Raw genomic sequence first — 108849 nt, 5'->3', positions numbered from 1 at the left:
CGGGGTTGGAGACACCATCCCAGCCCAGTTGCCCATAGCCCTGTCCTGCATGGGACACGTCTGCACAGGCAGGGTGGGAGCATCCCAGCCAGCCCGAGCGTGGCCGGGTCCTGGCAGCCTCCCCAGCAGCTGCCCAGCACCCAGCCACTGAGCCCCTCAGTGCGGAGGGCGCAGGCTGAAGGCTGCCCTGCCACCCTCCCCACCACTGCCCTGCTGTTCTTCCTGCTGCCCCAGGCCTGTCCCGTCCCCACGTGTCGGTGAGGTGTTGAGTGACGGCTGGGCAGGCGGCTGGGCCGTCCGCACCAGCTCCTGTTACTGCATAAACAGCCACGCCAGGGAGAGGACCGCAGGCGAAGGCAAACAGTTACTGATTTACTGCAGCCCTGCTCCACGCCACGTTGTTGACTGTGGGGTTAAATTACCTGGAGACAGACCCGGGCAGAGCAGACACCAGCTCGTGACTCGGGGCAGGGAGCACTTCCCCTGCCCCACGCACTCCTAGTGCCTGCAGGTCTGTGGGATGCTCCAGCCTGGAGCTGGGGCTGCCCCTGGAACCTCTGCATCAACAAGGGCACGTCACTGGAGATGAAGAAGGTCTCGCTCTCCTTTGAGTGCAGGAGAGGCTCAGACTGTGACTGTGCCCAGGATGGGGCCCAGGGAACTGGATGCTCTGGGTTTCCCCAGACCCTCCCCATCAGAGGGGTCTGGTCTGCGAACCCAGCCGGGCAGCACCAGCACAGAGGGTCCCCTGTTGTGACAGCAGCCAAACAACACAACACGTTGAGCTGAAACCAGGAGCTGCAAGCAAAGGGGCCAGGGTCCTGGGGCTACCCCCCAGCACAGCGCTGGGTTGCTCCCCACCCATCAGCACCCCCAGAGGAGCTGAAGCCACTGCCGACAGTGCCTGTGGAGGAGACAGGAACCGGAGGGGCAGCAAACGCTGAGGAGACCAGGGCAGCCATGCTGGGTGATCTGGGCTGCTTGGCTGGGCTGGGTCTGTCAAAACAAGCTCCATCTCAGTGGTTCCAGGCACCATGAAGCATCCCGGCCCATCGGGAAGGTGGCACGTGTGCCACAGGAGGGGGTATCCTGGACAGCTGCTGTTCAAGGGGGTCTGGGGGTCATACGGCCCTCGGCACAGCCATGCCCCGGAGCACCAGGCGTGAAGCTGGAGTGTGGCTGTGGCTCACACCAGGACATCTACTCGCCCAACCGGCGCTGCCGGCTGGTCCAGGCCATGTCCCCGGCTGCTGGAGGCTATTGGAGGCTGCGAGGATGGCAGGGGCCATAGGAGAAGGAGCTACAGAGGCTGCTGGGGAGGCACAGGGCGGGCGCCTGCCTGGAGGCACAGGCAGCCTGGAGGGCTCTTCAGTCAAGGAGCAAGAGCTGGAGGAGAACAAGTGTCTGGAGCAGAAGCCAGGACAGTGGCAGCTGCAGTGGAGCCGCAGTTCCATGTCAGCCTCTGGGCATCAGCAGCCCAGGCCAGGGGGCTCCCCCTGAGCTCGTGAGCAGCCCAGGAGATGGAGTGTGCCCTGTCCCTGGCACACCCGTGCCCGCTGCGGTCCCGCTGGCCGTACCAGCTGCATCCCGGCCGCCGCCAGCGGCGAAGCCACCGCAGTCCCGGCCTCTGGGTGATCTGGCAGCCGCAGCCGGCCGGGGTCCGGCCTGTGGCGCACGGGGGCTGCGTCCCGTCCGGCGGCGCCTGGCTGCCGTTCCTGCCAGGCAAGTTTTCGGCATGGCCGCCCTGTCTCCTCCAGGCTCCCCCTCCCTGGTCGGCAGCCAGCAGCGGCAGATACCTGATACTCAGGTTGTGCAAGCGTGAAGGGGGAGCCTGGCCCTGCCCGGCCCTTGGGAGCCACCCGGAAGGCCGAGCCCTCCCGCCTGCCAGCCCCACCTGGAGAGGAGCTTAAAGGCCGGTTGGGCGGCCCCACAGGCGCAGCACCGGCTCCCGCACCATGCCCAAGGCCCGCAGCGTGCTCGTCCTGGCGGGGCTCCTGGCTCTCTGGGCAGAGCTGCCTCCAGCATCCGCCCAGAATGACACCAGTGAGTATGAGCGCACGGCTCGGCTCGGCATGGCTCAGCACGGCACGCCCCGGGCGAGCAGCCAGCATCACTCCCAGCCCCGGGGCCTGCTGGGGTGGGGGCCAGGGCCCAGAGCCAGCCGGCACCCAGCGCGGTTGGGCTCAGCAACATCCCTGGACCCAGCCCCGGGACTGGTGGCAGCATCTCCTGCCTCGGGACGGCAGCCCCTGCGCTGCGGCGGGGCCGGCAGCCCCCGGCGCCTGCCCACGCCCCCCGCCTTTGCCTTGCAGCGAAAGTCGGCTTGTGCCCTGACCCGGCGGACGCGGTGAACTGCACAGTGGGGTGCCAGTCTGATGGCGACTGCGAGAGCACCCTCAAGTGCTGCCCGGCAGCCTGCGGCATGGCCTGCCAGAAGCCCGACGGTAACGCTCACTCCTGCTCCCGGCCCCGCTGCCACAAGCCAACAGCCTGTCCCAGCCGGTGGCACCGGTGCTCCCAGGCGCGGTGGTGACCGTGGGCCTGGGCGCCCATTGCACATCTGGCTGCAACACGGTTACCGGGGGGCCCAGCGGGGAGCCCAGCGGGTCAGGGTGTGCTCCTGTGAGGCAGGCTACTGGCATGGTGTCCCCTCTGCCCAGGCTCGCTGGGGCCATGCTCACCCCCTCCTCCTCCCAGCCACACAGGGGTTGAGCAGACACCTCTGAGTGATGCCGGGGCCAGTGCAGAGGGCAGGGGCCTGTCCCGCTCCCCCTCACAGAGCTCGCTGCCCACTCAGGACATGGGCGCTGCCCTGCCTCCCGACCCCACGCCTGGGAAGAGTCTCCCAACAGCTTCACCCTGAACCCTGCACCAGACACGGGTGCACAGCCGCCCTGCTGAGTACGCTCACTGCGCCGGTCCTGCCGGAGAGCCGCCTCGGCAGACAGGCACAGAGTCTGGGACCTGCAGCTGCCAAGGTGTGGATGTGAACTGGAGGCTCCAGTACCTCCATCGCTGCCTGCAAGGACAGAGCTGGCCTGGCTGGGATGGCGTGGTGCAGAGCTAAGGGCCCAGCGTCGGTGGCAGGCAGCAGCAGGCAGAGGGATGGCAGGGCAGGGGCCCCGCACAGCTGGGGTGCAGGCTGCCTGAGGGGGATGTGTCCCCCACCGGGGTGCAGGCTGAGCCACACCCCCCGAGCACACAGCTGGGGCTGTGGCAGCTGTGGGGAACGTGGGGCTGCAATGCTGTGGTCGTGCATCCTGTGCTGGCCGTGCACTCCTGAGTGTGGGGCTGAGCACAGGGACTGTGGGGGACCACCAGGCCACGTGGCCTCCCCAGCGCATCCCCATCGGGTCAGGCTGGAAGGAGCACCAACAGGCAGAGCCACAGGCTGGGGGAGCTGCCAGCCGGCACAGGGGTCCCTCCCCTGTGGCAGCCGGGGGCCAGAGCCATGCCCACAGCTCTGGGAGCTGCAGGGCTGGCCGTGCCCCTCACGCCGGCGCTGGCAGGTCTCAGGCTGTGTCCCTTTGCCTTTGCAGAGAAGCCTGGCACCTGCCCACCCGTCAACCCAGGGATCCCCATGCTGGGTGTCTGCACCAACCAGTGCAAGACGGACTCCAACTGCTCCGGGAGCCAGAAGTGCTGCCGGAATGGCTGTGGCAAGGTGTCCTGTGTGACACCCCTCCACTGAGGTCAGTCGGGCGCCCCGAAACCCTGGGGGTCCTGTGGCACTGGCAGCACAGCAGCAGCACTCCCGCCCTGCTCACGTCCTTCCGCTTCCTTTGCAGGTGCAGCCGCCTCCTGCCAGACCAGCCACAGGGAAGCTGCTGCCCGACACGAGTCCCACACGCCCAGACCCCGGCCCTGCACCATGGCCTCTGGCCCGGCCACACTCCTTGGCTGGGAGCCTTCAGCCTCAGCTTCCTCCTCGGGGTCCCTTGCTTGGGGTGCGCCGTAGCCCCCCCACACTCACCAATAAAGCAGCCTCTCCCTGCCACGGTCTGGGCTGCCTCTCTGTCCCACCGCGCTCCCCCAGGGCAGCTGCTCTGCCGGCTTCTGCACACATCCTGCCCCCCACAGCTGCTGCTGGGTGCTGGTGCCGGTGCTGGGGCTGCACGTGATGAGTGCCAGCACCCACTGGCTGCACCATGTCTCCAAGGGTCCCCAGCCTGTGCTCCCCCCAGGCAGGGCGCAGAGCACAGCTGTCCCCTGGGGCGGTGAGGCCCACGCCCTGCCCAGCACAGCCTGGTGCCCGGCGCCTCTTCCCCCTCTCCCTGTGGCATGGGTGCAGGTTTGTGCACTGTGACTCAGCACCAGAGCTCTTGGCAGCACCTCTTCCAGCTCCGTGTGTGCCAGGTAACTGGTGATGCTCCCTGGGCAGGACTGAGTGGGTGCTGAGGACCAGGGACAGGACACCCCTCCCCTGGGTCCCATCCCTGTTTCCCTGCATCCCATCCCTGCTCCCCTACACCCCATCCCTGCTCCCCTACACCCCATCCCCGCTCTGTGTCGGGGGGTGCGGGCCCGGGAGCTCCAGGGGCGCAGCCTGTGCCCCCAGCCCTGCCGCCTGCGGGTCACCAGTGATCTGGAAAGGCTGCGCCGCGGGGGATGCGGCAGCTGCGGGCCAGGAGCCCAGCGCTGCCCGGGGATCTCCCCCCAAGCCGGATTGTTCGTGCCCAGCGCTCCCACGGTCCCGGTCCGGTGCTGCCGTGGGAAGGAGCAGCTCGACCCCTGCCCGCGCCCTGCCCCAACGGGCTTTAAATCGCGTCCGGCGGGCCCAGCAGCACCCACATCCCCCCTCGCCCCGACAGCAGCGCGATGCCGGGCAGGCTCGCCCTGCTCCTGATGCTGCCGGCGCTGGCTGCGGCCCTGCCGCGCCCCCCGGCCCTGCCGCCCGCCGCCGGGGGTCCTGCCGCTGCCCCCGGGCTCACCTCGCCGCCGCCCCGCGCCCCGCGGGGACGCTGGGCGCCCCCCGCCCCCGGCAAGGCGGGCGAGTGTCCGGCGGGGGCGGGCGGCCCCCCGCGGCCCCCCAGGCTGTACTGCCTCTCGGACCGCGGCTGCCCCGGTGCCGAGAAGTGCTGCCGCGTCGGGCAGGTCCGGACCTGCCTCCTCCCGGCCACAGGTACCGCCGGCTGCCCCCGAGGGACCCCCCGCGGGATGGAGGGGGTCGCGGGGGGGGGGCGGGAGCCCCGCTCCACGGGCACGTCTCCCTCTGCAGAGAGCCCGGGATACTGTCCCCGCGCCGGGAGCGCCGCTGGGATGAGGTGCGGGACGAGCTGCCGCAACGACACCGCCTGCAGCCCCGGGGAGAAGTGCTGCGCCCGGGGGTGCTGTGCCCGCTGCCTGCCAGCCCAGCCGGGTAAGGTGCCCTGGGGTCCCTGTGCGGGGCGGGGGGAGGGGGTGCCACGGAGCAGCTCCGTGAGCCCCCAGCCACCCCCACCCATCCCCATCTCTCTGTGGGGGAGACGTGGGTGAGGCGGGGCCAGGTGAGCTCCACGCCGAGCCCTGACCCCCCCCCAGCCAACCCCGGCGTGTGCCCCAGGCAGCGCGCCCGGAGCAGCGCTGCCTGTCCCAACCGCTGCGCCGACGACCGCGACTGCCCCGGGCACCGCAAGTGCTGTTTCTCCGGCTGCGGGTTGGCCTGCGCTCCCCCCCAGACAGGTACAGCCCCGACATCCTTCCTCCTGGGCACCCACGGGCTCCGCTCCCCCCACAGCCGGGGCTCGACGGACCCACAGCCCAGGCACTGCCCGCAGCTGCCCCGCAGCCGCCTGCATCCTCTGCGCATCCATGTGGGTGCCCGCACGGGTCCTCCTCCTCCTCCCCAAAACCCACTGTGTGCCCGGCCAAGTGCACAGCCAGTGGCAGCTCTCCAGGCCCTGGGGAGTGAGTGCTCGTGGGGTCACCCACCCACTCAGGTCCCTTCAAGAGCTCCCAGGCAGGAGGAGGCCCTCGGGGTCCTGCAGGAAAGGACCACCATGCCCAGCTCCTCTGTGATGGGTGGGCCATGGCCCCAAGCAGATGAGTGGCTGCACCCCACGTGCACCCCATCCTGCACCTCCATCCTGCATCCCGCTCTGGCTGAGTGCCAGCAGGGACTGTGGCCAGGGTTATCCATCCCCACTGCAGCTACCAGCTGGAATCCCACGTGCAGCTGTGGCTGGTCTCACTGGGACAGACTGGTGTGGGCATGAGGCTGGTGGCTGAGGGCAGCACCGGGCTCAGGGAGGTCGGGGAGCAGGATGGGGGCAGGATGGAGTCTGAGGCCATGCCTGGAGTGGGGATGCAGAAAGCAGGGTCCTGGCATGGCCGTGGTCACTATTGTCACCAGGGAGCCACCATGCCACCGCAAAGCCTGGCACATGCCCCATGGTGCTGCGGGGCTCCCTGGGACCCTGCCTGGAGCTGTGTGACACCGACGACGACTGCCCTGGGGCTACCAAATGCTGCACCACTGGCTGCGGCCACATCTGCAAACTGCCCATGGATGGTAAAGCCACCTGCCCCCTGTGGGGCTGAGACCCCCCAGACCCCCTCCCTGCCCTGTCCCAGGCTGAGCCCACCAGCCAGGGCTGGCACTTCCTTGGCTGCACCTGCCCTCCCCAGGGGCTGCCCCTCGCCGTGACCATCCCTGCCAGGTATCAGGGGTGCAGGGACCCATCTGCTGTCCCCAGGGGGCAGGAGCCAGGTGAGGGGCTCACCCCCTGAGGGCAGGGCAGCTCCCCAGCCCTGGAGGGGTGCCTTGCCCATAGGAGGTGAGACCCTCACCCATCCCTCTCTCTACCTGTGCCAGCACGGCCAGGGCTCTGTCCCCCTGCATCTGATGGCGACGGGGCAGCTGAGTGCCTCTTCCTGTGCCTCCAGGACAAGGATTGCCCCCCCGGCCAGAAGTGCTGCCTGCAGGGCTGCGGCCAGGCATGCGTCCCCCCACTGAGGGGTAAGGTCCCCCCCAGCCTGCCACCTCCTGGGTCCCAGCAGCCCAGGGCACTGAGCAGGTCTCACCCCTGCAGCGGGTCCAGCCCAGGTGGGGGGCATCCCAGGGTCCCCCTTCCCATGGCGTGGGAGCACCCACACCCTGCACTCATCTGTCTCTTCCAGGCACAGCCTAGTCTGGGAAGGGCTGCCTCAGAAGCTGCCATTTCAGGACCACTCCCCCCTCCCCTGCCATCACACCCTGTGTGTGAGCACAGAGGTGCTGCTGCCCACCACCCCCTGCACCCATCCCTGCCCTGGACCTCTGCACTGCCAGCACCATGGCTCCACCATGGCTCTGGTGGATCCTGGCCAGGCTCTCTGGCAGTCCCAGCCCGTTGAGGGCTGCGTGGTGCCCGCACTGCCCCACATCAGCTCTGGCTGCTGGGGGGCAAAGCCCTGCACCCCTGTTGGCCCCGGCTGCTTCACATCCTGAACCAGAATAAAGCAGCACATCAGCACTGGGTCACTGTCCTGTGCTCTGCTGTGGGTTCCCAGGAGGGAACAGGCAGGGAGGTGCAGGCAGGTGCCCGGCAGCTGGTCCTGGAGGCAAACGCTGCCCTGGGGCAGGGAGAGGCTCCTCTTTCCATGCGGGTGCCCTCCAGCCACCATCACTGGGCTGTGACCACCCCGCCAGGTCTCAGGGCTGCACCATTGTCCCCTCAGCAATCAGGGACTGGGGCGCAGAAACCAGTTCCCTCGGATTCCTTGCACCAAGGAAGGGCTCATTTGCATCCCAAAGTGTGAAGACCTGGTTGGAAAAGCAGCCCCAGGTCAGGGTAGATGAAGCACCCAGACGGGGAAGGGGACAGGGAGCAGCACCCACGTGCCAGGGGCCACGGCAGGACCTGCTCAGCCCCCAGCCCAGCCCGTCACTGTGCTGGGACACTGGCTGAGGACCCCTCTCCCACCTCTCCTGTGCTCGCTGGCAATGCCTGGCTGAGCTGAGCCATGGCTGCAGACTGGCACCGAGGTGGCAGAGCCCCTCTGGCTGCTCCCACACCAGGGCCAAGATGTGGGGTCTGCCCATGGCCCCCACCCCAGAGGAAGCAAGCGGCAGGCGGGCCCGGAGGGACACCTGAGGAGGGGGTCCCCTGGCTGCAGCAGGGCCCTGGCTGTGTGCCACAGGGGACAGCAGCCACCTGACCCCACCTGCCCTCCCCAGACCTGCGGGTCACTCTGACCTACAGCACTGGGACAGAGATAAGCAGGATGGCTGGCAGGGCGCCGGTGGGTTCTGGGAACTGCCCCTCCTCCTGCCCCTCCTGCCCCTCCTGCCCACAGCTCAGCCAGCCTGCCACAGCCAGCACCCGGCTTCAGCTGCCCTGCCACCCTTGGCACCCCTGGCAGACTTTACACCGGCCCCCGCTCAGCTCCGGACATGCACAGCACCCGTGGCAGCACCAGGGGGCTGGGGGTTCTCTTCCTCCTGGGAGTCCTCATCCTCAGGGCAGAGCTGGGCACCACGTCAGAGGAGGAAGGCGGTGAGTACTGGCAGGCAAACCTGGCAGCAGCCAGGGACTGGCATCCTGGCCCTAGGCCCTTGCACCCCAGCCCGCCTGGGCCCCCACCATGTCCCCTCTGTCCCTGCCTGGCACACGCCGGTGGGGAGCTGTGTGTGTCCCCGCTGGCTGCAGCGCCTGTGCCTTGGGGACCCTGCTCCCCCCCAGGCTGCACAGGTAGGTGTGCATCCCCTGCATCCCCACGGGCACCCCTGCACCCTGTGCACAGCAGCTGGCAGCACCCAGGGGTGCTGCATGCAGCACGGACCCTCTCAGCCTCCCTGGGCACCCCGGAATGGCACAGACAGACCTGGGTTTGGGACGCCTGTGCCAGAGCCCAGCGCCTGGGCTGGCGCTGAGGGGGGCTCTGCGTGGCAGAGGGCTGGGGCTGCACTGACCCTGCACCCACAGCCCTGCAGCAGTGTCCAGGCTCTGCCCCTCACACCTCCCACCCCTTCCCCACCCCTGCGTGTGTTCCCCGACCACACAGAGGGACCCAAACCCCAGCAGAGGTGTCCAGGCTGTGGGTGCTGCTGCCTGGACACAGGTCCCTCCCCGCCGAGGGGGAGATGCCGGGGGCGGTGTGCCCAGCTGTGGTGCTGCTCTGCCCACCCCCGGGGCCGGGCTCCTTTGTTTAAACCCAGCAGCTGCTGTTTGGAGTGAAACCTCCCGGCAGCGTCTCTGTTTGCAGCCCAAACAGCTCGGCCCTGCCAGGGGCCAGCCGGGGGTGTTTGCAGAAGCTGCTGCTCCCCCGGCATCTCCCGGCTGGTGGGCAGGAGCTGGGCACAGGTGCCAGCTGGAGCTCGCCCACGCCTGTGCCAAAGGCAGGGGTTGTCCTGATCTTCCCAGCGTGGCTGAGATGAGCACAAGGTGCCAGGAGGAGGAGGAGGAAGAGGAGGAGGAGGCAGCGGCAAGGCGTGAAGATGCACGGGGCAGCAGGCTGCTCAGGGATGGATCCTGACCTCCAGCTGGTGCTGGCTCGGTGCTGGTATCTCCCTGTGCCAGGCCATGCTGCGCCGTGCCGTGCCGTGCCGTGCGGGTCTTGGTGTGGGGGTACAGCAGCCCTGGGGCAGTGCTGCAGGGGAGGCTCCAGCCCTGCGCCCACCAGCCCCTCTCCTGCCCCCACCCCAGGCTCTGCCCAGCAGCCCCAGGCATTGCCCTCGTCTGGGCACCGCTGTGCCGGTGAGGGAGCATCAGCAGGACCCAGGCCCCTGGCCCAGCACCCCAAAAGGCTGAGCTCCTGACAGGACCCTCCCCTCCCCAGTCCCGTTTCTCCCCGGGGGGACCCAGGCACTGCTCCCCAGGGTTAGGGAGGGCAGGGAGCCCTGCGGCCCAGCGCTGCCCTGACGCTGCCGTCCCGCTGCAGGGGAGCCCGGGAAGCCGGGGAGGTGCCCGCGGGACTTCACCCGCTGCCTGCGCCTGCAGCCCCCCCTCTGCGCCAACGACTCCAGCTGCCTTGGCTGGCACAAGTGCTGCCCCCGGGACTGCCGGCTGCGCTGCACCCCCCCGGCTGAGGGTACGGCACCGCGGCATGGCCACCCTAACCGCCTCTGTCCTGGGGCAGCCTTTGCCCCCGTCCCTGTCCCAGTGCTGTCCCAGTGCTGTCCCAGTTGCCGCTGAGCAGCTCCCCCTGCGCTGCTGAGGCTGGGGGGGGGTGCACAGAGGGGTCCGGCAAGGGGCGGGCAGGGGGGCTGGTAAGGGTGGGCAGTGGGATCCAGCCTGGGTGGGGTTCCTTCCTGGTGGGACACCCCTGGTGCAGCCTCACCTCCCGGCCCTGTGCTTTGCAGAGAAACCCGGTGCCTGCCCAGCAGCAGCCCCCGAGGGGCTGTTGGACCCCTGCTCCTTCCCCTGCCTGGAGGACAAGGACTGCCTGGGAGCGCAGAAGTGCTGCCAGCTGGGCTGTGGCCTGGCCTGCCTGGAGCCGGTGCAGGGTGAGGTCGGGAGGAGCAGCCTCATGGCCCCCCCGTGCTGTAGACATGTGCCACCCCCAACTGCCACAGCCCCCGCAGCCCCCGCGTGCCCCTGCCCCCGCCCCGCAGCTCACGAGGCTGGGACGTGGGCGCTGGGCACGTGTGGGCCACAGCGAGGGGCCCGGGAGCCCTGGGTGGGCTGGGTGGGGGATGCTGAAGTTTCACCCTTTCTCTTCCCCACCAGACCTACCCAAGCCTGGGCAGTGCCCTGTGGCACAGCCCGGGCCGTGCCGGGCGCGGTGCCGGCGTGACAGCGACTGCCCAGATGTGCAGAAGTGCTGCCGGAGCAGCTGTGGGCACCAGTGCCTGTCCCCAGCCCCGCCCGGTGAGGGGGCACCGGAGGCCGTGCCGCGGCTCGGGAGCCAAGCTGGGGCACAGTGGGGACCCCTCGGCCCAGGCTTGCTGCAGCAGGCTCTGTCGGGGCTGGCAGGAGCCCCTGCCTGTCCCCAACCCCTCGCTGCTGTCCCCAGCGAAACCCGGTGCCTGCCCCGCCAGCCCCCCCCCGGACACTGACAGGCCGTGCCAGGCCCCCTGCACCCAGGACACCGACTGCCCCGCCAGCGCCAAGTGCTGCCCCCTCCCCTGTGGGCTCGGCTGCCTGGCCCCGCTGCATGGTGAGCCTGGCTGTGCCGGGGGCCAGTGCCACCCCTGCCCCCGTGCCAGGGCCTCCTGCAGCTGCTGCGGGTGGGGCTGTGGCTTTGGCCCTCCAGCAGCACCACACAGACCTACACATGGGTGGGCACATGCTTGGAGCTGTGGGGCCACTGGGGCATTACTCACCATAGGCAGAGAGGGGCTGGGGTGAGGACCCACCATGCAGCTCCTGGGTGGGCACTGGAGCAGGGAAGGGATGGAAGGGATGGCCACTGTTCTCATCTCGCCTCCTCCCTGCCGGTACCGCTGCCTGGGCCCTGCTCCGTGATGCAGAGGACACCAGCCCTACCCCAACCACCCCACAGCCACACCCCCAGCAGAGGTGCCGCCAGGACCAGGACTGTCCCCCATCCCAGGTGTGCTGTCACCAGCGGTGCAGCCAGGACTGCCACACGCATGGCCAAGGTGAGGGGGCAGGAGCTGCCCTGGAGCTTCAGCAGCTCTGCCAGCCCTGGTCCCCATGGACACGCTTCCAGGAGCTGAAGCAGAATGCAAAGACTGCAGGGACCTGCCCAGACTGGGACCCCTGGGGACCTGCACCCTGTCTGCTGGAGGACCCCGGTACCAAGCTGTCCCATGCCGTGGCTGGGACCCCTTGGCACACATGGGGCAGACACTGCCGCAGCCCCTTCACTGCCTGAGTTGCAGAGCAGCACGGGGAGAGGAGCTGCCACGGGGATGGGCAGAGGCCTGGTGCCAGCCTCGTGCTTCCCGTGGCAGGAGATGCTGCAGCGATGCCATGGGGCAGAGCTGTGCTGCAGTGCCTGGGGCATCCGGGGCTGCGGTGCCGAGGGGGCCGTGGTGCTGAGGGGCTGCAGGGCTGCATGGGGGTGGGGTCTCAGGGTGGGTCTGTACAGCCAGGCTGGGGGGCACTGCAGCCACCCCGCTCCACGTCCCACAGGGAAGGCTGGTTTCTGCCCAGCCCGCGCTGGGCTGTTCCCCAGCTACGACTGCAGAGCCCGGTGCAGGCACGATGCTGAGTGTCCCGGCAAGGAGAAGTGCTGCCTGCACGGCTGTGACTACGTCTGCCTGTCCCCATCCCAAGGTGCGAGCTGCTCAGCCCGGTGCCGGGCAGGGAAGCAGTGAGCAGGGGGTCCCACCCAGCTCGGGAGGCTGCAGGTCTGGGTCACCCCCACAGCCCCAGCCCTGCTGTGTCCTTCCCCCCAGAGAAGCCAGGCATCTGCCCTGTGTCCGAGGAGGTGCTGCCCACCGCAGCCCCGTGCGGCACCGCCTGCGCCGGGGACTGGCAGTGCCCAGGGGCTGAGAAGTGCTGCGGCAGCAGATGTGGCCATGTGTGCTCAGCCCCTGAACCAGGTGAGGGGACAGTCACTGGGAGGGTGGTGCCACGCAGCGCCTGGCATGCAGGATGTGGGGCAGTGCTGCTGCAGGGCAGGCACCCAGACCCCCTAGGGAACGGCCATCACGGCACCCTGAGGCTCTTGGAAGGGGGGTGCACGGGATGGGGGGTGCAGACCCCTGCTGCCCCTTCCCACCCCTCCCAGACAAACCTGGTGAGTGCCCCAAGTTGAGGCCACAGCCGAGGCCGGAGCTGTGCACAGAGGTGGACTCCTGCACCCACGACAGGGACTGTCCCCGGTGGGAGAAGTGCTGCTTCTCCGGCTGCGCCATGCGCTGCGCCCGCCCCGCCGTAGGTGAGCGCAGGGCACTGCTGTGCGAGCGGGGCCGGGACACCCGGGGACCCCACGGGCCTCACTTGGGTCCCCTCCTCCTGCAGAGCACCCCGGGGAGTGCCCCCGGGCACAGCCGTGCTGGGACCCCCGTCACAGACACGGGAACCGGTGCCTGGACGACAGCGTCTGCGGGCGAGAGGAGAAGTGCTGCGACGGCGGCTGCGGCTGGGCCTGCGTGGCCGTGCCCAGAGGTAGCCCCAGCAGCCTGGCCCCGGGACAGCCGGCTGCCAGCCCCCCAGGGCAGGCGGGTGACAGGGGGTCGCTGTGCCCCCGCAGAGAGCCGGGACGGCAGCCGGTGTGCAGAGGAGTGTGAGGCCGACTCGCAGTGTCCCCAGGGACAGAGGTGCACGAGCATCGGCTGTGGCCACGTCTGCATGGACATCCCTGGTGGTGAGAGCCAGCCAGGCCCCCTGGGAGCCGTGTGGGGCTGACCCGGGGTGCCCCACGGGGGGGTGCTCCCAGCCGGCTGCCCCCCAGCTGGGTGCTTGCCTTGCAGGCAGAATGGGAGTGTGCCCCATCCCCAAGGAGGCCGGGACGTGTCTGGACCTCTGCAGTTTCGATGAGGAGTGTCCTTGGGGCCACAAGTGCTGCAGCAACGGCTGCGGCCACGTCTGTATGCCAGCCTCTCTGCAAGGTCAGCCCCCTGCCCAGGGCGTGAGTGTCCCCCCATCCCCAGGCTGAGCCCAGTGGGGACAGAGCCCTGGGTGCCCCCAGCACCAACCCCACAGCGCATCCTGGCTCTCCCTCCCCACTGAGCACCCCGTGCCGTTACCACGCTGGAGCCCCATGCCAGGGGCTGCCTGGGTGTCTGTGCCCACAGGGTCCTGCCCCAGCTGGCTTCAGGGATGCCACTGGTCCCCATCCTTATTTCCTCTTTCGGTGCCAGTGGTGAGCACGCCTGGCCTCAGCTCAGAGCTGCCACCTGACTGTCCTCTCCTGCCCACAGAGCGCGATGCCGCGGTTGTGCCGCGGCGCGGTGCCCAGCAGTGCCGGCAGGAGTGCCAGGCCAGCTCCCAGTGCCCCTGGGGACAGCGCTGCACCCGCACCGGCTGCAGCCGCGTCTGCACGGACATCCCCGGAGGTGAGAGGCAGCTCACACAGGACCCAGGTGTTGCCCAGGAGCTGTGGGGCGGCCCCTAGTTGGGTGCCCCACTGCAGGGTGTTGTGCCTCGCAGGCAGAGAGGGAGCGTGCCCTGTCCCCAAGGGCCGGGGGACGTGCCTGGACCTCTGCAGCCTCGATGAGGAGTGTCCCTGGGGCCACAAGTGCTGCAGCAACGGCTGTGGCCACGTCTGCATGCGGGTGCCTGACGGTAAGAGGGGCCCGGTGCCACCGAGCCGGGGCCGGCACTGGGGTATGCAGGGTGCCAGCATGAAGGGACCTGCATGAAGGGTACAGCCCTCATCATGCTCCTGGCTCAGCATCTCCTGCTGCTGCCCCACCACTCTGCTCCTGGCAGAGGTGCACTTTTGGGGTGAGGGGACCAGAAGGGACCATGAGCAGGAAGACACCAGAGCTGCCTGTGCTTGGCTGCAACTGTGGCCACTGGTTCCTTGTTCCTGCAGCCACGGGGCTCCCTAAAAGCACATCCTCCCTTTCAGACTCTGTGTGACTGGAGAGAAGCAGCTCCAAGGCAAGAAGATGCCTTTATGAGGGGACATGGGGTGGTCATGGGCCCCAGCTGGCCTGTCCCCTCCCCACCACCTCCAGCAATAAAGCCTGTACATAGACACCTCCAGACACCCCAGAGTCTCAGCAGCGCAAGGCTGGCCCCAGCAGGCCCTGCAACAGCCCCTTGTGCCCCTGGAGCAGCCCCAGCATCGCCCCGACGTGCAGAGGAAGGGCTGGGCCCCCCGGGGCTGGGGCCAGGGGTCAGCCCACGCCGGGGTCGGTGCCACGGGGCCATTGGAGTGGTGCAGACACAGACCACAGGGCAGGGGCAGGCTGTGGGGCAGGCACTACCCTGAGCATCCATCGAGGTGGGGGCTGTTTCTCCTCCGTTATGCCACACAAGCTCCCAGCCTGTCACATCAGCAGCCTGGGGACAGAGCTGGGGCCCATCCAGAGGCTATGGCAGCTGCAGGGTGGTGGCTGAGGTGAGCCCTGGGACCACCTTTCAGTGGTCCTGAAGGCACTCTGGAGTCCCAGCAAGGGACAGTGGCCCAGAGGGACGGGCACTGCCTGTTCCTGCCCAGGTGGGCAGGAAGGACAAGACCCAGACGTGCTCATCCAAGGACCTGTCCTTGTATTGAAGTGTCACAGCCCCAGGGAGGTGCCAGGCTCCTCTGGCCTGGCACCACGGCACGGGTGTGGGCAGCTGCACTGCTCGGGGGGCACGTCCCTGCCCTCGCGCTGGGGAGCATCCCCTGGCAGAGCACAGCCCCTGGCACGGCCACCTCCAGCAGCAGCACCTGTGGCCACCGTGGGCAACGGCTCCCTGTGGGGACAGGGATGTGGCCGGTGGCAGCAGCATCTTCCACCGGGCAGGGGCCGTGCAGAGGCCACCGCGGCCCCCGGGCTGGTGCCGTGGGGCTCCTGGTACTGAGAGACGAGGGGTCAGGAGCTGGGCCAGGTACCTCCAGGACAGGAGCAGGCGCCAGCCACGGCTCGTGGCTAGTGGCCCACGTGTGAGCAGGCCTGGAAGCACTCGCCCTCCGTCTCGAAGTTGTTCCTGTTGCCGCCGCAGCCGCCGTAGATGAACTCCTGGCACCGCTGGCTGGTGGCGTTGAAGAAGAAGCGTCGGAAGAGCGCCTTGCAGCTCCCACAGACAGAGGGCAGGAGGCAGAAATCTGAGCGGCCCAAGGGGGACAGGCTGAGCTGGGTTCGGGGCTGGGATGCTGCCAGGCTTGGTGCTCCCAGGGCCCTCAGAGAAGCCCGCACGGCTCTGGTGCCCTCTCACCGCCGAGCCCTTCCCACCAGCACCCAGCTCCGTGCTCAGACCCCTGCACCAGCAGCCCAGGTGCTCCCCCACCACGCAGCGTGGTGCCCTGATGGACTCTAGGACCCAGCAGGAGCTCGGGGGCACCCCAGGGAACCCCCTTCCCCGTTTCCCCGGCTCACCCCTCCTGTCGCCCACCCCTGCAGAGCCCCCACCACCACAGCACCCAGCCCTCACCCAGCACTGGCTCCTGGCACGTGTAGCCGCACTTGCTGGGGCAGCACTTGGTGTCGCCGGGGCAGGCGGAGTCACCGGTGCAGCGGGAGCAGGAGGCGTCCCTGCGGCAGGCACCGCAGTCCTCATCCAGCGGGTCCTCCACCTCCGCGATGTGGTAGCAGTACCCGGGCTTCCCTGTGCGACACAGCAGCTGGGGAAGGGCTGCGGCGCTGGACGCGGGTCACCCGCAGCGCCGTGCCCCGCACAGGGAGCAGCGGGAGGCAGAGGCTCCCGGAGCATCCCCGGCGCTGGGCGCACTCACCTGGCCCTGGCTTCTCTCTGCCGGCCGCCAGCGGGGCTGGGCCGGGCCGCGCGGCCAGCGGGAGCAGAGCCGGGAGGAGGAGGAAGAGGAGGAGGAAGCAACCGGGCAGCAGCTCCATGGTGCCCTGGGCAGCCGGGTCTGGGCCCCAGGTGCGGGGGGGGGTGGGATTTAAGGTGCGGCGGTGGGGCGGAGGGAGCAAGGTTGGCGCCCGGTCCCGGCTAATTCCTGCCGTGCAGGTAACGAGCCGCACCCAGGCAGCGCCCGGGCTCCCCGGCCGCAGCCCCGCCGCAGCCCTCCAGCCGGGGGGACCGGTAGGACGGGAAGGCTGCCCCGGCGCAGCCCTCGGGGGGCGCAGCCAGGCGGCAGCAGCGCCCGAGCGGGGCTGGGGGCACTGCCGGCAGCCACCTGCAGCCCCTCGGGGTGAGCCAGGGACGGGGATGGGCAGGGGGCGGCTGGCACCGGCCCCCCCACAGCCAGCGAGCGTGGCAGTGCCGTGCCGGGGCGTGGAAACCCGCCGGCTCTGGCAGGCGTCAGCCAGGCAGGGTCTGGGGCATCGCGTGCCGTGGCATCGCTCTCCCTGCAGTGTGGGTCCTGGGGGAAAGGCTGCACGAAACCCACGTGGGGGACATGCCCCATCTCCCCTTGTGCCTGTGCTCCCTCCCGACTGACAGGGAGCATCCAGGGCAGGACGGCCCCACGCATGGGGCTGAGCCCGTGGGTACCACGTTGCCTGCTGATCACCGCTGCTGGGGAAGGGATGTCCTGCACAACGGTGATGCTGACGTCCATTCCCACCCTGCAGGCACCATCTGCCCTTTGCGACCCACACGGTCACCCTTGGGGACATCCCCTTCACCCCTCCCCCTCCCGAGGGGCTGCCTGCACACAGCTCTGCCTCCCCCCAGCCCCCTGCTCCTGGCAGCAGGTTGGGTCTGGTGGCTGCATTGTGCTGGCACAAGGGGCATCAGCTGGGGATGGGACAGGGCTCAGAGCCTGCCCCACTTCTGGCCAGGGGTCAGACCCACCGCGGTGCAAGGCGGGTCCCGGCATCCCGCTGTGGGCGGGCGTGGGGGTGACACCTGCCAAAAGGAGGGAGAAACAGATTAAGCTGTTCCCATTCAGCAGGAATAATTGTCTTCCTAATTACTGCCGTAATTACTCTCCCAAGGGGGAAGTGTAGGGTGAGGAAAGCTCCTTGGGAGAGGCCAGCCAAGTCAGACCCGGGGTGGGGTTTGGAGGGAGACACCGCGACTCACCCATGCCCAGCGCAGCTTCTCCCTGCCTCTCCTCCAGAGGCCCATCTGGAGACCCCAGCAACGCCCCTGGCACGGGGCACGGCCACGTGGCAAGGCCTGAGTGGGGCAGGAGCAAAGCCAGAAGCACGTGCTGCTGGCAGTTGGTGGCAGAGTTAGGGTAGGTGGCGGGAAGGGGACCCCTCCATGGGGCTGCTCTCAACACATCCCCTACAACCTTGTGTTGCCCAGGACATTCCTGGTGGCACAGAGGCTCCCAGCCCACGGGACGGCAGCGCCACAGTGCCCACAGAAAACCACACCACGTGAGGGACCTGTAAGGTGCCCCCTGCCCTGCTCTGCCACCATGGCCAGCTCACAGGGCCGAGGATGCAGAGGGCAAGTGATGGGTGCAGCGTCCACCAGCCAGACCTCCACCGTGGCGGAAACAGAGACCAGGGCAGCCCGGCCCAGGGAACGTGCCACCCAGGAATGTGGCACCTCCCAGGGCAGGCACTCAGCAGGGATGGGGACGGGCACGGCGCTGTGCCAGCACCATGATGCTCCTGCCTGGACCAAGCGCAAGGCAGGAGAAGCGCTGGGGGAGCCGAGGGGCAGAGCGGATCCCCCCCCATGGCACATCCCAGCGTGCCCCACATGGAACCCACTGGCCTGTCGGGACTGGCACTGCCTGGGGCTGGCACAAGCCAGGGGCTGTCCCTGCTGCCCACCCAGGGACAGGGACAGGCCCTGCGGGGAGCAGGGATGTCTCAGCACAGGGGAGCCAGTGGTCCCCCTGCCCTGCTCCTCTTCTCACAGGTCCCTGTGCTGTGGGGTGGCTCATCCCACCTGCACGTCACCTGCGTGTCACACACAGGGACACAAGGACCCGAGAGGCTCCCTGCACAGCCTGCTGCTGGCAAGTGCGTGGTGCCACCAGCCAGCCTGGGCTGGGGACGGGCACACACACACACACACACACACGTGTCCACACCTGGCCAGCCTGGCGTGCACATGCACGTGCACATGCACACGCAGGCAGCCTGCCTGGCTGAGCTGCAGCCCTCCTGCCTCTGGCAGGGACAGGCGCTGCCGGAAGGAGCCGGCTGGGAAAGCCCCAGCAGCTCCAGGGCCTCCATCCTTGCGACCAAAACCCACCTGCAGCCCCACGTGGTGCTGGTGTGTACAGCCCTGGGGACAGGCAGCACGTCCCGGGACAGCCCCCGCTGCTGGGGCAGCCCGTGGGACCCTTACAGACAGCGCCCAAGCAACAGGGTGCTGGGGAGGCTCCTTCCCGGTCCCCCTGGGAGAGGCAGCGCCCAAGTGATTGCAGAGCTGCTCTGGGCACCGGCAGAGCTGTGGGTAGGAAGCACAGCCAGGCCCTGGGAAGGGCCATGTCCCTCCACGTAACCATGCTGGTGGGGATCCATGCTCACCCCAGAGCCCCCAGCAGTGGGGGGACACAGGTACTGGGGTGGCCAGTCCTGCCAGCCCCATGGAAAGAAGCAGGAGGCAAGAGGCAGCTCTGGCTCTGTGGGATGGGAACCCAGCGAGGACACAGAACCTGATGCTGAGGCTGCACAGAGCCCCTTCACCCCCCCCAACAGCCTCCTGCTCCCTGACCCGGCACCGGGGCCTCATGCTCCCGGCCAGCCCTGGTCCATGGCTGTCCCCCCAAGGCGTGGGGCTGGGTGGGCTCCGGCTGGCCAGGAGGTGCTGGTGGCAGCAGGGGCTGTGGACCATGTCTGGTCACACTGTGTCCCTCAGGAGCCAGCGATTGTTCCCGAAGCCAGAACAATGCCCGGAGAGCTGCCAGGGCACCACGGGCCGCTCCACAGCGCTGGGCCAGGCAGCCACCTGCACGGCCTCGGCAGGGCCGGCCCCACGCCGCTGCCCCCTGGCCCCTCGCTGCTGTCCCTTCTGCACGTCCCCCACGGTGGGAACCCGTGCCCACTGCCCTGGCTGGCAGCACGGCACAGGGTGCCACAGGCAGCGCGCTCGGCTCTGCACCGCGGCCCACGCCGAGCAGCAGCCCCTTCACGCCTCCTCGAGCGGTGGCAGCGGCCCGCAGGAGGGAGGGGACGGGGCTGCTCACAGAGCGTGCCGGGTGCTGGGGCACGGACCAGGTCACTGGGACCAGCCTCCAGCCCCAGGAGGATTTAAGCCCCTGCCTGTGCCCGGGCAGCAGCCCCCACGCTGCCCATCCCACACCATGCGGCTGCTGTCGCTGCTCCTGCTCCTGGGGCTCTGCTGCCTCTTGGCCCGGCTGGTGTCTGCAGGTCAGTGCAGGGTGGGCAGGGGGTGGGCAGGGGGTGGGCAGGGGGAGCCCCAGGGAGGTGGCTGTGGGAGGATGTGCAGTCCACAGCCACAGGTGGGATGCACACAGCAGAAGTGACTGGGAACCCCCCCGATGGCTCCCCAGGAGGGGTGGCGGGGGTCTTGGATCCCCTTGCCCCCCAGGGCTCTGCTGTGGGGCTGAGAGCAGCGCTCCAGCATACTCAGAGGCAAGGCCGTGGGACACGGATGTTCCTGTCTCCCCTCAGGGCTCACCTAGCCCCCCACCTGGACCAGCGCTGAGGACCCCACATGTGCAGTCACCCCGCAACACCCCGCACCAGACAGCCAGAGAGCTGGCCATGAAGGGATCCACAGGCTGCAGGAGGAGAGCCATCTCCCCACCCCACTTCCAGCACCTCGCCCTTCGCTCAGCACTGAGCACAGGAATCTCTCTGTCCTCCCCAGCTCCCATTAAACCCAGTTTGTGAAAAGCACTGCTGTGTCAGTCTCTTCCTAAAACCCCACCGACCCCCATGGGACCACCTCAGCCCCAGGGGGTGGGTTGGGGTCCTGGGCAGGGGCAGTGCTGCCGCAGCTGCAGTGTCCCGGGGTCCTGCACACAAATCCTGCCCAAACTCCACAGCTCCATCCATCCATTCATCCATGATGGGCTCATTCCAATTCCTGGAGACCCTCCTGCAAGCGAGCACCCTGGCAGGACCCCATCATGCCCCCAGAGAGGACCCAGACTTGCCCCAGGGCCACAGCAGCACCGCCAGTCCCAGCTTTGTCTTGGTGCAGCTCTGCAGAGGGAGCGTGTTGGGGCTGCCCTGAGCCCTTGGTGGTCAGCAGTGGGTGCTTCTCTCACCTGGAATGGGGACCAGCTCCTGACCCCCCTGCCAGCATGGCACAGCATGGCACGGCGTGGCACAGCGTGGCACAGCGTGGCACAGCATGGCACAGCGTGGCACAGTGTGGCACGGCATGGCACAGCGTGGCACAGCCTGGCACGGCGTGGCAGGCACGACACAGGCACAGGCCAGGCTCCAAGGAGCACACGAGCTCTCAGCACCCTGTCACGCCTCCTGTGCAAACCCACCAGCTCCGTGACCTGAGGGTGTCCGTGTGGGTCCTGGCCAAGCCCTGCCAACAGCAGCTGCTCTCGGAGCGTGCTGGGAGAACGAGGGGCTGGCCATGGAGCAGCTCTCCCCAGGGTGCTCCAGGGAGCCAGGGGCAGGATGGACCCCACAGGGCGGTTTCTCCTGGCCCAGGGATGCTCTGCTGGTCCTGGGTGTGTGCCTGGCCTGAGCCGTCCCTGTGGCTGTCCCAGCGGGAGGGTCCTGTGGCTGTGCAAAGGGTCTGCCAAGCCCACACTGGGCAGGAGCAGATGCAGGAGTTCCCTGTGCTCAGAGCAGAGCTGGGACAACCACAATGGCCTGGCCATGCCAGGCAGTGACCAGGGACAGCTTGTCATGTTGAGCTGGCAGACCAGTGTGGGGTTTATTAGGAAAGAGACAGTTCTGCCCAAAATGCCATCGGTGCCCAGGACCGGCCCTGGCAGGGAGAGGCAGAGGAGGAGGCTGGGGGCAGCCACCCCTGTGCCCACCCACCAGAGACTGTCCTTGCCCCCCACACTCCTCAGACACCCTGCAGAATTGGTCACCAAGCATCATCACCACCACCATCATCATCACTGTCATCAGCATCGTCACTTTCGCCATCGTCATCTCCGTAGTCATCATCATTTCCATAGTCGTTGTCATCATCATCATCATCATCATCATCACCACCGTCATCGCCATTGTTGTCGCCATCATCATCTTCACCATCATTATCATCATCATCATCATCTTCACCACCATCATCACCACTGTCATCACCATCATCCTCATCATCGCCACCATCGCCCTTGTCCTCACCATGCTCGTTTTTATCATCATCATCATCGTCGTCGTCGTCATCGTCGTCACGGTCATCATCCTCCCCACTGTCGCCCTGGTCGGACTCTGGCTTCTTTCCCCCTTCAGGCTTCTTCCCTGCCTCAGGCTTCCCCTCGCCCTCCGGCTTCCCCGCAGCCTCCGGCTTCTCCCCCAGCACAGGTTTCTCCCCAGCCTCCAGCTTCCCCCCAGTCTCTGGTTTCCCCCCAGGCACTGGTTTCCCCCCAGTCTCTGGTTTCCCCCCAGTCTCTGGTTTCACCCCAGCTTCCAGCTCCCCCCCAGTCTCTGGCTTCCCCCCAGTCTCTGGCTTTGCTACAACCTCTGGCTTCTCCCTGCTCTCAGCCTTCCCCCCACACGCTGGCTTTTTCCCTGGGCTGGGTTTCTCCCCTTTGTCCATCCCAGCCAGTGTGGGCTTGTTCCCCCCCGCAGACACCCCCCCGGCCACTGGCTTCTTCCCCGGTGCGGGTGTCACAGCAGCCCCTGGCTCAGCCCCGGGCTGGCGCTGGTCCTTACCCACCCTCTCCAAACCCGAGTCCCACTCCCCGCGCGGGGTGACCCTGCTGGGCTGCGGAGCAGGCGCCGTGCTGGGCAAAGGGCTCTTCCCGGGCGGAGCGGTTCCAGGCTGCCCCGGCTGCGGCTGCCTGGCAGGGGCTGCTCCCGGGCACCCTGGGAGGGAGCAGAAAGCAGCAGTGTCAGCTCCGGGGTGCCAGCCCCACTCTGCCCTCCCACCCGCACCTCCCACCCACAGCTCTAACCCACTGCTCCTCCTACAGCACCCATCCACACCCCCCCCATAGGGCTCCCCCACCAGCACCCTGCATCCCCACGCAGGGCTCCCGGATGGGCACAGCCCACGGGGGTCTGTGTCGTGGTGGCTCCGGGTCCCAGACCTGGCACTTTGATGCAGAGCAGGATGCTCCCCACGCCCACAGCAGCCGGGTTTGCCAGGGTGCCCCATGGCTGTTCCTAAAGCACCAGCACCCCACATCCCACCCCCTGGCAGCCAGTTACTGGGCTGATGGTGGGCGCAGGGCTTGAAGAGCTGAGCCAGAACTCAGAAAGGAAAGGCAAGAAAGTAAGAGAGAGAGAGTGAGTGTCTGTCTGTCTGTCTGTCTGTCTGTCTGTCTGCAAGTCATCAGTCTGCGTGCTCTCCTGTGAGCAGCGGGCGATCCCACTCAGCAGCAGCAGCCTGGTGCAGCGCAGGGCTGCCCCGGGCAGTGCTGGCCCCTGAGGTGGTGCTGAGGTGGGGAAGTCTCAGGCTGCTCTCTAAATCACTTCTCATTCAAATTCTTCTCTGAGAATTTCCCTCCTGTCAGCGTAGCACCTCCCCGGGGTGGGGGCTGGTGCTCTGGGAGGGCTCCCCGGGGGGAGATGCCCTGAACCTGCCAGGAAGCGAAGCGCAGGGACAGCTGCCAGCGGGGCTGGGAACGTGCTGTGCTCTGATCCGAGGTGGGCACAGCTGGGTGGGCAGCAAAGTGAGCCCACAGGAGCTCAGCTCTAACAACCTGCCCTTCTCATTTGGGCTAGAAACATCCCGAGCAGGGCTGTGGGAGGTGGGGGTCCCCCCTCACTCCAGGGGGGTCCCAGCCCTACAGATGGAAGCTGCTCTGCCCAGCCAGAAGGGACCATCATGGCCCACCCAGGCTGCCCACTCTGGGTCCAGTCCAGCCCGTTTCAGCCCCATCCATTTCATCTGGCTGAGCTGATGTTGCTACTGGTCCCTGCCCTGGTCACTGGTTCAACTGACAAACCTGCTCCCAAGTGTCCCTGTGCTGGTGCCACCTCTGTCTCTGTCCCCAGCAGGAGTTTCACAAACCTCAGAGATCATAAAATGCAACCAAGGGCTGAACCTCACCAGGGTTACAGCTCTTCACAGGGAACTTCCAGACACACGGATTAAGACAGGCATTAAACACACACCACTGAACAGCATCAACACCCACCCGGCTTAAGACGTCCTGCTCATCGCAGGGAGGTTGGACTAGATCACCCCAAAGGTCCCTTCCCCCCCAAACCATTCTATGATTCCAGGAAAACACAGAAAAGATTCTTACAGTCTGGAGAGGGCGGGTGTTTCCAGCACACCCATACTTGCCTGGGATGGGTGCTGCCTGCAGCTCTGCCCACAGGGTGAGGAGACCCAGCAGGAAGATGCCTCTCGCCCTCATGCTGCCGGAGCCGCTGGCCGGGGCTGCGCCGGGCGCAATTTAAAGTTCCTCCCAGGCAGCCCAGGGCCGGGAATGGGAGGAAGCAGCTCACAGGTGACTTGCAGGGACCTCCCACGTTTTACTGTAATTCTGTTTTCTAAAGAGCCACTGCAGCTGCCTTTCTCCACCCACAGCCACGGCAGGAGCAGGATCCAGAGCCGGCTGCACACCGCAGGGAGAACAACACGGGGACGGGCAGGAGGGAAGCAGGAACCCCGGCTGCAGGGAGGTGGATTCTTCACCAATTGCTCTTGGCAGGAACCCCTCACCTTGCTGAAGGCTCTGAGCAACCCCTCACCACTGCTGCTCCCCGGGACAAACCATCCTCCCCAAGCCCCAGCACGCAGGATGCTGCTGGTGCCTCCCTGCGATGCCGGGCAGGGCAAGGCAGCTCAGGCTGCTCCCCGCTGCCACAAATCCAGTGGAAGGATCTGTTCCGATGCAACAGAGCTCTCTGGAGCCAAAAGTCTCAGAATTTCCAAGACAAGAGCTCACCCAAAGCCTTCAGAGCCCAGGCCCAAACTGCCAGCCTCCACTGGACACTCACATGGAGAGTGAATGAACGAATGATTACACAGCACATCTACTGCCCTGTTGACTCCAGGGCAAGGGCTTATTCACCATGTTTGAGGTACCAGTAACTTAAGCAGTACCTTCAACTTTCAACCTTTGAGTGAGTGTAAAGCCATTTAAATGAAAGTATCCTCAAGTCAGTCAGGGGTCCCAGCTGGAGTCTGATTTTGCCATTTTCCCCTCCCCATGACTGATTTCTCCTTGAACTGCAGCGCAGTCAAAGCGCAGTCGGTGTCACAGGAGAGTTTAAGGGTTGCTCTGGCCAGGACACACCAGCACCAGGCAAGAATAGGTCAGACTTGCTGGATCAAAAGACAAAGGTTTAGGCCTGCAGCTGCGGGGGTGGGTGTGTGTGTGTGTGTGTGTGTGTGTGTGAAATCAATTGTTTTGAGCATGACGTTGTATCTACAATTCCAACTGCACACCACAAACACTGGAGAGGCCAAGTGTCTGCCCCAAGAGCTTTCCATCCCGTTCACGCTGAAGCAGAGCAGGGACACGGCTCAGGGGCAGGAAGGTGCACGGCTCCACACTGCCAAACCCGTGTGGGGAGAGGGCTCACTGCTAGAAACATGCTGTAGGAACAGGTTTGAGTCTTCTCCTCCTGCCCATGACTCAATTCCGGTGCAACTTCTCCGTGAGCCGCCCGTGTCTGTGGAAGATCCCGTGTTCCACACCTGGCAGCTCCACAGCCCAGCCTGGCACAGCCCAGCCTGGCACAGCCCAGCCTGGCACCTCACAGCTCCACAGCCCAGCCTGGCACAGCCCAGCCTGGCACCTCACAGCTCCCAGCCCAGCCTGACAGCCCGGTGCTTATCGCTGTCAATCACGCCGAGCGGGATGCCCTGGGGAGCAGCCTGTGCATCCTGCCACACGCCAGGTGATCTGGAACAACCTGCAGGACTGCAGGGCCCTTCCTAACCCCAGCACTGCCAGAGCAGAGCGCTCAGCCCCTGCCCCTGTCCCTCACCTGCAAAAGAAGAAGCCAGAAGAAAGAGCAAATGCCTGTGGTGACAAGCAGCACTGCTCCTGCACCCAGTTCCTCCCAGGGACAGCCGGGCTGTGGCCAGGGCAGGTTGTCAATAAACTGATGCAGAGCTGGCAGCACAGAAGTCCCACTGCCAAGTGTCCTCTCTGCAGCACACGTACAGAGCTGAGCCCTCTCTCCATCCAGCTTCGGTGGGTTAAATAAGAGCATTCTCGTCAGCTTTCCCTCCGAGTTTCTCCATCCATGCCTGTTCTCTCCTCCAGACAACACCGATCTTGGTCGCTACCAACCTGGAGCAATCACAGTAAGCACGTACAGAGCCTGGTGCTGGGGCAATGGGGCTGTGGCTGCCCTGGTGATGACGTGATTGGCCCCACATCCGCAGGGCAGGTTTGTGTAACAGCCTGATCTCATCCCAGGTGATGCAGCACCAGCCAAAGTGGCAGGAAGGGGACAGAGGGCAGGAGCATCTTCCAGAGCATGAGCTGTGAGTCATCCAGCCTCTCCCGCATCCAGCTCCAAGTGTGGCTACCGCTGGGCCGACAGCTGTGAGGATGAGGAATCACACTGGTCACACTGGGTGGACGCAGCGACAAACGCTGAGAGACCCCAGCAGAGCATCCTCTGGAGGCACCACCACCACGCCCACACCCCAGGCTGCAGCACCCAAAGCACCTGGCAGAGAAGGAGCCTCTGTTCTCACACACAGAGCGCGAGGACGGCAAACGGGGACCGACTGCCCGAGCACCACCCGCACCCATCGGCACGGCTCCACCGCCTCCCACACCGCCCGCTCGGAATGGGGCTCCCAGTGGGCCCAGCAGTGGGTGCTTTGGCAAATCCCCTTGGGTTTTATCTTACAATCCTCTTGGAACCAGCAAGGAAAAGCATTACCAACAGAAGAGCAGCGTGGTTTTCAGCGTCGCTCTGCAGCTGAGGCAGAGCAGAGCTTCTTGCTGATCACAGCAGAGGGTAAGAAGGTCCAGAAAACATCGGGTTGTTTTGGCTGTTCTGCACAAGTTGGGGAAAGGCTGGTTTGGAGCCTTGCCTCAGAGAAACAATGAGATTCCAGGAAGATGAGAGACTGCGGGGAGAAGACACAGAGCCGCTGTGATTGGAGCAGCAGTCAGTTTATTTTTCTATTTACGGGGTAGAAAATAATGTCAGAAAGAACACCCAGCTCCTGGGAGCACAAACATCTGCATGTTTGCAGTCTGAGCCTCCCCGGTCTCCTGGGCAGGGTCAGTGTGTGGCTGGTTTCATCCAAGACGGGCCCTGTTCCCAGGAGACACACGTTGTGAGGCTCAACCACCGCCCATCGCTCCTTCGCCCATGGAGCTGCACTGTCCTTAGAACTAAGGACGTCTCCATTGCTGGGTGTTCTTACCTGACCTCACACCCGTGCAGGGATGAGTGTCACAGTGTTGCCTGGCTGGGGTCTGCTGGAGGAGGGAGCTAGGGGTGGGTTCTGCAAGCAGCAGCCAGAAGCTCTCTGCAGCCCCACAGAGCAAACACCAGCCGACTCAGGGCTGGAGTTGTTGCTGACCAAGGCCAAGCCCATCAGCGACGGTCACAGCGCCTCTGGGAGTCGCAGCCAGGAGAAGAAACAACCCGCAAGCAGCTTCTCTGTGCCCCCAGAGAAGGGAGCAGGAAGATGTGAGGAGCTGTGCAGACACAAAGGGCAGGGAAGGGGGCAGGAGGCGCCCCAGGTGCCAGCAGAAAGATGCCCTTGCAGCCCCTGGAGACACCCATGGTGGAGCGGGTGTCCCCCCCAGCCCACGGAAAGGGCCCAGACCCCACCTGCAGCCCGTGGAGAGGCCCCACGTTGGAGCAGGGGGAGACAGACAGGAGCTGCTGTGACCCGTGTCAGAGCCAGCCCCTGCAGCCCGTGGAGGGAGACAGAGACACAGAGGTGAGCAAGGGAGAGATCCACACATCCAGGTTTGCTGGGGGGGCTTGTGGGTCCATCATGGGGGACCAGGCTGGAGCAGTCTGGGCCTGAGAGACTGAGAGACATCCTGTGATTGCTGACTGCACCCACAGCAGTGCCCCACGCTGGGGCAGCTGGTGAGGAGCTGAAGCCCCGTGGGAAAGGACTCACGGTGGAGAAGTTCCTGGAGTGTCTGCTGTGGGTGGGACCCCACGGTGCAGCAGGGGAAGGGGGTGAGGAATGCCACCCCCCTCCCAGCTAAGAAGGAAAACAACTCCTGAGGACCTGACCCAAACTCCCATTCCCCCAGTCCCTGCCCCTCCCCGTGCCACAGTGGGGGGAAGAAGGGAGCGAAATCCTGGCTGGAGTCTGTAAGAAGGGAAGGGTGGAGGGAGCTGCTTTAAGCTCTGGTCACACTTATCACCTGATTCTGGTGTCACTGGGGGTGCAGGGCAGTGAGAGTTTTCTTTCCTTTATTCTGTGTGGGGTCTGTTGTGCCCGTGCTGCTGATTGCAGCCGATCTCTCCCTGTCCTTATCTCCACTCCTCAGCCTCTCCCTATCTATATTCTCCCTTGTCCAGCTGAAAAGGGGAGCTGGACCGACTCTGGGGGGCATCCGGCCTCCAGACAGGGTGAAACCGCAGCAGAAAGGGGGAACAACCCGCTGGGGGGGCCGGGGGCGCACACGGGGGTCCCAGCGGGGGCTGCCCTCGCCACTCCCCTCAGCGCCCAGCCCGCGGGTCGCCCGTCAGCGCTCGGTCCGCGTCCCGTTTCCGGGGCAACCGCGCCCGTCCTGCGCGGCTCGCGGGGGGGACGGCGGTGTGGAGACCCCGCTGCGGCCTCGGGACGGGACGCGGGTTCTGGCAGGGGAGCGGCGCAGGGACGATGTCCCGCTGCCCGTGCTGCGCGCCCGCGGAGCAGAAGGTGAGAGGGAGAGGCCGGGCCCGGGGCCGGGGCAGGGACAGGGGCAGGGACAGGGACAGGGACAGGGACAGGGGCAGGGACAGGGGCAGGGACAGGGACAGGGACAGGGACAGGGACAGGGGCAGGGACAGGGGCCGGGGCAGGGACAGGGGCAGGGACAGGGACAGGGACAGGGGCAGGGGCAGGGGCAGGGGCAGGGACAGGGACAGGGACAGGGACAGGGACAGGGGCCCCGCCAGCCGGCGGGCACCGCGCTCCCGGCGAAGCGCCCGCGGCCCCGGCAGCGTCCTTGGCCGGGCTGGGCGGGGCTGGGCGGGCGCAGGGTGTCCCCGCCCGGGGCGGGGCGGCTCCGGGGGCCCGGCCCACCCGCATCGCTGTAGGATGCGGGACCGCGCGGGCCGATGACGCGCCCGGGTCCGCTGCTTCCGGACGCGGAGCCGGGCGCGGAGCCGGGAGCGGGGCCGGGGCCGCCGCCATGGGCGCTGCCCGCGATGCGGAGCAGCAGCCGGGGCCGCCGGGCGAGGAGGGTCCTGGGGGCGCCGAGGAGCAGATGGTCGGCACGGTGAGGCGGGGCAGCCGGGGCCGGGCGGGGGCCGGGCGGGCCGGGCGGCGGCTGACGCGTGTGTCCCGCAGAGCCCGTGGAACATCATGATCAAGCACCGGCAGGTGCAGCGGCGCGGCCGGCGCTCGCAGATGACAACCAGGTACGGGCGGGACGGAGCGGGGGGAGCCCGGGCTGGCCGGGCCCGGGGCGGGAGGTTGAGCAGCGGGGCCGGGCCGGGCCGGGCCGGGCTGGCCGGACTGGGCAGCAGACGGGAGGGAGGATCTGGGATAGCCCAGGCTGGGGGGGAGGGGGGGTCCCGCACCCCCTCCCCGCTGAGTCCTCTCCCCTCAGTTTCACAGACCCGGCCGTGTCCATGGACCTGCTGCGGGCTGTCGTGCAGCCCAGCATCAACGAGGAAATCCGGGCTGTCTTCAACAAGTACATGAAGGTGAGAGGTGTGGGGACAGGCCCTGCCGCCCCGTCCCCACGCAGACGGCTCGGTGCCCTGCCTGTCCCTCCGGGGCACTGCCTGGCCGCTCAGGCTCTGACCCTCCCCTGCTGCCTCCTCCCCAGTTCTTCCAGAAGGCAGCCGTCAACGTGCGTGACAATGTTGGGGAGGAGGTGGACCCCGAGCAGCTCATCCAGGAGACTTGTCGGAGCTGCCTGGAACAGGTGGGTGCTGGCGAGGGGCTCCAGTGCCTGCGCTCGGTGCCTGGCTGAGCAGAGCAGCCCAGCAGCCCAGGACACATCCCTCCCAAAGGGTTTGCCGTCAGTCAGGACGCACACACAGACACACCTGCAGCCCCTCTGTGGTTCCTGTGCTTGGCTTTGTCCCCACCGTCAAGGGCAGAGCCATGAGGGTCAGACAGCCCATGCTGCTGCTATCAGCACGAGCTTTTGCACAGACCAGTCCCCTGGCACCCGCTGGAGAGTGGTGCTGGGGTGGGCTTTTCTTCTTGCCCCAGTTGCCCAGACTGTCATGCTCAGGCTGTGCTTTTGCACCTCGCCATCTGTGAAAGCGCTGCGTGGCAGCAGCCTGAAAGCAGAGCTGTCACAGGGCTTCTGGGCAGGTCATGAAGGTGGGGTTGGTTGACAGGCCCTTCTCTGGGCTAAGAACCAGGTAACCCTTCTTTCTTTTCCTACAGGCCAAACTGCTGTTCTCTGACGGCAAAAAGGTTGTTCCCAGGGTTCCCCATGAGCAGGTGGCACCAAAGGTAAAAGTTCTTCTTGTTCCCAGAGGCTTGAATGACTTGTAGGAGCTGGGAGAAAGAGGAGAAGGGCTGGAATTGCTCTGTTCTCTGCCTTTTCTTGCCCACCAGCATGCTGGCAAGGAGGCAGAGCTGGGCTCAGGGCAGGAGGGAAGGGTACCCCCTGGCGCTGCTGGTTGCAGCTTGATGCTTCTCACCGAGGTGGAGAGGGGTCAGCATTTCCCTGCACGCTCTTGCTCTCCACCTTGAATGTGGCAGGAGAGAGAGCACCTGGCTGGGCGCGTGGAGCCCTGTGTGGCTGGGTGGGGAGAGGGGCCCTGCTCATCCTGTCGCTGTGTCTCTCCCAGCGTGCCCGACAGATGGACGACGAACCGAATCGCAGAGGCAGCCCCGTTCCCAAAAAGGTAGGAGGGGGGTTGGCACAAGGGGCTTTCTGGTTTGGGAAGTCAGTTCCTCATGCCTGCCCAGTGCACAGGCCGCTTCTGGGGAGCCTCAGAGGTGCTCACTGTCACGCCAGCCAGCACTTCTGCTTGTGCCAAAGAGAGGGGAGGGGATGGGCGACAAGGGGGTTCTCTCAGACACTGAAGGATTCCTCCCACACAGAGGAAAGGGCGACCTCCAGGACAGAGTCTGTTGAATGATCGTGGGGTCACCGGAATGGCCGCGTGAGTATGTGGGTGCTGAGCTGGAGCCCCTGCTTTGGGAGAGTGGGAGGGAAATGAGGCTGCCCACATGGGCGAGTACAGAAACCCTGGGGTCTCCTTCCCCTCCTGCAGAAAGGAGGACTGCCAGAATGGGGGCAGAAGGGGTTTAAGTTGAGCTTTTCCCCCTCCGGGAGGTAAAGACCTTCAAGGAAGAAGATTTAAAAAGGCACAAAGAGTATGAAGGTCCAGAGAGACTATTGAGTGGTGGTGGGATCTTGGCAGAGGAGAGGACAGTGTGCAGCAAAGATGAGGGTCTGGAGCTGGGCACCGTGGGGGAAGGGAGGGTGTGAAGGGAAAGTGGATCTGGATGGGCTGGGGCTCAGTCCCTGCACAGCAGTGACTGTGCTGGTGCTGCAGGGACTTGTTCTCACTGTGTTTTCCTTCCCCTCAGGTTGAAAATCAAAGTCTCAGAGCCTGTGAAAAGGGATGGACCAAAGGTATTGTCTGGTTGACACAGCTGGGCTCACCCTCTCCTCCCCTTTGCTTTGCTAGCAGAGCCCCACTGCTGAGGACAGCACTGAGCTGTGGTCTGCTCCAGTGGGCCCCTCCAGGGCTGGAGAGAAGCAAGAAGAGGAGCAAAGTACTTGGAGGCCTTTGCTTGTCTCCCCAGGCACTGTAGCCTGTAGCTCTGTGGTACGGTGCCGCTCTTAGGAGACCTGAGGAGAGCAGTAGTAGCCAGAAGGATCCCACAAGTGTTTCCCACGATGGAAACTGCTTAGATCAGCCCAGGAGGAGTGTAACTTCCCTCCTCTGGGGAAGTCTGGTCTGTGGCCAGCTCCCTCCCTCCCAGGCTGGGGGCGGTTCTGAGGTTCCCCATCAGAGACCTGAGGCTCGTGGAACGTGGGCTGGCACCAGCTTTGCTTCTAATGTTGCCCCTTTTCCAATTGCTCTGTAGTGGGATCCAACCCGGCTGACTGAAACCACAACCTTTGTGCTGGGATCTCGAGCAAACAAGTAAGGAATGGCCCTGTCGGTGGAGGGTGGTGTCTCCGAGCAGCAGCCCGTAGGACTCCTCCAGTCACTTCGTTTCTCTGCCTTGAGAGCAGCAGGGAGGGTCTGGGGAGGAGAGGAGGTGTCCCTGTACCGCTGTGGCCTCCCTCTGCCCAGGTGTAACAGCCCTTGTGTTCCTCTTTCAGAGCTCTCGGGATGGGAGGAACAAGAGGCCGGCTCTACATCAAGCATCCCCACCTCTTTAAGGTCAGATGCAGGACACCTTCCTCTTTTGGGGTGTGCTCAGGAGCGGTTTCCAATGGGAACTGGGGAGCGTGTGCTCTGGCTCGCTTCTTTTCTTCCTCCCCCCACGCCCTTGTTCGCTGTGTTGGAGCCTGTACAGACACCATGGCAGTGCAGGGGGCTCGGTGCAGCCCCCGAGGCGGTGGGTCTGCCCAGAGCCAGGCCTGGAGGCTGGAGGGACAGCCGGCAGAGCTGAGCTGCAGCCCCTGGCTCCCCGCTGGAGGGGAGCGCCGGAGCGGGGCGCAGCAGGAGGGGGGTCAGAGCGGGAGGTCTGTTGCCGGTGTTCAGCCAGGTCCTTGCTGCTTTATTGCAGTACGCAGCCGACCCGCAGGATAAGCACTGGCTGGCAGAGCAGCAGCACATGAGGGCTACTGGGGGCAAGATGGTGAGTACGCCTGGGCTCCGGCCGCCGGCGGGGACCGCAGAGACCCCCCGCCGGGCTCGGAGGGCGAAGGAGCACGAGCCAGGCCGCAGGCAGCCAGCGCTGTGCCGGGGCTTTGGCAGGAGGCTAGGCAGGGCTGCCCGGGGTACCGCGGAGCTCTGTCCGCTGCCATCAGGGCTTTGGGAGCACACGGGAGCCAGCAGCACGGGCCAGGAGGTGCAGCTGGCTCCTGTGGGGAGCAGCGGCTGTGCTGGCCAGGGATGGGGGACGTGGCAGTGCCCTCCCCGTCCGCTGTGGGTGCTGGAGGGGGGGTGTGGCAGCCCTGAGGTGTCCCCCTCCTTTTGCTGCAGGCCTACCTCCTCATTGAAGAGGACATTCGGGATTTGGCTGCCAGTGATGATTACAGGTGAGGACCAAAGCAGAAGGGCCTTGTACACCGCCACGCATGGGGCTGCTGCCCCGGGGGTCTCCAGAGCACCCACCAAGGCTGCTTTGCTGGAGAGCTGCTCCACGGTGGGGGGGGGACCTGCCCGGCACGTGGGGCTCCATGCTGGCTGGGGGTCTGTGGTGGCTCCTGGGATCCCTCTGCCTCACCCCCCCTCTCCCCAGGGACTCTGTGGACCTGCGGCTGGAGGAGCTGAAGCCCTTTGTCCCCCCGGCGTGGATGACGGAGAAGATGCAGAAGTACATGGAGGCACTGCGCGGGGGCGGGGATGCGCCGCCGCTGCTGCCCCCCGAGGGGCCCCTCGAGTCCTGAGGCCCCACTCCCCTGAGTTGTTGGTTTTTTTCCCCCCTTTTTCTTGTTCAATAAAGTCGTTTCGCGTCGCTTCCGCCGGCTCCCTGGGGTTGGTGTGTCTGGCCCTTTAAGGGCTCGCGCCCGGCAGTTACCGCGGCGGTCGCATCCTCGGCGAGCGGCGATTGGCTGGCTTGAAGGGGGCTGCGCGCTGATTGGCGGGGGCGCCGCACGTGGCACATTCAAACGGGGCGCGGGAGCGAGGCGGGACCGGACCGGACGGGGCGGTTGTCTGGGGGACGCCGCGTCCCGCAGCGGGAGCGCTCGCAGCCGAGCCCAGCACAGCCGGACCCAGCACAGCCAAGCACAGACGAACCCAGCACAGCCCGGCCCGGCGCCGGGAGAGCCGCAGCGGGTTCCGCGCCCGGTGCCGAGGGGAGCCCGGTGCGGCGCCCGGGAACCGTTGGGCAGCGGCGGCTGGGGGCGGGCGCGGCGCCCGGTGCCTCCCGGGACTCGCTATGGCCTCGCAGAACGCCGACCCCGCGGCGGTGCCCAGCGCAACCGCCCGCAAAGCAGCTGAGACGGGGGCCACGGCGGCCCGCGGCGCGGTGGGGAAGAGGTGAGCCGGGGCCGGGGCCGGGGCCGGGGCCGCTCCGCGGGGCCCGGCCGGTAACGTGTGTTTCCCCCGCAGGCTGCAGCAGGAGCTGATGGCGCTCATGGTGAGTGGGGTCCCGGGGCCGAGCCTGGGCGGGGGATGCCGGGGCCGAGTCGGGGGTCCCGGGCCGCCCTGACGCGCTGTCCCCGCAGATGTCCGGTGACAAAGGCATCTCCGCCTTCCCCGAGTCCGACAACCTCTTCAAGTGGATCGGGACCATCGACGGCGCCGCCGGGACGGTGAGTGGCCGGGACCCGTGGGCTGGGGGTGGCCTTACCCCTCCCTGAGCCCCCCCTCCCCCCCCTCCCCGTCCTCCTCCTGGCTGGGGCTCCCCTTGTTCCCCGGGGCTGGGGCTGCCCAGACCCCGCGGGTTGCGGCCCCCGCCCCTGACTCCTGCCCCCAGGCCTACGAGGAGCTGCGGTACAAGCTGTCGCTGGAGTTCCCCAGCGGGTACCCCTACGCTGCGCCCACGGTGCGGTTCCTGACGCCCTGCTACCACCCCAACGTCGACACCCAGGGCAACATCTGCCTCGACATCCTCAAGGACAAGTGGTCAGCCCTCTACGACGTCCGCACCATCCTGCTCTCCATCCAGAGCCTGCTAGCAGGTGGGGCCCGTGGCCGTGCTGGGGGGGTGCTGGGGGGGAGCAGGTATCGGTGCTGGGGCTGCTTTTCCCCAGTACAGTGCTTGGGGGGGTTGGTGCTCAGGGGTCTGGGCCACCCCGCCCGCTAACCCAGACCCTGTCCCTAGAGCCGAATATCGAGAGCCCCCTGAACACACACGCCGCTGAGCTCTGGAAAAACCAAGTCGGTGAGTGCCTGGGGTGGATGCTCCCCTCCCTCTTGGGTGCACGACAGCACAGGCCCCCAGCCCTGCTGCGTCCTGTGGGCGTGCAGCGCCTCAGCCCCGTGCCCTCCCCTCTCTCCTCAGCCTACAAGAAGTACGTGCGGGAGACGTACGCCAAGCAGGCCAAGAGCCAGGAAACTTGACCCACGCTGTTGCTTCTCCTCTCCCCGTCACACTTTGGGTCTCTGCCCGCTCCCTGTCCAGCTGCTCCCCTGGCATTCTGTATCATAGGCTGTTTTTAAGTTAATTTTGCAGTCCGAGTCACGGTTAATGTATAAATAAATGCTTGTTTATAACTCGGGGGGGTTGTTGCAGCCTGGCACCCTGTGAGTGCCCAGCTCCTGTTGTCCCCTCTGCAAGCATGGGCAGGAAGGGAGGGAAGCTGATCCCCGCAGGGTAACAAAGGCTTTATTAACCCTTGGGGCACCCAGAGTTTAGTTCCTTCCATAGGGTTGGGGGGCAGCCCCCAACACTCCCTGCCTGGATGTGGAAGGGTACACAAGGACCCAGCCCCTGCCCTGTGATGCCTGAGTGAGCTCTGTCCTTCCTTCCCCATCCCTGTCAGAGCACCCTGCAGCAGGGCCCGGTGCAAAGCCCCCCGCAAGCCGCCCTGGGCACGGGGGCTGCACTGCCCCCCGTTGCCAGGGGCTGCGTGGCTTCCACTGTCCACAGCGGGATGTTGGCTCTACTCTCCATCTCCAGCAGCGTGGCCCTGACCTGCTCGATCTCCTCCTCCAGGCTCGGGGCAGGCGGGGGCTGTGCAGACCCCCCCCCTCGCTGGTTCTCCTTGCGGCTCGATGGCCCCCGGCCCCCCAGCCCCGTGCGCAGCAGGGCCGTGCTCCCCCCTTCTGTGGAGAAGAGCTGGCAGAGGTGGTGGGCTCGGCGCAGGTCCTGCAGGAAGAGCTCTAGGGCGGAGAGGAAGACCACCCACAGCCGCTCCAGTTCCCGTCGCTCCTCAGGGCTCGCTGGCCCCCGCTGCAGCCCCGCCAGCAGCGCCCGCTGCAGCCCTGCGGGACGGGGGGCACTGAGATGCCGTGGCCCTGGCACCCCTCCAGCAGCCCTTGCTGGGGACACGCACACGCCACGCGCGGTGGCCGCTGCCTGTCGCAGCAGCCCCCTCCTTACCCGTGCTGAGCTCGCGGGCCTCGGCGCTCCTCCTGCCCCGCTCCTCCCGCAGCCGGGGCCCGTCTGTGCTGCCCCCGAGCTGCAGCACCAGCTGCCGGTGCCCGGCCGTGGCCTTGCAGAAGGTGGCCTGGGCTGCGGCGCATGCCCCTGCTGCCCCCTGTGCGTGGGCTGTCTCCCTCCTCCCCGGTGCCATCGTGCCCTGTCCCTCGGGGCAGTGGCAGCACCCCCGCAGCAGCCGCTGGCTCTCAGGAGGCTCCGTTTGTGCTGGAGCACCGCAGGGATGGGAGAGACGTCGGGCTGTGTCCTGCTAGCTGCACAGTGCTGGGCTGCTATCCCCACGGATGCTGGGTGTTTCTGGGCCCCCCCAGCAGGGGGAGGGTGCCCCTCATCCCGCCCCTGACAGAGCTCCTCCCCATCCAAGCTTCTGTGAGACCCAGGGAAGGAGCAGGGCCCTGGGGAGCAGTGATGCTGGCACAGTCTCCAGCATTGCCTTGACCCTGCAGGGAAGGAGCCATGCCCCTTATAGCCAGGTCTTCTGCACCCTTCTGGGTAGGACATGGGGGTCCTGGTGTGGGGGCAGGTGGTGGTGGCTCCCCACATTGTCCAGAAGGGGCAGGAGCAGCCCCCCAGCTCCCACAACTTCCCTGCCTGTGGGACCCCTCAGAGCTGCTCCCTTGGCTGCTGGCGTGTGAACCAGCAGCTCCACATGGAAAGTCTGAGCTCAGGGCTGGCACCCACCCAAAAGCCCGTGGGAACTGCAGCCCTGCACTGCCCCTATGTCACCCCGGCATGGGGAACCCAACCGCATGGGGAACCCAACCGCATGAGGCACCCAGCCAGGCATGTGCCCCTCCCTGGGGAGCAGTGCAGGGGGCGTGATGCCATGGCCCCTTCCCCACGCAAACCCAGTGAAGTTCAGCACAAGCCTTTCCCCTTTTATTGAGGCTCAGCCTGAAACCACGTGCCACAGGTGAGGAAAAGCTTGGCTGCTGTTGTGGGGGGCAGGACCGGAGCCCCAGAGCAGGGCAGGGTCCCAGCTGGCACGGGCGGCCAGGGGCTGGGTGCTGCAGAGCTGCTGCTCCCCAGGCGGCGGTGGAGCAGGGCTGGGCGCAGCGACCAGCCTGAGGAATGTCTGGTCCTTTACTGCACACCCTCCATCATCTTCAGGAACTCTGCAAGAGAACAGCACGCTGAGCCCGTGGCCCTGCCTGGGGCACACAGCTCGGGCGATGAGCCGGGGCAGTGTCTCACCATCGAAGTCAATGCGGCCGTCGTTGTTCTTATCCGAGTCCTTCATCATGTCCTCTATGTCCTCATCAGTGACGGGCTCCCCAGTTGCCCTCAGGATCTCACCCAGCTCCTCGATGTCGATGAACCCATCTGCATTCCTGCAGCGGGGTGAAGGCAGCGTGAGCCCCACCTCGCCCCGTGGCAGGGGTGGGCAGACATCACCCACCCCACTCACCGGTCGAAGATGCGGAAGCAGTTGGCCAACTCCTCCTCAGACTTGCCCTTGGCGTCCTCTTTCATCTGGCGCACCATCATCACCAGGAACTCCTCGAAGTCGATGGTGCCGCTGCCTGTGAGGAGGAAGCCGAGCCTGGGTCAGGCTGCCCAGCCGCCTCCCCCCTGCTGCCCGCGGCCGAGGGCTGCTCACCATCCTCGTCCACCTCCTCTATGATGGCGTCCAGCTCTTCCTTGGTGGGGTTCTGGCCCAGCATCCTCATCACTGTCCCCAGCTCCTTGGTGCTGATGTCCCCACCGCCATCCGCATCAAACATGTCAAAGGCAGCCTTGAACTCTGTGGGGAAGGGAGTCAGGGCCGGGCCGCACACGGGGCGAGCGCACAGCAGCGGGCCGGAGCCTGGCCCTGCGCCTGGGCCGCGTCCGGCCCCTCTCCCCATCGCCCCCATGCTCACCCGCGATCATCTCCTCGCTGAGGAAGGCGCGGGCCTCGGCCTGCTGGTCCGTCTGCAAGGCAAGGGGGGGGTCACCATGGCTGCCTGTGTCACACCCGGCAGCGGCTGCACCGCGCAGCCCAGCGGCGCAGGGCCCAGCTGCAGCACGGTGCCATGCTGGGACAAGCCATGGCCCCCAGCAATCCCCACAGCTCCAGTGCTGCCTGGCAACCAGGAAAGTGGTGGCTGGGGGGAGCTGCCCCCCCAGGGCCCCTTGCCAGCCAAGGGTGCTCCATGGCGCAAGGGCCATCGTCCCTGCCTGCAGCCTTGACATCCCAGGCACGCAGGGCTATTTTTGGGAATCTCCTTGCCTCCCCTTATAGGGACCATCAGGACTGAGCCCACAGGCACCTGTTGGCCCCGATCGAGTTTCTCCTGGAGGCGCAGGCCGGACACAGAGCTGGCGGTGCTGCATGACCCAGCGCTCAGCTTTCAGCCACCCCTCACCATCACCACCTCCACACAGCTCCCTCTGGGGCTGAGATAGTGTCCCTGGGTGCCCATGACCCTCTGGCAGCCCCTCAGTCCTTTGCAGGGCTCATCCTGTGGGGACCCTGCACTGCCCTGATGCCTCCCTGCCCTCGACCACCATGGTCAGCCCAGCCCCAGGGACCGTCTCCCCGCTGCCGTCCACAGAGGCACCTCGGCAGCCCAGATCCCCCGGTTTGGTGAGTACCCAGCACCCCCCGCCCTGCCGGGTCTCGCCCTGGCACACGGCATGCAGCGCACAGCACATGGGGGTTCTTACCATTGAAGCCATTTCGGTTACCTCCCTCCCTCAGGGAGTCACCACCTCCTGCAGCAGAAGCCTCCAGAAGCTCCTTGGTGCCCCTAGCACCCCAATTTGTAGAGTCCCCACCACACGGCATGCCCCCAGCCACTGCCCCCCGGCCCTGCAGCCTATCAGCTCCTCGGTGGAAATCCGGCCCCGCTCATTGGCAAGGGGCACATTTTACCTAATTTAGCCAAAGCGTTATTGGCCAAGAGCTGGGGATTAAATGTGGGTCCGAAGCTGGGATAGAAATTCAAGCTCCCTGGGGAGGGACACTGGAGCCTGGGCAGGAGGGTGGCTCTGCCCCACCCCCTGCAGCACCCCCCTGTCAGGGCAGCGCAGCAAGGAGGGGGTTAAAAATAGTCCCAGAGCTGCCAGCATCACCAGGAGAAGGCGGCCTGAGCTCTCCCCTGCACCCAGCTCTCTGCCCCACCGCCATGAGCCCATCACCCGTTCCCCCGTGCAGGCGGCAGCCCTGCCTGGGGCAGACTCCCAGCACCCGCCTGAGCTCCCCCAGCATGGTGTCCGCTCCCTCACCGCTGCCAGACTCCGGGGGTTCTGGCCTTGCTCTGCCACTTCCCTTCACCCCCACTTGCTGTTGGGGGGGGGCTGAGGCAGAGCCACGTTGCAGCACCCTGCTCCAGATGAGGAGGGGGCCACTGATGGGGCAGGGGGGCAAAGCCCCCATGGTTCCCCATGCTGTTGGCACCCAGGTTCAGCTCAGGTCGCATCTTTCTGTGCTGCTGGGCAGGTGGGAAATGTGCCCGGCGGCTCCTCGAAGGCTCTGCCCTCGCACAGCGCAGCCCATGCCAGCCACCTCTGCCAGCGCCTGGCCAGGGCTAGTGGCTTCGGGGATGTACTGGCCAAGTAGTCCATGACCTGTAGTGCTCCAAGCACACTGCACAGTGTCTGGGGGCTGCTGTGTGGTCTGGCAGACAGCACCCTCTCCCACAAAGGTCCCAGTGTTGGGAACATCCAGAAGGTTCCCTGGCTCCTGCTTTTGCCATGACGTCCATTCCCCGGGATGGGGGAACTGGGGATGGCCCCAGTCCAGCTCCCGACGCATCCTACCCTGCCTAGCAGATGGGTGGGGAGGGGCTGGGGAGGCTTTGAGCACACACTGGGTGCAGAACACCCCCCCCTAAACCCACCCAGCCCAGCACAGAGGTGTCCATCGGAGCCCAGGCAGGTTGGGGGTGCTGGAGCAGGGCGCAGCGGGGGCAGAGCGATGGCAGCAGCTGGGCTGGTTCCTCGATATTAATAGACATTCCCAAGAAAGAGGAGAGGAGGGAGCAGGCAGGGTGCTGGGCACGGCGGGGCGAGAGCCAGGGGTGCAGCCCGGGGCGCGTGGCGGGGCTGGCTGGGCTGAGGGGCAGCCCAGGGCACATCCCGCACCAGCTGCAGCACCACAGGGTCGGGGGCCTGGCTGAAGGGTCCCGGGGCGTCAGATGCCGGGGAATCAGAGCGCCGGGACCCCGCGGGGCCAGGCCCCGGGACGCGGAGCTCCTGCGGCGCCAGGCGGGGGGCCGGGACCCTGCCCGGGCAGGGGAGGGGCTGGGCCCGGGCGGGGGCTGCGGACAGAGCCCGGCCCGGGCCGTGCCAGGCGGTGCCGGCCCCTCCGCCGCGATCCGGGTTCCCGGCGGAGGCGGAGCCGTGCGGGGAGGATCCCGGGACGAGCCGCGGCGGAGCAGCCATCGCTCGGCACCTCCCCGGCTCGGCACGGCCCGGCCCGGGCCAGCACGGTACGGACCGGACCGGACCGGCGCCGCCCGCAGCGGGGGTGCGGCTGCACCGGGGCGGGAGTGGGGCCGGGGCCGGGGCTGGGGCTGCACCGGGACGGAGTGGGGGGGTGTCCCAGGGCCGTGGCGGGCAGCCCCTGGCCCCCTGCCCGTCCTGCCGTGTTGTGGCAACCGGGTGTGACCCCCTCGCCCCCTCCCTCCCTCCTTCCCTCGGCAGCGGGGCCGGGCGGGATGGCCGCCCGCATCCTGCACCGCCTGCGGCATGCCCTGGCCGGCGAGGGCGACCGGGAGGAGCGGGTACGTGGCGGCTCTGAGGCCGAGGACTTTCCGGAGAGCTCGGAGCTGGAGGACGACACGGAGGGGCTGTCGACGCGCCTCAGCGGCACTCTGAGCTTCACCAGCCACGACGAGGAGGAGGAGGAGAAGGAGGAAGAGGAGGAGGACGGTGCTGGAGAGGAGCTGGGGGAGCCGCCGCAGCCCACAGGGGCGGCAGCGGGCGCAGAGGACGGAGGCAGGTGCTGGGGCCTGGGTGCTGGGGAGGTGGCCGGGGTGGCCCCGCTCCCCGGGGCAGCAGCACCCTTGGGGCGGGGGGGGGACCCAGAGGATGGTGGGGCCAGCAGCTCCGAGATGCCTGGGCGCCGGGAGAGCCTTGTCCCGGCAGCGTGAGGGCTGACAGCCCTTTCCCGTGCAGAGTGGAGCCCTGCAGCAGAGCGTCCCGGCAGCAGCCTGCTGACCCGGCAGCTACAGGAGCTGTGGAGGAAGTCGCGGGGAAGCCTGGCACCGCAGCGCCTCATCTTTGAGGTCACCAGCGCCAGCGTCGTCAGCGATCGCTCCTCCAAGTACGTGGTGAGTGAGCCCGGCGGGACTGGGCGGGCGCGGGGTGGGCCGGGGTCCTGCTCCCGCCTGGGGCAGGGGGTCCCTCAGGGCTGGTGCTTATTTCTTTCTCTTTCCCTGTGCTGCTCGGATGGTGCTGGCGGCTCAGATGAGCCTCAGGTAACTATTGCCAGTGGGTTCTGCACCTGCAGCAGCCCAGCCTGCTCCCTCCTGCCTGGGCAAAGTGCCCCTGGCCCCTGTGCGGCCACACGCGCGTCGCTGCTCAGCCCCGCAGGAGCCCAGGGCCCTGCCCTGACGCCCAGCTGCCCCCACAGCTCTACACCATCTACCTGATCCGCTCCGGCCGGTTCGACAAGGCCCCCGCTGCCATCGCTCGGCGCTACTCGGACTTCGAGCGGCTGAACCGCCGCCTGCGCTGCCGCTTCGGCTGCGACATGGCTGAGGTCGCCTTCCCCAGGAAGAGGCTGCGCCGGAACTTCACCGCCGAGACCATCGCCAAGCGGAGCCGGGCCTTCGAGCAGTTCCTGTCCCACCTGCACTCCATCGCCGAGATCCGCCGCTCCCCCGAGTTCCTGGAGTTCTTCTTCCTGCAGGACCTGCGGGCAGCGCAGCGCCTGACCTGCACCGGCATGTACCGCGAGGCCCTGGCCACCTGGGCCAACGCCTACCGGCTGCAGGACCGGCTGGGGGTCTGCAGCTCCGGCCGCTTCCTGCTGACGCTGGCCGGGCTGGCCGTCTGCCACCAGGAGCTGGATGAGCTCGGGGAAGCCCACGGCTGCTGCGAGCAGGCGCTGCAGCTGCTGGAAGCCCAGGGCAGCCACCCGCTGCTGGGCCCCTTCCTGCAGGCCCACGTCCACCTGGCCTGGAAGGTGGGCAAGGACAAGCGGCACTCGGAGGCCCGGCTGCAGGACCTGCGGGAGGCTGGGCCGCCCCTGCACCAGCAGCCCACCCTGAAGGAGTGCCTGATCAAGGAGCCCCTGGAGTGAGCCCCCTGCCATGGCAGGGCCCGCGCTGGGTTCGTATGCAGCTCGTGCCTGGGGCAGCCGGCAGCAGCGAGGGTGATGCCATGGGAGGGGAGGGGGCGGGGAGGCAGCACGGCCCACGCCAGGGACCTGCCTCAGAACGGCACTGTCTCCGTGGTTGGCCTGTCCACGTGCTCACGGGAGCTCCTCACCCACACCCGCACTGCCGGGTGCCCGCACCCCTTCTCTGGGGGGGTTCTAGAGCGGACAGGACCTTAGCTGGGGTATCCTGGCACTGCATAAGGGAATGGGAAGGCTACATCTGGGGTCTGGGGCTCTCGCCAGGAACTTCCCATAACACATATAATAAGGACTTTATTTAATAAAGCCTCTGTAGGAAGAAGAGGGGGGCGCCTGCTGTGTCTGTTGGGCTTCACTTCCCCCAGGGCCCCACCAGGAGGAAGCCCCAAGCCCCCCCCCAGAGGTGGGAGCTGACTCATCCCCTATTCCTCGCTCCCACGGGCTGGGCAACCTTATCAGACCAGCCTGGGAAGGAGACCAAGAGGGAGCAGAAGTGGTGACTGACGCACCGGAGCATGGGGAGGGCAGGAGAAGTGAGAAGGGGAAGCCACATATGCCACAGTATTGCTTTCCCTGCCGTCAGGGGCAGAGCCCTCCCCCAGTGCTCCCAGTACTGACTGCCCTTCCCCAGGCAGGACACACTCCCTCAGGCAAGCAGTCATGGAAGCCAGGGGACAAGCTGGGGGGGCGGACAGAGCCCAGCTGTTCACATGGCAGCTTTATTTAAGGCAGGTGAAGGGTGGCTGATGGGGGGGTGGTTCAGTGCTGTGCAGCTGGCAGTCCGAGGGTCCCTGTCCCCGCAGCGCTGGTCTCCTTCGAGGCACCTCCCTGCTGCTCCCTGGGGTCCTGCCTCGCCCACATCGGATTTGGTCCTGGGGTGCCCGAGCCCCAGCGCGCAGGGGGTTGGTAGAACAGCTGCTGCTGTCTTCCTCAGCTACAGCTTGCTCTGGCTTGGCGTTTGCTCCACTCTGATGACTCCTTCCTGCGCACAGGTAACAGCCAGGACCCCGTCCCTGCGCCACAGCCGCCCCTGCACCAGACCCCGGCACCCACCTGCAGAGAGGGACTGTCAGACCGCTACCCACCCCTCCCGGGACGGCCAGGGCTGGCCTTTGCCACACGGGTCCCTGGGCAACAGGGTGAGGACTCACCAGCCCAGGGGCTCTCGCACTCGTACAACATCCAGTGGTCTGCTCGGAAGGGCGCGTGGAACCACATGGAGTGGTCAAGGGACACCATGAACCCGAGGCGGTGCTGCCGGTGCGGGAGCAGCGCCGTGCCCAGGAAGGCGTAGTCAGAGATGTAGGCGGCCACGCAGCAGTGCACCTTCATGTCGGTCTCTCCTGCAACGCAGCCGGCGCTGCTGGGGGTGGCCGTGTGCCCAGCAGCTCGCCCGGCTGGTGGCTGAGCCCAGATGCTGTTTCAGACCCGCTCCCCTGGCTGCACCCCGCAGGGAGAGCTCACAGGCACACAGCTCTCACCTCACACCCAGCACCCACGCTCCTGTTTCACAGGCAGCCTCTGCACCACGGCCCTCAGCCCACTGCATCACGACTGCTCTACAGTGGCAACTCCAGCCCGTGCCCTTGGCTCGTGGGGCAGCTGGACCACCCTCCTGGCAGGACCCACCTATGTAGCCTCGTGCTCGCACCCAGAAGAGCTGCTTTGGCTCCTGTGGCTCTGAGCAGAAAACATCCGGTGGGTTCACAGGTTTGATATCAATCGGCACATCTTCAGCTTGAATCTTGTTGAGATGCTTTCTGTACCTCTCTGCCAAGTTAGGATTCCTGCAGACCAAGGCAAAGAAGTGAGGTTAATACCAGAGCACATCCTGGAGCAGCAGCTTTAGCCCAGGAGCCACACAGAAAGGCAGGAGGAGCGCAGCTCCTGCCCTGCCCTGTGGTGGGAACTCCTCAGGCAGTCACCCCAGTCCCTGCGCCAGTCTACGCTCCAGCCGCAGAGAAAGGTGTCCCTGGCACACCCCACTCACTGCAGGAACTTCTGGATGAGCTCCTCTTGCGTCAGCAGCTCCTCAGGCGGTGGCACAGCCGGCATGGTGAACTGGTGCTGCACTGGGCTCGCCTGGGAGAGCTGGAAGGAGGCCTGGCAGGTGAAGATGGGCTTTCCGTGCTGGATGGCCTTGACCGAGCGCACCGAGAAGCTCTTCCCTGTGCGGGTCCGCTCCACCTCATACAGCACCGGCACCTTGGGGTCCCCTGGGGCAGCAAAGGGACGTTCTGCCGGGGGGCCACCACACCCGCCCGCCCCGGGCCCCCAGCCCGGCCTCCAGCCGCCGCGGCTGCCCGGCCCGGCCCCCCCGGCCCCGTTCCCGTTGCCCCGGCCCGGCCCCCCCGTTCCCGTTCCCGTTCCCCCGGCCCGGCCCCCCCGGCCCGGCCCCCCCGGCTCGGCCCCGTTTCCCCGTTCCCGTTCCCGTTCCCGTTGCCCCGGCCCGGCCCCCCCGGCCCCGTTCCGGCCCCCCCGGCCCGGCGCACCTGCCCGCACGAAGTAGCAGTGCAGCGAGTGGACCTGTTCGTCGCGGGTCACGGCGCGGGCGGCCGCCACCAGGGCCTGTCCCACGATCTGCCCGCCGAAGAGCCGCTGCGTCGCGGGCACCCAGTGGTGCCGGCCCCTGCCGGGGACAAGGCGGCGCCGGTCAGGGCGGCGGCGGCGGCGGGGGGGGGGCCCGGCCCGGGCCCGGCGGCCCCGCGCACCTGAAGAGGTCGAGCTCCAGCCGCTCCAGGTTCAGCACGCTGGTGATCAGCACGCTGCGCAGGTCCCCGGGCGGCGGCCGCCTCGCCGCCGGCCCCTGCCCGCCGCCGGCGCTCCCGGAGTCGCCCGAAGCCGCCATGTCCACAGCGACCCGGAACCGGCGCCGCCGACGGCAGCAGCGTCCGGGCGACGGAGCGGGAAGTGCCGCCCACCCGCGGGCGGGAGCCGGCAGCTGATTGGACCGCCGAGCCGCCGGTCACTCGCGTGTCGGCAGAAAGCTCTGGATTGGTTGGCTCGCCTCCTGCCAATCCGAAGAGGAAGCCTCTGATTGGCTGTGTGTAAGGCGGGGCGGTACCCCAGCCGGTTGTAAACAGCCGGCGGGGTGAAGCCACGCTGCGGGCGCCATGGCTGGTGCGGGCAGCGCGGGGCTGCCGGGACCGCAGGGGGCGGTTCCGCGCCTGCAGGCTGGCGCAGGGCAGCCGCGGCGGCCCCGCCCGCCAGGATGAGCTGCGAGGCGGCGCCGGGGCTGTGGCGGGGGGTGGCCGCTTACCGGGGAGTATATCCCGGCATGCCCCGCTCCTTTCCGGGGAGTATATCCCGGCATGCCCCGCTCTGCGCAAGCGGCGGGCCAATCAGCGCGCGGAACCCGCTGCCGCCGCCCACCCGCCGGTACCGGCCGGACGCGGCCCCAGCGCTGCCCGCGCGGTGACCGGCGGCAGTGGGACGGGGGCTTGAGGCCGCGGCCCGGCGCTCCCGGCCCGGCCCTGCCGGCGCTGGCGCCGCTGGGGCTCGGCAGCGGGTCGCTGCTGGCGGGGTGGCCCCGGGTGCGCCGCGTCCTCCCGCTGCCCGGCGCGGCCGGGGACGGGTCGCAGGGCGGCCTGGCCTGCACGCACGGGGTGTTCGGGGGCTTCAGCCCCGCCCGGGCCCGGGCCCGGCTCCTGCTGGGGGTCCCGGGCCTCCTCGGGCAGCCACCCCTCCCCCCGGCCCTCCCCGCAGCTCTCGGCGTCGAGCTCCGCCGGCACCCGCGGCAGCGCATCCCGCGGCCGGCCTCGGGGGGGCAGCAGCGAGCAGCGCACGGCCCGTGTGTTCCGCCGCGGGGACCGGCGCTCCCTGCGGCGGGACCCCGTGAGCCCCGACCTGCTGCCTCAGCCCCGCTGGCTGCTCGCTGACGGGCTCGGGCCGCACGCAGGGAGAGGCGCTGCGGGGGACCGGTGGCTGCTTCAGGGACTCGGAGACGGTGATCCGTGGGTTAAGCCGTGTTTTCAGTGGTGAGCTCTCTCTCGAGAGGTGCGTCGCCTCTGTAGCCCGGTACACACTAGTGTGTCTCTGGGAACCGTGCTGGTGGCTTCCCGTGCTCTGCTCCCTGTCTTGATCACCGTGCTGCTGGGGCAGCTCCTCCGAACCTGCCTTGTGTCTGCCCCTCGCCTCCCCGGTGTGCCAGGGTAAGCCAGCTCACAACTCTGCCCAGGCCTCCCTCCCCCACCACAGCAGAGGCTCAGCAGCATCTGTCAGTGGCATCTCTCTCACAGCTGCTGAAAGTCCTTTGGTTGTTCTCCAGAGTCCACCAGCAGCTCCTCTGCTCCCTACAGCTCTTCAGCAACAGCCAGGGATCCCTCAGGCTCTGCAGAGTGAGCCTCTGAGCCCTCAGTCCTCATTAGATTCATCTTCTGTGGCTAAACTGGAGGCCACAGAAAACCCAGCGAGGAGGAAATTAAACAAAGGGCTGAGGAACACATCAGACAGACTGAGTGATACCTGCACAGAGCCTGCTCAGGCTGTGCCTGAGCGAGCTTGCGGTGGTTCAGGAGTCCACGCAGCTGATGGGCACCGAGGAGGATGCTCTCAGCATCCAGGTCCTGGAGGATGCCCACAGTGTGGACCTGAAGGGCCCGAGCAGCTGCACTTGCCACTTCAACCAGGTCTTCCAGCTGCCCTGCTGGCACATCTTGGCTGTGCTGGACACAGACAGGAAGACCCTGCAGTCAGAGATGCTCAGCAGCCAGTGGCAGAAGGGATGCCATGTCCAGCAGGCCGAGCCTGATGGTGTTGATGGCCTCCTGGAGATCCTGCAGAGCTCCTGGAACGAGTCTTTGGATAAATCCTTGCTGGGGTCCTTCCTCACAGCAGAGACCAGCCAGCTCCTCACCCACTGCGGTGGGGAGGAGCTTGAGCAGAGGTGCAGAACCCTGAGGAGCTGCTGACAGCTGGATCAGGCCCTGTGTCAGGGTGCAGCTGTGGCACCAGCATGGGGCTGTGTGCGGCTCCCCCGGGGCTGAGGTGTGCAGGATCTGCCTCTTCTCACTCCACTGGGGCCCATCTGCCACCGCTGCTCCTGTCAGCCCGTCACTCCCGCGGGTCTGGAAGGGGCAGTTTGGGTCCTTGACCCGCTGAGCGCTGCCTCCTGCTTGGGGCAGCTGGGGAAGGAGCTGCTGGCCAGGGGAGCAGCGGTGGCGGGGAGCCAGCCCGGGCGGTGAGGGGATAACAACATGAGAGCTCTGTCTGATCCCTGGCCAGGGGCTGCAGGTTCCCCAGCACCACGCTGTGTCGTGTTGTGCAACAAAGCCAGAGAATTGTCCTGGTGTGGCTGGGGAGCCGCCGCGTCCCGTGCCAGCTGCAGACACCCATCCTGGAGCTCGTCCCGCCCGGGAGCGGGCAGGGCTGGGGCTGGGGCTGGGGCTGGGGGTGGTCCTGTCCCCCCGCCCAGCTCCCCAGGCGGGTGAGCAGGGCGGCAGTCGCTGCTGCGGTCTGGAGCAGGGCGGTTGTTTGTCTGGTTGTGCAGCTGCTTTCAATTCCTCCAGAAGGGGAACCCGCCCTCCCTGCTGAGCTGGGGAGGCGGGAGGGACGTGGGGGGGTCACGGCGGCGCAGACAGGGCTGCGGGCAGGCGGGGAGCCCTGAACCACAGGGCGTGGGGCAGCAGAGCGCGCCCAGCACGGCAGACGGGCCCTGGGCCTGTCCCCTCCTGCCTGCCGGAGCAGCTCCAGACCCTGCGGTGTTGGGACGTGGCAGGGGGCTGGCAGAGGCCTCTGGCTGCTGTCGGTCACTCTGGGTGTTCTCCCTGTTCGTTAAGGCCTCGGCTTGGTCGGCGCTGGCCTGTCACAGGCCTGGAGCTGCTGCCTGGCTGGGGGTTTCCCCGGCACCCGGGGTTTTGTAACTTTACCCGATGCTATCGCATCCCTCTCACTAAACACAGTGTGGTGTTTCCCGAAACACCCTTCTGGGGACTCCAGGCTGCTCCTTTCACCCTCCAGCGCTGCTGCAGCAGAGGCCTGGAAGGCCCTGCCTGCTGCCCCCGATGTCTGTCTGACACCGGGACACCTCTGACCTTCGGGAGGCTCTTCCCCCTGCTGCAGGGCTCCCAGCCTGGCACTGCGGCCCTGCCAGCCGGAGGATGAGGGGTGGGAGGAGGAGGAGCTGGGGCGCACAGGGCTCACCTCCCCGGCTGAGTGGCTCTGTAGCTGAGCAGCAGCTCTTGCCAGCACAGCACCCTGGGTGCTGCGGGTTTCCCTCAGGCTCCTCCTGGGAGCACAGGAAATAACTCATCAGCACTCTCAGGGTAAACATCTTTCCCAAGAGCGAAACTGCCCGGCCGGGACAAGCCCCGGCTGTAACTCACCCCCAGCGTCAGGCCCGGCCCTCCCACGCTGCGGCCCAGCCCTTGCTGCACCCACCCGCTGAGCCCAGCTTTGCTCACACACCCCACTCCATCCCACCTCCGTCCGGGCTGGAGGGGGAACAGCTCCCAAGAGCCACATCTGAAGGGGAGGGGGGTGTGTGTGTCCCATCCTCCCACTCCCAGTTTGACAGGACTGTCCCCACCCTGCTGGATGGCAACTCCCCTGGAGCACCCGCTGCAGCCACAAGAAATGCCCCGACACGGAAAGACAAGAAAGTCCCTTTGATGGCAGCTAAATGAAGCCCAAAGCCCCAGCTTGGTGTGCCAGCCCGGAGCCGGGCAGCGCCGGCGGCGAGCACAGCAGCGGCACTGGGCCCGGCTGCCCCGCTGCCAGGGCCAGCTCAGCACCCCTGCTTTGGCAGCTCTTTGTTGCTGGTTCTGCCCAGCAGCACCGGGCCCTGCTGCGCCCACCAGCATGGCGTGAGGGCCCTGGGGCGCGCTGCCCGGCGGCCCTTTGGCAGCAAGTCACACCCCGGGGGCGAGGGGCCGCGTTCCGGTGGTCCCCAGGAGGCGGAGGGGGCAGCTGGGGGCACAGAGCCCGTGCAGGCTGCTGCCCAGCTGCGGCGGGGCTGTCGGCAGGGGCTGGGGCAGCACTGCCGATGCCTCACTCGTGTTTGCAGAAGCTCTTCAGCAGCGGGGGCAGGTCCAGCCCGTCGATGGCCAGGCGGTGCACGATGTGCTTCTGGATGACCAGCCGGCAGAGGGTCTGCAGGGAGGGAACTGGAGGAGAGCAGAAAGAAGCAGCTGGGCTGGCCGGGTTGCTGACAAGGCCCAGAGCCCAAGGGAATGCAGGAGACCAGCCCCGAGGCTCCCTGGGGTCCCACGTGCTGTGTTCCCCTTTCACAGAGTCACAGAATTGTAGGGGGGTTGGGAGGGATCCCAGGAGATCGAGTCCACCCCCCCTGCCACAGGTTCACCCTAGTCCCTTCTGCCTGCGCCAGCGTCAGGCTGCCAGGCTGTTCCCACGGCCCCCCGAGCAGGGGGTGACCCTGCCCCGGTGGGATTCCTCCTCTGGAGCCCCAGCAGCTCGGGTGCCCCTGGCTGCAGCCAGCACTGTCTGAGGCGCAGCCCCTGGGCCTGGTTCAGCCGCTGCCTCCAGGAGCCGAACCAGCCAGCACCCCAGGGCATCGCGCTGGGCCGGAGCCCAGGTGGGGCCTGGCTGTGCGGCCCAGAGGGGCCGAGCCCCTCTCGGGCTGCGGTACCGCTGCCGTGGGGTGCCGACACCAGCAGCAGGCAGAGCTGAGCTCTGCCCAGCATAACCCCGCCGCGTGCCCAGCTGGCTCCTGACCTTGGGGCTGTTTTTGGCTGGCTGGAGCGCTTCTCTCCGCCTTGGCAGAGCCCTGCCGGGTGCTGGGTGACGGGCAGCGGGTGCCCTTTGCCTCTCCTGTCCCCCTGCCCCTCAGTACCACATCGCCTGCCACCAGCAGCCTTGCTGCTCACTTCTGGTTTTCGCTTCACCAGCCAGACCCCAGCCAGGAGCAGAACCACACTGAGACTGATCTCCAAACCCTGCGGAAGTGCTGCAAACACCGGAGCTGCTCAGATCTTGGGGGGGGGAGGAAGCCAGATTGCAGCACCTGTGCCAGCCCTGGCGATGGCAGGGATGTGCTCTCCCAGGGGATGTGCTGCCAGCACCGGTCCCTTTGGAGGGGCCAGGGAAGGGCTCTCCAAGGTGACTCAGGGGCCACCTACACACACTCCTGGGGCAGGGGCCCTGTGCAGCCTGGCTCTTAATCTCCCTGTTTGGATAATCCAGCTCACGGCCCCGATTTCAGCCTTGAGACAGAAACAGCTGAACTTTGTACCAGCAAGATCCCAGCCGGCACTCAGGCACCGGCTCTCCTGGCTGCTAATCCTCAGCCTCTCCGGATTTTTCCAGGATGGTGCTAATTAATACTTACTGGCCTGACTCCTCACAAGAGCCAGCGACCAGCACCAGCCTTCCCAGCCCAGGGACACGGAGTATTGCCTCATCTCTGATAGCATCACGGGGTGTCCGCCCAGGGCACCCCATGGCCGGGGCACATGGCAGGCACAGGGACACGGTGTGCGTGCCAGGGCGGGCAGCGGGGCACAGCCGGATGTTTTCATGCTGATGCAGGATGTCACCTGGCTGCAGGATGCTGTGTGCCCATGGGGCAAGGCTGGGCACAGCAGGGCCTCACCAGCCCCCGAGAAGCAGCTCTGTGAGCGCTGGTGATGGGCTCTGGGCAGGGGCATCTGGCTGGCTGGGGATCAGTGTGGTGCTGGGGGGGCACAGCTTGGCAGTCCCCAGTTCCAGGGCAGCCCAGAACACCCACCCCCCCATCCCTCTGCTCGGGAAGGGGTGAGCAGGCTGGGCTCTTCCCTGACCACTGCTGCTGGGAGCTGGTGCGAGCTCCCCCCCCCCCCCCGGAGCTTTTGGGAGACGCTTCCCATCAGTGGCAGTGTGAGGTCTGGCCCGTGCGCTGCGGGAGCTGGGGGCTCTCCTGTACCATCTACCCCGTGTCCCTCTACCCCTCGACTAGGGGTGACCCAACTGGACCCTCCCCCACAAGCTCCTGGCCTGCGCGGGACGTGCCCCGGGGAGGGGCAGGTACCTACAGCCGTATTCCACGGGGATAACCCGGACGCTCTTGGTGGAAGCGAAGACGTCGACCACGGCGTAGAGCGGGCGGGTGGTGGGCAGGTGCCGGGCGCTGGGCCCCATGTCCTCCCCGTTGATGACGATGTGCATGTCGGCGGTGCCGTCGGGCTGCGGGGTGTACAGCACGCCGATGCGGCTGCGCCGGGCGGTCGCGGGCAGCACGTTCATCTTGAACAGGTCGTCCAGGATGTGGCTGTAGCGCCCGGGCCTGCTGCGCCCCACCAGCGCATCGCGGGGGATCCGCACCTGCTCGATCAGCAGGAACGGCTCCCACGGGCTCCGCGCCCGCGCCGGCTCTTCCTCCCCGTCCACCGTGACGCGGTTGTGGCTCCGGGTGATGGCGAACACCCAGCTGTCCCCCATGTTGACCAGGTCGGGCAGCGAGTACTCAGGCACCACCTCCAGGCTCTGGGGGTCCAGGGCCGTCAGCCCCACGCGCAGGTGCCCGCACCAGCCCAGCTCCTTCTCCTCGATCTCCACCAGGAAGATCTGCCCGGGCGCCAGCGGCTCCTGGCTGAAGCAGAGCCCGTTGGCGAAGCTCTCCACACGCGTGGCCCGCGTGCGCGAGGCGTCCAGGCGGACGTTGGTGCCGTGGACGCCGTGGAAGCGCGCGGCGAGGCGGCACCGCGCAGCCATCGCCAGCGCTGCTATTTTTACCCGTGTCCGTCACAGCTGCTGGGAGGCCCCGTGGCCCCTCCGGGCAGGGACAGCTGGGGCGGCTCGGAGGGGTCCTAGTGCCGCGGGGGAGGGCGGGAGGAGACCCCAGGGCTGCTGGGACACAGCGCGGCTGCACCGGCCCCTCTGGCACTTCACACAGTGCCCGGCAGTGCCCAGTAGTGCCTGCTGGTGCCCAGTAGTGCCTGCTGGTGCCCGGTAGTGCCTGGCAGTGCCCAGTAGTGCCTGCTGGTGCCCAGTAGTGCCCAGTAGTGCCTGGCAATGCCCAGTAGTGCCTGCTGGTGCCCGGCAGTGCCCAGCAGTGCCTGGTGACACCCAGCTGTCACCAGTGATGCCCGGCCAGCCCCCACTGTGCCCACTGGCACCCGGCGGTGCCCACCCAGCCCTGGCTGTGCCCATCGGTGCCCAGAGGGGAGGGCGGGAGGGGCCCCCACACCGGCTGGGTCACAGCTGGCCCCGCAGGCTCTGCCCGGCGCTGCCCGCCCACGCCCCGGTGCCCGCCGGGGCTGAGGGCTCCCGCCGGGGCTCCGCGGACAGGGCCCGTCCGGCGGGTCGGGGCCGGGGCCGGCCCCACGTGCGCGCGCGGGCCCGGGACAACGGGCCGGGCTCCCCGCGGCGCTGATTGGCTGCTGCGGGGCCCCGCCCCGCTCACGTGGGCAGCGGAGGTCATATGGGCGGTTGTCATGTGCCGGCCGGGAGCGGCCACTGCGGGAGCGGCGGGAGCGGCCGGGGTCAGCGGGACGGGACGGGACGGGACGGGACGGGACGGGACAGGACAGGGGGGGACGCCGGCGGGGGGAGAGGGGCCGGCGGGGGGAGTTCCGCAGGGCTGGGAGCAGCCGCGGGGCGCTGCCGGTGCCCGGCGAGCGGCTCCCCGAGCTCCCGTTCCGCCGCCGCAGATGGGGCCGGTGCTGCTGTGCGCGCTGCTGCTGCTGGGGCTGAGCCGGGCCGCGCCCCCGGGCCACGAGGTGACCTTCCTGCCGGGGCTGGCCAAGCAGCCCTCCTTCCGCCACTACTCGGGCTACCTGTGCGCCGGGCCGGGCCGGCACCTGCACTACTGGTACGTGGGGCCGGTACCGGGGCGGGGCCCTGCCCGGGGACCAGCGCTGACAGCTGCCTGTCCGCAGGTTTGTGGAGGCCCAGAGCAACCCCCAGGGCAGCCCCCTGGTGCTGTGGCTGAACGGGGGCCCCGGCTGCAGCTCCATGGAGGGCTTCCTGAAGGAGCACGGCCCCTTCATGGTCAGTAGTTGGTGTCCCTTGGCTCCGGGCTGTCGGGCTGCGTGGCCGGAGCCGGCCCGCTGGGGCCAGCCTGGCCATGCCTGGGGGTCACTGTCCTCTGCTCCCCCAGATCCAGCCTGACGGGGTCACGCTGAAGTACAATGAGTACGCCTGGAACAAGGTAGGGGTGTGGGCTGCTGCCTCCCTCCGTGGCTGTGGGGAGATGGTCCCCAGCTAGTTCATCCTGCCCTCTCCCTGGAGCCAAGGCTCCAGCAGGCCCCCTGCCAAGCACCCCCTGCTCTCACGTCTGTCCAGCAGGGCAGGAATGTTCCCCCCACCCCGCAGCGCAGCCCTGGGGTGGGCTGGGCAGCCGCGGGAGCCCTGCCCGGCCGAGCCGGGAGGAGCCGCGCTGACCTCCAGCTCCCGTGGTGTTCCTGCAGGTTGCCAACATCCTCTACCTGGAGTCCCCGGCCGGCGTCGGCTTTTCCTACTCCGAGGACAAGAAGTACAGCACCAATGACACCGAGGCGAGTGGCCCAGCTGGCGGGAGGGGCCTGTCCCCTGCCGGCCCCAGGGCGCCGGGGGTCCTGCCCTGCCCCCTGACCCCACCTCCCCCTGCTTGCAGGTTGCTCGCAACAACTACCTGGCACTGAAGGATTTCCTTCGGCTCTTCCCTGAGTACTCCAAGAACGATCTCTTCCTCACAGGGGAGAGCTATGGGGGGGTCTACATCCCCACGCTGGCCGAGTGGGTGATGCAGGACCCCAGCCTCAACCTGAAGGTGAGTGGCTGGGTTCTGCCGCTGGGCTGGGCTGAGCTGGGGGGCAGAGGCCTTGGCACCGCCTTGCTGAGGCTCTTGAGTGGTACTGGGGCTGGGGACCGGCCCCACAGCCAGCGTGCAGGGCCCCCGCCGTGGTGTAGGGTGGGTCTGCCGTGGCCTTTTATCTTCTCCTGGGGTGCTGGCAGCGGCTGCTGGTGGACGTGTCTGTCCCTGCCGAGTGGGACCACAGCAGCGTTCCCAGGCAGCCCTGACCCTTCCTGTTCCCTCTGTGGAGTAAACAGTGCCGAGTCTGCTTCCTGGCTGCTGCTGCCACCACTGGGGCTTCCCTGTGGGGAGCTGGAACATGACAGTTGTTTTCTTCTTGCCTCACAGGGAATCGCTGTGGGAAACGGCCTCTCCTCCTACGAGATCAATGACAACTCCCTGGTTTACTTCGCCTATTACCACGGACTGCTGGGGACCGAGTAAGAGGGGGGGGGAGCGCTGCTGGATGTGCTGTCCCAGGCAGGACAGGGCTGGGTGGGTGGTGTGTGGGACAGGGGAAGGTCCGGGCCTGACTTGAGCCAGCAGCCAGGATGTGGAAATGGCCCCTTGTCCTGGGCAGCTCCCCCAGATCCCACAGGGCACCCCCAGGTCCCTGCCTGCTGTGTTGCCCCTGGGCAGGGAGCCTGAAGTGTGGCCCTGGCCTCAGCCACGGGCTTTGTGTCTGCGTTGCCATCTGGGCAGTGCAGTCCAAGCGCCCTGGTCTCTGCCCGCAGGCTGTGGAAGGACTTGCAGACCTTCTGCTGCTCCCAAGGGAAGTGCAACTTCCATGACAACTCCAACTTGAACTGCACGCTGAAGGTGAGCGGAGCCAGAGCCCCTGAATGCCCAGCACCCACCTGCCTGGCTCTCCGTGGGCCCACAGTCCCTTGAGTGTCCCACTGAGTCCCAACTCCTTCTTGTGGCTCGTTGCAGATGGAGGAGATGATTCAGATTGTGGAGGAGTCTGGCCTCAACATCTACAACCTCTACGCCCCGTGCGATGGGGGTGTCCCTGGCAGCATGAGGTGAGAGTGGCCCCGGGGTAGGTGGGTCTCTGGACACTGGCTGGTTTTGGTTTGCAGCCTGTTGGGTCCTGGCTGGCAGAGGGATGTTAGAGGGTGTCTCCTGCGGGACAGCTGGGCTGTGCCTGGCTGGTGTCAGGGGCTGCTCCAGGGAGGCCCCTCAGCCCGTGTTCCTCCGGAGCCTTCAGCCTGTCCCTGCGCTCGCTCGGCTGCAGGTACGAGGGTGACTGTCTCATCACACACGACCTGGGCAACTCCTTCATCCGGATGCCGATGCGGTTCTCCTGGCGGCAGGTGAGCCTTGTGCCGGTGCCACCGGGCTGTGCGTGTCCCCTGCCTGGCCAGCGTGATGCCTGCGGGCAGAGAGCAGCTGCTGCTGGGGGGCAGCACCTCCTGCTGCTGTGGCAGGGAGTCTCCCAACTCTTCCTCAGAACCTGTTCCGGATGCCGGTAGCCCGGAAGAAGGTCCGAATGGATCCGCCCTGCACCAACTCCACGGCCCTCAGCGTGTATCTGAACTGCCCGGAGGTGAAGAAGGCTCTCCACATCTCCCCCGCTGCCCCGGAGTGGCAGGTGTGCAGGTGAGGAAGCTGCAGGTGGGGAGGGACCGGCGGGACCGGCGAGCGGCCGTGTGACGCCAGCACTTCCCCCGCAGCTTCGAGGTGAACCGCAGCTACAAGCGCCTCTACATGCAGATGAACGACCAGTACCTGAAGCTGCTCGGAGCCACGGTGCGTGTGCCAGAGCCCACGGGCCCTGCGACCGGCCCTGCAGCCAGCCTCCTGCCCGGCCAGGGCTGCAAAACCACTCACCCTCCTCCTGCCCTGCAGAAATACCGGATCCTGGTGTACAACGGGGATGTTGACATGGCCTGCAACTTCCTCGGGGATGAGTGGTTTGTGGACTCCCTCTGCCAGAAGGTAACCAGGGCCTGGGCCAGGCCGGCCGCCGGCTCTGGGCGGTGTGGTTGGCTGCCTGTGGCTGGAGTGTGGGCAGGGCTGCGGCTGCCTCGAGCGGCGGGGACACTGAGGGTGCTGCCCCGGCCCCAGGTGCAGGTGGCTCGCCGGCCCTGGCTCTACACGGAGGGAGGTGAGAACCAGATCGGGGGATTCGTGAAGGAATTCACCAACATCGCCTTCCTCACTGTCAAGGTAGGGCCGAGGGCTCCGGGGGGCTGGGCCGAGGGCTCCGGGGGGCTGGGCCGAGGGCTCCGGGGAGCTGGGCCGAGGGCTCCAGGGAGCTGGGCTGAGGGCTCCGGGGGGCTGGGCTGCTGGCCACAGCACAGGCTGGTGCTGCGGTCAGGGGGGTGGTGCTGGCTGGGCTGTGGGCAGCCTGGGGCTGGCATCGCCCGCAGAGCAGCAGCACCCCGTGACCAGCACTGACTTGCCACCACCCCCTCCCCACAGGGAGCTGGCCACATGGTGCCCACAGACCGGCCGCTCGCTGCCTTCACCATGTTCAGCCGCTTCATTAAGAACCAGCCTTATTAGGAGCTGTGCAGGCAGCACCTGGCACCCCAGCTGCCCCCAGCACCCGGCACCTCCCGCACAGCCCATCCTCACTGCACCAAGGAAACAGACGCTCCTGGGCTCCCCCCTCCAGCCCAGGGGTGGAGTAAGGGGCTGCCGGTGGGGGGTTGAGGGGTGAGGAGTCCCAGGGGCTCTGCCTTGCTGGGTGAGGAGCTGTGACCCTGCTGCAGCTGTCTCCTCTCTTGTGGCTTCCTGTCTTGCCTCCTCCCTGTCTGGGGAGGCAGCTACTTCCCTCTTAGGATGGGAGCAGTCCCCTCCACTTCCCCTCTGCCCCACAGCCCCTGCACGCACACACAGCCCTGGGCAGGCTGCGAGGCAGCTGCCCCCTGCCAGGAAAGCACAGTTCAGGTGGTGGCTGCAGGCAGCCGGGCGCTGCGCCGGCGGGGACTCCCCACGCCCTGCTCCCACCTCTGTCCCGGTGAAGGAGGCTTACTGTGAAGACAACCCCACCACCCGCTCAGCACCCGGGGCACACGGTGCTCCTGGGGGTTTGCAATAAACTCTCTGAACAAGGTGATTCTGCTCCTCATTGCCTGGCTCCTGGCAGCACTCTGCTCAGCCCCGCGGCACTCTCCTTTGCTCTCTGAGGAGCTCTACTACACGCTGCAGGCATCTCTGCGGGGCAGTCACCAAGGAAACACCTGGAAACACCCGCAGGAGCAGAGGAAGCAGAGTTGCTCTGAGTCCCCGTGTCTGCCTCCCAAGTACCCGGGCCAGGGGAGCAGGTACTGCTTCCTTCCCCATCCTTCCCCATGTGCTGGCAGCGTGGCCACATCCTCCGAGCAATGAGGCCGGGTGAGTTGGAGTCGAGTGGTTTATTAGTGTAATGAGAAGGGTGCAGCAGGGGTTCCCAGAGTGGCCATCTCCACCTTGCTGCTCCCCACCAGCCCCGCGGGACGTGTCAGTGGTACCGGGGAAGCTGCTTCCTACCTACAGTCTACGAGTCCAGCCCAGGATCTGTCCTCGGTCCAGGGTGACAGGAGCAAGTGGGCAGAAGAGCTAGAGCTGGAGGGGGTCCATGCTGGGCGCCGCTGGCTGCGAGCTGGGGTAGGTGGGGGTGGTAGGAGCTGGGCGGTACTTCTCAATCACCTCCCGCAGCCCCTTGGAGAAGTGGAGATCAGCTCCCACTGTGAGGAATCCCTGCGAAGGGGAGGAGGTGGGTGGGACTGTGTCCTGTGGGGTAGGACACGGCCCCTGCGCCTGCTGGGGGCTGTCCCCATCCCGCCACATACCGCATGGTTGGTGACCACTTCCCTGGTGAAGTCCATCCCTTCGGGCAGGGGGATCTGCACCCCTTTCTTAGTTCTCTCTGCAGGGAGGAGAGGTGGGTGAAGCCGAGTCCCGCTGCGCCGCTGCCCCGAGCGGGCTGTGTGCAGGCAGCGGGCACCTACCGTTAATTATGGGCATGATCGTCAGCTGCAGCAGGGTCTTCAGGGGGGCCTGCAGCGAGAAGAGCTGGGGAGAGGAGCGTGGATGAGCAGGCAGGCAGCAGCAGCCCTGCCTGCCGGGGCAAGGCGTGCCTGCCCTTGTCACTGGGGGGGTGAGAGGGGATGTCCTGCTCTGCGCAGCCCCTCCCTGAGCCTGCCCCGTGCTGCGCTGGGGGGTGGGCTGGCAAGGGAGGCTGGACCCCCCTGGGGTCAGCTGGGTCTGCTCACCGCTAGCGACTCCAGCGCAGACTGCTTGGAGTAGATGCGAAACCTGGAGGGAGGGGAGAGAGCAGCTGTGAGCAGGGGGCGAGGGGCCCTTCCCCACAGCCTCCCCAGGACCCCAGCACGGGCCCTACCGTCGCAGGTCCAGCTGCACACGCAGCGCCTTCCCTTGCAGAAACACCTTGGCACTCAGCTTTGTTTCCTTGGGGGAGAGAGAAAAGGCTGCAGCTCTTGCTCCACAGGCCCAGCTATCCCTCTGGGACACCAGAGCCTTCCTACACGGGGTGGGAAATGCTCTTCCAGGGTGCACTGTGGTGGCTGCACAGGGACACCTGGCCACAGGCACCGCTCCTGGCCAGCCCCCCCACCCCACTCACCATGGCCATGCTGGAGAGCTGGACAGCGGGCTGGCCTGGGGGTACCAGCGAGATGTTGAGGAAGGCAGAGACCGAAACAGAGGTGCCTGAGGGTTTGATGATGCAGCGGGGGGGAGCAGAGACCTGCAGCACCAGCCGCAGGGGAGCATCCACGGCGGGGCTCTGGGGAGGGCAGGTTAGCTGGTGGCAGGGAGCTGGGCAGGGCTGTGCTCTGCCCCAGGGGCTCCCCCTCGCCTCCTGCCCCAGCCGCGTGCTCCTCTCACCAGCATGAAGATGGTCCCAAAGAAGGTGGCCCTCAGCAAAACCTCCAGGTCTTTGGGCACCTGCAGCCGCCAGAGGATAAGCGAGTCGGTGGCTGTTGCCCCCAGCAGAGCTGCTCCCCGGGTGGCACCTCTCCTGCCCTGCAGCAGAGCCCAGCCCTGCCTCCCGCGCCCCAGCACTGCTCACCTTCTCTCCCTGGAGCTCGATGGCCAGCACGCCCGCCTGGAAGTACGCGTGCATGGCCGAGTCAAAGAAGTACTCGGAGAAGGCAACGTAGACCATGCGCTCCGTCTCCTTGATCACGGGTTCCACGGCGTGATTCTCCAGCTCCTGGCTCTCCCTCGCACGGGGGAAGAACATGCCCTGGGCCAAGAGCAGGAGCTGTTTCTGCAGCCGCAGCACAGCCCAGCCTGCTCGGCCTGTGGTGCCCAGCAAGCAGCTTGGCACAGCTGCCCCCGTGGGGGCTGTGGGAGGGGTGGCAGGGCAGGATCACCTTGAAGTCTAGGTCAAGGGTGTCCGTGGAGACAGATGGGTCCCGCAGGAGGGAGTAGTCGATCCCAATATGCTCATCCACGTAGTTCCTTACTGCCAGGGCAGATGTGCAGTCGTGACCACCCAGCACCCCCCCGCCCGGCTCTGCCCTCCCCACAGGGAGCAGGTCTGGTCCCTTCCCCAGGGCAACACTCACCCGGCACGGTGTCCAGCACGGAGTTCAGCAGCACCAGGCTGGCATGCTCTAGGGACGGGCAGATCTGAAAGGCAAGGGGCTGCTAAGAGGGGAATTGCTCCCAGGTCCAAACCAGGACCTGGACCCTGCTCCTGCTGCGGGACAAGGCGAGACCAGGCGCCCCAGGGCACTGCTGCCTGTCTCCCCTCAGTCATACCTGCTGGCTGAGGAGGAAGCGCATCCCTGTGACGATAAAGGTGCCCAGGAACTCATAGACCTTCCTGCAGGACACAACAGCAGCTCTGTAGCTGCCTGCGGCCCCAGCCCTGCCTCCCTATGCCCGTGGAGAACACATCTTGGGCCGGGGAGGTTCTGGGGTGCCTGGGAGCCAGGCGCAGGGGGTGCTGGGGCTGCTGGAGGGCTGGTGCTGGTGCGGTGGGGTCGGGTGTACCTGAGGGTGCCGGAGAAGCCTGCGTGCAGCCTGGCAATGGAGGCGTTGCAGGTGATGTTAGAAATCTTCAGGCGCCCGGCCTCGTCCTTGGCCAGCTGCAGCACTGTGTGGATGTGGACACCATCCGCAGAGGCGTTGATGGACCCAATGTCATAGCTGGAAGCAAGGAGAGCAGGTGAGAGGTGCACGCAGCTCCTGCCAGCTGGAGGGCAGCAAGGCACCTCTGGCACCCAGCAGGCATGGCCAAGCAGCAGCTCTGCCCCAGCCGTGGGGTAGAGGCTGGTGCCTGGAGGAGCGGGGGATGGATGCAGCTCACAAGAACCAGTAGAGCAGCTGTCTCCGGAAGCGCAGGCTGATAGAGGCGTTGTTGATGTTGAAGGCAAGGTCCTGCTGCGGCTGGAAGTGCAGGTCAGAGAATGCCAGCTGCAGGTCCATCACCTTGACCCTGCAGGGAAGGGGACAGCTGGTCAGACAGAGGGACGGACGCAGAGGCGCAGGGACCCGCGTCGGCGTGGAGCAGGCAGCACTCACTGGCTGATGTTGTAGTGGAACTGCCCCTCCTTTCCGTGCAGGTCTGACACCGTGATGTTCTGCAGCTCCTGCTCCACGAAGCGCAGGCCCTCCTGTTTCACTGGAAAGCAAGGCAAGCCCAAGCTGGCCACAGCCAGGCTGTGCCACCCTCCCAGAAGCATCACAGCCCCGCCAGTCCCCTGGGTCCTCTCTAGCTGCCCCACACATGGCAGAGCAGGCAGGGGTCCTGGCTGACAGCCTTACCCATGGGAAGACCCCAGGAGCAGCGTCCCAACACGCCGCTCAGCCAGACCCTGGGCGCCGGGCCCCAGCCAGCCCCTTACCCAGGTCCAGCCCCTTGGAGGTAATCCTGATCTTGCAGCCGGGTGGGCTGTGCGAGGTTGTGACCAGCCAGGGCAGGAGGAGGAGGAGAAGGCAGCTGCCGGCAGCCATCTTGCACCTGGAGGCAGAGAACGGGGTCAGCGTGGGCACAGAGCAGACACCCAGCCCCCCAAGGCCACCCTGGGGGGGAGGCGGCTGCTGCCCAACCTGGTCACAGCCCCAGGGCAGGGGCTGGCGCCAAGGAGCACCCCGGCACCAAAGAGCACCCCACCACTCTGCTGCTTCCCCCGCCCCGAAACTCCATCCCCTGGAGCCCCGTGGCAGAGCAGCACAGGAGTGGCAGAGCCCCCAGCCCAGGGTGCTGCACACAAGCCCCCAGCACGGACCCTGCGGGGTCACAGGGCCTCACGTGCCCTGGACACACTCACTGTCGGCTCCTGCCGGCCCCAGCAGGGTCCCAGCCTGCCCTGGATGCACCCGGCTCCCAGCACCACGAGAGACGTGACCCAGCATGTGCGGAGGCGGCGGGGAGCCCACGGAGAGGGGGCCCTGCCAGCGCCTGGGGCAGCCCCGGGGAGATGTGCTGCCTGCCCGCACAGGGGGCTGAGACCAGTCCACCCAGCAGCGACAGGCAGGGCTCCCAGCAAGGCAGCGGGGAAGCTCCAGGACCCCCCCCCACGGCACTTTCCCCCAGGTCTCTGCGAGGGGGAGCAGGAGGAGCCCTCCTGCCCTGCGGCCGGGCAGGGAGGGGGGTCTGGGGTCTCCTGCACAAGGCCAGCTCCGTGCGGGTACTTACAGTGAGGCTTGTCCTCGGCTCCCCTGGTGCGGGGAAGCTGGATCACGTGAAGGGAGGGAGGGAAAACACCAATAGCTCCAGGAGTTTCTTTTGAGCTGGCTGAGGTTCCCCTGCCTTTATATATCCCCCCAGCTGCCACTCCTCGCAAACCCACAGCTGGGAGGAGACAGCGGGACTGGGAGGATGCAGGTCTGCGGCACACGCTGAGCCCCGGCTGCCTGCCAGCACAGGCAGCGGGACAGCGGGCTGCTCAGACAGACAGACAGACAGACAGACAGACACCCGGGCTCCTTCCTCCCCACCCGCGCACGGCTCCCCTGTCCCGCACGCACAGACACGCACCCGCGCCCGGGGGCCTCGCCAGGGCCACGCGTGTGAACGGGTCCTGAGGGGCTGGGGGTGTCGGGGTGACCCCCGGCTCTGTTTGGAAGGTTCTGGGGGTGCCAAGCTCCCCCAGCAGCCCCGGGCAGGGTCTGTGCTGGGAGCCCAGCACGGGCCCCGGGCCAGGGGTACGGATGGAGGCAGCCTGGTGCCGGGCTGTGCTGGGAGCCCCGGGCAGAGGCCCAGCCTCAGCGTGGCTCCAACAGCCCGGGGCCCTGGCTCACACCTCAGCTGGGGGCTGCAGGACATGCCCCTCCGCCCGGCTGGCTCCTGGCAGGCGCCGGGGCTCGTGGCACCCGTGCTGCCATCCTGCTCCGTCCCACCCATGCAAGGGCGTGCCGTGGAGGGCATGGGCCACTCCTCAGGAGTCTTCCCCCCGCTCACGTCCCTGAGGGCCCTGCCTGAGCGAGCTGCAGGGGTGCAGCCCGGCTGCTTGTCCCAGGAGGGGCCAAGGGGGCTGAGGGGCTGCCCCTGCCCTCACCACCCCCTTCAGCCACTCGAGCCTCCTCGCTCCAGGGAATGAGGCTTCATTCTGTCCCTCCCCAGCGTCCCCTCTCCCTCCCAGGGGTTGGTCTAGCAGTGCTTTGAGCTGCAGGAGATAATCCGTGCTGCAGGGCAGCAGAGCCGGGCTGTGCAGGGCTCGTGAGCCCAATGTGGGGAGACTTGGGAGACTTAGTGCTTACACAGCACTTACCCCTCCAGAACTGCTTTGCCAGCATTAACTCATTAAACTGACCCCGGTGCTCTCAGAGCAGAGGGCAGGACTTCTGGGACAGCAAGCAGGTCGGGCCACTGCCCGGGAAGACAGAAAGTCCTTTGGGAAGCTGGGCAGCGGGGATGCTCTGGAGGCAAAGGGCAGGAAATGGCCCTGCAGCTGCCCTTGTCCCCCTGCATGGGGACTGTGAGCCAGTGCCGGCCATTGTCTGCCCAGTGAACCAAGCCTAGGACCCCGAGGTCAACCTCACCGGCTGCGGGGGGACACTGGGGCCTCCTGCAGCACCCTCCAGAAAATGGCCACCAGGCAGGACCCAGCTGCACCCCCTTTCTCACCCTGTGTCACCCTGCAGCCTGCGCTGTGCTGCATGCAGGCTGCTGCAGCCCTGCTGTGAGCACCAGGGTCTCTCGTGGGGCCCAGGCTCCCACGCCACAGCTGGCAGCGGCACATCTGCCCCAAGCGTGCAGCCCAGGGCTCCGTGAGGACGCAGCTGGTGGGAGCCCCGGCTGAGCCTGGCTGGGCACGCACCGAGCAGGCCGCGCTGCAGCTCCTGCAGCAGAACCCACCGCTCCTGGGGGCCAGGGGTGACCCCACGGGCCGCCCCACTGCACGGGGCCGCACGGGGCGAGAGGCAGCGCACAGCCGCCCCCGGGCTGAGCCCTGAGCGGACGGCGCGGAGGCACCAGGCGGCTGCCCGGGGCCGCGGGGCACGGGCAGGGGCAGCGCTGCCGGGAGCCGGCCCGCGGGCCGAGGCGTCGGCAGGGAGCGGCCGGCCGCTGAGCCCCGCTGCGGGCACCCAGCTGGGCCGGGGCCGCCCGGGCCGGCACATCAATGCGCCGCCTCCGCCCTCGGGCCGGGCCGGGCGCTGCGCCCAGGCGCCGCCGCGCTTCAAAGGCTCCTTGGGCAGCGCCCTGCCCGGGACAGGAACCGCCCGCGGCGGGGGGGAGGGAGGGACCGGCCCGCGGCGACAACCCGCCCGTCCCGGAATAGCGGCGGCGGCGCAGAGCGGCGGGGCCGGGCCCACAACGGGGCGGGGCCGCGGCCGCGCCACACCAAAGATGGCGGCGGGAGGAGGGGGGGGCACCCCCCGCCCTCCGCGCGTGCGCCCTCCCGCCCGCTAAAGCGCGGGCCAGGCGCCGCGCAGGCGCCCTGCCGCCGGGCCGGGGCGCGGGAGAGAGCGCGCGTGCGCCGGGCCGCGGCGGGGAGGCGGCGCCTGCGCAGTGCAGAGGGCAGGGCGGCCCCGCGCCTGCGCACCGGCGGCCCGCGGTCCCGGCGCAAGATGGCGGCGGTGGGGCGGGCGAGGCGGAGGTGGGGCGGCGGCGGGAGTCGCAGCGGAGCCCAGCGCCTACAGTCCCCGACCTCTCGCCCAGGTAAGCGGTGCTCCCGCGCGGCCGGGGCCTGCGCTGGAGGGGCGGGAGGGGGCGGGCGGCGCCGGGCCGGCGGGTGGCGCAGGGCAGGCGGCACAGGCCCGCGGCCGCCATCTTAGAGCGCGGCCGCCGCCGCCGCCGCCGCCCGGCCGCGCTGGGGCCGCGCTGGGGCCGCGCTCCCGCCGGCGCGCCTGCGCGCGCCCCGCGGCTCCTCCCCCGCCGCGCGCCGTAACGGGCTCCTGTCTCCGCAGCGGCCCCCGCGGGCCAGGCGCGCGGCGCCCCGCTCTGAGGATGCGGCCCCGGCGCGCCCAGCACGCAGCGACGGCCCCGCGTCCCGCCAGGCAGCCCGCCGGGCAGCCCGACTCCGTAAGTACTCGCCTGCCCGCGCGCGGGGCCGCCCGGTCTCCGCCCCGCGTCCGCCGCGGCCCCGGACTCCTCCCGTCCAGCCTGCAGACCTGTCGCCGCCGCCGCCGCCTCCGTTCCGCACTCGCCGGGCACCGGCGCCCGTGGCTGCCCGCCGGCCCCGGCCCGCCGCGCTGAGGAGCTCCGTGCCGTCGCCGCCTCCGGGAGGGCAGCCCCGGGAGCTGCCCGGCAGCCTTATGCGTCCCCTCGGCAGGTGCCTCGGTGCCCGGGCGCGTGCCGCCGCTCTGCGCTCGGCCCCGCCGCGCCAGGGCTGGTGCCCGGGGCAGGGAGGAGCCCCGGCGGCGCGGGGCAGCGGCTCGGCTCCCAGCCTCCCGAAGCCGCTGGCTCTGGGAGGAGGGAGAGCCCCGGTGTGTCCCGGGGGGCTGTCGCTGCTTTCCTTTGTCTGCCTTTGCTGTCGCCTTGTGTGAGACCCTGCCTGGCTGGAACGGAAAGGAACGATGACCCTGTGTGCCGTGCTGCCTCGCTCTGTGTCTTCCACCTTGCTGTGGTCTCTGGTCGTGCTGCTGCTCCTAGGTTGTAAGCTCTCTGGGCAGGGACGGCGTTCTACTGTGTCTGTGAAGTACTGTATGCATTGCCGTGGTGTATAAAGACAATACCCTAATCACCATAAAATGCTTACTCTGGATCCCTTTCACTGTCTAAAATCCCACTACTAGTCACATAAAAGTGCAGTTGCTTCTGTCAGGATTCCTCTTAGTTTGCTTTTCCCCTTTTCCCAGTCTCGGTACTTGGATTTAATGCTCATCAACAGTGATCGAGTTTCTTGTCTCCTTCCACCCTTCTGGTTTATCCATAGGTGGGAGGAGGCCAAACCAGTGACCCGTATGCGAGAGCTGGTTTGAGTGGCCAGTGGTGCAGAAGCCCTGGCGAGTCCTGCAGCTAGCGTGTGCTGTCCAGTCAGGGAGGGTCCCCACGCCCAGCGCGCTCTGTAACCTCTTGCAGTACAACCGTGGCTCCCCTGGGGAGTCTGGTCCCATCAGAACATGCCAGCTCGTTAGAACGTGTTGTTTCTGTGGTGTGCAGGACACGTGAGCAGCTGCACCTGCACGTGTGTGTGTGGCTTGAGGAGCAGGGGCTGGACGTGTCCTTCAGAAGTGCCTGCGGTCTGCCCTGCTGGGGGTCCTGCCCTGCAGCCCCCCGGCTTCCCTGGTGCTTCCCTGCCCCGAGGGCCTTGATGCCACCCCCGTGCTGGGCTCCCTCGCTGCCCCTGGCAGAGCTGAAGTGACGTAGAGGGCACGGTGGGGTTGGGGTTCAGGAGGAAGTGTGAGTAAACAAAGGTTGTGCAAGGCTCACCTGCTGAGGTGCCTGTGGTGGCACCGCACGCTCTGTGCCTGTGGGCTTGGCTGCAGTTACCTGCCCAGCTCTGAGCAGAGAGCAGAGCTCCAGGGCTCTGCAGTGCCCCACACTTTTCCTTGCTGGAAGGACAGAAACACCTGGGATGGTCAGGGAGTCCTCAGCGCTGCTTGCACAGCTTAGCTAGAGCCTCCTCATCCTTCATCCTTGTCAGCTCCTGCCTGGGTATCCTGCTCTCTGAGCCAGCCAGCAGAGTTGTATGGACAGGAAGGGGAGCAAGGGTGAACAAATCCCAAATAGCTGGGTGTGCAGAGCAAACCAGGGTGTTGGCTTAACGCAGTGTACAGGGAGCCTGCTGCTGGGGCTGCCGTGCTGTCCGGTTTAAACACGCTTCTGTGTACACGGCAGGGCTGCTGTGGCACAAACTTGAGAGGTGCGTAGGGTGTCTCCAAAGACCTGAGTAGAGTTGAGTGTCTGAAGTTGGTGGTAATCACTGAAAATGCTTCGTTTCCCTCAGTTCCTTGCCAGTGAGAGCTGCCAGAGAGGCTGCGGCGCTGTTTGAGAAACTTCCCCAGGGGGAGAATGGGTGACTAAGAGGGGAAAAGCCGGGTGGTTTCTCTCCAGCTGGCAGCATGAAATGATGAGTAAGATGAGCTCTATTGTTTCAACAGGCTGGTTTTTTAATAGCTGTTGTTATGAAGATGAAAAGCACCAAAGGCTACACCAGCCTGGCTGAGGCCTGGCAGCTCCTCTGGGCCTGGGGCCGACTGAGGGGTTCCTGACCCCTGCCCCGTGCTCCCTGGACCGGGGCTGTTAGTGAAGCACCGGGGCCGTTGTGCAGCGCGGGTGCCTGAGGAGAGCCTGCCCTGTGCGGGGAGGTGTGTGCAGGTCTCCGAGGGCGACAGGCTGGTACGGCTGGTGGCGTTAGGGTGGCAGAGCGAGTGACAACAGGGGCCTGTGCTCTAGTCCTTGTGCTGCCAGTCCTGCGGCGTGGGCCGGGCGCTGCCCTCCGAGGGGGGATGCTGGCCTGCAGAGCTGCCTGCCCGCACCCCGTGGAGCTCAGCACTCCGCAGCTGCGCGTAGGAGAAGAGGTGTTGCAGGGTGTAGGGGCTGCCCCGTGTGTCCTGCTGCAGCCCCGTGTCCCCCCTGTACTGCTACAGCGGGCGGCTCTGGGTCTGCTCCCCCTGTAACTGGGTGTACAGCCGGGGGGCTCTGGGTCTGCTCCCCCTGTAACTGGGTGTACAGCCGGGGGGCTCTGGGGTCTGTTCCCCCTGTAACTGGGTGTACAGCCGGGTGGCTCTGGGTCTGCTCCCCCTGTAACTGGGTGTACAGCCGGGTGGCTCTGGGGTCTGTTCCTGCTGTAACTGGGTGTACAGCCGGGGGGCTCTGGGGTCTGTTCCTGCTGTAACTGGGTGTACAGCCGGGGGGCTCTGGGTCTGTTCCCCCTGTAACTGGGTGTACAGCCGGGGGGCTCTGGGGTCTGTTCCCCCTGTAACTGGGTGTACAGCCGGGGGGCTCTGGGGTCTGTTCCCCCTGTAACTGGGTGTACAGCCGGGTGGCTCTGGGTCTGTTCCTGCTGTAACTGGGTGTACAGCCGGGTGGCTCTGGGGTCTGTTCCCCCTGTAACTGGGTGTACAGCCGGGTGGCTCTGGGTCTGCTCCTGCTGTAACTGGGTGTACAGCCGGGTGGCTCTGGGGTCTGTTCCCCCTGTAACTGGGTGTACAGCCGGGGGGCTCTGGGTCTGCTCCTGCTGTAACTGGGTGTACAGCCGGGTGGCTCTGGGGTCTGTTCCTGCTGTAACTGGGTGTACAGCCGGGTGGCTCTGGGGTCTGTTCCCCCTGTAACTGGGTGTACAGCCGGGGGGCTCTGGGTCTGTTCCCCCTGTAACTGGGTGTACAGCTGGGTGGCTCTGGGGTCTGCTCCTGCTGTAACTGGGTGTACAGCCGGGTGGCTCTGGGGTCTGCTCCTGCTGTAACAGGCTTTGTGTGTTGTTTGGTTTGGTTTCCCCAGTGTGGTTGCTGAGAAATGGCCAATGAGAATCACGGAAGCCCCGCGGAGGAAGCGTCTCTCATGAGTCACTCACCTGGCACCTCCAACCAGAACCAGCCCAGCTCCCCCAAACCTATGCGACTGGTGCAGGACCTCCCAGGTACCCGCTCTGTTTCTGGAGGGGCTCAGTTCTGCAGGGCCCTGCTAGCAGGGGAGAGAAGGTGACCCGAGGCTGCTGAGGGAGCCTGTGGCAGTAACGGGGACCTGCAGGGCAGGGCTGTCCCTCAGGACTGCTCCTCTCCTGACTGTCCCTCTGTCTCCTCAGATGAGCTGGTGCAGGCTGGCTGGGAGAAGTGCTGGAGCAAGCGGGAGAACCGCCCGTACTACTTCAACCGCTTCACTAACCAGTCTCTGTGGGAAATGCCTGTTCTGGGGCAGCACGATGTCATTGTGAGTAAGCACTCATCTCCAGAGGCTGTGCCAACACTGGGACAGATGGTGTGGGCTTGTGGGCTTCAGGTTGCACGTGTGGGAGGGTCTTCTCTACCCTCAGAACTCCTTGCTGAGCCCAGCACCTGGCTTGGCTCTGAAATGTTCCCCTTGAGGTGTGTGCTCAGGCAGTGCTGTTCCAGGTGTGCACTGCTCAGCCTGGGGACTGGTCTTGCCTTTTTCCCATCTGAGTTTTCAAGAACAGCATACAGACACAGGTCCAGAAGAGATATATTTAATACTTGGGTTTGGGAGCTTTCTGCAGGTTCCATCCATGTGGGAGCCTGGGGCAGTGAAATGGGAAATGAAAAGGGCTCATTGTGTGTGTTTGGGACTCTGCAGTGGCAGCTGATGTGTGCTGTTATTTGCATGCCCACAGTCAGACCCCCTGGGATTGAATGCTGCCCCGATGCCCCTGGAAGGTGGGGTGATCGACAGCTCTGTGGAGAGCAAGCAGAGGAAGAGGAGATTCTCTGAAGAGGTTCCACCGAGTGGCAACAGTGTCAAAAAGCCTAAGGTGGGTCTGGTGCTGGGAAGCACGTGGGCTCAGGGTTGTTGTTCACACTGAAACCTGGCAGGGCTTGGAGCTTGGACCTGTATTTTAAACTCTGCAAGGTCAGACCACCACAGTGCAACTCTGGTGTGACAGCTGATACTTGGCAGGGACAACGTGGAAGCAGCCTCAGGTCCTGCCAAGTTGCCATTGCTGTCACAGCCCAAGGGGAGATAACACATTGTGACTGAAAGACAAATCATGGCAGCTTGTCTGTGTTAACTTATCCCAACAGCAGGCAAAATGCACTCTAGCATTTCAGGGGGGTACCCTGAGACGTGCAGGACTGTGAGGTGTACCAGGCAGCTGCCCTTTTGCCTCTCTCTGTGGGGCAGTAATTAATCTTTTACACACCCAGGTCGATGTTCCAGGAAACACAGCTGCTCAGCCAGTCCCCAGCTCTCCCAGTATTCCAGGAACCTCTGTTTTGAAGGCGTGGTGTGTGTCACCTGAAGATAAACAACAGGCAGCTCTTCTACGACCAACTGAGTGAGTAGTCCATTTGTTTTCTGTCCTTTGCTCGGTGGTAGATCAGAGGTACCTGGTTCCTAGAAATCTTTGAGCAAGAACCTGAGGGAGGTAACATCCTCTGTATCTTAGCAGAGAGTCGTGACAGTTGAATTTCCTGGCTGGTGAAACAGCCCAAGGAAGGGTCTTTAGAAGTAATATTTGATAATTAGCCAATGGTACGGCCACCCTGTGACATCTGCTTCTGCCACAGAGTGTATTGGGACCTGGATATCCAGACAAACGCAGTGATTAAGCAGAGAGCACCGTCTGAAGTGCTTTCCCCACACCCCGAGGTGGAGCTGCTGCGGTCCCAGCTCATTCTCAAGCTGCGGCAGCACTACCGCGAGCTGTGCCAGCAGCGGGAAGGTAAGGCTGTCTGCCCTGCCCCTGCTGCCTTCTCAGCCCTGCAGTGCCGCCTTCCCCTTCATCTCTCACCTGTCCTTCCGATCTCTTCTGGGGATGGTTGCACTCTCTGGGACATCCTTGGCTGTGGACTCACCCAGCAGCACCCCAGCGTGACGGAGTCCTGGCTGGTTCTTACTGTGTGGGTTAGAGGTTGTTGTACGTGTCTCCCCAGGGATCGACCCCCCGAGGGAGTCCTTCAATCGCTGGATGTTGGAGAGGAAGGTGGTTGATAAAGGGACAGATCCTCTCCTCCCGAGTGACTGCGAGCCAGTGGTGTCCCCTTCCATGTTCAGAGAGATCATGAATGACATTCCCATCAGGTACCCCTCAGAGACAGGGCACCTGGCGGGGGGGGGGTCTGTCCTGGGCTGGTCCAGGGGTTTGCTGCTGGTTGTGCTGTGCTTCTGTGGTTTAATTCCTCTAATGAAGCGGTGGGGTGCTGGGGTTGTGAAGCTTGGGCACTGGACCTGGCCTCCACACCTTCCTGGCAGCTGATGTCTGTGAACTGACACTCCCCTCAGGTTATCCAGAATCAAGTTCCGTGAGGAAGCCAAGAGGCTGCTCTTCAAGTACGCGGAGGCTGCGAAGCGGCTGATCGAATCCAGGTGGGAGCTCCTCTTACCACACTCTCACCTTCAGAAAAGAGACAAAGGTCATTGGGGCTTTAGAAGGGGCTGCTGCATCCCACCCTGCTGAGCACTGGTCGTCATTTTACCGAGGACAAGCCAGGTTAGGAACTTAGAGGGGAAAAGCACAGTGGAGCTGGAGGCACCTTCTGAATGTGATGTGTGCAGAGACAAGGGAGGAGCTGTGAAGTGCTGGGCGTGGAATGCCTTCTCTCGTTTATCCCTGAGGAAAAACCACCAGGGCTATTAAACAGCCACAAGCTTAGAGTGGTATTTTATTATGCCATGAATTACATTCTTGATGAGCTCTGCCAGAGGAGAGAATTGAGAAGGCTAATCTTGTGGGGAACACAACAGGCTTGTAGGCGTGTTCCGTGGGGTAGCTTGCTCAGTCCCAAGCTCCTAGCAGTGCCTGCATCCGAACAGGAGAGGAGATAGAAACAGCCCGTTCCCACCATAGATAAATGCTTTATCTGCCCATCCTGTTGCAGAGAGCACAGAAGACAGCTACACTGTGTTTTGGAGAGAGCATGGCAATCCCTAGGCATTCCAATGTCTAGAAGCACTTTGCAGAGGAGGCCTGGAGGGGAGTGAAAGGGTAGGGCCAGGAGGAAGTGTCAGCAGCTGTGTTCCACCACTGGCAGAAGACCATTGTGCTGGGATGGAACCTATTGTCATGCAGCTGTGGATGATATTTTGCTTCTCTGTTTGTGCAGGAGTGCTTCCCCAGACAGCAGGAAGGTGGTGAAGTGGAACGTGGAGGACACCTTCAGCTGGCTGCGACGGGACCATTCTGCCTCTAAGGAGGACTACATGGTCAGTGTCCCTCTGCTCCTGCCCCTGAGCACTGGGAGCCTGGGGAAGGATGGGGGGCGTCTTGGGGCCAGATGAAAGTCCTTCTGGAGAAGGCAGCCATGGCTTTCCTTTGCTTTGAGAACGGGAGTGACAGCAGCACGGAGACTGCCCGTAGCTCTGGGGGTCCGGTGGGGGGCTGTGTAAGGGACTCTGGTTCTCTGGTCCGGCAGGACCGCCTGGAGCACTTGCGCAAGCAGTGTGGGCCCCACGTGTCTGCTGCAGCCAAGGACTCTGTGGAAGGCATCTGCAGCAAGATCTACTACATATCCCTGGAGTACGTCAAGCGGATCCGGGAGAAGCACCTGGCCATCCTCAAAGAGAACAACATCTCTGGTAGGCAGCCAGCGCCGCGCGGCCGCCCCACGGGCGCCCTTCCCGGCAGCGGCACCTGCTGCGCGCGCGGCTCCCGCCCCCGGGGCTGCGTGCCGCTCACGGTGCTGAGCAGTGCCAGCTGTACATCAGGTGCTGCTACCAGCTGTAACAACGAACACTCTAACTGTGCCATTCGTCGGGGTTGAGTAACTCCTTAGGGGCTGGCCACGCTGATCTTCATTTCCCTGGGCTGTGCTCTTTGGTTCTGCTTCTTCCTGAGTTCCTGGGGACAGCTGATTCTGCCCTTCCTGATGCAGAGGGCTCTCTTCTCCCTGTATATCCTCCTCTGCCTCATTTCTTGGATCCTAAGCACCTTCTGTGCTCCTGTGCCTCCCAGTGCATCGCTCTGCACTGTTCTTCCTTTCCCAGCAGAGGATTCATGTTCCTTGATCTTTGCTTTCTTCCTAGTTTATGTCTGTACCTCTAGTCACCTTTTCCTTCTGCCTGGTCACCGCTTCTTTCACCGCCACCATTCTGTAGTTCTTTTCCTTTTTGCCCTCCTAACTCTCCGCAGACTCCTCTAGATCCCACTGTCTGCCTTTTGCTGCTTGTTTCCGCCCCTTTTTGCTCCTGCTGAGGCTGCTGTCCCCAGTGGATAACCACAAGGTGGCAGAAAAACTCCTTTGCTCCTGCACTTGGCACACTGGGAATATTTATTGTGCTTTGGATCAGTTTGGGGCAAACTGAAACCATAAAGACAGGGGAAATGTTTCAGTTCTCTGGAACATTCCTCATGGTGCTGGAGTGGCTGTGTGCAGTCTGCAGGCCGGTGGTGTTAGAGGTGGAGAAACACTGTGCAACGGGACTGCTCTCATCTCTGGTGGTGGGTGGTGGGATTAATTTGGGGAATGGCCTCTGAGCCCGGGTGGTGTGGGCGAGGTTTGTGGAGCCCCCACCACGGTGGGTGTGGGGTGACCAGTCTGCTCTTTAGCCCTGTTCCTGTCGCTGCGTGTGTCGAGGTGTCCCAGCCACCCCTGGATTCTAACACCAGCCTTTCTGCGTTCTCCCCAGCTGAGGTGGAGGCTCCTGAAGTCCAGGACAGGCTTGTGTACTGTTACCCAGTGAGACTGGCCATCCCCTCCCCGCCGCTGCCCAGCGTGGAGATGCACATGGAGAACAACGTGGCCTGTGTGCGCTACAAGGGGGAGATGGTGAAAGTCAGCCGCAACTACTTCAGCAAGCTGGTAAGGGCTGACCCCCAGGCCGCCTCTCTGCTGAGAGGCTTCATTTCTCCCTGTCCTCTGGGAGGAGGATGAGTGCTGTCCTGTTGGAGGGTGAGGGGCACTGCGCCACGAGCAGCAGAAATGAGGGCAGCTGCTTTCACCTCACTCGGGGTCAGGCTTCTGCTGGCCACGCTCCTGAGGGGTGTGTGTGGTTCAGATACATTCTGTGCTGCAAGAATGACCACACTCCCAGCAAGGCAGCCCTTGATGAGAGATGCTTGCAGATGTGGTGCCTTCATTCATGCTAGTAAAGCGCCTGTGGTTCACTCAGAGCCAAAGGAGATGTGCTGAAGAGCCTCCTTGCAGGGCCCCAGCTGCTCCGTTGTTGACCAGTGTCCCTCTCCGTGCCATGGCCTGTGTGGGTGCTGTCCTGTCTCTGTTGACTCCTTTTCATGGCTGGGCTTTCTCTTCCAGTGGCTCCTCTATCGGTACAGTTGCATTGATGACTCTGGCTTTGAAAAGTTTCTGCCCAGGGTTTGGTGCCTTCTCCGCCGATACCAGGTACTGTCTCCTCTCAGTTGGACATCGGAAAGCTTTAGTGAGAGTGGGGAACACTGGCTTTGCTCTGGGGGATGTCCACAGCTCTGGGAGCCCGGTGCAAATTAGGGCTTAAACTGGGTCCGTTGTCTGCTCCCTGTGTTTTGTGGCAGGACTGTGGTCTGGGGAGCAATGGTGACCTGGACAGAAGACCTCAGGGTGGGTAAAGATCAGTTTTTATGGAAGAAACCACCTCTGAGGTTTCTGTGAGAAGAAACCTTGACTCTGAGGACCAGCTGAAGGTTCATGGGGGGCATATGTGAAAACTGACGGTTGGTTTGTGGGGATTGAGTTGGATGAAACATCCAGAGAGCATTCTTGGGTACACACAGGGGACCTACATGAGTTTGAGAAAGCACGAGGGGCCCTGCCTACCTGGAGGGGGGGGTGCATGGACGCGTGGCCCCGTGTCCGTGGTGAGTGAGGGCGCAGCGGGAGCCGCGGGCGCGGCTCACGGGGTCTGCTCTCCGCAGATGATGTTCGGCGTGGGTCTGTACGAAGGGACTGGTCTGCAGGGGGCCCTGCCCGTGCACGTCTTCGAAGCCCTGCACAAGCTCTTTGGAGTGAGTTTTGAGTGCTTTGCCTCGCCCCTGAATTGCTATTTTAAACAGTACTGTTCGGCCTTCTTGGATACAGACGGGTATTTCGGATCCAGGGGGTGAGTCTTTGTTCCCCTGCCCTTGCTGTGTTGCTGTGGGGGTGTGTGCACGTGCAGTGACTCAGGACAGGCTGACGTGGCTCGCGCCTTCGGGGCGGGAGCTCAGAGGGATGTGTGCCTCAGGCCTGCCTGAAGGCTGGCAGGAGTGTGCTGTCACTCCGGTTAGAGGGCTCCAGCCCCTGGGGTAACGCAGGTTATACATCAGCCACTGTGTGCCCTTGTTCTGGGCCTGCAAGCAGCCAGCTTGAATCAGGTGGCACCTTCCATGACTTCAGAGGGAGTGTGTCCCCAGCGACCAGGCCTGCTGGTGGAAGTGGTGGGCTGGGAGCTCAGGTCTGCCTTTTCTGAGGGGACAGATGATTTTTAAGCTGTGGAAATGAGAAACCTACCCCCTCTGAGAGGCATCTTTCCCTTTTTCCTTCAGCCCGTGCCTGGATTTCTTCCCTATAAGTGGCTCTTTTGAGGCGAACCCTCCGTTCTGTGAGGAGCTGATGGATGCCATGGTCTCTCACTTCGAGGTAGGTTCCCTCCCCTGGGGAGCTGCACAGTCAGTCTCCTCGCGCCGCTCCCGTGGCCCCGCAGCAGGGCTGTGATGCAGGAGGCGAAGGACAGTGGCTGCTGCAGCGCCGCTCTGGAAGCAGGGGAGCTTCCTTTCAGCACAACCCCTTAGCTGTGCCATTGCTCAGCTGGCGCTGAGACTGTTCATGTTCTTGTTGGACTAGAAACTGCTGGAGAGCTCCAGCGAGCCTCTCTCCTTCATCGTCTTCATCCCCGAGTGGCGGGACCCGCCGACGCCAGCGCTGACCCGCATGGAGCAGAGCAAGTTCAAGCGGCACCAGCTCATCCTGCCAGCCTTCGATCACGAGTACCGCAGCGGGTCTCAGCACGTCTGCAAAAAGTAGGCCTTCCTCTGGGTCCTGGGAATGCAGCTGTGTGGCAGGAACACCCTATCCCCAGTTCAGATGGGTGGGAAGTAGAGAGCAGGCGAGGAAAAACGCGGATCTTTAAGACAGGCAAAGGGAGCGTTGGGAAGTTCACGTTTGGTTAGTGACTTCTGAGCCACCTCACTGATGAGAAGCTTGTGAGAGGTGTATTCCTGGGTACAAGGTCCGGTCTGAGCAGGTCAGAGATGCGGGGCTGTGGTGAACACCCGCGCTTCTCTGCCAGCCTCTGACCTGGTGAGCCAGCTGAGCAGCGTCTCGGGGCTGCCAGATGCTGCGGCAACTGGTGTCGCTGGGGGGGAGGTGGAGGCAAAGGACCGGTGGGGTCTTGGTCCTTGGAGGAACAAGCTGACCATCCGTCTGCTGCTTAAGCCACAAGTGTTTAAACGCAGCGTTCTCTGTACCTGTGTGTGAGGGACACCTCGCTGTGATGAGTCCCCGTGCCCAGGCTGGCAGGCGGCTGCGTGGCCACACAGCATCAGCCCCTCTCCTCTGGGAGGTCACAGGCCCCTCCCCGTACTCAGAAACACCCGGCACTGTGCTGCAGCTGCTCTGCTCAGAGTAACGAGAGGAGAGGAGGGAGACAAGTAACTTGTCCTGACCGTGACATGCTGGAGGAGGAGGGGCGGGCGCTAGGGAGCGTGTCTGGGTGGGAGCTGTGTGACTTGTGGGCAGCTGGGCCAGGGATTTGCTGAGTGCCTGTGGTCTTCCCTTGCAGAGAGGAGATGTACTACAAGGCCGTGCACAACACAGCCGTGCTCTTCCTGCAGAACAGCGCGGGCTTTGCCAAGTGGGAGCCCACGCCGGAGCGGCTGCAGGAGCTTGTGGCAGCCTACAAGCATTCAGGCCGGACCCTCAGCTCCTCGTCCTCCTCATCATCATCCTCCTCCTCTTCCTCCTCCACAGCGGACAAGGAGCGGGAGCTGGGCCGAGAGCAAAGCAGCAGCCGGGAGACCAATCCCAACTAAGGTGCAGAGGTGCCAGGCAGCAGGGGAGGTGCCGGCGGCCCCGAGGAGGCTGGCTGGGGCAGTGGAGAGACTGCTGGCTGCGCAGCACCGGCCCGGGGGACTCTAGCACAGCAGCTCCACGGCACCTGCTTTCCCCTGTGAACTGCATGCCGCCCTGCCCGGCAGCGCCCGAGCGCCCTGCGCCCAGGGCACCGCGACCCGGCCCGGCGTGGCTGCAGCAGCAGGCAGCCCCTTGACGCCAGAGGGCCGAGGGAAGGGGCAGCCGAGGCCGGGCCACATACACGGGTGGAAGGACGGCAGGACAGATGGAGGGAGGGATGGATGGATGGATGGCAAAGCGCGAGTGCCCGGTGCCCGGCGCCGCGGCTGGAGGGGCCCCGGCAGCTGCCCGCAGCCCGGTGTCGGCAGGAGGGGGACGGGCAGAGCCCGGGGGCTCCTGCGGCCGGACTGGCCCCAGCCCCGCTCCGTGTCCATAGTGTAAATAGTTGGTGCGTGGCGCCCGCGCCCCCAGCGCTGCTCCCAGCGCGTCCGTGTTTCTTCCCACGTGTGAGTCCCGTGTTCGCCGACGCTGTGTACCGTAGAGGGGAGGGGCGGGGAGGAGGAGCTCCTCTGGTGTGTAAAGAGTCTTTGCAGCTGTTTTGTAGTCGTTGTGGTTTTTATGCGGAGCCTCTGGGCTTTATTTAACCTCCTTGGGTTGTGTTTTGTAAGGATTAATTTAACACCGCTAACCATTTTATTACTTTTATCAAGAAGAGCAAAGTCTATTTTTGATTTCTGTTTCCCAGTTCTTAGGAACATTAAAAACCAGCATACAGCTCTGCCCCGTGTCCGTGCCTTTCCTGCCCAGCCAGCCAGGGAGGGCTCTGTGCCCCCCCCTGCCCTTCACCTCTGTCTGCCTCTGGCTCAAAGGTAGAAAAACGATGTTGGGTTTATTTTCTCTCAGAACTTTCTGGGCCCTGACCTGTCGGGTGCTGCAGCGCCCTCCTGCTGCATTTATTTTTCCTAACGACCAGTGTGAACCCCCAGAAGCAACCTGGCTGCTGCCCTCTTGCTGGGACATCAGCCTTTCTCTTCCCTGTAGCAGCCCTTCGGCCCCCCCCGCCCCTGATTTGGGAGATCCAGACTGGGCTGCGGTGCAGGCACAGCCACGGTGAGGTGGTGAGGGCTCAGCTGGGCTCCCCTGGGGTGGGGCCCTGGAGTGGGGCCCTGGGGTGGAAGCAGAGACCTTCCCCATCCCGGCTGGTCCTGCTTCAGTGCAGCCACCAGACCTGCCTGGACCCTGGCTGCTGGAGCAAGGAATCTGCTGCCATCTACCAGTGCCCTTGTGCTGGGCACTGGGGAGGCTGCACCTCGAGTGCTGGGTCCAGTTCTGGGCTCCTCACCATCAGAAGGACAGGGAGGTCCTGGAGCGAGTGCAGAGAAGGGCAGCCAGGCTGGGGAAGGGGCTGGAGGGCAAATCCTCTGAGGAGCAGCTGAGGGAGCTGGGGGTGTTCAGCCTGGAGAAGAGGAGGCTGAGGGGAGACCTTCTCCCCACCTCCCCTGCCCTGCCAGGAGGGTGCAGAGAGGTGGGCGATGGTCTCTGCAGCCAGGGGCCAGGAGATGGGACAAGGGGCAATGGGCTCAAGCTGCCCCAGGGCAGGGTCAGCTCAGCTGGGAGGGCAAAGTTCTTCCCTGGCAGAGTTGTGGGACTGTGGCACAGGCTGCCCAGGGAGGGGTGAGTCACCCCCTGGGTGTGTTTAACAGGGAAGCAGATCAGGTGCTTAGAGATACAGTTTATCACAGGACAGGAGCCGTTGGGCTTGATGATCCTAAAGGTCGTTTCCAATTTAGTCATTCCGAGATCTCCTGGCCTGGCAAGGCACGGGCAGCTCTGGGGGCTGGGGGCAGTGGGAGTTCTCTGATCCCGCTTGTCTGGAGTTGGGAATTTCCTGGCTTCACTTCCAGAGCCCCCTGTGCCCCTGGGCGGGCTGCAGGCGCCGTGGCAGCCTGTGCCCCCCGGCTGAAGGGGAGCTGCCCCGGGGGGGAGGGGGGTATAGTGCTGCTGGAACCCCGCGGGGCTGCGCTGATGGATCAGGGTCAGGTCTGGCAGTGGAAAGGGGTGAGACAGGGAAGCACCGCGGGTCTGTCACACACGTGGTGCCGCTGCCAGCCGCCCCGGGACTGTGACAGTGACAGTGACAGTGCCACCCTGCGCTGCGCAGGGACAGCCCAGCCCCAGCCCAGCCCCAGCCCAGCTCCCCGGGATGCTTCAGCAGCCGAGATCGTTGGCCTCCGTTACTGGGGCTCGGGACAGTGGGGAGCTCAGCACTGACAGCAGCTGCTTGTGTTTTTTCCCTTTTATCCATTGTTTTGAGCAGAGGCACGATGCTCCTGAAGCACAGGTGACCAGGGACCCACCTTGGTGCTGGGAAGTGGGAGCAAACCTACTCCCTGGCCAGTCTGTCCTGCCTGTGTCCTTCGTCTTGCTTCCTCTGGGGATGGCCAGTTATGTTACTTAACTGCAGGATCCCACCGGGAGCTGAGCCCTGGCAACAGAGGTGGGTGGGCTCTGGCTCCAGAGGACGAAGCAGCAGCTGGTGGAGCATCTGGGTGAGGGTGGAGGGGCTGGGCTGCAGAAGGAGCCGGATCTGTTTGCAGGGCTGAGCTCCCGGCCCTTGGGACAGCGAGACCGGTTGGCACCGAGCCCCCCCATCGGCCCGGTGCCAGGCAGGATGTGACACATCCCACCCAGACAGAACCTGTACCAAGGGTGAAGCCAAGGGCAGGCGTGTGAGGCTGGGTCAGGCTTTGTGAGGGGCTGGGGCGGGGGGCTGCAGGACGACGCAGCTGGGAAGGGTGGGGGGTATGAGCAGCACTGGGGGGGGGACAAGGGCAGTGGTCACACTGGGAGCTGGATGTTGCCTGGTCCACTGGAATAAAAGCTCTTTCCAACTCTGCCAAACCTCCACAGTTTGAGCCAAAAGGCCCCAGCTGATGCTGCTCCCAGCAGCTCCAGCCCAAGGGGCAGCTCCAGCCCAAGGGGCAGCTCCAGCCCAAGGGGCTGCTCCAGCGCCGGCCCAGCTGCAGCCCAGCACTGCACTTGTCAGCTGTAGGCAGTGATTACCTGGGTTTCACAGAGCTCAGTGGTTGGAGCAGAGCCCTGTCTGGAGAAAAAAGAAAAGGAATGTTCTTACTGGCTGGCAGAGATACCCCGACCTGTCCCTGAGGGGGCTGAGGACAGACAGCTGTGACCCCATCACTGATGGAGACCCACGACATCCCCCAGGGTCAGGACTGTCTCCAGGGCAGTGGTCACTGTGTGATGTTCTCCCAGTCGTCCCTGCAAGTGCTGCTGCCCATGGTGGGCGCTGCTGCCGCTCTCCTGCCTGGCATCGCAGCAGGACAGAGGTTTGCCCTGTCTGCCCCAGGGAGGAAGGAGTGCTGCCACCCTGCCTTCAGCCCTGGGCAGCAGAGGGGGAGTCAGGAGAAGGTGGGGAGCTCCTTCACAGCTACTGCCCCTGGGGGCTGCTGGAAACACCACTGCAAGGCCTGCAGCCTTGGGGGGTGGGGGGGATTGGCATGGGCTGGGGAGACACAACGTGCGGAGCAGCATGTGACAAGGACTCAGCCATGCCCAGCCTGGCCCCCCAAGTGCCCCCAGTCCTGGCTCACTGGGGTGCAGAAGTGGGGTGAGGAGACCAGATGTCCATCACTGGCACCAAGCATTGCTTTGCACCCCACGATCTCCCATGTCAGGTGAGTCGCTGGGTTCCATCATGGGTGTGCAGAGCCTTCCCCACTGGACACTTCATGCCTGAAGCAGCTTCTCTCCCCAGTGCCAAGCAGGAGCCACCTGTTCCCACGGGCAGGGGCTCTGCCCATGCTGCGGGAGCCCTGGGGACGCTGCCCTGAGGCCACTCTGTCCCCCGGACCGGGGGCTGCAGGGCCCCAGGGCCCACTGCCTGCAGCCCCCAGGCAGGGCAGGCGCATCCTCAGGGCTGCCCGGGAGCGAAGGGGCCGCAGGGAGCCGGACCGACCCCCCCGCGCACACCGGCTGCAGCCCGGCGGGGGCCCCCGGGGAACCCCTTTGCCTGCCCCGGCCGTGCCCTGTGCGCAGCGGGTGGGTCTGATCCTACTTCGGCGGGGCCCCGCACCGCTCCGCACCGCTCCCGGCCGTCCGAGCATCCGCCTCCCGCTCCGCGTTGCCAGGCCAACGCCGCGGAGGATGCTGGCAGCCCCTGCGCCTGGGCTGCCTCCGCAGCGTGGCGGGCAGCGCGCCCCACGCCTCTCCATGGGGCTCACACCGCCGCCGGCACCCTGCCTGCCTCCGCGGACAGGGCCGCCGCTCGGCCCACCGGGGCCGCAGGACCGGGGACCGACCCGCAGCCGCGTCCCTTCCCGGAGCCCCGGCGCAGAGCGCAGGTACCGGCAGCGCGGGCTGGGAGCTGCCCTGCGGCGTGGGCGGGGGGGGGGGGGGCGGGAGGGGTTTGCGGGGCAGGGGTTCCCCGCAGCCGGCACAGCCCGGCGTCCGGAGCCCGCCCGGCCCCGGGGCGCGGGGGAACCCGCACGCACGGGGAGGGAGAAGCAGCACCCGGGACCCTGGGCCCCCCGCAGTCCCCCCCCCCGCAGCGCGGAGGGGCCCCGGAGCCGGTCCCCTCCGGGAAAGATGTCTGCAGGGGCCGGGGATGGGGCCGGTCCCGGCGCTGGCAGCACCGGCCCACGGCTGGAACCGGGCTGCGCCGGCCCCGGGAACGGGCTGCTGCCGGTGCCCTGCACCCCCCGGCCCCACCGCGGAGCCCAAAGGGCTGAGCAAGACCCAGCCTGTGGGGTGCAGCAGGGCCCCGAGCCTGCACCACCCGCCCCCCTCCAGCCGCGCTCACAGCATCTTCCCTCTCCGGCAGCCCGGCCGGCGCCGGGGCAGCCCCCCGGCCGCATGGCGCTGCAGGATGCCGAGCGGGCGCTGCCGCTGCCTGCGGCCCCCGAGCTGGAGTGCAAGATCTGCTACAGCCGCTACGACGCCCGGTCCCGACGCCCCAAGCTGCTCCGCTGCGGCCACCGGCTCTGCGCCCGGTGCCTGCGCAGGATGGTGGCGCTGGGGAACCTGTCGCCCCACCAGCTGCGCTGCCCCTTCTGCCGCCGGCACAGCCCGGTGCCCGGTGGGGACGTGCAGCGGCTGCAGGATGACGGCGACGTGCTGCTGCTGCTGACGGGCCGCGAGCGGGCCAAGAAGCGGGGTGTCCCCCGCTCCCCCGAGGTCCTCCTCTGCCCCAGCGTGCTGGAGCCCACGCCCGGCCCTGACTGCCTGGTCGTCACCATCCTGGAGGTGCCGGAGGACGTGGCCCCGCCGGAGGGGCTGGGCAGGCTGGAGGTGGTGCGGCTGTACCGCCCGGCCAGCCTGGGCGCGCTGCCCTGCCACAGCCCCGCGCAGAAGTGGCGCTCGTGGGGGTGGCGAGCCGTCCCCCGCTTCATCCTGGGCGTCCTCTGCCTCCTCTACTTCAGCTCCCTGCCCTTCGGCATCTACCTCCTGCTCATCGAGCATCACAGCCTGGGCATCGTCCTGGTCAGCCTCGTGCCCTCCACCCTTCTCCTCTGCATCGTCTACAGCCTCTGCCAGTGTCTGTGCCGGGAGGTTTTTGGGTTCCCCCACTCCTGACCCCACGTTGCCTGACCCCGCGCCCGCGCCGGGGAGGATTTGGGCACCTTGGAGCGTTGCCCCTCGGGACTAACCCGCAGCCAGCCCACAGCCTGGTGACGTGCCCGGGCCGCGGGGAGATGCTCAGCGCCTGCCGCCTCCCTGCAGAGCAGCGCGGGAGCGCTGCAGGAGCTCGTGGCAGCCTACCGGACCCTCAGCTCCTCGTCCTCCTCATCATCATCCTCCTCCTCCTCCACAGCAGACACGGAGCGGGAGCTGGGCCGAGAGCAAAGCAGCAGCCGGGAGATGGATCCCCGAGGATGAAGCGCGAGTGCCCGGTGCCCGGCGCCGCGGCTGGAGGGGCCCCGGCAGCTGCCCGCAGCCCGGTGCCGGCAGGAGGGGGACGGGCAGAGCCCGGGGGCTCCTGCGGCCGGACTGGCCCCAGCCCCGCTCCGTGTCCATAGTGTAAATAGTTGGTGCGTGGCGCCCGCGCCCCCAGCGCTGCTCCCAGCGCGTCCGTGTTTCTTCCCACGTGTGAGTCCCGTGTTCGCCGACGCTGTGTACCGTAGAGGGGAGGGGCGGGGAGGAGGAGCTCCTCTGGTGTGTAAAGAGTCTTTGCAGCTGTTTTGTAGTCGTTGTGGTTTTTATGCGGAGCCTCTGGGCTTTATTTAACCTCCTTGGGTTGTGTTTTGTAAGGATTAATTTAACACCGCTAACCATTTTATTACTTTTATCAAGAAGAGCAAAGTCTATTTTTGATTTCTGTTCCCCAGTTCTTAGGAACATTAAAATCCAGCCTCCATCGAGCTCTGCCCCATGTCTGTGCCTTCCCAGGGCTCCCGGTCACCTCTCCTCTCCCCAACCGGCTCCCCTGGCCCTGTCTGTCACCCTGGGGCTGTGCGAAGCCACCTGGTCCCAGGGGGATGGGGCATCCCGGTGAGTCTGAGCCCTGTCCCAGCAGCTGCTGCCGGGTTTGGTGAGCAGATGGGTGCTGCTGCTCCTTCCTGTGATCCTTGTGCATGGTGCCTCCTGCACGTCCCCGTCCTGTGTGTCCCTGTCCCTGTGTGTCTCGCCACGTGCTGCCCCATGGCGCACGGCTGTGCCGGCAGTGACCCCCACCCCAGTCCTGCACCCCACACATGAGCCCCCCCATGACTCCAGGGAAGGGGAAGGAGGGTGTCAGGAAGGCTCTGGGCAGGACTGGTCCTGCTCCCAGGAGTTGCGGGGGGTGGTGGAGCCACCCACAGCAGAGCTGGCAGTGCAGATGCCTGCATCCCGGCTGGCACCCCAGCAGCCCCACCAGCACCCCAGCATCCCCACCGGCATCCCCAACACACATGGACAACACCAAAAGGTCCTGGACAGTCTCATTTATTAGTGCCCCATGTGCCCCCTGCCCTCATCGCCTCTCCTCAGCCAGTCAGCCACTGGGTCCCATGGCCGTCTCTCCTGCCCTGCACAGCTAAGGGTCTGTCCCCTCCCCACGGCCACAGGCTGCCCCTCAGGGACAGGCACGACCACCGAGCCCTACCCCTCCTTCGGCACTGCTGGCACCCCTGGGAGGCACCTGCCCTTGCTGGGAGGAGATGCCAACATCGCTGCCACGCTCCAGATCTTGGGTTTCAGGGGCTGCTTGCCCTGCCCAGAGCCTGGTCCCCCCTCGGGACTGCCCCCATGTGCCTCCTCTATGGGGCTGGGCTCTGGGCAAGGGGGGGCATCCGACGGGGCCCCCTCGCCCTCGCTTTCCTCGCCGTCCGAGGCGCCGTGGGGGGCCCAGCCCGCCTTGTTCTCCTTCTTGAGGCGCCGGCGAGCATTGGCGAACCACGTGGAGACCTGGGTGAGGCTCATCCGGCTGACCACGGCCAGCATCACCTTCTCCCCCTTGCTGGGGTAGGGGTTCCGGGGGTGCCGTGCCAGCCAGGCCTTCAGCGCCCCGGTGCTCTCCCGCGCTGCTGCCGCCTTCACCCGCCCTGGCTCCAGGGGCAGCGGCTGCCGGCAGCAGGGTGGGCACAGCCCGGCGCTGGGCAGCAGCCCCGGCGGCACCTCAAAGGCTGGTGAGACCTGGAGGGGGCACAGGGGTGTCAGGGCAGGATGGGGTTGGGGGGCCTCAAGTCCCTCATGCAGGGGAAGAGGTGGAGCTGGGTCCTGCCCATCTTCATCCTCTCCCGTGCCTGGTGCCATGTGGGGGTACCGGGGGATGCTGGGGGGATGCTGAGGAGTGGGGTGAGGTGCAGGGGGATGCTGAGGCGGTGCAGGGGATGCAGGGAACGCAGGACAGCAGCTCCCCAGCCCCAACCCCAACCATCCCACACAAGCCCAGCCCAGTCCCAGGAGGGGGCCCGTGTCCCAGCCCCCGGGAGCTGCTGTGCGGCACTTACCGAGGGCAGCAGGAGGCTCAGGGTGGGCGGCAGCAGGCTGTAGCCGGCTAGCATGGGGCAGGGGCAGGGCAGCAGGGCTTGGGGGGGCCCCCGCAGGGCTCCCCAGCCCCCTCCGCAGACCCCCATCTCTCGGCCTGGGCTCCCCTCACCCTGAGGAGCTGCCATGCTGCAGGGAGAGGAACTGGGGAGCTTCTCCCAGGCCTTTTATAGCTGCTGGGGTCCGTGGTGACTGACAGCTGATTAGTGGGTATTAGCACCCACGAGAGTGGCGGCAGGGATCTGGGGCAGCTGATACTGCCCCCTCCCCAGTTAGCGCTGGGCGGGGACCATCCTTCCCACCAGCCCACCTCCAACCAGGGCACAGCCAGGACCCACACCAGCACCCCAGCCCCTCCAGCCCCCTGAGCCTGCGTGGCCCCAGCACAGTCCACGCAGCCCCCGGGAATGGGGTCCATGGCCCTGTGGACACCCACAGCCACACTGGGGGGGAATGACACGAGACATGCACGTGTTGGAGCAATTCTGGAGGAGGCCACAAAGATGCTTAGAGGGCTGGAGCCTCTCTGCTATGGAGACAGGCTGAGAGAGTTGGGTTGTTCAGCCTGGAGAAGAGAAGGCTCTGGGGAGACCTTATTGCAGCCATCAAGTACCTAAAGGGGCTACAGGAAAGCTGGAGAGGGGCTGGTTTCAAGGACAGGGAGCGACAGGACGAGGGGGAATGGTTTTATGTTGAAAGAAGGTAGATTTAGATGAGATACTGGGAAGATGTTTTTCCCTGTGAAGGGGGAGAGGCCCTGGCACAGGGTGGCCAGAGAAGCTGTGGCTGCCCCTGGATCCCTGGCAGGGTGGATGGGGCTTGGGGCATCCTGGGCTGGTGAAGGGTGTCCCTGCCCATGGCAGGGGGTGGCACTGGGTCATTTTTAAGGTCTCTTCCAAGCCAAACCAGCCTGTGGCTCTATGACACAATGCACATGGGGTTTTACTGCAGTGCCAAGAGCCATCGGACCCTGTCCTTGACCCAGCCCTGACCTGGTCCCAGGGCAGGGGTCAGCAGAGCCCCCCCCCATGCCATGGTGGGCACCAGGTGAGAGAGCTGAGGGCTGGTGGGAGAACCTGTGCACGGCCAGGTATGATGCAGAGGGTGTGAGGTACTACCCTGGAGCCCACCCCTCCTCCAGCTTGGCCAGATCCTGGCTTAAGCCCCAGTGCCGCCGTACCTGCACCTGTATTCCCAAAGGGGAAGGGGGTCTGCAGCCCCAGGGGTGGTTGGGGACCCTTTGCCTGAATGGGGACCCAGACCCAGAGGCACTGGGGGGTCGGAGCAGGGGCAGTGGGCGGGCAGGGCAGCTGTGCACAGCTGTGCAAGGGGCTCAGAACCTGCGACCCCCCAGCCCGCCCCGCTCCTGCCACTGCGCCTCTGCCCAGCCTGGGATTATCCCACAGGTTGTATCCGTCATTAAATACTGACTAATAACGCTCTCAGGATATTAAATGTGTAACAAACCCGCTTAGCGCTGGCCGGGGACGGGAAGGGAAGGTCACCGGTGCTAACGAGCCCTCCGCATCCACAGGCTCCCCGCTGGCTGCCGGTGGCAGCACATCTCAGGGACAAGCAGCCAGCGCCCAGTCCCCAAACCCGAGGGCCTTGCTGCGCCCCACGCCAGAGCCCCAGCAGCACCCACAGCTGCCCCCGTGCAGCAGCCCGGAGCCGGGATCCATCCGTCCCACCTCAGGCTGGTCCCAGACTCTGGGCAGCCGCAGAGGCCGCTGGCCGGGAGGAGAGCGCCCGGCTGGACGGCTGGGCCCAGCCCCGGCCTCGCAGCGGCCCCGTAACCTTGTCCCCGCAGGACTCCTCCGGCCCTAATCAGAGCCGCCGGCAGCGCCGGGGATCCGCTTGATTAGATAATGGGGCTGTAATCTAGGAAAGCGCCTGTGGATTGCAGCACCGCCCTAACCCCTGGCACAGCTGCAGAGGGAGGGCCAGGGCCGGCCAGTGCTGCACGGGGGCAGCTGGAGGCCGAGTCCCGCTGGACAGACTCCGGCACCGCTGGGCACGGCCAGGCCGCAGCCAGTGGGACGCAGCCCCGGCCAGGACTGAGCCCCAACCCACCCCAGCTGAGCCCCAACCCACCCCAGCTGCTCCCACACCCCTTCCCCAGCTGGGCAGGGGTGTCGGGGCTCCTGCCCACAGCAGCAGGGGCCAGGCCGGGGCTCCCTAGGGACAGGGAGCCAGGCAGGGAGGGTGCTGCGCTCATTCTGGGGGCAGCACCAGCCCCGGTGCTGTGCAAGAGCGGGGCTGGGAGCCCGGCCGCAAGAGGGGCGATGAGCCGAGCCCCGGGGGGAGGCTGCGGCCTCACTGCAGCTCTCACTGGAGTTGGGTGGTTCGAGGCCTTTTTCCCCTCTGCAGATAATCAGTTTAATGCAGAAGCAGCCAACTAAAACTCTGAGATTAGCTGTTATAATCACATGTAAATACTTCCAGACAATCCGCTCAGGGAGGGGCAGTGTGTGTAGTTTGGGACAGAGTTACATGGGATTTGGGCTGTTTACCACTCGATTAATTTCATGACTCCAGCCCCAAACCCACCCTCGGCCCAGATGCCCAGCTCACTTCCCCAAAGCCAAGGTCACCCAGGCAGGAGGACGCCCATAGCACAGGGATGTGCCAGGCTCTGGGCCCCCAGCCCCCCAGGGACACACCAGGGACGTTCCTGAGGAGGGAGAGGGAAGGCCAGATGTGCCTGGCCCTGGCAGCCAGGCGCAGGGCAGGACACAGAGCCCCAGGCAGGCACACACAGAGGTTTCAATCCCTTTTTATTCGTAAGCATAGTCAAAGCTTGAGAATGTCAGAGTCAAACCCCTCCCACAACCACCTACGAACCAACGCCAGAGTCCATCCCTCTTCAGAAGAAAAATAGATCATCTTCCACCTCTGCTTCTTCCTACTCTGGATTCCTCCAGTCCAAAGCTGTCCTGGTGCCTGCCTGCAGGCTGGAGAAGCCAAGGGGAGGGGGGACGGCTGCCCTCACACCAGGACTGCACAGCCCATGGCTGCGGCAGGGGCAGTGGCTGCACACACCCCCCCGCAGCCCGGCTCAGCCCGACGGCACCCCCGGGATCCTCAGGTGCCAGGCAGACGCCGAGTTTGGCCCCCACAGACTTGATTCAGGAAAAGGGACTTCAGACCATCAAGTGCAACAGGCAAAGACACCAGCCCCACGAGGAGCAGTGCCTGCGCGCAGCCTGCCCCTGCTGCGGAGCCGGCGCTGCGGGAGGCAGCTGCCTGTGCCAGGGAGGGGGCACGAGACCCTCGCGGCGAGGGGCCGGGCGGCAGCACATCCTCAGGCACAGCTCAGGCACGGCCCCCGTAGCTCCAAAGCAATAAGGCAACTGCTGGCTGAGGAAGCTCCTGCGGGGCGCCGCTGTCCTGCTCGGCGCCGGTGTCTCAGCGCCAGCCGGGCCGGGCCCTGCTGCTAGTCTGCCAGCGTGATGACATCGTAGTGGATCCCCTGCTGCAGCTGCTGGAGCTGCTCAGCCATCGCCTCGGCAGCGAACACGCCCTGTGCCTGGGCCATCGCAGCATCAGCCACGGCTGCAGGAGAGAGAGAGAGAGAGGGGGCTCAGGGCTTCCGTGCGTTCCAGGGCACCCGAGGCTGCCTGGAGTCCCCTGCTGTGGCTGGAACACAAGGGCCACTGTGCCTCCCGTGGAGAGCCTGGCTCTGAGGGGATCCTGGCTCTGGTTAGTTCCACAAACACCCATCAGGGTCTCTGCAGCCTGGGGAAGCCGCTGCACCTCCCAGCACAGAGACTCATCTCCAGGGGAAGGGAGCTGGTACCATTCCAAAACCAACCCGGTGGGGCCAAAGAACTCCCCAGACACAAAAGCTGGCCACTTCCCAGCGTGACAGGGACACAGGCAGCCAGCTGCCAACCCAGCCTGGCCTCCCCCAGCCACGCTGCGGCACTGCTCCCCTGCCAGCCCCTGCCTGCAGCAGCGAACCAGCAGCCTCTGCAGGCAGAGCTGGGCCAGGACCAGGGGCTCTCAGGGCTGCCAACACGCAGCACAGGCTGCACGGCCAGACTGGCACCCGGGAGCTGGAGGGAGCCGGGGCTGCTGGAGCTGCGCAGCGCTCGGCCCTGGGGTCCTACCTGAGACTGCTGAGTGTGCAGCTGCCTCCAGCTGGGCCTGGGTGACAAGCTGCTGCTCGGGCGAGACCGGCATGTACTGGATCTGCAGGGAGGAGAGAACAGGAGGGTCTGGGACTGTGGAGGGGCCCTCCTGGAGGGCTGCTCTGGCCACAGCTGCTGCAGTGAGTCACTGACCCACAGAGTACCTTCACTTTCACACCCCTTCCTCTCAGAACCAGCTCTCAGCACCCTGTCAGCTCCTCCCACCACGCCTGGCCCCTCACCTGCGGCTCCTGGAGGAACTGGCTGCCCTGCTCGTACTGGATGTGGGTGATCTGACCATCCTGTTGTACCTGGGGACAAGAGCTACTATTGAGGCTCAGTTAGGGGTGGTGGGCATCCCTGTCCCCAAACTAAACTGTGACCCAAATAGAGCAAGGCACAGGGAGCAGGAAGAGGTCCCGCCCCACACGTGGCACCCTCATGAGCCCCATCCACCATAAAAAGGGAGCAGCCTGAAGCTTACCTGGATGTGATGTCCCTCTGGGACAACAACATACTCATGGGGAAGCAAGTGCTGTACGCCATCCTGGGCAATGATGTACTGAACCTGCAAATACAAGGATCCAGGCCCAAAAGAGGTTGTCATTGCCCACCCCAGGCGCAGCAGGTTCTTGCCCATTGTCTGTGCCCATTTCCCCCTGACCTCCCCCCACTGCACCCAGCCCTCCCCACTTGAGCTTCTTTGGGTTCCTGGGACGCGCCCCGGCTGCTCACATGGTTGTCAGAGGTCACTAAGTGCTGTACCGCCTGTCCGTCGGCAGTTGTGATCTCCTGGATGTACGTGGTCTCCTCCTGAAAGTCAGCAAGAGCCCAGCGGTGTCAGTGGAACCCCCACAGCTGGTGGGAAGCAGCCACACGGGGGGGAGGATGAGGCTGATGGGCTGACTCACCTGGGTGGTGACGCTCTGCTCCTGCGTGACAATGATGTGCTCCTGCCCCAGGGCCTGCTGCAGCTGCTCGGGAGCCAGCACGGCCTGGCCGGACTGCAGAGCCGCTGCAAGGAGGAGGAAGCTGGTGTGGCCGCTGCCGGCGCTGCCGCCGGCCACGCTCCCCAGCAGCCCCCGCCGCGCACACACCCCAGTGAGCAGCACAGGAAGGTCTCTGCTCACAGAGGGTCAGAGGCTAAACCAAACTCTTCTGACGTGAGGGAAACCAGAGATCACCATGGGCAAAGCCCAACCTCCACATCAGGGCACGAGCCCCGCTTCCCACTCCAGCCATGGGCTGCTCTCACGATGTGCTCATGGGACCTGAGCCTGGAGGAGGACACCAGGCCCAGACCTGTGCACAGCACCACAGCAGCTGGTGCCTCACTGGGAGAGCTCCCCATGCCCAACCCCCTGGCCTCTGCACCCACCAAGTCCTGGTCTTTGGGAAGAATCTCCCAGCCCTGACCCAGCTCAGCCCTGCTTGGCCCACAGGCCAGCCCTGGGCACAGGGAATCCTCTTACTCTGCAGGGTGGCCAGTGTGTCCTCGTCGCTGTTGAGTATGACGGTCTGCGGGGCAGCAGCTGCCGGCGCCCCCGGGCTCTTCCCCTCCGAGCTGTGCAAACGCTGCATGTGGAACTTGAGGTGCCCGTTGCGGTTGAACCTACGGGAAGGAGGGAGGGGGAGGTCGTAGCCACAGGCAGCACGAGCTCATCCTACAACACGGCCTGTCCCAGCTCCCAAAACGTATCCACCAGTGCCCAAGTACTAAACCTCCCCTTGGAGATGCTTCTTGGAGACAAAGCTGGGTCCAACTGCAGCAGGAACCCTTCTTAAGGGCAGAGTCCCCTGAACAGGGGCCTGCTCCTGGGGGTAGGGCCAGCGCAGCGAGCTCTTTGCCAACATCCTATCTCCTACTGAGCCTCAGGGAGCTCTGCAGGCTCTCTGGAAGCAGCAACAACCTCACAGGCTTCACTCACCTCTGCCCGCAGACCTGGCAGGCAAAGGGCTTCTCGTTGGTGTGTGTCAGCATGTGCCTGCGCAGGTCCTTCTTGTTCTTGGAGGCGAAGCTGCAGTGGGTGCACTTGTGTGGCCGAAGGCTGGCGTGCTGGACCATGTGGCTCTGGAGGCAGAAGGACAAGCACAGGGTCAGAGAGCCCCATTTCCCCGAACCTCTGTGCCCGGGGCTGCTCCGTGCCAGGGACCTACCCGAACCTCCGGCCAGAAGGCTGCAGTGAACGGACAGTCGGGACACTTGAAGGTGCTGGGCCCAATGTGGGCTCTCTTGTGACTCTCCATTTCTGCTCTCCCTGTGAACATGGCTGTGCAAATCTTGCATGAAAACTTTTTGGCTGTGGAAATCTTGCACGAGAGCTTCTTGGCCGTGGAAACCTTGCACGAGAGCTTCTTGGCCATGCCTTGGAGCGCAGGCCACTTGACCTTTGGGGATGAGCCTTCCTGCCCCTCGGAGGCTGGGGATAAAGACGAGTCCTTCTGCAGCTGCCTGGTGACACACTGCACCAGGGGCCACTTGACGCCGGTGGGCTGTGTCTCCTGTCCCTCCGCGGGCGAGGGAGCGGCAGCGTCCCCGCTGAGCGGCTGGGAGAGAGAAACACCCCGTCACTCCTGCTCACACTGCTGCCCAAGCCAGGGGGGAAGCTCAGCTCCTTACCTCCACGTGATGGAACTGGCTCCCCGGGACGCTGGAGGACATGATATAGTGACTGTTACGGTCCTTCAGGGCCTCCTCTGTCATCACAGCTTCACTCACCACAACCGTGTGGGAAGTCTCCACGGGGCTCTCCTCCTCACTGCTGGAGAGGACAGGGTCAGGGAGGATCTGCCTCACCCTCCTCACCTCTAAAGCCTCATCTGGGGTCAGAAGTGGCTCTGTCACCCCGCTCCTCCCACACAGCTGACCTGTACAGCATGCCTGGAGCCTGAATCTCTTCACTGATGGGTGTGATGATGCTGTACTCTGTCATCCCGCTGAAGGGAATGGTGATCTGCTGCAGCTCTGAGCCCCCCAGGGTCGCCTCCTCATAAGCCTCCTGCACGAGCGTCTCCGCGGGCTCTGCCACGTGCAGCGTCACCAACTTCTGTGGCAGCTGCTCCTTAGAGTCCCTCCCTGCCCTCTCCTCCTGTGCCTGGGGCTCACAAGGGGCCTGAGCCTCTCCCGAGTCAGCCGGCTTCACCACTGCCACCTGCGGAGGAGACAGCAGTTGAGCCAGAAGGCAAGGCTGGGCTGGGCACCGTGCAGGGCTGGGAAGCCTCCCCGACACCCACCCCCCAGCACTCCTCACCTGCAGCGAGCCCGTGGCCAGCTCCTGGGGGGTGCTCATGTTCAGCAGGAGATCCAGGGCAGTCTGCGTGGCCAGCTCCGCTGATCCAGCCACATCTGGCGGGGTCAGGAGGAGAGGGTCAGGCACAGGCTCGCCCACCTCCTCCTCCCCACCCTCACCCCCTCCCCTGGGAGCTCACTCGCCTTGTTTGTAAATGATGGTGGCCCCTCCCAGGGAATCCTGAGAGAGGATGGGGGGCTCTGCTTCTGGGGCAGCCTGGACCGTGCCAAGAGGCACCTGTGTGAGAGACGGAGCTGACACCGGGGCTGGTGAGCACGGGGAGCAGCTGGGGCGCGGCCGTGAGACTCACCGCTGGGCTGGCCTCTGGCTCAGCTGGGGCCTGCACCTGGCTGTGCTGCTGCTTCAGCTCCTCGATCTGCTGCAGGGTGAAGAAGGGGCGGCGGCGGCAGGGCGGCTCCTCGGGGTGCCTCTGTGCCCACTCCTCAAAGGAGTCGGCGTGGCGGCACTGCACATGGAGCCGCAGGTTCTTCTTGTGCTTGGTGGTGAAGTGACAGAACTCACAGGCAAACGGCTTCCCACCTGAGAGATGGGGGGGGGAGTCAAGCAGGGGGTCCCTGGGTGGCAGCAGGGAGAGCAGACACACTGAACCCCTCCTGGAGAAGTGTGGGGCGGGACGTCAGGGCAGGGGGCTGGCAGGGGGCTCCTCTCACCGGTGTGTTTGACGGCCATGTGCGAGACCAGGAAGTCCTCCCGGAAGGTGGAGTACTTGCAGAAGCTGCACTTGTAGGGCTTGTCGTTCATGTGTGACAGCTGGTGGTTCAGCAGCACCTTTTTGTCCTCGCAGATGTAGTCACAGAACTCACACTTGAACCTGCCAGGACAACGCTGCCCGTCAGGAGCACAGCAGGGCCCTTCTGTCCTCCCCTCTGAGGGGAAGCCGGGACACGGGCTCTGCCAGGGCAGGCCACAGCCTGCTGCCAGGCTCCTACCTGCGGTTGGCAATGGCCTGGATGTGTGTCAGCAGGTGCATCTTGAAGGTGTAGCGCTTCTTAAAGGACTTCCCACACTGCAGCAAACAAAGCAGAGCTGCACTCACCTCCTGCCCAGCCTCACTCCCTGCCAACCCTTCCCCAGGCTGTGTTCCCCCCACCTCACCTTGTCACACATGTGTGGCTTCTCCGTGCTATGTGTCTTCATGTGCTGCGTAAGCCTCTTCTGCATGGGGTAGATACGGTTGCACACAGGGCACGGGAAGGAGTTCAGTTTTGGGGGCTGGAGGGAGAGCACGGAGATGAGCTCATCTGGGAGGGGGTCACCGGCTGCCTTACCCTCTCCCCACTGCAGGACCTGGGCTGCCTTTCCTCAGGTGGTCCAGAAACACTGCCTTCAACAAGGCACCAAGAATTTGTGGAAGACCCAGACATGCCTCTTCCCATATAACCGTGCTGAGAGACAAGACAACAGGGCACTCAGACTCACCGGATCGGCTCTCTTCTTCCTGAAAAAGAAGGAAGAAACCCCCCCGTGTCAGCCACATCCCACGTCCGAGCTCCCTCGCACCCAGACACCAAAACTACCTGTTTTGGAAAGGGCCTGAAGTCAGGGGAAGGGGCAGCCATGGCTGCCCTCCCAGGGCAGGAGGAGCAGTGTTAGTGCGTTCAGCCTGTCTCCAGGGCTGCAGTTCCCTCACCTGTCCCGGCTGTGCACGGTGGAGTGCCGGATGACGTCCTTCTTGTACACGCTGGTGTAACTGCACTCCTCACACTTGTAAGGCTTGCTGCCCACGTGGTTGAACATGTGTTCCTGCGAGCAGCAGAGCGAGAGCCGTGAGACCTGGGGACAGCAGCTACCCTCGTGGGCCTGGGGTCGGGACAGCGCGCTCACCTTGAGGGAGGACCAGCGCCGGGAGCGGTAGCTGCACTGCAGACACTTGAAGAGCTGGGGGTCGTTGGCCTCGTGCGAGTTGACGTGGAAACGCAGATCATCGTGCGTGAGGAAACGTGAGCCGCAGATGCGACACAGGTAGGGCCTCATCAGGGGCTTGGGCGACTTGTAGTAGTACCTGCAGGAACAGGGCGGGGGCTCAGAGCCAGGGCGGCAGAGCGGTGCTGGCCCAGCGCCAGCCCGGCACAGCCCCTCACCTGCGCCCCATGTACTTGCGGTATTTCTTGCCCAGGAAGCGGCGGGACGGCCGCCCTCGCCGCCGCGGGACCGCGTCTGCCTCCTCGGGGCTGCTGTGGGAGGAGGGGTCCCTGTTCTCCGAGTCGGACTGGCTGATGCTGGGCTCTGCCAGGCTCTCGCTGGTCCCGTTCTCCAGCCCAGAGGAACTGGCTGCCTCAGGGTTCTGCAGCTCCCGGCTCGGCGTGCTCTGGGATGTCACCTCCTCTCCTGCCCGACAGAAGGCAGCACGGCTCTGTCACCCGCTCCCTGGGGGCTCCCAGGAGCTGCGTACCACTCCCAGCTCCAGGCTGGCACAGGGCTGCTCCCTCCTGCTTCCCTCACCTTCGGGCACGGCCTGGGGCAGGTCCTCCAGGCGAGGAAGCTTGCGGGGTCTCCCCGGGCGCCGGCGCGGCCTCTCCTCGCTGGAGGTGGGCACCGTGCGGCTGTACTTGGGCTGTCGCACACGGGGCTCATCCTCAGCCGGGTTGTAGTCACTGTCCTCTGCAGGTAAGTGTCCCAGAACGTCAGGCAGAGATTGGGAAAACACTAAGCTACGCAAGGAGGAGGAGTACTACTACCTTCAGGGTCATCAATAGCACCAGCATCCACAATATCATCATCATCTTCTTCTTCTGGGGCCTCCTCCTCAGCCTTTGAAGCTGATCCCCCCTTTCGTGGACGTCCCTTCTTCAAAGCCAGAGCTGAACCCGCTGCCGCAGGGAACAGAAAGCCCCTCTGGTGAGTGTATGGGGGAGCCTGTCCTGACGCTGCCCCGCTCCCTCGTTGCTCCCCAGGAGGGAGCAGGCCCGGCTGCGGCACGGCCGCCCCTCCCCAGCCCTCAGCACGCACCTGGCTGGAAGTGACGCTCCTTCATGTGGTTAATGAGCGTCTTCTTGGAGACGCTCTTGTACTGACACATCTTGCACTTGAACTGCTGCACCACCACCACCTCCATCATCTCCTCCAGGGTCTCCATGTCTGGCTGGTCCAGCTCGTCCCCACCATCCACCTTTCGGGCCTGATCTGGCTGCGCAGGGGCCAGATCTGGGGCAGAAGGGTCTGAAGGGCCGGGCTGGTCAAGGCATGTGGAGGTCGGTCCATCAGCAACAGTTTCTATTGCTAAGCTATTGGCCAGGGCAGAAGTGGCCATCTGGGACACCATGGGGCACATCTGAGCACCTGAAACACAGGAACCAGCTCAGGCAAGGAGCAGACCCTCCGTCAGCACACCCACGGGGACTCTGGCACAGGGACAGCTACCCCCAAACGCCCCTTACCATCATCGGGGCCTTGCAGGATGAGGTACTGTGTAGTCTCTGCCCCCCCATCTTCTGCACTGGTCACGGCAATGCAGCCTGGGGGGCAGAGGAGAGCAGAGTGGTAACTGCCAGATGTGGGGACCGCAGAATCAATGGGGGTCTCCCAGGTTTAGACACAAGTGGGAAGGGGTGAGGAAGGCCTAGTTCCAGTGACAAGGCCTGCCCTGTGCTGCTGGCAGTGTGGCTGAAGGAGCAGCCAAAGGGAGGGCTGTCCAGCAGCAGCTACAAGCTCCTCACCAAACCCTCCAGCTACTGCAGCAAGGCACGGCGAGAAACCCTCCCTGGTGGAGGTGCATAGGCAGGCAGGCAGGCAGGCATCTCCCTCTCAGCTCCCGAGGTGTGTCTCAGCAGCAGCTCCCTGCCCCGGCACCGCACCCTGAGCCACGCAGGGCGGCGGGCCCGTCGCGCCCGCCCACAGCCGAACACACACTCACTCTGGATGAGGTCAGGCCCAATCGTGGACTCGATGATTTTGTCGATGGCAGAACCCAGGTCTGAGGAGGTGGAGGCAGTGGAGTCCGACACTATCATGGCTCCGTCCGTGATGACGCTGGAGTGGACCAGGACTTGTGGCGACTCCGACACCATGACGGACTGGCTGACGGTCGACACGCTGGAGACCAAGGTGGACTGAGCAATGGAGGATGAGTCTGGCAGGTAAACCCGAGGGGCAGCATCTGTGCTAGAGCTACTCTCCGACACCTCCTCCTGGCAGGAGAAAAAGAAGAGCTCAGCTGAGGAACCTCGGCTGGGCCAGGCCTTCAGGGGAGTCAGCGCATGCAACTGGTGTCTCGCTGCAGAACTGCCACGCGCAGCATCAGAGTGATCCCCTCGGGACTGCCAAGGACCACAGACCTGCAGGGCTGCTCCTGCTGCCAAGGAGAGCTCTCTTCCTCAGCCCAGCAAGCAGATGCCAGGCCGGTGTGACAGCGGCTGGACCTGTCTCCAAGCTCAGCCTGCCAGACCCGTCTAGGGCAACTCTCAGGAACCCGAACTGCAGCCGCTCTCCCGCCCGCGAGCCGCCAGCCCACTGCTCCTACCAAGGTGACCCCAGTGCTGTCGGAGCTCTGGCCCACGCCGGAGTCATCGGCTCGGGACAGGGAGCCGGGGGCCGAGGCGGCGTCGCTGCTGTCCGCAGACACGGCTTCCGAGGTGCCGACGCCCAGGCCGCTCTCGGAGGGCTCCTCCCGCGCCGCCTGCGGGGCCGCGTCGCTGCTGCTCTCCACCGCATTCTCCTCCATGCCCGCCCTGCCGGGGCCGCCTAGGCTCGACCTGGAGGGGGGAGGCGGCCGCCGTCAGGGCCGCGGCCCGGCGCCCGCTGCCCGCCGCCCCCGGCCGCCGCGGGGATCCCGGCCCGCGAGGTCCCCGGCCGCCGCCCCCCGGGGCCCCCGCGGCGGGGCCGAGGCCGCCGGGGCGCCATGCGCGGGGGGGGGGGGAGGGGAGGGTGGGGGTGTCCCGTCCGCGCCCGGGGAGGAGAAGGGGCCGGGGGAGGTGGGGGGTGTCCCCCCGGCGCCTCCCGGCCTGCCCGCTCCCGTCATGCCCCGCGGCCCTGCCCGGCCCCCGGCCGCCATCTTGCCGCGGGGTCCCCCCCGCCGCCTCCGCGCGCGCGCACACGGCGGGGCGGCCCCGGTGCGCCGGGGCGGGGGAGCCGCCAACGCCGCGGCGGGGCGAGGGGGTCCGGCCGCCGCCGCCCGCCCGCCGGATCGCGCCCTCACCCGACCCGCCGCGGCCCCGCCGCGCCTCCGCCGGAGCCGGCATCACGGCGGCCGCCATGCCCCCCCGCCCCTCGCGCCGCGCAGCGGTACAGCCGCCGCGGGCCGCGCGTCGGGACTACTTACCCCGGCCCCCCCGCCTCGGCCGGGACTCTCGCTGCCGCGGCGACGGGCTCCTCCCTTTGGCTGCCGCTGCCGCCTCCCGGCACCGAGCGGCGCCGGCCGCCGCCCGCGGGCGAGGGGAGGCCTCGGCGCCCCGCCGGGGGACTACTTTCTCCGCGGAGGAATCGCGGGGTAGGCGCCGATCCTGTGCGTCATGGCGTCACGAAGCGGCGCCCGGGCCCTGAGCGTCGGCGTCGCGCCGGGTTGCGCCCGTCACGTGACGCGAAGGCGGAAGTGTCGGCGGGGTCCCGGCCGGGCCGCCCGGGGCCGCTGCAGCGCCGGGGGTTCCGCGGGCCCGGCTCGGGCCGCCCTCTCGCCGCAGCGGCGGGTGCGGCCCCGCGGCCGGGGCGCCGGGCGGTGAACCGGCGGCCTCCGGGCCCGCGCTGGCAGCACCGGGGGTGCCCCCGGCACGGGCGCTCCGGCGGGGCAGCCGGGACACGGGAACACGGCGCGTGCCCGCCGCGGCCCCCAGGCAGGGCCCTCGGGCCCCGGTGAGCCCCCGGGACCGCCCATCCGCCCAGCCGTGCGCTCGCGGGCAGGGTCCGGGCTGTTCACCCCGGTGGCTGCCCCGGTCCTGCTCTCGCAGCCCAGGACGAGCCTGGGGCGTCCCGTGTCCGCGGGCGGTCGCAGCTCTCCTGGGGCGTCCCGTGTCCGCGGGCGGTCGCAGCTGCCCTTCAGCCCGCGATTCCCAGCGGCACAGGCAGGAACGAGCGGGTGATGGCGCCTGGGGTGCTGTCCGCAGCTCTGTTCCCCTTACCGTCGTGTCTTGTGGGTGAGGTTCAGTTCTGCAGACCCGACTGCTCTGGGTGCACTGAAGCCAAATGAACCCCCTGGCTTGGCTCCTGGTCAGCTGAGCAGTGGCTTGATCAGGACTTGGGCCATGTTATTTGTTCAGAGGATTGAAGGCTCAGCCCAGGCTTCAGTTCTTTGAATTATGCAACGCTGCCCAGTTTAGTCCCAGTTTACAGGACAACTCAGGTTTGAGCTTCCCCAGCTCCCACGGGTGTCTGCAGAGATGGGGCCTCAAGGCAATGCAAGGCTGAGTCGCTTGCACAGCCCCAGTGAGGTGCCTGGTGCACTAAGCCACTCCTGAAACCTGTTTCTGAACTCTCAGCCAGAGGATCCCACATCCCACCCCCCACCGAGTCACAGTTCAGCCGCTCTGCTCTGCTGTCTCTGGCTGATGGGTGGGTGCAGGTGACGTCTGTGCACCTCAGGAGAGCCAGCTGTTCCCCGGGTTCCCGGGTGAGCCCTCGCCTGAGAGGCAGACCTCCCCATCACTCTTCTCACACAGCTGCCAGCGATGCTCCTGCAGTAACACGGGTGCTTGTGGCAGGTCAGGAGTTGCACCAGCAGCCCTTCCCCACCAAACCTCCCTGGCATGGCTCTGAAATGCTGGTTTTAGCCGGCTGCTTCCTCTCCTGGAGGGTTTCCCCAGGAGGCAGTGACACATCAGGAATCCTAGCAGAGCTTTTATGTATCAGAGTAGGGTCTTAGTCAGGGTTTGTCAGGGATTTAACCCTTTAATTCCCCCCCCCTTTAAACTTTGCAAATTCCTTCACAAAGAGTCCCAACCCTCACCGTTCACTGTAGGCAAAGCCCAGACTCCCACAGTCAGTGAGTGTGGTAACAACCACCAACAGCACCCCCAGTGCACCAACTGACCCATTCAAAGCTGGGTGCTTCGCTGCAGAGGGTGAGTGTCCTGGACAGACGTGCTGCCCACCACGGGCAGTGTCAGATTCCCCCTGACTAGAGAGCCAACAAGTTTGCCTCCAGCCATCACTGCTTTGCTGACAGATTCCACCAGTGCCTCATCTCATTTCTTTAAATGTTCCCAAAGTTCTTGAGGTTGGTTCAAAACCTCATTTAATTTCTTTTGGAGAGACTTGCATGACTTAAATGTAAGCTCCCACCACGCCAAAACACTGCTACCTGTTCCCAGAGCTGCTCCCTGCCTCTCAAAGAACAGCCAGAAAGGGTGTTCTATCGGGTGTTATATTGGGCAGGCCCAAAGCTGGAGCCCCCATTACCTCCCGTTTCAATTCTCTGAACACCATCTCAGATTCATCAGTCCATATTACTTGTGCCTGGCCATTTTCCAGTAGTTTGTGTACAGGTTTAACCATGAATCCCTAATTATAGGCCCATAATCTGCACCAACCTGCCCTTCCCAACAAGGTCTGAAGCTCTTTCACCCTGGTTGGTTCTGGATTCCTGCAAAACACTTATTTTCCACCATTCCCGAGCTGTCTCTGTCCCTTTGAACAGCAAATCCCAAGAGTGTCATTTCTTTCTTCAAGATCTGGGCTTTCTGTAATGAGACTCAGTAACCCCTTAGTCCAGGAGAACTCAAGCAGCTCACAGTCTGTTCTGTACCCTCTTCATCCTGTCCCGTGCCTGTCACAGCATCACCCACGTGTTGCTAAAGGATCCCATTGCCCAGAGGTCTTTCCCAGGCCTCTAGTTCTTCAGCTAATTGATTTCCAGAGATGATGGGGCTGGCTTTAAAGCCTTGAGGCAGCACTGCCCAGGTTAGTTGGGGTTTTTTGTCCTGAATCAGGGATTGATTTCCCATTCAAAGGCTTTCAGGGGCCCAGGTGAGGCACAAGAATGCAGCTTTCAGACCTGATGCTGAACCAGTCACAGGCTTCCTTTAAATTAGCCCTCAAGGTGTGTAGGTTTGCCACTACGGGGTGTAAATCTTATTTATTGACACAGATCTCGTCCTACTCACAGGTAATAAGGTTTGATTTAATGCTGAAACGTGGCCCCTGTGTCTATTGAACATTCTACAGGTTTCTTTGCTTTCCCCAGCTGCACTTCTACCAAGGGTTCAGCTAAGGAAGGTTCCCCTGGTCCCATCAGTTGCCTTTTACACCCGTTACCATCGCTGGCTTGCCCAGCCTCGGGCAATCCTTTCTCCAGGGCCCCTCTGGCTTGCCATGCCCACGCTGATCCTTCAGGAGGGGTTGATTTCCCCTAGGTGGGGCACTTCCACCACTTCCCACAGCTCCTCTCCCTCCCTCAGTGTGGTTTCTTGATGGGCTGGAGAGGGTCCCTGGACCCCTGCGGTGTGCAAGGCAGCCGCCCTGGCATTCGGGATTGCCTTGCCCGTCACTCTTTCTGGCTGTCTCTATCCCGACACCCTTGCCAAGCCATCTCCAGCAATTTCTCCAGGTCTCTCGTGTCTGTTTCCTGCACTTTCTGTATCTTCTCCTTGATACCATCCACCAGCTGTCCCAAAACCAAGAATATCAACCGTCCCCTTTCCCTCCTGGGAGGTGGGATCTAAAGGGGCATGGTTCTGCATTCCTTCTTTCAGTCAGTTCAAAGATCAGTAGGGGATTCTTTTCTAGCTTTAATTTTATACAATTTAGACCCATTTGCTGGTTTGGGGGTGGCAGTCCATATTCCATAAGCAATCCTTTCCCTGTACCACACCAATCTCACAACCATCTGCTTCTCTGAGTCTCTCAACACCACATCCAACATCGCATCCTCATCCTCCCAGTCAGTCAGGGGCCTGACTTTTAACAATCAATTCAAATCCTTTAGCAACCCCAGCAGTTCCAGCATCTCCTTCCCTATCACCTTCTCCTTCTGGTGGAGGCCAACAACCCTCTAATCTCTCTCTCTGTGAACCAGTCTCTAAACGTCTTAGTGCTGGGGGCTGAGCAACAGCTTTTGGGCTTCCAGTTTTGCTTACTTTTCTCTGTTTCTGTCACTGGGACCATAGGGTCCTGGGGTGACAAACTGATTCCTCATTCTTTCTGCCATTCAGGGTGATTTCGCAGAGTGAGAAACCCATCTGCATAAACCATCTTCATCCCCTTCTCCTCCTCTGTGCAGGGATAACATGAGCTGCCACAAAGCCTCGTGCTTTGAAGTTCTGTTAAAAGGCCATTTCTCACCATCACCCAGCTCATATAAAGGCCACCACTGGTAAGCTGGCACGATGTACACTCCCTCCAGGTGGTTCCCTGGTATCTTCCCAGCGGGCTACAACGCAGCCCAAAGGTCTTTTTCAAAACTCCACCTTGTTGGTTCCCTGGTCTAAAATTGATACGGCCCAGGGGCAGGGCCTGGGGCACCCACACCACACTGACAGCTCATGTGTGTATCACAGGCGCAGGTGTGGACTGTGGCCAGGTGTGAATGCAGAACCGGCTGCACTGAGCAGATGCCCGGCACACCCCGTACATGCAACGGCACGACACCCGGCAGGGCTCTACAAACCACGACCCGTGAGCAGCTCCACAGGACCCCTCCCACACCAAAATGAATGCCTTATCCTTACCAGAGGTCCTCGTGTGACCCTGTGAGGATGCGCTGAGTTGGTGAGTCCTTCCAGAGAATTCCCTAGGACCGGCCAAGGGAGTCGCTGACTCAGAGTTCCTGCAGCCAGACAGAGATTGTCCCATCTGACACAACTTTTTGGTACTTTTTTGTACCGCCTTTGTTGTTTCAGCCCTTTGGTGGAGTGACCCTGGCCGAGGTCTGAGGGTCTCTGCCATGCCCTTCCTCTCCAGGGCCCAGGGCCTCATGTGTTCAGCCCTGGAGGGGACACACTCTCGGGCTGTCAGGCACTTTTCCCCTCTTTCTCCAGTGTGGGAATGGTGCCTGAGAGCTGCTCTAGTTTTGCTCTGTCTCACAGAAGCCAAGCCTGCCTCTTTTCATGGCAGTAGCTGTCTTCCTCTGTTCTCTTGCTAATCGAGCCATCACCCAGGTTGGTTTATGCCCAGGCGTTGATGAGCGCCCAGTCTGGCCCTGGCCTGGCCCGGCCGCGCTGGCTGTCGCGGTGCCTTTAGCACTTGTGGTCAAGATACACAAGCTGGGGGTCTGCCCCGGTCCCACTGGGTGTCTGTGCTCGCCTAAGGCTGGGACATGTTTGGGCCAAACCTGGCTGCTCAGTGCCCAGGGAAGGGACCCGCTTTCCCGGCTGCGTCCCTGGGCTGCTGGGGCTGTGTCAGCCCGCAGTGCAGCTCTGTCCAGAGCAGGTCTGGGCAGGCAGTCGCATCGTCTTGCTGGCCAGAGCGGCCGGTACGGAGCCGGTGCTGACGTGGTGCCAGCTGCAGAAGGACAGACAGTGTCTCATCTGGCACAGGCCGGAGTGTGGGGTTCAGCCTGCCAGAAATCCACGGGGATGGGTGTTGAATGAGTGGGCTGGGCTGGAGCAGCCTCTGCATTTGGTGGTGCTGCTTCTGGTCCAGGGCGAGGGGAGTGGTGGCTGGATTGGGCCCTGTTCAGCCCGGGGCTCCTCCGTGGGTCTCTGGGGAGCCCTCGTGTCTGTCCAGCACCTCCAGCCCCCGGTGAAGCTTCCTGGAGGCACCGTGTGCCCATTAGAGGCCAGAGAAGAACTGCAGCTGAGCTGCCAGCCAGGTGCTAGTGCATCTCCTGGCTTTTTTACAAGCTAATTAAATACATCCTGAAGGGTTTATGCCCTCGTCTGTCATGAGGCGACAGCCTGGGTGAGACCCATCCTGTGCTGGCGGGAGCTGAGGGGAGGCTGGCTGCACAAGTGCTCTGCTGCAGCAGCGCTGTCTGCCAGTGACTCAGGCGCCGCGTCCCCGCCTGCAGCCGGCTGCTGCCATCTCTGTTGTTCCAGAAACAGAGATGAGCCAAGGGGGTTCTCTTTGTAGCTCCATAGCTCACGCCGGAGGAGCCTGGTGCTGTCTGTGACCAGCTGTGGGGCCAGCTCCATCTGTGGGCTTGGAGCATCCCTGTACTCCCTGTTGGGAGAAGCTCTGTGTTTCTGCCCAGGGAGTGGGTTGGAGGAAGCTGGCAAAAACTGCCTCCCAGGTAGAGGAAATGGGATGGATCTGTGTCAGACTCTTTATGCCTTTGGTCAGCTGCTGTCTGAGACAAGTGAGGGATTTTCCCACTGGATGATGGTTCCAGAGCAAAGCAACATGATCTCTGGGAGCCTCGGGGGCTCGTGTGGATCCTCTCGATGCTGGCACAACTGATGGAAAGTAGCTTAAAGCTTCCCTGTTACCCTGCAGAGATACCCCATGTCCTCTGTCGCAAAGGATTCTACCAGCAGGACCTTTGCTGGGATGGGTAACCTGCTATTTTTAAAAATGCTGCGTGCCCCCAGGCAGGGCTGAGCAGAGAATGTCCAAGCCGGGCGAAGCAGAGCTCCTGTGCTCTGCTCTGGAGGCACAGCTCCTCCTGATAATGCTCTGCCATTGGGGCTCCCGTGCCTGAAACCATTCCAGAGCCAAAGAAAACACAAAGAAATCTCGGCAAGAAGCTTAAGAAAATGCAAAACTGGACACGGCACACGCTGGATGTGTGTCCAAATACCTTAGTGGGGGGAGGGCCAGGTTAAAGGCCTTTGGGGGGCGAGCTGAGAAGACAACACAAATGCTTGTGCCTGGAGAATACAGTGATAAGACTTGAGTGGGACATGAAGCTGATTTTTAACAGGCTGGTTGATCAGCTGCCCTGACAGCCTGTCCCAGGAGATGGAAGGTTTCCCAGCTACACGCTTCCCAGCCTGGATACAGCACTTGGAAAGAGCTACGGCCGGACAGAGAGTGTGCCGACCGCGCTACAGTGGGGGTCCTGCTCTTGCCGGCACCCCTCAGCCGTGCTGGTCTGCCCATCCCAGCAGCGGTCTGTTCTCCAGGCCGACCCAGCTCTGAGCTTGCCCTGCTCCCACAATAGCTGCTCCGTGAGCTCATGGCTTCGGTCAGCATCCCAGAATAGGTGGTGGCTTGTGCTGAGCACAGTGCCCAGGGCTGCGCCCCTCCAGCCTCCCTGCAACCCGAGCCCCTGGACTTCCACAGTCAGTGATTTTGTCTGTCCCTGCTGTTTGTTCCTCCTTGTTTTCTTTTTCCTTTTTAAGGAAAACATTGCTGGGGATGTTTGTGTAGCTGCAGGGCATTAATCCACATCAACCAGGCTCGTATTTATATCCCACCTGGGAAGGGCAGTTGCATCAGCACATTCTGTGAAACGTTGAGCAAAACAGCCCTTGCTGCAGGAAATGGGGTTTTTCTTCACACCAGATTGCTTCACCGCTCAGCTCCTTCCCAGCAACAGCCGCTCCTGAGGAAGGCGCCTGGGGCTCTCCTGGGGGATTGCTCCTTGCTGGGGGGGCAGCTTCTTGCCAGGCACCGCTCGGGCCCCTCAGCCATGTGCCACGGGCTCGCTGGGCCACCGGCGTTTCCGTGGGGAGCAGGTTCCCTCCGGCTGTTCCCTGGGATCTGCCGGGCACTGGTGCAGGTGGGAATGCTGCAGGATAACGCCCCGTTTGCTGTGGCTGCTGAGGCTGAGCTGAACCCGTGGCCTCAGCCGTAATGTCACCCTTGGGCTCGGGCAGGGCGCTCCCGAAACAGGCAGGAGCCGCTCCCAGCTGCTCCCCAGGGACTTGGAGCCAGAGCCTGCGGCAAGGCCACTACTTACCCTCTCCTGGTCCCCTTGGCAGGAGGCGACTCGCTGGCCCTGGCCCTGGCCCTGGCCCTGGCCCTGGCCCTGGCCTGGCTGGGAGGTGCTGTGGCATGCACAGGGGCTCTTCTCCAGGCGAGGCGGTGCCGCCTGGCTGGGCCAGCTCTGCATGGAGCACACAGCCCCTGTGTCCCCACGGCTGCTCTGCTGGGTGCTCCTGCCTGCCCCAGGGGCCTGTGATGCCCTCAGTGTGTTCCGTGCCCACACGCAGGCTGGAGCGATGGCAGCGCCGAGCTGTGCCATGCTGTGCCAGGCTGTGCCAGGCTGTGCTAGGCTGTACTAGGCTGTGCCATGCTGTGCCATGCTGTGCCAGGCTGTGCCATGCTGTGCCAGGCTGTGCCAGGCTGTGCTAGGCTGTACCATGCTGTGCCAGGCTGTGCCAGGCTGTGCCATGCTGTGCCAGGCTGTGCCAGTCTGTGCCAGGCTGTGCTAGGCTGTGCCAGGCTGTGCCATGCTGTGCCATGCTGTGCTAGGCTGTGCCAGGCTGTGCCAGGCTGTGCCATGACGGCTGTGCCACGCGCTGTCTGTCCCCGTGTCCCCCGGGTCGGAGCCACGGCTGCTGCTCCCCTGGGGCTTTGGGATCACCAACCCCCCTTCCTGGATGTGTTTGGAGCTGCTGAGCACCCACAGCCCCGGCCCCTCCTCTCCTGCCAGAAGTGCTGCTGCTGGTGGTTGTTTTTTTTCCCTTCTGGAGGGATCCTGTGGCTTCCTTCCCAGAACCTGAGACCTCGGAGCCACGGTCCAAGGCCGCTGGCTTCCACCCTCTCCTGTGCTGCTGATTCATCATTGCTGGTTAGTTAAAAAGGGGTAATCAGCAAATTACTGAAATATAAGTAAAATAAACAAGGTGGGCAGGAGAACTGTGTGTGTAGCAGGGCTCCAGAGGCCTTCAATGTGTTTTGTGCAGTCTGTTCCCATCGCCTGAGAGCTCCCAGCCTGTGCCAGCCCCCCAGCCCTGCCCGTGCCCGGAGCCCCGCGGAGGCCAGAGGGGCTCTGTGGCTCTGGCATGGTGGGGGCCCTGAGCCTCACCAGGCAGCAGCTGGGTGCTGTGTCAGTCTGGTCAGTCCCCCTGCCCCACGGAAGGGCATCACTGGACCCTGGCTCTGACCAGGGGGGATGCAGGTCTGCTGTCTGCTACAGGGTGTTTGGAGGTGCCCATGGGGCTCACGGCACAGCAATGCCCACCCAAAAGGCTGGGTGGCTCATGCCTGGGTGCTCTCCTGCCCCGCTCCTTCCCTGGCAGCGTGGCAGCTCTCTCCATCCCCATTGCTCCATCCTGGCAGCTGCCTTCTTCCACTCCCATGGCACCCACGCCTGCAGAAGGGGTTTTAAAAGGCCCCGAGGGTCGTGCAGCCCCGGCAGCTCCCCAGCTGATGGCCAGGCCGTTTGCCACCCCCCAGACTGCCTGTTTTGCCCATATGCCTGTGTTGACAACTGAGCCGCTCTGAATTAATTTGGCAGAAGCCTTAGAACAGTTGTCAAATGTTTTAGTGAAATCCGAGCATGTTGCATCTACCACTCTTCCTTCTGCTTCGTGGAGTTTACCATTAAATACCACCAGCTTTGCCCATATTTCGCCCCCTACAAACCCCCACTTCTTACTCCTGAGCCGCTTGGTTGCTGCCGCAGGGTCCTGCAGCTGCCGGGACCTCTCTGGGTGCGGGACAGACGGGCAGGTTCCCGTCACTGTCACCATTGTTGCTGTTCCCGTTTTAGCAGCAGCTGCCGTGCCTGTCCCACCGCCGCGGAACAGCGCGCTGCCCACCCGTGCCGTGCCAGCCTGTGCCCCCCGCCGCCTGCGCTCAGCCAGCGCCCTCCTGCCCCGCTCCCCTCCCGGCCCCTGCCTCACCTCCTGGGGGGCAGGGTGGGCTCTGCAAGCCTGATCTGGCAGGTCCCGGGAGGGGATGGCCCGGGGTGGTCAAGGGGATGAGAGCAGCCGACTGACCCTGGGCACTGCTTCCCAAAGCCACCAGAGGAGATGAAGTCTCCGTGCTGGCCCGTGCAGTCCGGGTCTCAGCATCCCTCACACGTGCCTGAACACACCCTGCTCCTGCTCCCGGCGGGTGGGGAAAGTTCTGTGCAACACCATCTGGTTAAAGGCAGAGGCAAAAGCTGGGGTGGGATGAGGTTCAAGAGGTGGGGAATGAGTTCACAGCAAAGCAAGTCATGAAACACAAGAGCCCTGTGGTGCTTGGAGGTCTGGTACCCCTTTCCTATGGCCCTGGGGCTGCCAGGCTCTTCACGCTGCTCTCCAGCAGGTGTGTCTCCTGGGACAGTCTGGGCTGTTTTCCCTCTGGATTAAATACCAAGGTGATTTTGGAGGCCTCTGCCAGAGGCTGCCTGGTTTCTTCAAACCCTCCTTGGATTCCCTGCCTCAAAGTCTTGCCAGGAGCCAGGAGCATGGTTTCCTCTCCACCAGAGGAGATGAGCAGGGCGCAGGTGAGTGCAGGGGGTTTTGCCACATAGTGAGGGTTCTGAGCAGGGGTCTGAGAGGTGCTGGGTCCCCTCCCAGCATTGGCAGGGCTGTGTCAGGCAGAGAGGCTGCCTGGCTGATGGCCCCAGCGCCTGGAGGAGGAGGGTGCTGGGTGGGAGATTCCTGCCCTGGCATTCCTTGTGGGATCCAGCCAGGCAGGGGGTTTCCCGGGGTGCAGAGAGGCTGGGGAAGGTGTGGGGATGGGATGAACCAGCCCAATACAGGGAGGTGACTGTTCCACTCACCTGGGTGCCGGGAGCTGGTGTGACAGCCGGGAGGACCTGTAGTGTGTGGTGTGCAGCTGGGATTGGTGATGAGGAGTGATGAAACTACAGAGCTGGTTTCAGTGCCTGCAGGGCAGAGGTGATACACCCAGCTGACACTGGCTGTGTCATCCCCACCCAGACAAGAGCCTGAGGAGAGCAGTGGCACCAGGGCTGGGGGGGCAGCGGGACTGGGGGGCAGGATGCCACCTCCTGCCCAGGCAAACTGGCAGAAGATTAGAGACAAGTGACAGGTGAGACAAGGGACAGACACTGAGACAAGGGACAGGCAGGGAGACAAGGGACAGGCAGGGAGACAGACAGGCAGGTGCACCCATGGGGTATGGGGCCGGCAGGAAGGCGTGTGGGGCTCCGGACCCACGGTGCTGGCAGTGCTGCAGGGCCATGGCATGCGGTGAGCTTTGCCAGGAAGGGTCCTGGGCCCAGCTGGAGGATGCAATCCCAGCCCACGCAGGGCCTGGTGTCGGGGCAGCAGATGCAGGAAGTGTGTGCAGGAATGTTGTTTCTGTCTGGAGCCCTTGAGCAGGAGCAGTGGGGCTTCCAAGCCTCTGACGCAGCGCTGCTGCCTGTCCCTTCGGTCCTGCTCCTGCGCCAAGTGCTGCTCTGCCCAGGATGCTGCACCCCATGGCAGACTGGTGCTGGCCATGGCAGCCAGCGTGTGGGTGGCAGCTGTGCCCTGGGCACAGGGTGCTGCAGGATCCATGGGATGGGAGCAGGGCTGAGCTCGGGGTGGTGGGGTCAGCAGTTGTGGCTGCAGGGCTTGGCTGGGGACACACGTGGGTACCCTGCCTGTGGCCAAGAGACCTGGCTGTGCTGCGGTGGCCATGGCACTGGCACTGTGTGTGGCAGCTGACAGGTCTGAGCAGCTCCCTGCGCTCTGTGCTTCCTCACAGGGACCTGCCGTGCTCGCCCCGAGCTGCTGTCTCAGCCACACAAGACACTGACTCCCTCGGGCCCTGCTTCCCCTCTGCCACACTCTGTGCGCTGCTGCCCGGCCCGTGCGCTGGGAGGGCATCCAGTCCCAGCTCGCCCTTGTCTCCATGTCCCCCCGTCCCCTGCCTGGCTCTCTGGGCTGCCCAGGCAGGAGGCAATGACTGTGGTAGCTGGGTGTCCCCCTGTCCCCTCCTTTGCTCTCCCACCGTCTTGGCCACCACGGTGCACCCCATGGCCGTGACCTTTGGGCCTCTCCCCTGGCTGGTCAGTGCTGAGCTCCCTCCCCAGACGGGTCCCATCTCCTGCGTGGAGGGAGTGGAGCTGGGGAGGGGCTGGGCCTGGCGCTGGGGGTCCCTACCTCCTCCCCAAACCTTGCTGCTGGCTCAGCCAGCACCTCCCAGCTGTAGACCCGCAGCCTGGCCGAGGTGCCGCTGTGTTCTGTCACACCGGGCAGGGCTGTGGCATCCCTGCTGGCACGGATCCGTGCCTGTTTCCCATGGGAGTCTCCCCAGGGTGCCCGCCTGTGTGAGGGTGGCCACGAGAAGGGTCTGTGTGAGGGTGACGTGTGGGAAGGGGCTGTGGTGGCTGTTCCTTCCCCTTTTGGAGGCGGCAGTGGTGACAGTCAGCCTCGTGGCTGGCAGTCGGCGGGGATGGAGCACATCCGCCTGGATTTTTCCACAGCGACTGTCCTTACAGGGACTCTGTGTATAGATGGGGCCACTGGGCAGATGCAGGCTGGGCACGGCACACGGGTGCTCTTTGGGGTCCCTGGCAGCCAAAAGCCTTCTCCTGCCTGCGCTCAACATGCCCTCCTCTCCAGCAGTGTCAGCGGCTGCTCTGAGCATCCCTCGGCATGTGCTTGTGCTGAGGGACCGATGCTGAGGGACCCATCCCAAGGGAGCCATCCCAAGGGACCTGTGCATTGCCCCAACTCTCCAGCCAAGCCCCACGTCGGGTCAGAGCTGCCTGTGGGCTGAGCCTGTCCCTGTGGAGTTCCCCTGCCCAGCTCCGAAGCTGCTGGTGTTGCCAGACACGGGGGTTTCCCTACTTCCCCAGCCCTGCCCCTGCTCCCTGCAGAGTCTCCAGAGAGTCACCAGAAAATCCCCCGTGCTGGTGCCAGGAGGAAGCTGGCGAGCGGGGCCATGAGTCAGTGGGAGGGGCTGGGGGATAGAGCTGGGCCTGCAGCCCACTGCCGGGACCCCGGCTGCCCAGCTCAAGGATGCTCTGGGCTGTTGGCCATTGAACCTGCCAGGGCCAGGCAAGCGTGGGCTTGCGGTG

At 65.3% G+C, this 108849-nt stretch overlaps 14 protein-coding genes and 1 pseudogene across 18 annotated transcripts; 9 read left to right on the top strand and 6 right to left on the bottom strand.

Annotated features, from left to right (window-relative positions):
- Nucleotides 1-1735: 1735 nt before the first annotated feature.
- On the top strand, nucleotides 1736-3691 carry LOC311197917 (WAP four-disulfide core domain protein 2-like; the record flags this gene model as incomplete). Its single annotated transcript, XM_084271761.1, is given in 6 exon segments — nucleotides 1736-1819; nucleotides 1823-1882; nucleotides 1885-1926; nucleotides 1929-2043; nucleotides 2313-2444; nucleotides 3540-3691. Coding segments are annotated over 6 exon segments (585 nt in total).
- Nucleotides 3692-4818: 1127 nt separating this feature from the next.
- On the top strand, nucleotides 4819-14518 carry LOC311197678 (uncharacterized protein; the record flags this gene model as incomplete). Its single annotated transcript, XM_084271467.1, has 18 exons — nucleotides 4819-5122; nucleotides 5219-5359; nucleotides 5521-5661; nucleotides 6865-6937; nucleotides 8323-8456; nucleotides 10262-10405; nucleotides 10629-10769; nucleotides 10915-11058; nucleotides 11372-11503; nucleotides 12000-12143; nucleotides 12266-12412; nucleotides 12601-12750; nucleotides 12834-12980; nucleotides 13066-13179; nucleotides 13286-13423; nucleotides 13736-13870; nucleotides 13965-14099; nucleotides 14389-14518. The coding sequence occupies 18 exons, from the start codon at nucleotides 4819-4821 to the stop codon at nucleotides 14397-14399; spliced, it is 2475 nt and encodes an 824-aa protein (XP_084127593.1). The 3' UTR covers nucleotides 14400-14518.
- A 14169-nt stretch (nucleotides 14519-28687) lies between these two features.
- DNTTIP1 (deoxynucleotidyltransferase terminal interacting protein 1) lies at nucleotides 28688-33172 on the top strand. Its single transcript, XM_084271754.1, is given in 13 exon segments — nucleotides 28688-28831; nucleotides 28834-28975; nucleotides 29167-29263; nucleotides 29389-29487; nucleotides 29961-30029; nucleotides 30371-30427; nucleotides 30627-30688; nucleotides 31119-31164; nucleotides 31623-31681; nucleotides 31864-31924; nucleotides 32274-32345; nucleotides 32693-32748; nucleotides 32952-33172. Coding segments are annotated over 13 exon segments (1053 nt in total). The 5' UTR covers nucleotides 28688-28746; the 3' UTR covers nucleotides 33100-33172.
- Nucleotides 33173-33423: 251 nt separating this feature from the next.
- Nucleotides 33424-34807, top strand: UBE2C (ubiquitin conjugating enzyme E2 C). The gene is made up of 6 exons (XM_084271764.1): nucleotides 33424-33694; nucleotides 33767-33794; nucleotides 33883-33969; nucleotides 34134-34338; nucleotides 34482-34541; nucleotides 34662-34807. The coding sequence occupies exons 1-6, from the start codon at nucleotides 33594-33596 to the stop codon at nucleotides 34718-34720; spliced, it is 540 nt and encodes a 179-aa protein (XP_084127890.1). The 5' UTR covers nucleotides 33424-33593; the 3' UTR covers nucleotides 34721-34807.
- A 76-nt stretch (nucleotides 34808-34883) lies between these two features.
- Nucleotides 34884-36005, bottom strand: LOC311197915 (regulator of G-protein signaling 9-binding protein-like). Its single transcript, XM_084271759.1, has 2 exons — nucleotides 35703-36005; nucleotides 34884-35584 (listed from the first exon to the last, which is right to left on the bottom strand). The coding sequence occupies exons 1-2, from the start codon at nucleotides 35893-35895 to the stop codon at nucleotides 35139-35141; spliced, it is 639 nt and encodes a 212-aa protein (XP_084127885.1). The 5' UTR covers nucleotides 35896-36005; the 3' UTR covers nucleotides 34884-35138.
- A 620-nt stretch (nucleotides 36006-36625) lies between these two features.
- On the bottom strand, nucleotides 36626-38515 carry TNNC2 (troponin C2, fast skeletal type). Its single transcript, XM_084271763.1, has 6 exons — nucleotides 38409-38515; nucleotides 37622-37673; nucleotides 37360-37503; nucleotides 37168-37282; nucleotides 36954-37090; nucleotides 36626-36874 (listed from the first exon to the last, which is right to left on the bottom strand). Exons 1-6 carry the CDS (start codon nucleotides 38418-38420, stop codon nucleotides 36843-36845), a joined length of 492 nt encoding a protein of 163 aa, XP_084127889.1. The 5' UTR covers nucleotides 38421-38515; the 3' UTR covers nucleotides 36626-36842.
- Nucleotides 38032-42362, top strand: SNX21 (sorting nexin family member 21). Of its 2 annotated transcripts, none has more exons than XM_084271753.1 (4): nucleotides 38032-38328; nucleotides 40389-40682; nucleotides 40863-41017; nucleotides 41320-42362. In XM_084271753.1, the coding sequence occupies exons 2-4, from the start codon at nucleotides 40403-40405 to the stop codon at nucleotides 41989-41991; spliced, it is 1107 nt and encodes a 368-aa protein (XP_084127879.1). In that variant the 5' UTR covers nucleotides 38032-38328; nucleotides 40389-40402; the 3' UTR covers nucleotides 41992-42362. The 2 variants fall into 2 exon arrangements, with proteins under 2 accessions (XP_084127879.1, XP_084127878.1); XM_084271752.1 differs by lacking the exon at nucleotides 38032-38328 and adding an exon at nucleotides 39764-40174.
- A 344-nt stretch (nucleotides 42363-42706) lies between these two features.
- Nucleotides 42707-44896, bottom strand: ACOT8 (acyl-CoA thioesterase 8; the record flags this gene model as incomplete). Its single annotated transcript, XM_084271466.1, has 6 exons — nucleotides 42707-43101; nucleotides 43200-43391; nucleotides 43678-43835; nucleotides 44039-44264; nucleotides 44541-44677; nucleotides 44760-44896. 6 exons carry the CDS (start codon nucleotides 44894-44896, stop codon nucleotides 42983-42985), a joined length of 969 nt encoding a protein of 322 aa, XP_084127592.1. The 3' UTR covers nucleotides 42707-42982.
- A 463-nt stretch (nucleotides 44897-45359) lies between these two features.
- On the top strand, nucleotides 45360-47148 carry LOC311197676 (annotated as a pseudogene). Its single transcript has 4 exons — nucleotides 45360-45704; nucleotides 45754-45882; nucleotides 45947-46044; nucleotides 46150-47148. The product of its transcript is annotated as an uncharacterized misc_RNA (transcript).
- A 1490-nt stretch (nucleotides 47149-48638) lies between these two features.
- Nucleotides 48639-51693, bottom strand: NEURL2 (neuralized E3 ubiquitin protein ligase 2; the record flags this gene model as incomplete). Its single annotated transcript, XM_084271588.1, has 2 exons — nucleotides 48639-49151; nucleotides 51015-51693. 2 exons carry the CDS (start codon nucleotides 51691-51693, stop codon nucleotides 49036-49038), a joined length of 795 nt encoding a protein of 264 aa, XP_084127714.1. The 3' UTR covers nucleotides 48639-49035.
- A 722-nt stretch (nucleotides 51694-52415) lies between these two features.
- On the top strand, nucleotides 52416-56822 carry CTSA (cathepsin A; the record flags this gene model as incomplete). The annotated part of the gene is made up of 15 exons (XM_084271681.1): nucleotides 52416-52463; nucleotides 52632-52792; nucleotides 52860-52971; nucleotides 53081-53131; nucleotides 53391-53477; nucleotides 53576-53731; nucleotides 54104-54195; nucleotides 54490-54574; nucleotides 54689-54780; nucleotides 54993-55071; nucleotides 55209-55357; nucleotides 55432-55507; nucleotides 55607-55696; nucleotides 55826-55927; nucleotides 56183-56822. 15 exons carry the CDS (start codon nucleotides 52416-52418, stop codon nucleotides 56264-56266), a joined length of 1464 nt encoding a protein of 487 aa, XP_084127807.1. The 3' UTR covers nucleotides 56267-56822.
- A 289-nt stretch (nucleotides 56823-57111) lies between these two features.
- Nucleotides 57112-60673, bottom strand: PLTP (phospholipid transfer protein; the record flags this gene model as incomplete). The annotated part of the gene is made up of 15 exons (XM_084271404.1): nucleotides 57112-57445; nucleotides 57538-57614; nucleotides 57697-57760; nucleotides 57961-58003; nucleotides 58089-58156; nucleotides 58332-58493; nucleotides 58595-58654; nucleotides 58779-58955; nucleotides 59086-59177; nucleotides 59281-59344; nucleotides 59477-59540; nucleotides 59711-59866; nucleotides 60027-60155; nucleotides 60242-60341; nucleotides 60565-60673. The coding sequence occupies 15 exons, from the start codon at nucleotides 60671-60673 to the stop codon at nucleotides 57305-57307; spliced, it is 1506 nt and encodes a 501-aa protein (XP_084127530.1). The 3' UTR covers nucleotides 57112-57304.
- A 3040-nt stretch (nucleotides 60674-63713) lies between these two features.
- Nucleotides 63714-76483, top strand: PCIF1 (phosphorylated CTD interacting factor 1). The gene is made up of 17 exons (XM_084271453.1): nucleotides 63714-63824; nucleotides 64073-64187; nucleotides 67548-67686; nucleotides 67852-67976; nucleotides 68395-68532; nucleotides 68927-69057; nucleotides 69290-69444; nucleotides 69656-69803; nucleotides 70005-70088; nucleotides 70826-70925; nucleotides 71135-71297; nucleotides 72348-72520; nucleotides 72974-73060; nucleotides 73570-73754; nucleotides 74179-74272; nucleotides 74477-74652; nucleotides 75414-76483. The coding sequence occupies exons 3-17, from the start codon at nucleotides 67563-67565 to the stop codon at nucleotides 75661-75663; spliced, it is 2133 nt and encodes a 710-aa protein (XP_084127579.1). The 5' UTR covers nucleotides 63714-63824; nucleotides 64073-64187; nucleotides 67548-67562; the 3' UTR covers nucleotides 75664-76483.
- A 3384-nt stretch (nucleotides 76484-79867) lies between these two features.
- LOC311197578 (E3 ubiquitin-protein ligase RNF182-like) lies at nucleotides 79868-81295 on the top strand (the record flags this gene model as incomplete). The annotated part of the gene is made up of 2 exons (XM_084271354.1): nucleotides 79868-80099; nucleotides 80544-81295. 2 exons carry the CDS (start codon nucleotides 79868-79870, stop codon nucleotides 81293-81295), a joined length of 984 nt encoding a protein of 327 aa, XP_084127480.1.
- A 5154-nt stretch (nucleotides 81296-86449) lies between these two features.
- ZNF335 (zinc finger protein 335) lies at nucleotides 86450-96457 on the bottom strand. 3 transcript variants are annotated; one of them, XM_084271676.1, is made up of 28 exons: nucleotides 96391-96457; nucleotides 95593-95824; nucleotides 94987-95260; nucleotides 94511-94588; nucleotides 94083-94412; nucleotides 93812-93943; nucleotides 93576-93734; nucleotides 93215-93461; nucleotides 92958-93135; nucleotides 92764-92876; nucleotides 92553-92571; nucleotides 92229-92345; nucleotides 92063-92139; nucleotides 91784-91944; nucleotides 91423-91652; nucleotides 91256-91328; nucleotides 91074-91168; nucleotides 90691-90974; nucleotides 90443-90584; nucleotides 89980-90369; nucleotides 89751-89893; nucleotides 89295-89434; nucleotides 88734-88837; nucleotides 88558-88635; nucleotides 88307-88390; nucleotides 88065-88133; nucleotides 87802-87883; nucleotides 86450-87244 (listed from the first exon to the last, which is right to left on the bottom strand). In XM_084271676.1, the coding sequence occupies exons 2-28, from the start codon at nucleotides 95791-95793 to the stop codon at nucleotides 87126-87128; spliced, it is 4119 nt and encodes a 1372-aa protein (XP_084127802.1). In that variant the 5' UTR covers nucleotides 95794-95824; nucleotides 96391-96457; the 3' UTR covers nucleotides 86450-87125. The 3 variants fall into 3 exon arrangements, with proteins under 3 accessions (XP_084127802.1, XP_084127803.1, XP_084127804.1); XM_084271677.1 differs by having other exon boundaries at nucleotides 90443-90581; XM_084271678.1 differs by having other exon boundaries at nucleotides 93230-93461.
- Nucleotides 96458-108849: the final 12392 nt, after the last annotated feature.

The sequence above is a fragment of the Gallinula chloropus genome (genome assembly GCF_964237585.1).
Source record: "Gallinula chloropus genome assembly, chromosome: 16".
NCBI classification, from domain to species: Eukaryota; Metazoa; Chordata; class Aves; order Gruiformes; family Rallidae; genus Gallinula; species Gallinula chloropus.
The sequence above is the reverse complement of the archived record's forward strand: the minus strand, read 5'-3'. Positions and strand labels throughout refer to the sequence as shown.

Coding starts and splice junctions, on each gene's coding strand:
- UBE2C (XM_084271764.1), top strand. CDS start 33,594: ATGGCCTCGCAGAACGCCGACCCCGCGGCGGTGCCCAGCGCAACCGCC. Junction 33,795..33,882: donor AGGAGCTGATGGCGCTCATG/GTGAGTGGGGTC, acceptor CTGTCCCCGCAG/ATGTCCGGTGACAAAGGCAT. Junction 34,542..34,661: donor GCTCTGGAAAAACCAAGTCG/GTGAGTGCCTGG, acceptor CTCTCTCCTCAG/CCTACAAGAAGTACGTGCGG.
- LOC311197915 (XM_084271759.1), bottom strand. CDS start 35,895: ATGGCACCGGGGAGGAGGGAGACAGCCCACGCACAGGGGGCAGCAGGG. Junction 35,585..35,702: donor GGCCCGCGAGCTCAGCACGG/GTAAGGAGGGGG, acceptor CCCGTCCCGCAG/GGCTGCAGCGGGCGCTGCTG.
- PCIF1 (XM_084271453.1), top strand. CDS start 67,563: ATGGCCAATGAGAATCACGGAAGCCCCGCGGAGGAAGCGTCTCTCATG. Junction 67,977..68,394: donor TGGGGCAGCACGATGTCATT/GTGAGTAAGCAC, acceptor GCATGCCCACAG/TCAGACCCCCTGGGATTGAA. Junction 73,755..74,178: donor GGGTATTTCGGATCCAGGGG/GTGAGTCTTTGT, acceptor TTTTTCCTTCAG/CCCGTGCCTGGATTTCTTCC.
- TNNC2 (XM_084271763.1), bottom strand. Junction 37,283..37,359: donor AGAGGAGGTGGACGAGGATG/GTGAGCAGCCCT, acceptor TCCTCCTCACAG/GCAGCGGCACCATCGACTTC. Junction 37,091..37,167: donor TGCTTCCGCATCTTCGACCG/GTGAGTGGGGTG, acceptor ACCCCGCTGCAG/GAATGCAGATGGGTTCATCG.
- ZNF335 (XM_084271676.1), bottom strand. CDS start 95,793: ATGGAGGAGAATGCGGTGGAGAGCAGCAGCGACGCGGCCCCGCAGGCG. Junction 92,140..92,228: donor AGCCACACATGTGTGACAAG/GTGAGGTGGGGG, acceptor TGTTTGCTGCAG/TGTGGGAAGTCCTTTAAGAA. Junction 90,975..91,073: donor TGGCCACGGGCTCGCTGCAG/GTGAGGAGTGCT, acceptor TCTCCTCCGCAG/GTGGCAGTGGTGAAGCCGGC.
- SNX21 (XM_084271753.1), top strand. CDS start 40,403: ATGGCCGCCCGCATCCTGCACCGCCTGCGGCATGCCCTGGCCGGCGAG. Junction 40,683..40,862: donor AGCGGGCGCAGAGGACGGAG/GCAGGTGCTGGG, acceptor TTTCCCGTGCAG/AGTGGAGCCCTGCAGCAGAG. Junction 41,018..41,319: donor ATCGCTCCTCCAAGTACGTG/GTGAGTGAGCCC, acceptor CTGCCCCCACAG/CTCTACACCATCTACCTGAT.